Below are 114,625 nucleotides of genomic sequence, written 5' to 3' on the forward strand. Positions count from 1 at the left end.
AGCCACAAATACGTGGAGATTTAACAAAATGCTACTGAACGACGACTAGGTCAACAAATAAATCAAAGAAGAAATCAAAAAATACCTGGAGACAAATGAAAATTAAAATACGACATGCCAGAATTTATGGGATACAGCAAAAGCAGTTCTAAGAGGGAAGTTTATAGCAATACAGGCCTATCTCAACAAACAAGAAAAATCTCAAATAAACAATCTAACAATGCACTTAAAGGAACTGGAAAAAGAAGAACAAACCAAGCCCAAAATCAGTAGAAGAAGGGAAATAATAAAAATCACAGCGGAAATAAATGAAATAGAGACCAAAGAAAAAATTAATAAAACCAAGAGCTGGTTCTTTGAAAAGATAAACAAAATTGAGAAACCTTTAGCTAGACTCACCAAGAAAAAAAGAGACACGGCACAAATAAGTAAAATCAGAAATGAAAGAGGAGAAATTACAACAGACACCTCAGAAATACAAAAGATTATAAGAGAATACTATGAAAAGCTATATGTCAACCAATTGGACAATCTGGAAGAAATGGATAAATTCTTAAAATCATACAACCTTCCAAAGCTGGATCAAGAAGAAGTAGAGAATTTGAATAGACCAATCACCAATAAGGAGATTGAAACTGTAATCACAAACCTCCCCAAAAATAAAAGGCCAGGACCAGATAGCTTCCCTGGTGAATTCTACCAAACATTCAAAGAAGACTTAATACCTATCCTTCTCAAACTCTTCCAAAAAATTGAGGAGCGGGGGAAGCTCCCTAACTCATTCTATGAGGCCGACATTACCCTGATACCAAAACCAGACAAGGACAACACAAAAAAAAAAGAAAACTACAGACCAATATCTCTGATGAACATCGATGCAAAAATTCTCAACACAATACTAGCAAATCACATACAACAATACGTTAAAAAGATTATACACCATGATCAAGTGGGATTTATTCCAGGTATGCAGGGATGGTGTAACATTCGCAAATCAATCAACATGATACACCACATTAATAAAATGAAGAATAAAAATCACATGATCATCTCAATAGATACAGAGAAAGCATTTGACAAGATAGAGCATCCATTTATGATAAAAACTCTGAATAAAATGGGGGTAGAAGGAAAGTACCTCAACATAATAAAGACCATATATGACAAACCCACAGCTAATATCCTCCTCAATGGTGAAAAAGTGAAAGCCATCCCTCTAAGAACAGGAACCAGACAAGGATGCCCACTGTCACCACTCCTGTTTAACATAGTACTGGAAGTCCTAGCCAGAGCAATCAGGCAAGAGAAAGAAATAAAAGGGATCCAAATTAAAAAGGAAGAAGTGAAACTGTCACCATTTGAGGATGACATGATTTTATATATAGAAAACCCTAAAGAATCCACCAGAAAACTTTTAGAAGTAATAAACGAATATGGTAAAGCTGCACGATACAAAATCAACATACAAAAAAAGTTGCATTTCTATACACTAACAACGAAGTAGCAGAAAGAGAAATTAAGAATACAATCCCATTTACAATTGCAACAAAAAGAATAAAATACCTAGGAATAAACTTAACCAAAGAGGTGAAAGATCTGTACACCGAAAACTATAAAACATTGCTGAAAGAAATTGAAGAAGACACAAAGAAATGGAAAGATATTCCGTGCTCTTGGATTGGAAGAATTAACATAGTTAAGATGTCCATACTTCCTAAAGCCATCTATAGATCAATGCAATCCCTATCAAAGTTCCAACAACACTTTTCATAGAAATAGAACAAAGAATCCTAAAATTTATTTGGAACAACAAAAGACCCCGAATAAGTAAAGGAATCCTGAGAAAAAAGAACAAAGCTGGAGGTATCACACTCCCTGATTTCAAAATATACTACAAAGCTATAGTAACCAAAACAGCATGGTACTGGCACAAAAACAGACACTCAGATCAATGGAATAGAATCGAAAGCCCAGAAATAAACCCACACATCTATGGACAGCTAATCTTTGACAAAGGAGCTAAGAACACACAATGGAGAAAAGAAAGTCTCTTGAACAAATGGTGTTGGGAAAACTGGACAGCCACATGCAAAAAAATGAAAGTAGACTCTTACATTACACCATACACAAAAATTAACTCCAAATGGATTAAAGACTTGAATGTAAGACCTGAAACTATGAAACTTCTAAAAGAAAACATAGGCAGTACGCTCTTTGACATCGGTCTTAGCAACATATTTTCAAGCACCAGGTCTGACCAGGCAAGAGAAACAATAGAAAAAATAAACAAATGGGACTACATCAAACCAAAAATCTTCTGCACAGCAAAGGAAACCATCAACAAAACGAAAAGACAACCTAACAATTGGCAGAAGATATTTGCAAACCATACATCTGATAAGGGCTTAATCTCCAAAATATACAAAGAACTGATGCACCTCAACAAGATAAAAACTAACAACCCAATTAAAAAATGGGCAAAAGACCTGAACAGATATTTCTCCAAAGAAGATATACAGATGGCCAACAACCACATGAAAAGATGTTCAAAATCATTAACTGTCAGGGAAATGCAAATCAAAACTACAATGAGATATCACCTCATGCCTGTTAGAATGGCTATAATTAACAAGACAGGAGACAATATGTGTTGGAGAGGATGTGGAGAGAAGGGAACTCTCATACACTGCTGGTGGGAGTGCAAACTGGTGCAGCCACTATGGAAAACAGTACGGAGATTCCTCAAAAAATCAAGGATAGAACTACCATATGATCCAGCTATTCCACTGCTGGGTATTTATCCAAAGAACATGAAAACACCAATGCATAGAGATACATGCACCCCTGTGTTCATTGCAGCGTTATTCACAATAGCCAAGACTTGGAAGCAACCTAAGAGCTCATCAAGGGACAAATGGATAAAGAAGCTGTGGTATATATACACAATGGAATACTACTCAGCCATAAGAAACGATGAAATCCAGCCATTTGTGACAACATGGATGGACATTGAGGATATTATGCAAAGTGAAATAAGTCAGAGGGAGAAGGTCAAATACCGTATGATTTCCTTCATTAAGTAGTAGATAACAACAACAATAAGCAAACACATAGAGACAGAGATTGGATTCATGGTTACCAGAGGGGAACAGGGGAGGGAGGAGGGCGAAAGGGATAATTCGGCATAGGTGTGTGGTGATGGGTTGTAATTAGTATTTGGGTGGTGAACATGATGTAATCTATGCAGAAATAGAAGTATAATGATGCACACCTGAAATTTATACAATGTTATAAACCAATGTTACTGCAATAAACAAAAAATTTAAAAAAAAAGAATAAATAAACACACTGGAGCCTCTTTGACTGGGAAAAAAAAAGAGTTTAACTTTTTAATATTCCACATATAAGTGAGATAATGCAGTATTTGTCCTTCTGTGTCTGGCTTATTTCACTTAGAATAACGTCCTCCAGTTTCATCCATGTTGTCACAAATGACAAAATTTCCTTTGTTTTTGAGGCTGAATAATATTTCACTATATATATACACTCACATACACACATTGTATATATACATACAACATATATATGTACAATGTGTATATGTACATGTATATATACACGTATATGTACATATATATACACATTTTCTTTATCCACTCATCCATCAATGGACACACAGTTGTTTCCATATCTTGGCTCTAGAGAATAACGCTGCAATGAACATGGGAGTGCAGATATTTCTTGGACATATTGATTTTTTTTCCTTTGGATGAAAACCCAGAAAGAAGATTGCTGGATTATATGGTTGTTGTATTTTTTATTTTTTTAAAAAACCTCCACACTGTTTTCCATAATGGCTGTACCAATTTACATTCCCACCAACAGTGTACCAGAGGTCTCTTTTCTCCACATCCTTGCCAACATGCATTATCTTTTGTCTTTTTAATAATAGCCATCCCAATAGTTGTGAGGTGATATATTATGGTTTTAATTTGCATTTTCCTGATGATTAGTGATGTTGAGCACCTCTTCACATACCTGTTGGCCATTTGTATGTTTTCTTGGGAAATGTCCATTCAGATCCTTTGCCCTTTTTTTAATCAGGTTATTTGTTTTCTTGCCATTTAGTTGAGTTCCTTATATATTCTGGATATTAACCCCTTATCAGGTATATAGTTTGCAAATATTTGTTCCCATTCTGTAGGTTGTCTCTTCACTCTGTTGATTGTTTCTTTTGCTGAGTAGATTTTTGGTTTGCTTCAATCACATTTGTCTATTTTTTATTTTGTTGCCTGTGCTTTTGGAGTCATAGCCAAAAAATTATTGCCCAGACAAATGTCAAGATGATTTTTCCTTATGCTTTCTTCTAGTAGTTTCATAGTTTCACATCTTGACTTTTAGTCTTTAACCCATTTTGAGTTGAATTTTTGATATAGTGTGACATAAGGGTCCAATTTTATTATTCTGCATGTGGATATTCAGATTTCACAACACCGTTTGATGAAGAGACTATCCATTCTTGGTTTTGTATTCTTGTCACCTTTGTCAAAGATCAGCTGGCTGTGAATGTGTGGATTTAGTTCTGGACTCTATCTGTTCCACTGCTCTATATGTCTGTTTTTATGCTGCTACCTTACTCTTTTGATGACTATAGCTTGGTAGTATATTTTGAAATCAGGCAGTGTGATGTATTCTGTTTTGTTCTTCTTTCTCAAGATTGCTTTGTCTATTTGGAGACTTTTGTGGTTCCATATAAATTTTTGGATTGTTTTTGTTATTTCTGTGTGAAAAAAAATGCCACTGGGTTTTAAAAGGCATTGCATTGAATCTGTATATTGCTTGGGATAGTAGGGACATTTTAACAATTCTAATTCTTACAACCCATGAACACAATCTGTTTTTCCATTTATTTTTGTTTTCTAATTCTTTTATAAATCTATGATTTACAATTTTCAGACTACAGATCTGTTACTTCCTCAGTTAAATTTATTCTTAAGTATTCTATTGTTTTTAATGTTATTGTAAGTGAGATTGAGGCAGTAATCAAAAACCTCCCAGAAAAGAAAAGCCCAGGACCAGATGGCTTCACTGGTGAATTTAGGGAAGAATTAATCACAATTCTTCTCAAATTCTTCCAAAAAATTGAAGAGGAGAGAACACTTCCAAAATCCTTACTCTTGTTCTCTTTTTTGACAGTTTTCATGGAAAAATTGTTCCAACCCATCACTTTCAGTCTGTTGTGTCTGTAAAGCTGAAGTGAATCTCTTGTAAGCAGAATATGGTTAAATCTCGCTTATTTTATCCATTCAGCCACTCTATGCCATTTGATTGGGAAATTTAATCCATTTACACTTAAAGTAATTATCCATAGGTTAAGAATTATTATTGCCATTTTATTAACTGTGTTTGGCTGTTTTGTAGTTCCTTTGCCCCTTTCTTCCTCTCTTGCTGTCTTGCTTTATAATTTGATGATGTTTTTGTAGTGGTACACTTTGATTCGTTTTACTTTATATTATTTATTTTTACCATGAGGCTTACATAAAACAACTTATAGTTATAGCAGTCTATTTTAAGCTGATGACAACCTAACTTCTATTGCATGCAAAAGCTCTACAGTTTCACTTCTCCTCCCACACACTTTATGTTACTGATGTCACCATCTGCATCTTTTTATATTATGTAGCCAATAACAAATTATTTTTAGCTAGAGTTATTTAAATACTTTCATCTTTTAACTTTTATACTACAGTTGAAAATGATTTATGCACCACAATTACAGTTTAGAGTATTCTGTATTTGACTATATACTTACCTTTAACAGCGAGATTTTATATTTTCATATGCAGGTTGTTCGTCACTCAATACGAGGTGAAAGAGAAAATGCCTCTATGGAGGACACACTGAGATGCTGGCAATAAGGTCCCTTCACTTCCTTCCTTCTCTCATGGAGGAAGAAAACCTCAGTTCTTCACCTATTCCCAGTTGCACAGCAGCAACAGCAGTGAAAGTTATGCCTTCCCCTTTCCTTTGTTTCTAGCTGCCCCAGGGAACTGAATTCTGCAGTCATTTAGCACTTGGTATGAGGTGAGATAGAAACTGGCCATATGGAGGGTGCCCTGAGAGGCCAGGAGACCAGGTGACCAGGTGCACACTCCAATATAATCCCCCCCAGGAGAAATCACAGGCTGAGGCTATGTTCTCAGCACTGAGCTAAGCTGGTTTGAAGGCAAGACTGATGTGGGTAAAGTAAAATTGCTCTTCTGACCTGTATAAATGTTACTGCTCTCAATTAGTACTCCTGTAGAGTGTTTGTACTGCATTCTGAATTTCTCTTTAAATATCTTTGTTTTATCATTGTTTCTGTGGAGGAATAACAGGTAGGGTTTCCTACTCTGACATCTTGTGATGTCACTCTCATCAAAGTTTATTTTTAAAATAGATTAAGATACAACATATATTTTTTAACAAATAGTGTTTTTTCCAGTTGTATTGAGAAATAATTGACATACATCACTGTATAAGTTTAAGGTGTACAGCAGGATGGTTTGATTTACATATATTGTGAAGTGACTACCACAATAAGTTCAGCTAACATCCATATCCTCATATAGATACTATAAAATGAAAAGAAAGGGGGTTGGCCCCGTGGCTTAGTGGTTAAGTGCATGTGCTCCGCTGCTGGCAGCCCGGGTTCGGATCCCAGGCATGCACCGATGCACCGCTTCTTCGGCCATGCTGAGGCCGCGTCCCACATACAGCAACTAGAAGGATGTGCAGCTATGACTTACAACTATCTACTGGGGCTTTGGGGAGAAAAAAGGAGGAGGATTGGCAATAGATGTTAGCTCAGAGCCGGTCTTCCTCAGCAAAAAGAGGAGGATTAGCATGGATGTTAGCTCAGGGCTGATCTTCCTCACAAAAAAGAAAAAAAAGAAAAGAAAAAAGGAGAGAAAAACTTCCTCCTTGTGATGAAAACTCTTAGGATTTAATCTCTTAACTTTCCTACATATCATAAACAGTGTTAACAATAGTCATCATGTTGTACACTATATCCCTAGTACGTATTTATCTCATAACTGGAAGTTTGTGTCTTTTGATCTCCTTCCTCCGTTTCCCCTCACCCTCACCCTCTGCCTCTGGTAACCACAAGTCGGATCTCTTTTGCTGTGAGTTTGTTTGTTTGTTTTTAGATTCCACACGTAAGTGTGATCATACAGTGTTTTTCTTTCTCTGTCTGACTTATCTCACTTAGCATAATGCCATCAAGGCCCATCTATGTTGTCACAAGTGGTAGGATTTCATTGTTCTTCATGGCTGAATAATATTTCATTGTGTGTGTGTGTGTGTGTGTGTGTGTATTATATATATATATATATATTCCATTCACCCATTGATGGACACTTAGTTGTCCACATCTTGGTGATTGCAAATAATGTTGCTATGAACATGAGGGTTCAGATATGTTTTCAAGTTAGTGTTTTCATTACCTTTGAATATATTCCCAGAAGTAGAATTGCTGGATCACATGGTAGTTCTGTTTTTAGTTTTTTGATGATCCTCCATACAATTTTCCATAGTGGCTGTACCAACGTATAACCCCACCAACAGTGCACAAGTGTTCCCTTTTCTTCATATCCATGCCAGCATTTGTTGTCTCTTGTCTTTTTGATGATGGCCATTCTAACAGCTGTGAGGTGATAGCTGATTGTGGTTTTAATTTGCAGTTACCTAATGACTAGTGATGTTGAACTTTCATGTTGACGTTTCACAAGTCTTTGGAGAAATGTTTATTCAGATCCTTTGTCTGCTTTTTAATTGGGTTATTTTTTTTTTCCTATTGAATTGTATGAGTTTTTATATATTTTGGATATTAACCCCTTATCAAATATATGGTTTACAAATACTTTTTCCCATTCCATAGATTGTCTTTTCACCTTGTTGATGGTTTCTTTGCTGTGTAGAAGCTTTTTAGTTTGATGTAGTCCTAGTTGTTTATTTTGATTTTGTTGCTTGTGCTTTAGGCATCATATCCCAAAAATCATTACCAGGACCCATGTCAAGGAGCTTTATTCCTATGTTTTCTTTTATGAGTTTCGTGGTTTTATGTCTTAAATTGAAGTCTTTAATCCATTTTGAGTTAATTTTTGTGAGTGGTGTAAGCTATGGGTCCAGTTTAATTCTTTTACATATGAATATCCAAATTTCCCAGCAGCATATATTGAAGAGACTGTCTTTTCTCCATAGAGCATTCTTGGCTCCCTTGTCAAATATTAGTTTACTGTTTACACTTGGGTTTATTTCTAGGTTCTCAATTCTGTCCCATTGGTCTATTTGTCTGTTTTTATGCCTGTAACATACTGTTTTGATGACTATAACTTTATAGTATAGCTTGAAATCAGAAAATGTGATGCCTCTTGTTTAGTTCTTCTTTATCAGGATTTCTTTGGCTATTTGGGGTCTTTTGTGGTTTCACATAAATTTTATGAGCGTTTTTATACTTCTATAAAAAATGCCATTGGGATCTTGATAGGGATTGCATTGAATCTATAGATGGCTTTTGGTAGTATTGACATTTTAACAATGTTATTTCTTCCAAACCACAGGATACTTTTCCATCTGTATGTATGTTCTTCAATTTCTTTTCTCAATGTCTTGTAGTTTTCAGCATACAGATATTTCACCTCCTTAGTTAAATGTATTCCTAGGTATTTTATTGTTTTTGATGCTATTGTAAATGTGATCAATTTTTTAATTTCCTTTTCATAAATTTTGTTGTTTGTATATAGATACACTACTAATTTTTGTATGTTAATTTTGCATTCTGCAACTTTACTGAATTCATTGATTAGATCTAGCAGTTTTTTTGTTGATTCTTTAGGATTTTCTATATATAAAATCATACCATCTGCAAATGGAGACAATTTTATTTCTTTCTTTCCAATTCTGATACCATTTTATTTCTTTTTTTTTTTTTTTTTTTCTGCCTGGTTGCTCTGGCTAGGACTTCCAGCACTATATTGAAGTGATAGCGAGTTCCCTTGTCTTGTTACTGATCTTAGAGGAAAAGATTTCGACCTTTCACCATTGAGTATGATGTGAGCTGTGAGCTTGTCATATATGGCCTTTATTAAGTTGATATGTTCTTTCTATGCCTAACTCATTAAGAGTTTTTATGATGAACGGATGTTGAATTTTGTCAAATGCTTTTTCTGCAACTACTGAGATGATCATATGATTCTTTTCTTTCATTTTATTAATGTGATGTATCACATTCATTGATTTGCATATCTTGAACCATCCTTGATCTCAGGGATAAATCTGACATGATCTTTTAAATGTGCTGCTGAATTCAATTTCCTAGCATTTTATTGAGACTTTTTGCATCTCTACTCATTGGGGATATTGACCTATAGTTACAATACATATTTTTAACAAGCAAAAGTGTGGTTGTATAATTTATCAATTTAAAATAAGACATAAAACTTTTAAGTCATTTAAATGAGATATTAATACCAGCTCTATTTATAGAGACAATTGAACAATTTTAAGGAACTTAAGAAAATTAAAAGCAAAAATTAATATAAGGTAATCTAATTTTGGTATAATAATGGAAATAACTAATATTTGCATAAATAATTGCTTTGCACGTAGAAGGATATGAAGGGTATTGTTTGTTAGGTATTTCCAGTAGACCACATAATGTGTCAGGTGCTTTATCTGTTTTATCTCATGGAGTCCTCCCAAAACCCTGGTGAGAATAACTATGTTCATATTATAAAAATCTTAATGGATGTGTCCAACATCATAAAACTAATAACTGTAAATTTGTTAGAGAATTCCCACCTCAACATGATCTTGTTTGATTGGAATTACTAGGGTGAAAGCAATGAGGAGAAGCAAGAAGGAAAAAGAGTAACATATATAAGTTCAAGACTCAAGATAGAGGAGGTACTCAATGAATATTAGCTAGGCAGATATTTTACTGTTGTTCAACAGTACTGGACTGTATCATTGGCCAGAGACCAGCAGATTTACTCTTTTAGAAAGGACCTCTAAATACAATCAGCATCACTCACTTTTTCATCATTAGGAATTCAGGAACATCAGCAAGGAGGCTGGAAGTCTAAATACAGGCGTACCTCAGAGATATTGTGTGTTCCATTCCAGACCACCACAATAAGGTGAATTTCACAATAAAGCAAGTCATGTGAATTTTTTGGTTTCCCAGTGCATATAAAAGTTATGTTTACACTATTCTGTAGTCTAAGTGTGCAATAGCATTATGTTTTAAAAATCAATGCACATAACTTAATTAAAAATACTTTATTGCTAAAATAAATGCCAATCATCATCTGAACCTTCAGCAAGTAGTAATCTTTTTGCTGATAGAGGTTCTTGTAAAAAGGGCAATATCTGCGAAGTGCAATAAACCAAAGTTCAATAAAATGAGGTTTGCCTGTAGTACTAATACTAAGCAAAAAATAAGAAGCAGAACAGAGAGAGCTGATAAGTTTAAATTGGGTGGGGAAAGGGGAAGAAAACATCCAAGTTAGCTGTTTCCTAAGTCAGTTCTTCAAGGGCACATGTGATTTGCTTCAACAAGAAATATTATTGGTTCACAGCTCAGGAGAGAATTCTCCACTGTTCAGGCTTCAGCTTCCTGCACTCTGAGGAGTAGCTATTTTGCATTTCATCCAGGTAGGTAGAATTATATGAATCTTCAATTAAAACCATTTTAATGTTCTTTATTCCTTTGGAGAAACTTTTCTGTCTTCTGCTTGATTCCTAGCTTGCTCTTGCACTATTCCTCAGAAGGATAAGATCAAAAAGGACATATGTTCATTTCTATCAACCTCTCAAAGAAGGAAGTGGTTTGAACTTGCAGCCAGAGGCAAATGTGCAGCTCATTTTATGATTTCTCAATTTATTATCTATACAATTTTTGTTGTTATTACCTTTAAATAAGTTTGTTCTTAGAATATGTACTGTGGAATAATATGATGCCTGGAATTTACCTCCAAATAATCCACTGGAGGCAGGAGAGTGAGTAAAGGTGTAGATGAAATAAAAGTGGTCACAAGTTTATAATTATTATAGCAGAGTGATTGATACACAGAGGTTCAGCTGACTGTTTTTCTACTTTTTAGTATGTTTGAAATTTTCTATTAAACAGTAAAAAATTAAGATATTTCACAAAGTCACAGAGCCAGTGAGTGGCAGAGCTAGGATTCAAATTTAGTTGTGTTAAACTCCAAGACTAGTGATGCAATTTCAGGCCAGCCTGGAAGTGAAGATGGATTTAAGCTACTTCAAAAGAAGCAAGATCCTGAACTGTGAAGAACTAATAGTGTCTGAATAAAGACAGCCAGATCCACGGAGTTTCTTCATAAGATGTATCTTATAAAATGGATGGGAATACGTGGTCTAATATGTGTGCCTGTTATTTTCTATCTGTGTAGATTTTGATCCCCATACTAAAAGCCTGCTGCTATCAATTCTTCAGGAAGCTTCTAGAAAATAAAAGGAGAAATCTGTGCCCCCCCCACCCCGAGGTCCTGTGGGAAATTCTAAGAGCCTGTGTAGAAGGAAACACTGGGATGTTGTTAGACACCATGGGGCCATAGGAGAGAGGCCATTTAACCAAGTGGAAGTAGCTATTCCTGTGGGTGCTCTGGATCTTATTCTTCAGCCATGTTCACCATGTGCGTCTCTGTTCTAGGGCTCTGTGTCCTGCTAATATCTTTGGGAGGTATTTCCAAGAAGACTGGAGGTGAGTATGTTCAAACAAATCCCATCCATCACCTGAAGCTGAGGAAAGGAACTTGACACTAGCAAAGACATTCCTGGGAGTGGTCTTCTTAGGCTTTGAGAAACTGACCCTGCTTCTTCTCCAAACTTCTGGTCTATTACCAAGGGCTCTTCTTTGTATGAAGACAGGCATCTCTTCCCTCCCCACCCTCCACCTTCTTGTTCTCAACTGGCAGCTGGCATCTTCTGAGGGCCTTCAAACCCATATGACCATTCCCCACAGCTCCCTGTGCTCGGTGCCCACGGAATGCCCATTGTACCAATGCCACTTTCTGCCGCTGCGACCCTAGATTCACTTCTCTGTCTGGAAAGACCATCTTTAGCAATCCCCCGGAGGTCTGTACAGGTAAAGAGGCTAACGGATGGTTGAGGGGATCATCAGAAATTTGGGGACATCTAGAGTCCTCAGCCCATGAAGCAGACTGAAGTTCTTTGCCAAGGGTAGGAGAGAGGAGCCAAGAAACAGGGCAATCAGGTCTCATGGTCAATGGGTATAGTGTTTAGAGCTTAGGATTTGGAGCTGGACTGTCTGAATTCTAGCTGTATTACTGACCAGCTGTGTGAGCCCAAGCAAATTTTTTCACCTCCCAGTGTCTCAATTTCCTTATCCATAAATCAAGAGTAATGATAGAATCAACTCATTTATTTATTATGTGCTTTAAATTAATTAATACATATACGTGGCATCCATAGAGACACAAAGCAATTGGTAATTGCCAGGTGCTGGGCGAGTGGGGAATGGAGAGTGACTACTTAATGGGTAGGAGGTTTTTTTCGGAGTGATAAAAATGTTTTGGAACTAGATAGTGGTGGTGGTTGCAAAACATTGTGAATGTGCTAAATAGCAGTGAATTGTTCAATTTAAAATGGTTGATTTTATGTAAATTTCACCTTAATAAAAAAACATATAAATGATAAATTAATACATGTAAAATACTTAGAACTGTGCCTTGCACTTGATAATAAGTCAATACATTTTGTTGCTCTTGTTGTTAATTGGTCAAAGACAGAGGCAGCATGGTGAAGGAGGAAGATAGGGAGAGGACCATGCAGTGATCAGAGATTTGGAATGTTCCACCAACTCTAGTACTAGTTTGCAAGAAACTCCCTTTAAGCCAGAATCTCAGTTCCTCCATCCAAAATTAACTACGACATGAAATCACATGCCAGGATGGCCATTTGCCATTTGTAAAACACTATTTCTGAAATTAAAATTAATTTAAACCACACAATAACCAGATGAGTGGATACTATTATTATTCCTGATTTATAGATAAGGAAACTGAGACTTTGGGAGGTAGCTTGCTCGGGATCACACAAATAGTCATACAGCTGGAATTCAGAAAGCGTTAATTTGAAGTTCATAAAGCTCTCAAACACTGTCCCCTAAGAGGCTCAGGTCAACCCCTTGAGAAAGCCACTGCTGGTGCCATATTATACGTGAGGAAACTTGGGCCCTGAGAGGTGAAGTAACTCATCCAGTCACACAACGAGGAAGTGGCGACTCTGGACCCACATCTCAAACTACAGCATTCTGACTCCTGTCCAGTTGGCCATGAGTTGGATGAAATAAGAAATATTCCTACCATGGCATATCTATAGGCATTAAAATCATTTCTTATTTTTACATAGAAAAGTAGTCACAAAATATTTTAAAATCCTGGAATAACTTATGTATACCAAAAGCTGTGGTCTGACTCCAAGGGAGGTGAGGGATAGGTGAAAAAATAGTCGTGCTGTCTTCATAATTGGTAAAGCTGAGTGATAGGTACATGTGTGTTCATTATACTGTTTTCCTCTTAAAAATTTTTTTTCATTCTCACTGGTTGGATATTTATGTGTTTTATGCATTTTCTGCTTTCCAAGTTTTCTCCTGTAAACACAGTATTTTGTTTAAAAAGAAAATACAAGTGGTAAAATTATTTAACTATGGTCGCTACCAATCCTAACCAGAATTTTGGATGCTCCTAGCAGTTCCCACTTGTGTTCCAGATATCAATGAGTGTGGCCCACATTTACACGTGTCTTGCGGAAGCCTGGAAGATTGTCACAACGTAAAGGGAAGTCAGTACTGTGAGTGCAACTCTGGGTATGAGCTCCTTTCAGGAGGCACAAAATTCAGAAGTGAGAAGGACAACAGTTTTCAGGGTGAGTAGCTTCCCATGTCACATGTTCCCTCCACCTCTCTTCCCATGACACTCCCACACTCCACCTCATCGTGTCAACTCTAAGGAGACTTGGAGCTGTTGTCACTTAGGTCTGAGAACACAGGATTGAGCTCCCTGGGGTCTGTTAGGGGCCCAATCCTCCAATTTCCTGTTCTTGTTTCACTTACAATGACATGTTAGGGTGTATTCAGAAGGTTCTTTATTGTAACATCATATGCAATAGTTAAAGATTGAAAACAACTGATGCTGAATAATGGAGAATAATTTAACGTACAAAGATAAGTTCAGAACCTTTTCATTGACTTTTATTTTCCTTTTTGTGGACACTTCTATGAATTTTAACACATGTATAGATTTGGGTTACCACCACCACAATGAGGATCCAGAACAATGAGTTCCATTACCATAAAACACTCCCTCATCCTGTCTCTTTATACATATTGTCACCTCTACATCCCCAGGAATCCCTAATCTAGTTTCTTTCACCTATAGTAGTGTCTTTTGAGAATGTTATATAAATGGAATAATATAATATGTAGCCTTTTGAGTCAGGTTTTCTCCACTGAGTACAATGTTTTTGAGGTTCATCCATGTTGTTTTGCATATCAATAATTCATCCTCTTTTATTGCTAAGTAATATTTCATTGTATGGCAATACCATAGTTTGTTTGTCCATTCACCCACTGAAGGATATTTGGGTTGTTTCCACTTTGGGGATAATTACGAATAGAGCTAAATGAGAAAGCTCTTGACGAACTAAATTGAAATGCTTTCCAAGCTCTGTTTAAAATAGAAAAACATGCTGCCAAGTGGTAACTATTGTATGCCAATGGCTTTTCTTCTCCCTAATCTTTCTTCTTATTCATCTCAAGCATTTCTTCATAAATATATTTCAATCTTAAAACTCTTCACACCCCTTTTAGTAGTATTTAGACAATACTGTCACCATTGGTATGATTTGATTGTCTGTCACTGCTCTGAGCTGTGTGCCAAGGACTGCAAATCAACCTCTAAAAGATAATCCTAGTCTCCCGGAGCTTGTTCTCCAGTGAGCAGACAGACGTGTAGACAAATGCAATATCAATCAAAGAACTGTGAACAGGAACAGTTGCCATTCATAAACCTTCCACTGCATGAGTAGATAGTGTCATTCTCACAACTGCACTCCAGTGCCTAGTACACAGAAGGCACTCTAGAAATATGCATAAATGAATAACTAGGAAGAACTCTGGTCAGTAATCAGAGCTGTGGTCATACCTTGGCCCTGACACTTAGTTTTGATTTTGGCCAAGATTTTTGAAATTTATGGTGCTAGTTTCCTCATCTGTAAGTCAGGAACAATAATACCTACACTTGAAGAGGTTAAGTTTTTAAAAAACTGAATATTAAGCTGTTTATCTTATAAAGTTGAGTACAATACACTTTTAAGAAAAGTTTAATATACAGATTAATTGATGATTTTTAAATACATTATTAATTTTCACATAATTTCCACATAATATTTTTATTATTTATATAGTTGAGCAATGTTTTAAAGCATTTGAAATGACTAAGAGACAAGGGATATTTAGTATACACAAAAAGAAAAGTAAATTTTAAATCTTTCAACATCTCTTCAACGTTTTAAATCTTTTCAACATTTTCACATTAAGAAATGTGACAGCAATGTATTTGCTTTGAAAGGATTTTGTTTTTAAACATCAGTCTTGCTGGGAGCTTTATACTGTTTATAAGCTATTCACCATCCCCAAAGAAGAAAAATCTCTAATCTTAAGTTAAAAGGTGCTTTTCCTACACCACCATCTGAGTTACAGACAGAAAAAACTGTCACAAATATTGTCCAAGCTCCACTCTACTGGTGTCCAAATTAGCAAAAGAGGATCAAATTTCTCTCCTAACTAGAAAAGAGGGGAAGATAGATTTGAAGACACCCTCCCTTACTCAGCGCTACAACCACAATCATGTGGCTTCCTCATTTCTCATCCAGAAACTGCTCTGAGAAGGAACTTCCCCTAGATGAGAAGATAGCAGGGATGCCTGAGACATGTTGGGGCCAAAACAAGTTCCCCCTGGGTATGGCATTTATAACAGACCCACTCCACAGGCTGTGGGAAATTCTGAGGGCTGTGTGAGCCCAGAAACCTGGAGGGTAGAGCTATGGCTGGAGCAACAGAAGGTTGAAGGGAAGCATTACCAATGGGGTTGGGGGTTTGTGAGCTAGACAAGCACAGCTCCACATCACCCACCAAACGCCTGTAGCAACACTAGCTGCTGATACCAATGCCATTTGGCTGGAAGCAATTCCCAGATACCTGAATGGACCACTGTTTTAGTCTCCTATTGCTAATATAACAAGTTACTACAGACTTAGCAGTTTAAAACCATATAAATTTATTCTCTTACAGTTTTGGAGGTCACAAATTTTAAATGGTTCCTTCTAGAGGCTCTAGGGGAGAATCTGTTTCCTTGCCTTTTCTGGCAGCCAGAGGCTGCTCACACGCCTTGGTTTAAGAATTCTTTTTCCTCCAATGCCAGCACCATATCTATCATCTCCTCTCCTCTCTGAACTCTTCCCTCCATCTTATAAGGTTCCTTGTCATTACATCAGGGACACCCAAATCATCCAGATTAATCCTCCTATCTCAAGACCCTGTTACAAAGTTCAAAATCCCTTTTGCATGAAAGGTAACATATTCACTGCTTCCAGGGATTAGGACTTGGACATCTTTGAAGATTATTCTATCATATCTATTATTCTATCATCCACCAAGCATCTCTGGCCTGAGATATAACACACATGCACACACACACACACTCAGTCACATACTTCCCCCTCTTACCTACCTTGCTTAAATGTAGGGACCAGCAAACCCCTTCTGTAAAGGACCAGATAGTAAATATCTTAGGCTTTGTGGGCCAGAAGATCCTTGTCACAACTACTCAACTCTGCCATTATATTGTGAAAGCAGCCACAGACAACATGTAAATGAATAGGTGTGATTACCTTCCAATAAGTTTTATCTATGGATACTAAAAGTTGAATTTCATATAATATTCCTGTGTCACAAAAAATGGCTCTTCTTTTGATTTTACTTTTGACCATTTAAAAACATAAAAAGCATTCTTAGGTCGTGGACTATACAGAAACAGGCAGTCTCTGGGTTTGGCCTGTGGATGGTAGTTTGCCAACCCCTGCTCTCAGGTTGTTGGAGAGTAGAGAGCGCTATCACCAGATGGTGTCCATCTCAGCTGTGGTGGACTCCTTGATGGCTGACCTTGAGAAGATGGGGAAGGGAAGTAAGGCTGGGGGTGATGAGTAGACAGGAGGCCTGGGCAGGGCTGGGATAGGAGACTGACCCTCCTTTTTATGTCTCCAGACATGGATGAGTGCAGCTCCGGAAAATACCATTGCCACAACTCCACCCACTGCATCAGTGTGAGGGGCAGCTACAGATGCCACTGCCGCCACAACTGGGTGGAGAGGTCTGGGCCTTTGAATGGTCCAAACTCTACTGTCTGTGAAGGTATATGGTCTGGACACACACGTATGCCACATGTGCACACATACGTATGCACTCTCTCACATACATTCACAAAAGGCAGGCACACACAAGCATGCTCACACACTCACAAGCATGCACGCACACACATGCCAATGGTACTCTTGCCTCTTTTCCCTACAGAGGTCCCTTTCTCCTCATGAACACAACCTTCTGAAGTCAACAGCCAGGTGAGTGAAGCCTCAGCGGAAGACCAGGAAGCAGAGAGAACTTCGCCAACACCATCTTGTGTCTGCCCTCTTCCCCAGCTCCCCCTTCAGGCTCTCTGACCATCCCCATGTCCCCTCTCCCCAGATCCTCTCCCACTTCTTTGACGAAGTCCAGCAGCTATTCCAAGACTTCAAGCCAGCCTTGGTCAAGAACACCAGCCAGGTAATTTCAGAACCAAAAAAGAGACAAGATATGGGAATCCTATAAAGACCTGGGTTACTTTGGTAGGGGTGGAGCTAAGTTCCCTTGTATGGACACTGAAACTGACCCCTCACCCATGGGGGAGAGAAGGCTGGGCACTCAGGTGTTTAGAAGCACTTCTAAAGACACTCAGGTGCACTAATTTATGGTTCTTTCCCTATTGCTGGTTCTGGATTTCGGGTGTATGTGATCTTTGGCATTCCCAGCCCAGTTTGGCCTCTGAGTGGCTGAGATCTAAGCAGCAAGGACCATCCAAGGAATCTAATTCAGTGCCACTGTTATTCTCTGAATAGATAGTCTCTAGGGTCTGTTCTCTGGGGCTGGGTGGCAGGGTCTTCACGCAGACCCTTTGGTCCATTGCTCACTGGTTCTGTGTCCCTATCCCCCCAGGATGTCATAAAAGAGGTGTATAAGCTGCTGGAGACCCCCGGGGACCTAGAGGTCCTGCCCCCTTCAAAGAAGCAATGTGTGGCCACTAACCTGCTCATTGGCCTGGACGATGTCCTGAGAGGGTTAAGCAAGGCCCTTTCCAATGAGTCGTTGACCTTGAGTGCTCCTGCAGGCACAGGTAAGTACCTGGGTCTGCTCCAGGCTCCTGCTCTACCTGTTCACCGCCTAACTCCTTCCTCTTCTAGAGACTGTCCCATTGGAGCGAAGCGACCACACTCATATCTCAGGATTTTATTTAGAAGAATTCAGAACTCACACAATAAAATGAAGCCCTGGGAAACAAATTCCTTTTTGTTTCAACCACAAAAGCTTAAAAAATTGAAAATTGATAAGCAAAAATAAACATATACAAATATCAATAACTATATCATTACAATATATCATTTATATAATTATAACATAAAATACCAGCAATTGTATTAATAAAAATAAGGTATTCAAACATAAACTAAACACTGCTTGGAAATGAGGAGAACACAATTAAGCTTGAAAAGTTGAAAATTACATAACTATTTTATCTATTTTAAGTACAATCTTAAATAACATTATATCAGTGGTTTCATTGTTGAAACACATGTTTATTTTTGTGCAATTTTCCAAGCTCTTTAAGCACCGGTAATATCCAGGGAGATGGTGGATAGAATATTAAAAGCTGGCCACAAAATTTTCCTCTGACTCCTTCATCCTGAAATAGTCTGGTAATTGTTTAATACTTTTCCACCTTTTCGGACTTTATTCCAGGCATTTTGAAAGGACTGCAATCATTTTATTAATGATTCTTATTTTTGTTTTAAAGAAAGCACGTCCAGACTTTTTTTTAACTTCACCATATGTAGATGGCAATTACTGGGCAGACTCACCTCGATCAAGTGTTTTTCAACAGTGTCATTGAGATAAAATTTACATACCATAAATTCACTCACTTGAAATGTGTAAGGCAATGGTTTTTAGTGTAATCACAAAGTCATGCAACTATCACCACTGAATAACTTTAGAACATTCTCACCATCCCAAAAAGAAATCACATACCCATTAGCAGTTGCTCCCCAGTCCCCACAACCCTCAGCCCCTGGAAACCACTAATCTGCTTTCTGTCTGTATAGATTTGCCTGTTATGGACATTTTATACAAATGGAATCATACAACATGTGGTCTTATGTGATTGGTTTCTTTCACTCAGCTTAGTATTTTTGAAGTTCATCCATGTTGTAGCCTATATCAGTGCTTCATTCCTTTGCTTTGCCAAATAATATGTCATTATATGGTTATACACCTTATATTTGTCTATTCCCCAGTTGGTGGACATTTGGCTTGTTTCTGATTTGGGGCTGTTATGAATAATAAAGCAATTAACATTCATGTCTTTGTATGGACATATGTTTTCATATCTTCAGGCTAGATACCTAGGAGTGGAATTGCTAGGTCATATAGTAACTGTATATTTAACATTTTGAGAAACTGCCTAACTTTTCCAGAGTGCACCATTTATATTGCCACCAGCAATGTATAAGAGTTCCAGTTTCTCCATAGTGTTGCCAACACTTGTTATTTTTTTAGGTTTTGATTACAGCCATCTGAGTAGGTGTGAAGTGGTTATCTCATTGTGGTTTTAATTGTCATTTACCTAATAACTAATGATGTTAAGGATCTTTTCATGTTCTTATTGGCACTTTCTATATCTTCTTTGGAGAAATATATATTCAAATCTTTCACCTGTTTTTAGATTGGGTTATTTGTCTTGTTATTGAGATGTAAGTACTCTTTACATATTCCGGATACTAGACCCTTGTCAGACTTTGAATTGCAAATACTCACCTCAGATTTAACAGTCACTGCAATAGGAGCCTTGCCTTGTCCATTACCATTTTCTTCCTTTTCTTGTGATTAAGCAGGTTTAGTAGAATGCTTTCTAAATAACTGCAACCTTTGGAGACACTTTGATTTTCAGCTTCTAAAAATGCTCAAATAACAGTGTTAAACCAGTGACATTACTCTTATTGCAGTGCTTAAAGTTCCTGTGGTTTATCAGTATACTGAAAAATCTAATCCCATTATTCAAAGAAATAACCTGACTTTGTCCCATCCCCCAAGCCATTGCTGCTACTACAGAACTGTCTCTGAAGGTGCAGGAGCAAGGATTTGGGGATGTCACCTTGGACCAAAGCCATGCAAAGATGCAGTTGAACTGGGACGTGGCACAGGAATCCAGTGACTCTGGTAATGGCTGAGTGGGGGAGGAGAAGGCCACTGAGATGTTGCAATGAGACAAGACAGCCAGGATATGACACACAGAGATCTAGAGATTAAAGGAAAGTGTAGGGTGGGTGGGGCCAAAAATGAAGAGTCCATCTGAGCAGAAAATGTGTGGGGGAGGGGGCCGTGGTGGGGACTCTGAGATGTCAGTCTTGCCCTCATCCTGCAGGCCCTTCTATGGTGGGCCTTGTCTCCACGCCAGGGATGGGTAAGTTGCTGGCTGAGGCCCCCCTGGTCCTGGAGCCTGGGGAGCGAGCAGTTGTACATGAGACACACAAGGACTTGCTGCAGGTAGTCTCCCCTGTCCTGCTCTCAGATGTCGTCACCGCCTTTATAAGCAACAATGACACCCAGAACCTCGGCTTCCGAGTCACCTTCATCTTTAACCACGTGAGTCCAGGTGGGATGGGGGTGTGGGTGTGGAAGAGTCCTGAGTCCTGGGCACAGCCTCGGGGTTCAGGGAGGCTCCCCTGTGGATGCATCATCTCCCCAGGAAAGCCCTGCATGAGCCAGGTTAGGTCATCATTTCTGAGCACCAGAACCACCAGCTCACACCTACTCCCTGTTCCTACAGTCAGTGACCCCTGGGCCAAGGCAGAGGGTGTTCTGTGTCTTCTGGGAGCGTGGCCAGAATGGACGTGGTCATTGGGCCACCACAGGCTGCAGGGTGGTGGACACCAGAGACACCAGCACCACCTGCCACTGCACCCACCTCAGCAGCTTCACTGTCCTCATGGTCCCCTACGGCGTGCAGATGAGGGGCCTGAGAGGAGCCATGGAGACAGGGATGCCTGAAGCTGCAGGGACCAGAAAGAAAACACGTGATGAGGGAGATCAGAGGGGAACCATTGAGACAGCTGCATCAAGGCTCAAAGTATCCTCCTCTCCTGGCCAGGTGATACGGCTACTCCTTTGGCAGCATCACCAGGAACTGAGATTCACCCAGGTGACCTTAAGTAATGGGGATCCACGTGAAACAAGGATGAGAACTCTCAGCTAAATGGACAGGCCTCATGGTCACCCAGAGAAATTCAAACAATACCCCCAAAACAGTGTGTTTCTTCCTGCCACTTTGCCATAGACTAGAATGCATCATGCAAGTTTTCTAATTTAAATTTGTGAAGAAATAAAAATATTCACATAGTTTAAAACTCAAAAGGATCAGAGGAGTAACACTGAAAAGTCCCTTTCCCACCCCTCTTCCCCCATGACCAAGGTCCTTCTTAGAAGGAATCTCAGTTTCTTCTGAGCCCTTTTAGAGATATTTTGTGTATAAACAAGCAAATACACATAATATGTAATGTTGTTTTCACTCAAGCCATTGCATACCATATTCACTCTTTTCCACTTAAAATATTTGAGAGATTTGACACCAGTACATAAACAACTTTCTCCTACATTTTTACATTTACATAGCTTTCCATTCTGTGAATGTTCCAGACTTTAACAAGTCTCTAATTTTAAACATGTTCTTTTCAATATTTTGCTTCTACAATTTGGAAATAACATTGCTGGGTCAAACTTGTAGCTGTAAATTTTTTGCCTACGTGTAAGGAAGATCAGCCCTGTGCTAACATCTGCTAATCCTCCTCTTTTTTTTTTTTTTTTGATGAGGAAGACTGGCCCTGGACTAACATCCGTGGCCCATCTTCCTCCACTCTATATGGGACGCCGCCACAGCATGGCTTGACCAGTTGTGCGTCGGTGCATGCCCGGGATCCGAACTGGTGAACCCCGGGCCACCACAGCAGAGCGCTCATACTTAACCGCTTACACCACCGGGCCAGCCCTTGTAGCTGTAATTTTGATAAGTATTGCCATATTTCAGCACATTTCTGTAGCTGCCCAATGGCTTCATTTACAATTTCAGGTTTGGTAACTGTACTAACTCCCACCCACCCATGCAAGGTGTTTCTTTAAAGTGTGTAAATTCGATGTTTCTTTTATTTTTGAAAATATGTCTTGAAATCTCTTTTTCAATATTTGCTCTCTTCGTTAACTGGATTTTCTTTGTTAAAGACCCCACTTATGTGTATGGTGGCTCTCCTTTGCCTAATTCCCATATTTCTTTTTCCTGTGGTTCTTTTTTACCTCTTTCCTTACCTTAACTTAATTTTGCTCATTTTTTTCATTCCTGTCCTCTATTTCCCTTAAACTGTGTTTCAATCATGGTCCATTCTTAAGTTGACCTCTATAATTTTTTCCTTAATTGCTAGTGTTTTCTTTCTTTCATTTATTTATTGAGCTTTGCTCTTTTTTTCCTTTTTCTTTTCTTTTTTTTTTTTGAGGAAGATTGGCCCTGAGCTAACATCTGTTGCCAATCTTTCTCTTTTTTATTTTTTTCCTTTTTTTTGTTCTCCCGAAAGCCCCAGTACATAGTTGTATATCACAGTTGTAGAGTTGTAGCTCTTCTATATGGGACACCACCTCAGCATGGCTTGATGAGCGGTGAGTAGGTCCGCGCCCAGGATCCAAACCGGCAAACCCCAGGCCACTGAAGTGGAATGTGCATACTTAACCAATGCACCACTGGGCCAGCCCCCTGCTCTTTTTTTCCTTTGTAACATTTTTAAATTTTTTTATTTTACATATATATTATTTATTCATTTATTTATTTACATTGGTTAATTGGTTAATATTACACAAATTTCAGGTGTACATTATTATATTTCAGTTTCTATATGGATGGCATTGTGTTCTCCACCACTAGTCTAGTTTCCATCACTCACCACACATACATACCCCTTTACCCCTTTCAAAGCCCTCTCACCCACTTCCTCTCTACTAACCACAAATCTATTCTCCTTATCTACGTGTTTATTTGCTTACCTTCCACGAATGAGTGAAGTCATACTGCATTGTCTTTCTCCATTTGATTTATTTCACTCAGCATAATACACTCAAGGCCCAACCATGTTGTCACAAATGGCACAATTTTGTCTTTTTTTTACTGCTGAGAAATACTCCATAGTATATATATACACCACATCATCCTTATCTATTCATCCATTGATAGGCACTTAGGTTGCTTACAAGTCTTGGCTATTGCGAATAATGCTGCAATGAACACGAGCGTGAATATATCTTTTCAAATTAGTGTTTTCATGTTCTTTGGATAAATACCCAGAAGTGGAATAGTTGAATCCTATGATATTTCTATTTTTAATTTCTTGAGAAATCTCCATACTGTTTTCCATAGTGGCTGCACCAATTTACATTCCCACTAGCAGTGTACAAGTGTTCTTTTTTCTCCATATCTTCTCTAACACTTGTTATTTCTTGTTTTTTTTTTTTTAATAATAGCTATTTTGACAGGTATGAGATGATATCTCATGGTAGTTTTGATTTGCATTTACCTAAAATTAGTGATGTTAAACATCTTTTCATGTGCCTGTTGTCCATCTGTATATCTTCCTTATAAAAGTGTCTGTTCACATCCTCTGTCCAACTTTTGATCAGGTTGCTCGTTTTCTGCTGTTGCTGTTGAGTTGTATGAGTTCTTTATATATTTTGGATGTTACCCTTCATTGGATATGTGATTTGCAAATGTTTTGTCCCAGTTTATAGATTGTCTTTCATTTTGTTGGTGGTTATCTTCGCCGTGCAGAAGCTTTTTAGTTTGATGTAGTATATTTGTTTATTTTTTCTTGTGTTTCTCTTGCCTGAAGAGACACGATATTCAAAAAATTACTGCTAAGACCAATGTCAAAGAGCGTACTGTCTAAGTTTTCTTCTAGGAGTTTTGTGGTTTCAGGTCTTACATTCAAGTTGTTAATCCATTTTGAGTTAATTTTTGTGTATGGTGTCAGATAATGGTCTACTTTCATTCTTTTGCATGTGGCTGTCCAATTTTCCCAGCACCATTTATTGAAGAGACTTTCCTTTACCCATTGTATGTTCTTGGCTCCTTTGAAAGAATTAGGTATCCATACATGTGGGTTAACTTCTGGGCTCTCAGTTCTGTTCCTTTGATCTGTGTATCTGTTTTTTGCCAATACCATGCTGTTTTGATTACTATAGCTTTGTAGTATAATTTGAAATCAGGGAGTGTATTACCTCCACCTTTGTTCTTTTTTCTCAGGATTGTTTTGGCTGTCCCAGGTCTTTTGCTGTTCCATATAAATTTTAGGATTCTTTATTCTTTTTTTGCGTGTGAAAAATGTCATTGGGATTGCATTGAATCTACATATTGCCTTTGGTAATATGGACGTTTTAACTATGTTTATTCTTCAAACCCATGAGCACAGAATATCTTTCCATTTCTTTATGTTTTCTTCAACTTCTTTCAATAATGTCTTATAGTTTTCAGTGTATAGGTTTTTCACCTCCTTGGTTAAATTTATTCCTAGGTATTTTATTCTTTTTCTTGCAATTGTAAACGGGATATATTCTTGATTTCTCTTTCTGCTAGTTTGTTGTTAGTGTGTAGAAAAGTAACTAATTTTTGTATGTTGATTTTGTACCCTGCAACTTTACTGTATTCACTATTTCTACTAGCTTTTTTGGTGGATTCTTTAGGATTTTCTATATACAGAATCATGTCATCTCAAATAATGACAGTTTCACTTCTTCCTTTCAAATTTGGATATATTTTATTTCTTTTTCTTGCTTAATTGTTTTAGCTAGGACTTTCAATACCATGTCAAGTAAGAGTGGCAAGAGTGGGCATCCTTGTTTTGTTCCTATTTTCAGAGGAATAACTTTCTGATTTTCACCATTGGGTACAATGTTGGCTGTGGGTTTGTAATATATGGCCTTTATTATGTTGAGGTACTTTTCTTCTATACCCATTTTATTGAGAGTTGTTTTTTATCATAAATAGATGTTGAATTTTGTCAAATGCTATCTCTGCATCTATTTAGATGATCATGTGAATTTTATTCTCCATTATTTAATGTGGTGTATCACATTAATTGATTTGCAGATGTTGAACCATCCCTGTATCCCTGGGATAAATCCCACTTGATCATGGTGTATGATCCTTTTAATGTGTTGTATTTGATTTGCTAGTATTTTGTTGAAGATTTTTGCATCTATGTTCATCAGAGATACTGGCCTGTAAATTTCTTTTTTTGTGTTATCCTCATCTGGTTTTGGTATCAGGATAATGTTGGCCTTATAAAATGAGTTAGGAAGTGTCCTGTCCTCTTCAGTTTTTTGGAAGAGTTTGAGAAAGATAGGTATTGAATCTTCATGAATGTTTGGTAGAATTCACTAAGGAAACCATCTGGTCCTGGACTTTTGTTTTTTGGGAGGTCCTTGATTACTGTTTCAATCTCTTTATTTGTGATTCTTCTTTTCAGATTTTCTATTTCTTCTTGATTCAGTTTTGGAAAGTTTTATGATTCTAAGAATTTATTCATTTCTTCTAGGTTATCCAATTTGCTGGCATATGGGTTTTTCCTAGTGGTTCCTTGTAATCTTCTGTATTTCTGTGGTATCCATTGTAATTTCTTCTTTTTCATTTCTGATTTTATTTATCTGAGTCTTCTGTTTCTTTCTTAGTGAGTCTAGGTCAGGATTTGTCAATTGTTTATCTTTTCAAAGAACCAGCTCTCAGTTTCCTTGATCCTTTCTCTCGTCTTTTTAACCTCTACTTCATTTATTTCCACTCTGAATTTTATTGTTTCCTGCCTTTGACTTATTTTGGGCTTCATTTTTTCTTCATTCTCTAGTTCTTTTAGCTATAGTGTTAGATTGTTTATTAGATATGTTTATTGTTTTTTGAGGTAGGCCTGTATTGCCATATACTTCCCTCTTAGTACTGCCTTTGCTGAATTCCGTAAGTTTTGGTATGTTGTGTTTTTGTTTGTGTCCAGGTATTTTTTTATTTCTTCATTGATCCAGTAGTTGTTTAGTAGCATGTTGTTTAGTCTCCAGATATTTGTGACTTTTCCAGCTTTCTCCTTGTAGTTGATTTCTAGTCTCATACCATTGTGGTCAGAAAAGATGGTTGATATGATTTTGGTCTTCTTAAATTTATGAGGCTTCTTTTGTTTCCAAACATATGGTCTATCGTTGAGAATGTTTCATGTGAACTTGAGAAGAATGTATATTCTGCTGCTTTTGGATGAAATGTTCCATTTATATATCTAAAATGTCCATCTGGTCTAGTGTTTCATTTAAGGCCCATGTTTTTTTGTTGACTTTCTGTCTGGATGATCTATCCATTGATGTCAGTGAAATAATAAAGTCCCCTACTATTATTGTGTTGCTGTCAATTTCTCCCTTTAGGTCTGTTAATAGTTGCTTTATGTACTTTGGAGCTCCAGTGTGAGGTGGTGATGTATTAATAAGCATTATGTCCCCTTCGTGGAATGTCCCTTTTTTCATTATTTAATGTCCTTTCCTATCTCTTGTTATCTTTTTTAGCTTGATATCTATTTTGTCTGATATAATTTTGGCTACACCCACGTTCTTTTGGTTGCCTTTTGCTTGAAGTATCATCTTCATCCCTTCACTCTAAGCCTGTTTGTCTTTAGAGCTGAGATGTGTTTCCTGGAGGCAGCATATTGTTGGGTCTTGTTTTTTCATCCATCCAGCCAATCTGTGTGAAAGGAAATTCAATCCATATACTTTTAGAGTGATTATTGATATATGAGGGCTTAATACTGCCATTTAGTCTTTTGTTCTCTGGTTATTCTATATTTCCATTGTTCCTTTTTCCTTGTATATCTGTCTGCCATTTCAGTTTGGTAGGTTTTTGTGATTTTTTTCTCACTTTCCTCTTTACGTTTTGTGACTGGCTCTGATTTTTCATTTTGTGTTTACCATGAGGTTTGTATAAAAGATCTCATAGATGAGATAATCTTTATCTGCTGATAGCATCTATCTCCATTAGCCTATGCAGGTTCCATTCTTTCCCTCTTCTCTTTCTCCTTCTTCTTCTTGTGACAAATTATCCTCTTTTCTATTGTGAGTTTGTTACCAAATTGAAGAGGTGATAGTTATTTTTAATGCTTTCTTTCCCTTTAGACTTTATGTTATAATTAAGTGTTTACAAACCAACTCTGATATAGAGTTTCAATTTTCTGATACTGTCTGTCTATCACTTTTTGTTTCAGGTAGGAGGGCTCCCCTCATCATTTCTTGTAAGGCAGGTCTAGTGGTGATGAACTCCCTCAGCTTTTGTTTGTCTGGGAAAGCCTTTGTTTCTCCTTTATATCTGAAGGATAACTTTGCTGCATAGAGTATTCTTGGATGATAGATTTTGTCTTTCAACATTTTGAATACATCATTCTACTCTCTCCTAGCCTGTAGAGTTTCTGCTGTGAAATCTGCTAATAGACTGATCTGGTTCTTTTGTAAATTATTTTCTTCTCTCTGGCTGCTCTTAATATTCTTTGTTTATCTTTGACTTTTGGCAGTTTTAATATAATGTGCCTTGGAGAAGTTCTTTTTGCATTGAGATAACTGGGAGTTCTATTAGCTTCACTTACTTGTATATCTAGTTCCCTCCCCATGTTTGGGAAGTTCTAAGCTATTATTGCTTTAAATAAGCTCTCTGCTCCTTTCTCCGTCTCTTCTCCTTCTGGGATACCCATTAGTCTTATGTTGCTTTTCCTGACTAAGTCAGGTATTTCTCTTAGAATTTCTTCATTTTTAAAAATCTTAGTTTTCTCTTCTCTTCCACCTGAATCATGTCTAGATTTCTTTCTCTAAGCTTGGTAATTCTCTTTTCCGTATGGTCTGCTCTGTTTCCAGTGCTTTCTAGTTTATTTTTCATCTCATTAATTGTGTTATTCAGCTCCAGAATTTCTGTTTATTTGTTGTTTTTTGTTTTTGTTTGAGTTTCAGTCTCTTTGGTGAAGTATTTTTTCTGTTCACTAATTTTGTTCCTGAGCTCAGTGAACTGTCTTTCTGAGTTTTCTTGTAACTCATTGAGTTTCTTTGTGAGAGTTATTTGAATTCTCTGTCAGTTTGATCACAATTTTCTGTGCCTTCAATTTTGGTTTCTAGAGTGTTGTCTTTTTCTTTCTATTCTACTGTGTTACTATAGTTCTTCATGGTGCTTGGGGAGTTGCTCCTCTGATGACACATTTGTGGCAGTAATCACCTTTTCTTATTTGGGTGAGGCTTTGTTTACCTTGATTCTGAGCTGCTTATGGTTGTATTGGAGAGCCTGCACTTTCCACCCTCCACCGCCTCTGCCAGAGGTGTAGTCAGTGCCCTCCTTGTGCTGCTTGTGCCTCTGAGGTTGCTGGTGACTTGCTGGTTACAATGTTGCCACTGGAGTCACCAGGCTATGAGCACCTCTATTGCTTCTGGGGTGGCCTGTGTCTCATGTTCCTCCACTGGCTCTCCATTTGCTCTCCACAAGCTTGGGTGCTGCTGCCACATGTACCACTTGTGCTACTGTTCCTGGCTTATCTGGGGTGGTAGCAGCACTGCTGTCAGTGGGACTGGGGTCATGGATGTCACTGCCATTGCCAGGGGCCTGGGATCTTGTACGCAGCCCCTGCTGCTGGTAGGGCTGTTTTCATGTTTACTACCACTGGGGGCTGGGTCACAGGTTTTGCTGTGGCTCCTGAACCCTCAGGTCACACTTGCCACCTGCCACTGCTAGGGAAGAGGAAGGGGCTGTGACATGAGCACCACTGCTGCTCCTGCAGCCTCTAGTTTCTGGCTCTGGTGGACTTTTTGAAACCTCAGGTCAGGGCACCGTGGACCATTCTGGGGGTATCCATGTTTTGGATGTAACCTTTGCTACTAGAAAAACTGGTACTGGAGTAGCTGTTGCCTGAGGAGGGGGAGGGGGCTTGGCCACTGGCACTGCTGTGTTTCCTGAAGCCTCATGTCATGGGCAGCACCTGCCACCACTGGGGGAGGGCCAGGAGCTGAGCCACGAGTGCTATTGCTGCTCCTGCAGCCTCTGTTCTTCAGCACTGGTGCACTTTCTGAAATCTCAGGTCAGGGCACCACCGCCACTGCCAGGGGTATCTGCGTTTTGGGTCGCTGCCACTGTGGGAGGTGGAGGCTGCTGCTCTCCTAGTTCCACTGCCTCCTGGAGGTCCAGCCCACTCACGTTCAGATGTGTAGATGCATGGATCTCTCAGGTGTTCTAGTGTGCTGTGCAGGGACTCCTTTGTTGGTCAGTGGATGTCTGACTCTTTGTAACTTAGAGAGAGACAATGGGAACAACTCACTCTGCCTTGATGCTGATGTCACTCCTCTACTGAGCTTTTCTAATGCACAGTTTCACAAGGTCTCACTTCTCTGAGGTCTTGCATCTCTGCTCTCATCTCTTGCTTATAATGGCAAGTGCTTCCTTACATTTTTTAATTCATGATGAGTAATGTCACACTTTCATCTGCTCCATGTTAACAGTTATTTGGTGAGTGTTCCTTACAATTTTTCCTTCTTTTTCCTTTTTTTACTGTAATATTTTGTATAGATCGTGTGTTTCTTCCATTTGATTACTTACCTTTAGAGCAGATGGGTTTTCCTGGAGGAGTTATTTCTAAGATAGTTATGTGAAAATGTGTTCAAGGCAATATTACACGGTATCACAGAGTTTTTATGTGAGTTTTTAAAATTTATCCAAGCAAAATGAAATGTCAGCTGTGGGGCTTTCATATACAAAATCTGTTTTCCTCGACAGCCAGAGTCAGACTTCTTCCTTCAAATGTGATTTATCTGTGTATAATTACACACTTAGCTTCAACTCCCCTAAATTTTTAAACCAGTGGTGTAAGGAAACTCCTGCCCACATCATTCCCACTGTTGTGACCACAAAACAGATTATTCAGGTCTTGGCCCATCTAGTCCATCTTCTCGGATTTCACCATCTCTTCCAGTTATTCTCTAGTTTGGCAGAAAATAGAAATGATGTTTTTGTTTCTCATTATACCTGTGGCATTTGGATTATTTCCAAGAGGAAGTGAATGTGTTTGTGTGCAAACTTTGGGCCACCATCTTCAGTACCAAAATAATTGACTGTTTCTTTTAATCAAGGGATTCATTAAAATTTTGATAAATATTAGGATTGGGAATGAATTTTTAGCAATGGAGAGAGGGAAGTAGGGAGAAAGAGAGCCAGATAAATGCATGAGTTTTTGTGGCCTGTTATTTTTCCCAGCCCAGGAATATTATTATTTTTTACCTGATCTGGTACAAATACTCACGCAGGAGACCTCAGGTAATTGAGGTGGGTAGGAAATGGTGCTCAAAAGGAGCCTCACTTCTAGGAGAGCAACATGTAAGCCTAATAAGCTTAGCAATGCACAAATTTCAGCATCAAAACACAACCCTTGTATTTTGGATCGATGTCTTGAAGGAGGGGTACCCTATCACACAGGTGAAGAAGCAGTTTACAGGAGCTCTACCTCCCTTCTGGACTTCAAACGCTCAAGTAAATCATTTTTTTAAGTCAACTTGATCGTGGTACAATATACACTCAATAAAATTCAGATTATAAGTGTATAGTCCATGAGTTTTGACAACTGAAAACACCGTGTAACTACAGCCCCAATTGAGACAGAGAACCTTTCTGTAACCCCAGAATGTCCCTCATTACACTCTCAGTCAGTGCTCCTATCCCCACCTCCAGGAAACCACAGATCTGATTTTTATCACCATAGTTTATTTTGACTATTCTAGAATCATTCTATTCCATAATAGAATCATTCTCTTTTGTGTCTGTCTTCTTTATCTCACCATAATTTCTATCAGATTCTTCCGTGTTATTGTGTATGACTATACACAATAGTTTTTTATTGCTATGTAGCATCCTGAGATATGACTACACCCCAATATTTTGGTCTGTTCCCTAGTTTATGGATGTTTGCATTGTTTCCAGATGAGCTATTATGAATAAAGCTTCTATGAACATCCTTAAAAATTCATTTTGTGGAGATTTGTTTCATTTTAATTGAGTAAATACCCAGAAATGGAATAGCTGGGTCATATGGTAAGTGTATGATTAACTTGATAAGAAATTGTCAAACTCCATTCCAAAATAGTTGTTACCTGTTATGTTCTCACCCGGGGGGGCCTGAGAGCTCCAATTGCCCATTTTGCTGGCACTTGGTACTATCAGTGTTTTTAAGTTTTGCCATTCTAGTCTGTGTACTTTAAAACCACAATTTTAACCCAGAGCAGGAAAGTGTGACTGTGCTCTCTTTGCCATTCCTAGAAGAAGGACCCCGTGCTGCCTGTGATCACCTACGTGGGGCTGGGGCTTTCTCTGCTGTACCTCCTCCTGGCGGCCCTCACCTTCCTGCTGTGCAGAGCCATCCAGAACACCAGCACCTCGCTCCACCTGCTGCTCTCCCTCTGCCTCCTCCTGGCCCACCTCCTCTTCCTCATGGCCATCAACCAAACCTAGATCAAGGTACTGACCCTGACTCAGTGGGCCCTCTGCTCTGCCCCAGGGGGTGCTGAGTCCATGGATCCATGCTGTATTGGATACCGTAATAAAATGATCTTGTGTCTCGGGGAAGGTGAGATGGGTGAGTAGCCACTTTCGCATTGACTGATGCAATTGGAAGACAAACCCTCTCTGACAACTCCTTCATACATTTCAGAGTCCTCCCCAGGGGCAAGGTACAGGAGAGGTCCTGGGCCACCCTCCACCCTGAATGTCCCTCCTGGTGACACCTTCCTCCACCCCCAGGTGCTGTGCGCCCTCATCGAGGGTGCCTTACACCATCCCTACCTGGCATCCTTCACCTTGATGCTGCTGGAGGGCCTGCACCTCTTCCTCACTGCTCGCAACCTGACGGTGGTCAACTACTGAAATGCGAGCAGGTTCATGAAGAAGTTCATGTTCCCTGTGGGCTACGGGGTCCCAGCTGTGATTGTGGCCATTTCTGCAGCATCCAGGCCTCACCTTTATGGAACGCCCACAGGGTAAATGCAAATTCCCTCTTTCATCTTCTCCAGCAAGACCATGGCCATCATAGAACCAACAGAACACTTTACTTTTACCAGAATATGATAGGCAGAGAAAAACTCTGTAACCACTCCAGAGATGTCTTCCTGGTGTCATGATTGTGTTCATTGAAGTGACTGTTTTAAGTCCTCAAGATTTAATTGTTTTAAATGTTAATTATATATTATTTTAATAGTTATATATTTATAAGATATTAACTGTGCATTATGTTAGTAACTATACACTAACATAAATAAATGATATATTAATAATTATCCAGCCCTGGTGGTCTAGTGGTTAAGCTTTGGCACTTTCACTGCCATGTCCTGGGTTCAATTCCCGGTAAGGTAACCACACCACCCATCTGTCGGTTGTCACATTGTGGCAGCTCCATGTTGCTGTGATGCTGAAAGCTCTGCCACCAAGATTTCAAATGGCAGCAGGGTCACCCATGGTGGACACATTTCAGCAGAGCTTCCAGACAAAGACAGACTAGGAAGAAGGACCTGGCCACCCACTTCCAAAAAACTTGTCCATGAAAACCCTATGAATGACGGTGGAGCATTGTCTGACACAGTGCTGAAAGGTGAGGGGATGGTGCAAAATGACCAGAGCAGGATTACATTCTGCTTTACACAGGGTCACTAGGAGTTGGAATCCACTTGATGGCACTAACAACAAATACTAATAATTATAAATAAACATATAGTTAAAGTAAATGAGGTGATTGTTTTTGATCTTTTACATTGGATTAATTTAAATATTAATTTTGTATTAATGTCTGTATTATACTAATACCTATAATACATAATATTGCTTTGCATCTTATATACTAGTGATTGTATATTAATATAATATTCATTGCTTTATTTGAGGGGACTGTTTTATTTCTTCTAGAAAGCAAATTGAAATAAAGGGGTGACATTGGTTTGTGTAACATACTTCTCTCTCCTAATTCTAAAAAAAAATGGAGGATGATTTAGATGATGGAATTATTACCAAGCTAAGATTTATAATTACTTTTGATACGCAGTCACTGTCCTAAATATTTTCATGTATTATCTCAAATCATCCACCCAAGAACCTACTGAGATGGAAATTAGTATTGTGCCAGTTTTAAAGATGAAGAAACTGAGGCAGAGAAAGACTAACTAACGTGGTCAAGATTGCACAGCTGGTTGGAGTTAGAACTGGGATCAAATCCCATCTAACACTCACAACATACTCCTATACTAATAAAATTAATGCTCACCTGCATCAGATGAGCCCTGGCCAGCTAGCCTTTCTGGATAGCTCAGCATAAAGATCAGAAAACTTTTTCTGTAAAAAGTCACATGGTAAATATTTTTGGCTTTGTGGGCCGTATGGTCTCTGTTGCAGCTACTCAACTCAGCCCTTGAAACATGAAAGCAGCCATAGACAACACGTAAGGAAGTGAGTGCAGCTGTGTCCCAGGAAAACACATCCACAAGGTCTGGCGGCAGCCCGACTTGGCCACAGGCTGCAGTTTGCCGTAGAGGCTTTCTCTTCCATTCTTCCTGGTGGATCCACCTATCCATGGTCCTCACACCTCCCTCCTCACTCTCAGTCCCCTCACTTGGATCAGATTCCAATTTTGTCATTTCTATCAGTGTGGCCTTGAGTTACTGCCTCTGTTCCCTTCAGCCTCAGATGCCTGACCTGTGATGGTTTGAGTACCTATGTCCTCGTCAGGAAGACAGTCTGTAAAGCACAGGATCCCTGATCAGTACTGTGTCAGGGTAACCATTACTTTTTATTTCTCTTCTGTCATGTCCCAAATTTTTTCACCTTGCCTACACCAACTCATCCTTCATATCTCAGTGTAAACACAATTCGTTTCTCTCAGGAAACCTTCCCAACCCTCTGAGTCTCTACTCCCCAGACTAGGCTATGGTTCCAGCTCCATGTTCTCACAGATCCTCATACTTTGATCATAAAACTCCTCATTTTGACTGTTTCTATTGTCTAATTGTTGACCTTCCACCCAGCTGGGACCTCCCTGAGGACTGAGACCCCTCTATCTTAATCACAACTGGGGCTTCCAAGCCACACACAGATCCTGACACAGAGGAGATGCTTAATATTTGTCAAAAAACACACAAATTAATTAACTTATTGATTTTTTTCTTCTAAAAAACAGATTTCTGTCAAAATTTCTGGACATCAAGACTAAAAAGAGCTCCTGAAAAGAAATTTATCTTTTTTTAAACCACATTATTGAGGTATAAATGACAGGTAAGAAGCTATACGTTTTTAATATATACAACCCAGTGAGTTTGGAGATAAGTATACACCCAGGAAACCATCACAATTGGCAAGGGCATATACAAAGTTTCAGTTATTCAAGATAAGTTCAGGAGAAATACTGTAGAGCATAGTGTATATAGCTAACAATGTACAGTATGCTTAAAATTTTCTAAGAGGGTAGCTCTTATGTTAATGTTCTTACCAGAAAGTAATAATAATAAAGGAGGCAGGAGGAAACTTTGGGAGGTGAGGGATATGTTTGTTTATCAATTCTTGATCCACAAAGGCCAACATATTCTTGAATCTCTTTCATCTCTTTCTTAGATGCTGGCTCCACACACACAAAGGATTTATATGGGCCTTCCTTGGCCCCATCTGCACCATCTTCTCTGTGAGTATGGATGACATCAGGGCCTCCTACCTGCCCAGCTGGCCAGGTGTATAAGGAAGATTACAGGCAGAGTCAGCAATCGTTCCAGTTTGCCCAGGACTGTGGGGGCTCCCAGGATGTAGGAATTTCAGTTGTAAAACCAGAACTGAAGCATTTCCTGAGACATGAGATTTCAGAGCTAAAACTTGGAAATTCCTATGCAAACTGGGACGAGTTGGTCACCCAAGTTACAGGCCAAGAATGTGCCTGAGTTACCAAGTGTTAGATCTGATTTTCTAGGACTGCTGTGAAAGACTAATCTTCTCACCTGCTGGGTTAGGTGTTGGATGAGCTAGGAGGAAGGTTAAGCAGATGTGTAATGTATTTAGTATGCCTTGTGGGGATATTCTTCTGCAGATCAATTAGGCTTTCTTTCTGATGACCTTCTGGATCATGAAAAACAAGCTCTCCTCACTCAACAGCGATGTGTCCACCCTCCAGAACACGAGCTGAGGATGGATCACAGGGTGCACACCATCCCCCCCACACCAAACATGGTCCAGGAGCAAGGCCATATGGCCCCAAGCTCCTGAAGTCCTTTCACGGGGACTCTGAGGGCACTGGAGGAGAAGAGTGCACCCACCTTCTTGGAAGCCAGCTCTGATACTGTAGTTTGCTGCTGACACCCAAGACGAAAGCAATCAGTCCATCCATAACCCCCAGCGTGAAAGCACCTGAGCTCCACAGAGACTTGACTTTGTTCTGATAAACAGGAATTCCTTTTGTGGCTCTATGGAAATGGTCCTAAGAACACTGATATCTTTATAACACACGGAGGAAATCTCACCACTGTTCCCAGCGCCCAGCCTGCCCTTTCACGTCCACACCTCCATGCATGCTCTTCCCTCTGCCCTCTCCTACTCTTCCACCTGAGGAAATCAGGTTCCTTTGCCACTTATTACCTCTTCTAAGAGTTTGGGGGTGTCCTTTGCTTTCCTCAACTTTGCACAGAATTAAGGTCTGTATTCGGAGCAAAGGCTGCTCTGGGTCAGTTCATGGAGAAGGTGAGCAGGGGAACAGTACTGGAGGGGACCAGGGCAGAGCACGTTGCACGTCACAAATGTTGTAAGTGACCATTTGTTTTCGTCCTTCTACTAGACTGTGAGGTCTGTGAAAACAGAAGTCTTGTCTTTGTTGTTGTCAATGCCCAGGCCCCAGCACAGGACCAGGTGCACAGAGGGTCCTCAGTACAGCTGGTTGAATGAAATTAGGGATCTCCATGAAACGTCATGATGTTTCTGAAACCCACATGATGAGGTGTCACTACCATCGTCAGTCAAAGTCAAAATGCCATCCTAGACCCAAATAGCAAGTCATTTTAGGGAATCATGGACAGTGGAGGTCAAAGTTGATCACACTTAGTCAGAGGATCCATGGAGTGCAGATGAGAATGGTTTGATTGTGTTGCTCTGGGTGGTCACGAGCCTCCTTCCTCCTCCTCCCCAGGATGCTGACATTTAAAGCCACAGCTCAGCTCTTCATCCTGGGCTGCACCTGGTGTCTGGGAATCCTGCAGGTGGGTCCAGCCGCCCACGTCATGGCCTACCTCTTCACCATCATCAACAGCCTGCAGGGCGTCGTCATCTTCCTGGTGCACTGCCTCCTCAGCCAGCAGGTACCACTGCCTGACTCCCACTCAGGATTCTGCGCATCTCACTCCTCTCAGTGAGCTGATCCAGATCCTGCTTTGCCTCTTCAGGTCTGGGGGCAATACAGGAAATGGTGCAAAGGAGTCAGGAAAACCAAAGTGGAGTCTGAGAAGTACACGCTCTCCAGCAGAGCTGTGTCTGAGGAATCCAGACACAGTATGGTAAGACCATGCGCTGCTCCCAGAGCACTTGACTAACATATCTGCTTGATCAGCACATGCCTCCCACATGGGACAACCTGGGTATACAGCAGGGGATGCCCTGGGATGGCCCACACTTGGTTTACTCCTGGACTCACTGAAGACACTTCCTGTCATGAAAGGGGGTCCTCCTGCACTTTTGTACTATGTTTCTATGCTCACCTTCACCCTTGCACATGGCTACCTTATTCCCTTATATGTAGAGCACCCACCTTGTGAGACATGGTCCGTGTGCTTTTTAATTTTCTTTGGTAAGAAGATAGAAAACAGTTACTCATAAGCAGAGAAAGATGCTATAGTAAGCTCTATAGGCAGGAACTAATGATCTGAAGCAGTGGTGCATGAGTTTCTCAGAGACACAGCACCATCCTTTCTCCCAAGTCATTCCATGCTACTGCTCTATAAAAAACAGTAAATATATGGCATATACAGTCATAAAAGTAACGTGAAATAAGTATTAAGTTGGATTTGAGACTGTCCTTGAAGCCTGCAACCGTTCCTGGTGTTATCAGCACACACAAACAATGAAAAACCAGGAAGGAGAATCATAGAGGACATAGAAGGGATTCGAGCAATGTGAATCATACCAAGCATTTGTATTTTGGGGGTTTATACAACTTTTTCTCATATTTTTCTTCACACGATGTTCAGGTCAGCACTTGGAGGTAAGTATTATTATGTTTCCATTTGGTACGTGAAGAAAGTGAGACTCATGCGGTCTGTATTGATTGTCAAAGACTTGAGCCAATTCACTCTTTCTCCCAACTTTCATGAACCTCCCCCCAACCTTCCCTGGTAAGCCTTCTGCATTTCTCTTGTCCACCTGCTTGTCTATCCTCTATAACTGCTCATTCCCAAATTCTCCACTCCTCAGAGGTCTCATCCTTCTAACTCTTTCCTGTTCCCAGCAGATGTTCCTACCAACTTCTTCACAGGGAAAATAAAGTCACTAGGAAGAAGCAAGGTCAACGTAGTGATTTCAAACACACCAGACATATGGCATCTGGTTCATTCTCTTCTCATTCCATCTTGTTCCCACAGACAGACAAAAAGTGCTTCCTACTTTTTAAGGTTAATCCCTCTGCCTGTATTTGACTCCTGACACTCTTGACTTCTCAATACCTTTACATTATTGCTCATACATTCTCTCTCTGGACCTGCACAGTCTCATCTTCTCAACAGCATCTTTTCCACCTTCATTGAAACATGTTAAGTCACTCTCATTACAAATATTAATGTTGTGCATTTGATCCCTCCCTCTTCTTCTATACACTCAAAACTGGCTTTGCCTCCTTCATTCCACCATAACAGCTCTCTCTTAAGCCTCCAGTGAGCTTCATATCACTGGATGAAATAAATATATGGTCCTTTCAGCAGTATTGGATGCTGTGGTTACTGCCCCATCATGAATCTTCTCTTTTTTTCCTGGCTTTTATGTCTCAACACTCCCTGGAATTCTTCCTATCTCTCTAGATGAGCTTTCTGCATCTTCTTTAGATTTCATCTACTGTACCTGGCTTAGTTCTAGAAACACTTCTATTCTCACATTATACCTGCCTCATAGACAATCTTGTCCACAGGGACTCAATGAGCCATGCAGGAAATGATGGTCAAATATATTTCTCTAGCCCTGAATTACCTATGAGCCCCAGACCACTAATTCCATTTGCCTACTTGGTACCTCCACTTAGACATCTCAGAAGCAGCCCAACATAGTCATAACAGAACTTATCATCTTTTTCACCCTTAATCCTCTTCAGGATTTCTCATCTCTTTGAGTGGCATCTCCATCCATCTCCTTGCACAGTCAGGACCTAGAACATCCTTGATATTATCCTCTTCCCTACCCTGTTCCATCCTAAACCAATCGATTGCTAAATTGTGCTAATATTTCCTCCTCCATAGCTTAAAAATCTGTCTTGTTGACACTGTGTCCGTCATCATCTCCCTAATTCCAGCTGCCAGCTTCCCTTGGCTAGATTGTAATAACCTCCTAACTGGTCTCATCCATCTACTCCTCTCCTTCTTCCAGTCAGTTTTCCACATAAAATTCAGAGTTATCTTCTCAAAACAAAAATTTGATCATGTACCACCTTGCATGAAAATCCCTCTTATAGCTCCCCATTGCCACTAGGAGCAAGACCAAAATATATGATGTCCAATTTCCCCCACATCCTCACCAAAACTTCTTATTGTTTTTTTTTTTTTTTACCTTAGTGGGTGTGAGATGATGTTTCCATTATGGTTTTCATTTGCATTTTTATAATGTCTAATGATGTTTAGAATTTTTTCAGGTGCTTATTATCCACTTTCATGTCTTCTTTGGGGAAATATCTATTCAACTCATTTCTCTGTTTTTAATTGAGTCATTTCCCTTTTATTGATAGATAGTTATAATTCTATATGTCTTCCGAGTACAATCTCTTGTCACATATATGATTTGCAGTTATTTTCTCCCATTATGTGGGTTCACTTTCCACTCCCTTGATAGTGTCCATTGATGCACAGAAGTTTTTAATTTTGATGAAGTCCAATTTATGGATTTTTTGTTGTTCACTTGTGTTTTGAGTGTCACATCTAAAAAATAATTGTGTAAACCAAGGTCATGATGATTTACACGTATATTTTCTTCCAAGGCTTTTACAGATGTAATATAGTTATTACATTTAGGTAGATGGCATGTTTGGAATTAATTTTTTAAATAGTTTGAGGTTTTTAATATGGTGTGAGGTCCAATTCTTTTGCATATGGATAGTCAGTTGTCCCTTCATCAGTTATTGAAAAGATCATTCTTTTCCCCAATAAATTGCCTCGACATCCTTGTCTCAATAAATTCACCATAAATGTAAGGGTTTAATTCTGGACACTTGACTCTATTCCGTTCCTCTACCTTGGATACTGTAGCTTTGTAGTAAGTTTGAAATCGAGGAATTGACTCTACAAATTTGCTCTTCTTTTTCAAAATTGTGTCAGCTATTCCAGACCCCTTGAATTTCTGTATGAATTTTAAGGTGTGCTTGTCATTTTCTGAGAAAAATGTAACTGAGATATTGATAAGGATTGTGTTAAATCTGTAGATCAATATGGGGGGGTACTGCCATCTTAATTATATTAAGTCTTCTGATCCATGAAAATGGGATGTTTTTCCATTTCTTTAGGTCTTCTTTGAATTCTTTTGACGATGTTTTATAGTTTTCAGTGTTCAAGTCTTGCATTTTAATGCAGGATCACTTTTACACCTTCCTTTTCAGGAGAATTAAAACAACAGCTAAACCAGATGATCTTGTATCCTGGAAAACGAGGAAAATTCTGAACTGTGAACCTTTGAACAAAGAGTATAAAAAATACTTTCTCATGTTTATTGCAAGCAACTCTTCATGGCACCATTGTGGGAGAAAATGTGCAGGAAATGTTTGACATTCAGTTGCTGGAGAATTGGGCTTTTCTCATCCATACAGCATGCTCATCTCACTCCAAGCTGTGACACAATTCCTCAATTGCCTCAGATTAAACCTTCTGCTCTACAAACCTCTTTTTCTACGAAGATGTTCCTCAAGTTGAAGACATATAACGAGGAAAACCAGCCTCAGAGGACTTTCTTAAAATAGCATAAGAGGGGAAAGTAATGTTCAAATTTCTGCATGCAGTGTAAACAAGTAATCCAGTTGCCCAACTTTCCTGGTTTTAGTACCAAATGTCCTATGTCCCACGAAACACTTGGGCTACAGGCAAACTAAGACAGTTAGTCTCCCTGCATACATGCTTCAACTTCTTCAATCTCTGTTTCTAAAGACTTACTAATTTTTTCATTCCAAAGTATGTTTTTATTGCTCACCATGTGCCACACACAGACCAAGACAGATCCAATTCCTGATTTCACTGAGCTTACAAGTAAAAAATAATATTTCTTCTCTTAGTGTAAAATGTGAGCCCTGTGAATACAGTCTCTCCATCCTTACAGTTTATAAGCAGAGCTCTGGAAAAAAGGGTATTTTAATACTACACACTATGTGAGGTGCCTTTGTATATCACATTATTTCATCCTCAGCGTGCAATCTAGGCAAGATCTAAAGCCAGAGAATTTACACCTACAATAAATTCCCTGTGGGCTCCCACTGACCTAATTTGCATCGATTTGAAAATGACTGTAAAAGATTATAACATATTAAACAAAAAATATCCATGAATCCATAGTGATACCTAATAATCAACCAATAAATGTGGAAGATATGATAAAATTAGAATATCAAATTTTTTTTCAACGTCCAGTAAATGGTCACTAAAAGCATTGGAAGAAAGGCTGTTGGAGGACAGGCCATGCCCACAGTGCCAAAGAATCACCTCACAGATTACTGATTCATTACAATGGCCAAGGTCTACATCTACAATGTGGAGATCTGACGGTCACCATCTGAGCTTAATGCTCAGGCTTTTCATCATCAATAGTGGGCAACCTGACATTATATATCTCCTGATAAGACATGAAGTTACAACATTCTATTTGTGGTAAATAGAGATTTACTTACAAATCAGTCTAACCTGAACCTTGTCGGGGGAAGAGGGCTAATCTCCCTCTGCCCTTTCCCTTAAGGTTCTTCTGGCTGGCCAAATAATCAACAAGACAGGTTAGCAGGAGAAAATAATACCAAGTTTAATAACATGTATACATGGGAGAAAGCAGGGACACTGCGTTTCTCAACACAATAGCAGAAATTCTCGTCTTAAATATCATTTTCAGCCAATAACAAAGGAGGATTTTGGGGGTGGGGGAGTCAGTTACAGGAGATTACCACTAAAGCACAGTAAACAAGAGTAAGGTTTATTATGCAGATTTAAGACCTCACCTTCCACATTGATAAGTTTCTAGAAATGAGGTCATCCCCCCTCTTCCCAAGACAGAGAGGGAGATACCTTTACAAATGGAGATTTCCCTTATAAATGTAAATGTCTGTCTGGCAACTCCTTGCAGGGCCATCCAAAGAATGTGGCCAGAGACAGAATTTCTGATAAGATGGGCTTGTTGGTGCCTTTCCTATTGTAACATCTATTTTACATTATATTACAGCCATCAGATGGAAGATCTGTTCCAGGAAGGAGCCACCATGTCAAATTCTTTAGGCAGTTAGTGGGGGAGGTCAAATGTCCTTCAGAGAAAACAATCAAGGTAAAGAGATATATTTCAGGGTGGCCAAATTTTGATCTCCCACAGTCCCGCCTTTGAAACTAAAAGTTTCACAGTCCTTTTGAAACTTAAAGAAGTTTCATAGTCCAGAAGCTGAGTTGGTAGATTGTTTCATCTCACTGAACACATTTCTTAGTCCTGATAATAGATCAGTTCAATTAAGTTTCTTTTGGAAGGTAGGTGGTGATGCAGGTGGGCTCTCAAGGTCACGCCTATATTGTGGAAGCAAGCAATCAAGTATTTAATAGAAGCATTTCTATAAAAGAAAAACAAGGTTAATGGTTGGAGCAAGTTGTAAAGCAGTTTTTGAGTTCAGAGGACAGCCAGTGAAGAAGAATTTTAGATGTCAGCGTCAAAGCATCTTTTGCAGTTTAAAATGTCTCAGATGGTGTCGTCAGGTCATCTCAAGTTTATATCAAGTCCATCAGCTTCAGTTTGTAAGGCTTCAGGAAAAAGGGCAGGTTCAGTTTTCAGTGATTTCAAATGAAAATGATGGAAAAAATCAAAAACGTTAGTTTGGATATCTGTAGCCAGATATTTCAGGAGACTAGAAGAAATCAGGATCCAGTCTAGTCAACAGATATAAAACAAAAACCTCAAAAGACAACAAAACTAGGATCTAATATCTACAAATGTATACTATAGTTTTTACTGAAATATAATTTTTCTCTAAAATCACCCTCATTTTTATTAAGATAGCAAAATTAAAACTAGTTTGCAAAATAAGTCTAGTTCCAATAGAGTTGGCTCAATTATTTACATAAGTACAGCAAGAATAGCAGTTGATCACATAGGCTCTTTTAAATCTGCTTTGCTGGAACTTTTTATAAGGAATCTCAGATTGAACTTGAAAGGTCTCTTGAGGCCAGGAAAGCCAAGCCAAGGATTTTATCATCAGACGTTGCCTGCAATACCTACAGATTTGGGTGAATTCCTCTCTTCCGAGGTTCCCCCAAAATATTTTGAGGTTCCTTGTACCTGCCAGATAAGTGACATTCTTTACTTATCCTGGTAAGTGCTGCTTGGAACATAAAGGTACCAGGCCAATATTTCCACGTGGCTTTATTCCATAAAGTCCAATCTTCATTCCTCAAAAGCTGTATGGTTATATTGCAAATATGATGTTCCAGTCACAACCTTGGTAATAGACCCAGTGTTTCCAATTGTGTCCTGTTATAAGGAGAACAGATTCTTATTGAACTTATGCAAATAACTATATTGCCATGAAAAACAACAATATTTACTCACTAAGAGTTTCCAAATCCTGGAGGGATCAGATAGAGAGAAAAAGATAAATATTTTAATTTTACTTACAAAAATATCATTTACTAAATTGCTGTAAGTCATAGCTATCTCGGGAGAAAAGAGAAAAAGTTTTCCTTAAATCTGAAAAAACAAAACATTAAAAATTCAGCAATACTTCAAATGAAAAATCATAAAAATTATAAGCATCCTTATCAGTTTATTCAGTCCTGTGTAATCCATTCTTGATACCACTCTTTTTGTTAGTGGCTTTATGAAGTCATCAGTTTCTCCATCGGATTTCTGTAATATTTTACCAAGTTCAGTTTTATGATCAGAAAGTTTGTCAGAAACCTGTACTCCAGTGTAAATGTCAGAGTCCTTTCCATGAATTTTTCTGAAGTCGAAACATTTTGCAAAAGCATTAGAGCAAAGAAATAAGTCTGTAAACAACAAGACCTCAAAATGGCAATTGACAAGGAAATTTGGTTAATTTTGTGACATACAACACTTTAAAATAATAATAACCAGAATTATGACTGATAACCAGGACAGATCAGAATTTCAGTAATGTTATACAATTTTAAAACACCTATGTCAATAACATTTGCCCACATAATAGCACCTAAGCAGGCTTATCATCACTGGTCTGACAATGCTTTCCATGTAATTGAACATATTGAATAAGCCTAATAAGTTTAGTATCTTTCCCCTTATAGGAAGAGAGCAAATTTCTTTGAGAAGTTCCAGGGCCCTTTGAAAATTCTCAAAGAAATAAAAGTTAAAAAAAAGACTTTAAGATATGAATTTTGGGGGAGCTTGTCAAAAATATAAACAGTCAAAGCAAACAGAGCATTAACAGTCCAAAAAGCCTTAATAGAGAGACCTCAGTCTTTTGAACGTAGGAAATTATTTTAACAGTTTTTTTTTTTTTTTTCTCTGTCTTTTAGGTAGACTTACTCAAAGGTAAAGAAAAATCTTTTATAACCTCTTTATCAAGTTCAAGCAAATTATCCTTTTAAGAGACAGAAGACCAAATTTTAATTTTGCACCAGCTTATTTCTGCTATTAAAACTCATTTACTTAATTAAATTCATTTCAATCTTAGCCAACTTGACCATGCAAAAACTCCTTTTCCAGAATTTCTCTTCCACAAACCTTCTATAACTTTCTTTTTACATTCAGAATTTGTCCCATGTCTTTCTTTTCTCTTCTAGTACTTGAGGACAAATTTATCTTTCTTAACCAAACAAAATATTTCCATTCTTTGTACCTTTATACATCTTACTTTCCTTGTACACAGACATATTTTTCTTAATTTTCAATCACATATACTAATTAGAAATTTTAACCTTTAGAAACCTTAATTTGTGAGTAAAAACTAAGTAAACCATTATAAACTTTCTTTTACATTAGTATCTTGTGGCTTGGAAAATTTATAAACACTTCATAACTTCTAGAAACATGTTACTTTATAGTATAATCTTTTAATAAAACACATGTTTATCAATAGACCCAAAACACCTTTCAGTTTTTCTGTAATGAAAAGCCAAAAGTAGACAAACGTACATTTAGCAATCAATGTCTAATATCTTATCTTATTTGGAAATAATGATACTCAGAGAATTTTTTTATCATAAATTTTAGCAAAACTCTAAAATTTTAAGTCACCAAAAAGAGTTTGGAAGCAGTAACTACCATAACACATAATTATTGTTTAAAGTTCATCCAACATTTATCTTTTTCACAACTATTTAGTTACTTATTCCCAATAACTATTTAGATTGCCTATAAGACTTCATAAGACATTAGATAAAATTAGCCATCATTTAAATTACTATTTTTGTTAACCAGTTCTGTAATAGAAATAACATCAGTTTTTTCCTACAAAATTTCATGTAAATTTCGTCACCTCTTATACCTTTAAACATAATTATCATTAAGATTTTTATCAATAGGTCTTGGTCTTCTAACTTTGGACAAGAGAAGCATTCCCAGTCAGACATTTTAAAACACTCAGGCAAAGTTGATGTAACCTCTTTGTATAAAATTAGCTCAAACATTCCAACCTTTATAATCTTATCAACACTTACACTTTTACATGTTCTCAATTTAATTGTAACCTGAGTCAAGGTCTTAAGACTAGTCAAATTTTTCCCTTCCTTTTTCTGGCCTTAATTCTTAGGTACCAATTAAGCAATTATGTGAGAGCTCTCAAAACATTTTTTTTCCCCCAATTTAGAAGTTTTCCCAATTCAAAGGATCCGTCGTCTGGCCATTGACGAGTAGGATCTTCATTTGTATATTTATTCCAATAGTGACTCAAACCAATAAGCCTTTTTAAGGAAAGACCCGGAGGTAACTTTCCACGCTTAGAATAAATCTACCATGGACGCAAGAGGCGTCCCTGGTGAGGGCGCAGATGATGTAGCCCCCATGATCCACAGAATTTACTCCCAAAGATATTCAGAAACAGTAAAGACCTTCGTTGCACAGGCGGTAAGGATAAAAGGGTGTCTCCGGTCTCCCACAATAGTGTGGGACGCCTCCAGTCACAGACCCGCTAATCTGTGACACCGGGCGGGCGATACTGGAATGGGATTTTTCCAGCACTAACAAGCAACGAAGGTAAAGACGACAAAAGCCCTTATGGACTGGGCCCTTTTATGACAAACTCCCCTGAGAACTTGGCACAGCCGGACAAAGAGACAGTTCGGAACCCCAGTCTACTCGACTGGCCACCAAGGTGCACCCCGGTAAATGCACCTTCCGTATGGTGGAGACCAAGGAGAAGATTCTCACTGGTCACAAAGCCAAGTTCTCAGGACACAGAACAAGACAGAGACTACTCTGGGAGGAAAAGGGATCAAGATCAAAACCAAGAGTACTCTACCAAATTTAAACCAAGAGTCACTAAAAGCCCAAGAAACTAGTTTCCCAAATATTTTCTCCTGCCAATCTAAATTTAGAAAGAGAAAAAAATTCTCACCATTTCCTTCCGCCGGGCTCCGCAGATAGAGATTCCGGGAGGCTGACGTGGTAAGAAGTCTTACCTTTTGCCGGCTTTCGTCAGGCGTTCCCGTATCTCATCATCTGCAGTAGTCCAGGGAGAAGGCAGGTCTTCCAACCAGAGAAGGCAACTTACCAGCCAGTGCTTCTCCTGGCTGGCTCGCCAAAACTGTCGGGGGAAGAGGGCTAATCTCCCTCTGCCCTTTCCCTTAAGGTTCTTCTGGCTGGCCAAATAATCAACAAGACAGGTTAGCAGGAGAAAATAATACCAAGTTTAATAACATGTATACATGGGAGAAAGCAGGGACACTGCGTTTCTCAACACAATAGCAGAAATTCTCGTCTTAAATATCATTTTCAGCCAATAACAAAGGAGGATTTTGGGGGTGGGGGAGTCAGTTACAGGAGATTACCACTAAAGCACAGTAAACAAGAGTAAGGTTTATTATGCAGATTTAAGACCTCACCTTCCACATTGATAAGTTTCTAGAAATGAGGTCATCCCCCCTCTTCCCAAGACAGAGAGGGAGATACCTTTACAAATGGAGATTTCCCTTATAAATGTAAATGTCTGTCTGGCAACTCCTTGCAGGGCCATCCAAAGAATGTGGCCAGAGACAGAATTTCTGATAAGATGGGCTTGTTGGTGCCTTTCCTATTGTAACATCTATTTTACATTATATTACAGCCATCAGATGGAAGATCTGTTCCAGGAAGGAGCCACCATGTCAAATTCTTTAGGCAGTTAGTGGGGGAGGTCAAATGTCCTTCAGAGAAAACAATCAAGGTAAAGAGATATATTTCAGGGTGGCCAAATTTTGATCTCCCACAACCTAATCCAGCCTCTAGACCAAGGGTTGACAAACCGTAGCATGCAGGACAAATGAGGACAGCTGTCTGCTTTTGTAAATAAAGTTTTATTTGAACACAGCCACACCCATTCACTGATGTATTGTCTATGGCTGCTTTCACGCTACAGTGTCAGAGTTGAGTAGTTGTGACAGAGACTGTAAGGACACAATGCTGAAAAAGCATACTACCTGGCTCCTTATAGTAAAGCTTGCTGGTAGCTGTTGTTTCAGACCTAACTTTCAGTATTCATGAAATACAGGGGACAGAAGAAGAAGTTAAATGACAATAATAGGAAACAATCAGGCAAGTCGAGAACTTGGGGCATTCAACCAGCCAAAGGGCCCGGACTCTTCTAAAGTCAATATCATTTTAAAAAGTGACTGGAGGCTACTCTAGATTAAAAGAGACAAAAGCAGCATAATAATCAAATACAACATCAATTTTAGTGGGACTCTGGTTCAGACATACAGCCTTAAAAGACATTTTGTAGGCAATTGGGGTGATTTAAGTATGTATAGGACATTAAAAGTTATTCTGCAATTGTTAATTTTCTTGGGAGTAATAATAGTAATGTGGTTATATAGAGAATATGCTTTGAAATCTTCAACGTTTGTTGAATAAGTATTGAAGAATGGAGCGTCATGATGTCTGCCAGTGACCATCAAATGTTTTGGCAAGACAATGTATTCATGTGTGTATATAAATCGATAAACATTTTTTACTGTGGCACTATGTTAATAATTGTCAAATCTACATGGAGAGTATATGAGTGTTTATTGCATCATTCTTCCAAATTTTCTCTACTTTTAAAAAGTATTATAAATAAATGGTTTCAGAAATGTAAATAAATGTAGTAATTAGTTATCAATTCATTAAAGATACACCCTCATAGCTTCCTAAATGTTCAGCTCAAGTGCCTTTTCCTCTGCACAAAACTAATTTTGTGAATAGATATTTTCTTAAACTGTGAATATGCATGGCTGTATAATGATGGATTTAAACCCTAAAAGTTAAAAATAAAGCAAAATTATTAAATATCAGGAGAAAATGGAGGCAATCTCCTTGTCCAGCTAGGAAGTAGAAAATGGAAATGAGTATCACTCCCAAACTAACAGTAAGAAAAATTTATATAAATTTAAAAATCATTAATTTTCTTGAACCTATAAGAAACCTGACGCAAAAGGACAACAAAATAGCCTAAATCTAAAAAGAGACAGGGTCGTCCGAGGACAGGCTGTCAGGAGCACTGGCCCTGCTATGGCAGAGCACAAGAGGTGGTGATCTGGGTGCCATACAAATTTCGTCTAATTTTTTTAGTGAATTGCTAAGCATCAAGTGTAGCATGAAAGCATAGACTCTCTGAGGGAGAGGCAAGAATGTACAGAGACCCTCTCTGAGCTGCAGCCACACTGGGCAGATCTGCAGCTGAAGGTGGAGGAAGGAGGAAAAGCCTCTGGCAAAACAGCCCCTCTGAGAGCACAGGATCACAAGGTAACGTGAGAGTAAATTGAAGCCCAGGGTGCAACAACTCCTGACCAGATGGACTCAAGTTCCCTCAAAACTAGCCTAGCAGAAGAACATGCCCACTTCCAGTAATGAATAATATACACCTCAGTGTCTAATGTCCTACACACAATGTCCAGCATTCAATCAAAAATTATGAAACACAAGCAAAAGTTAAAAAAAAATGAAGAAATCAACAGAACCAGAGTTAAAGATAAACTAGCAGACAGGGAATTTTAAATAACTATGACTAATATGCTAAAAGATCTAGTGCAGTAGTTCTCCCCTGAGGGGCAATTTTGCTCCCGGGTACACTTGGCAATTTCTGGTGACATCTTTGGTTTCACAACTGGAGGGGTACCTACTGACATTTAGTGAGTGAAGGCAAGGGATTCTGCTCAACATCCTACAATGCACAGGACAGCCTCAGCCACAACAATGCTGAAGTTGAGAAACTCTGCCCTAACTCCCTCACATTATGCAGATGCTAAAAGCAGGTGTTTTCTTTTTCTCCATTAGAAATAGGAAATTTTCCACAGCAACGTATAAGGTGTAAAGAGAAAGTAACTTTCGAAAAGAAATTTCATATTCTCTTCTATTATCCCCAAGGTTGAGAAACTCTGTCCTACTGGCAAAAGTGGACAATAGGCATGAATATATGGGAAATTTGAAAAGAACGTGGAGGCCACAATTTATAATTTCATTAATAACATCCTTTTAGTCAAAATCCAAAGGCATAGAAAAAAATTAACAACGTTAACTACTACTTAAAATTTCTGGATAATAAATGTCACCATTAACAAAGCCAGAAAATAATATACTAAAATATTTGCAGTGTTAATAAGAGATTAATATCTGTAATGTACAAAGAACTTCTAAATTTCAATAATAAAAAGGTTAACAAAATATTAGAAAGAGAAATTATAGATTATTAATAGAAAAAGAAAAGAAAATTGTTATTAAAAATGTAAAATTAAGGAAACTGAATTAATACAACAAGGATCTAATATTGTCCAAAATCGATTGTAAAAATTTACAAGGTTGGATAACATTCAATATTAGTTAGACAGGGTGAAATGGATAATCCCACGTGGTACCAGGGTAAGTTGATATAGACTATTCAGCAATTTGGTACTAGCTATGAAAATTTAAAATGCACATACTCTAAGGCCCATCAATCTCACTACTTTTAGTCCACCTTAGAGAAAAACTCCATGTTCATAGGAAGGTTTTTTGCAGTAAATTTACAAGAGTGAAAGATTGAAAAATATGCAAGCAATAGGATGGACAACAGTAAGAGTGAACCCTAGTGTAAACTTCGGACTTTGGGTGATTATGGAGTGTCAATGTAGGTTCATCAATTATAACCAATGTACCACTCTGGTGAGTGACGTTAATAATGGGGGAGGCTATACGTATGTAGGTGCAAGGAGTATATGGAAAAATCTCTGTGCTTTCCTCTTAATTTTGCTGTGAACCTAAAACTTCTCGAGAAAAATTGTTTTTTTAAAAATAGAGCAATTTGGCTAAAGCCAAATGCTTCTCTTGTGGTTCCCATTTGCTCTCCTCTCCCATAAGGTGCCCTTGAAACTACTACACTAAGACAGTCACCCTCACATTTTGGTTCTGAGCCCACCGGTGGGATGGGAGAATCCTTCCAAAGGACTGTAATCCTTGCCAAAAACATAGGCCTCTTATGGGTATTTAAGACTGCACATCGATAGTAGTCATACACTTCACGAAAAAATTAGTAAATTACAAATAATCTATTACTTGAGTAAAAATATGTATTTACAAATTAAGAGTAATGTTTTTCTGAGTTAGGAGAGGATTCTAAATTCAGTATTCTACCAAGAAACTTAGCCTCAATGCTTGGCAAGTTCGGGAAGTTCTTGCAGTGCAGTGTGTTTGCAGATAATTGAACTCCCAACATTTGTGGGGAAGGATGCTTTCTCAGATGTAAAGTATCAGGACTGTTTTGAGTTGGATATGCTTTGCAATTACTGCTATTCTTGCCTTCTAATTAAAATTTTATGTTAATTTTTTTAAAGTATGCAAGCATCCATCAATAAAAATTTGCAAAACGATTGGGGGTATATCTGTATGAATAAAAAAGATCTCTTTATAGTATTGCTTCTATATTGAAATGAAGTATTCTCCAATATACATGATGAGTGAGAAAAAGCAACTTGAAGTACAATATGCATGGCATTATTGTAAATTTTGATAAATGGTAAAATATTGTATTTTTTACAATTACAAAGTGAAGAGCCTAAGTTTGAGGGCATTGATTAAAGGGTATGATAACTTCTATAATGTCTGAGCTGTTTCAATAAGAATGTAGTATTACTAATGTAACTTAAAAGTTATAGGTTTTGTCTTGCATTTATAAGGAAGAATACACATCCTATTCATAAGGAGATTTCTGCTGAACTGGGACACGGTTCAAAAACAAATTTGGCGGAATCTCTAATTTGTGGGGGATTATTTAAAATTGCAACATAAGCATATAGTACTTTGTATTTCACAATAAATAGATTGTAAAGAATCAAAGATGTCTTCTGGGTGTTTGGAAGAACAGTTAAAGTTTTCTAGTTATTATCCATTTTTGTTTTGACATGAATATCAAAGAGAAAAACAGAAAAAGGCAATGCTAAAAAATGTTTCCAGTTTTATTGAGAAGTAATTGCATACACCATTGTATAAGTTGCAGGCATACAGCATGATGGTTTGATTTACATGTATTGTGAAATGATTACCACAATGGGTTCAGAATTCCTAAGGAAGAGCAGTAGTGTGGGAACACAGGCAGCTCTGGGGACCAGCCTCCCTGGGCCTTGTATGTGTGACTGTATGAGCCGCTGGTCCCACCTCAGTGTGGGGGCCATGATGCTCTGGGTGGAGGGGGAACAGTAAGATGTGAGTGTGCACGGACTCACCCTTTCCCCACCCCTTCAGGAGAATTCAGTCTTAGGTCGTTCAGTTCTCCTGCTTCCCAGAGACTGCAGCCCTGAGTTCTGTGTTAGATCACGGGACTTAATTCTTCATATGAGGATAGGAGGTCAAGGATTTCACACACAGGTATGGAGTCTTTGCTCTCCTCCACCCTCCATATCATGTCCATATGTCTGTCAAATAATCACCTATGCACCCAGTTCAGATTTCCAATTCCTCCTTCAAAACTAAAATATTTACCAGTAGGGAGCAGTTTAACAAATTAGAGTTCAACTAAAGTAGGAAAATCTATGGATCTGTGAAAAAAATGGAAGGAATATGTTCATATGTACATAGAAATATTTTCAAGCAAAAATTCTAGTCACAGAATGTTACACATAGTTAATGCAGGTTTGTAAAATATATATACAAACATAAAAATATGTAGATGAATATTTAGAAAAAGTGTTGGGTGCATTACAAAGTGTAAGTCATGAGAAGCTTTGTAACGGAGAAAGAAAATGCCTGTTCACAGGGGCCTGTGGATTGCAGGGTCAGCTTTGTGATACAGGGGAAATTTTTCATGTTCTGCTGTAAGCATACATTGCTTAAGTCATTTAAAAAGAGAATACTCATGTATTTCTTATGATGTAAAAAAGAAAAATAAAATTCTAGGTTGCTACAAAGCACAAAGAAAGACATCCACATATGTGGAAAACTATCCACTTCTCACATGAAAGTGTTCACATCTATAGGGGATATCTTCTCTAGATTATGGAGGCAATATATAGTTTTTTCTTGGAGTGTTTGTATTTTCCAGACCAGTTACTGTACCTGCAATCTCTCTCCCTGCAAACCACTAATTCTCCACGAGGCACACAATAGCCATTGGACTGGGGTGAGGAGGAGCCACAGAACCAGACCCAGTCACCCCGTATGATACTTTCACTTCACTGCTTGAAAATGTCGAGCTGCTTCCTGAACCAGACAGTATACAGCAATTTTCCCAACATACAGACCCCCTGAAAACAAGCCCCTCCCCCAAAAAACTATAAACAAAGCCCCCAGCAGTATTCTCAGATTCACCTTCTACCACGCTCTTAGGGTGTTTCAGAACTGGGAAATTCAGTTTGTACTGACTGGGGTTTAAATACTGGCTCACCACTTGGCTATTTATTTCACCTCAGACTAATTATTTCCTGTCTAGATGTCTCAGCTTCCTCATCTCAAAGCCCTCTCATTATGTCCCCAAGTCACCCAGGCGTCGCTCCAGATTTTCCCATGCAGGTCTTCTGAGCCCCCACCCTCTTCCGCCTTCAGTCTTTCACGTTCTCTCATCAGGGCTCCTCACCCACTCTGGCTGGTCCCTCCGGGCCCATAACAGTCTTCCCCATTCTCTGACTCTCTCCAATTCCTTTCCAGGCTCTCCATTCTTCCAATTTCTCACACCAACCATGCATGGAACTCCAATGTCCTGGCTGCTCAGAATCCCCAACACCCAAGTGTTGGATTACTGAGTCGTGTTCCTGGATTCCTGGATGAACAGTACTGCAATTTCAATTCCTCTTAGTACATATGCCCTGTCTCCCATTTCCAGGTACAGCAAGAAGGCATTTCTGGTTCCAAGGCCCCTCTAGTCAAAAACTTCCGGTTTCCAGATTCAGAGGATACCACCCAGCAGGAATCAGCGGCAAGAGACTGAATTCTACTTCAAGTCCTGTTTCTCCCCCAGAACACACTGTTCACTGGGACTTGGGGGGGCGCTGCTCTTAAAAGCTTCTGAGGTAGGGAGTGGAGGGGAAAGCTGTCTGACCTCAGGGTATTCATTGCGGCATTGTAAGAGGGAAAATCACAAACCACTCAAATGATCCATCAACAAGAAATGACAAAATGAAAAATGATTCCGATTTTAAAGAATGCTGGCCCGCAACCAGAGAGGCTGAATTACTTCTCTCTATATTGACACAGAAAAATCTCCACGTAAAATATAAAGAGAGAACAAGTTGTGGGGTCTTTTATACTACAATACCACATATTTCTAAAAGTTGATATTTATTAACATTTGAACTTAAAAGTTCAATTTCTAAAATATTTTTTAAAAATATATATTTTTTGTTTAACTTTCATAATTAAAATATAAATTCTATGTTTAGCAAAATAAATTATATTTTTGTGATAGTTCGCTTCTTTTAAGGGGAGTGAGATCAGGGTATGGATCAATCACATATCTCTTGTGTTTGAGGTATTATATTTTTACAAAAAGAATGTATTCATGTTTTGCTTGTTATCAAAAATAAATTAGTTTTTAAAATAAAGTGCCCTATCAAGTTAAAGACAAGAAAACAGTTGTTGAAAGAAGTCTAAGGCATGACATACTCCAACCCTAATTCTTAACATGTGCTCTGCCCACAACCCTTCTTGCAACTCATTATGCAAACACAACATCTGGTATCTTTTCTTAAATTGCAGATCACAATTCAGTAACCATTAGGCTTTTACCTTTGTTTAGGAAGCAAGACTCACTGTGGAGAAACCTCATGGTCCAAGTGCTAAATATTCACTTAAAATACTTTGAAAATAGATACATGAATTGGCTCACAATTCTTTACTCCACCTCCAAGCCCAACCCAATGTAATGAGAAAAGAAAAAAAAACAAGTACGTGTGCTTGAAAGAAAACACAAAGCAGTCATTATATCGAGATCACATAATTGTCTACCAAGAAAACTTCAGAGAGTTCACTGAAAAATTCTGAGAGTTCAATGAGATGCCTACAGCAAGATCAACAAAAACAATTCAATGGTATTTCTGTCAAAGGAAAAATCAATTTCAAAATACAATAGGAAAAACGGTTTAAAATAAAAAAAAATTAAATCTTTCAAAAAACCTAGGAACAATTCTACAAGAAATGCATGAAGCCCTCAAGGAGAAAACTGTAAAGTGTAAAACTGAATGAAATCATAACCTACATGAAGAGAGAGTTATACTGATGGGGTGGGGAAATCTTAATATTATAAGGAAGCCATTACCTCCAAATTAATCTACACAATCAATGCAATCACCACCCAAGTTCCAAGACATTTTTCATGGAACTTAGTAAACTAGCAATAATGTTTATATAGAAGAAAAAATATAGAAGAGGAAGCACAGCTGTAAAGAATCATCAGTGATCAAGTTTTCACATTTGCCCATTTCTAACCCTCTGCTTTGACTAAACTTTGACTAAAAGTTGACTAAACTTTTATCAGCTTCTCTCTTTCCTATAGGCCCTGAACTCTGCTTACCCTGAAGCCTGAACAAGTACAAAAAATGTGGAACCAAAAAAGTGGAACTGCTCCCCCTTGTCATTTTATCCTGGGAATTGACTGACCACAGCAAGACTCTCTCCCTGTCAGACCCCACTGGTCATTTCCCTTATTTGTCCAGCTTCCCCTCCACAGATTCTGCTTATTCCTGCCTGCCTCCTTGTTTACTCTGTAAGAGAAGAACATTTTCTGTATGATTTTGAAAGACTTGCAGAGTTCTGAGATTGGAGCATTTTCCCTAATGTAATAGTCTTGCTAATTGAAGTCTCTTCTATCAAGGTCCAGATTTGGTTTTATTTAACATGGAATACAGATATTTGCCTCATAGGAGCTATAAAATCACCAAAACTATAGCATTTTTTAAATTGTGGTGTGGTTCCTGGAATAGAAAAATGGATCAATGATTCAGAATAAAGAGTACGTTATATATAACAATCTATGGTCAATAGAAATGGAATCTCAAAGCAATGTGTGAAAGACGGCATGTGAAATCAGTATAGAAGCAATATTCTTTCCAATAAATGGTGTCAGGACAACAGGATATTCATTTAGAAAAATATTATTTACTAAACAACTTCCAGGTACATTAAAATCTACCAAAATTATTAAGTTATTAGAAAGTGAAGGACAATAGCCTAGACAAGAACTAAAGGAAAAATCCATACAGTAAATAATGGAAAAACTGGACCAAAATAAAATGTAACGTTTATGGTGACACCCCCCTCAATTTCCTTTTTATTCCAATTGTCATGGGAATGACATTTAGCCCATTTATTTCAGTGTGAGCTTGGCCGTGCAGCATCATTAATTGAGACTGAGTTCCAAGACACTCCTGTCCCTGGCAATCGGAAACTGTGCAGTGAACAGGGTGTGCACGTCTTCCCGGACCCAGTGCCCAGTGTTCGACCCTGACTGGTGGCATCCTTAGTAACCATCCTCCCTGACAGAACGGTTATTGCTTCTAGTCCCTGGGGGCAGCCCTGAGCTAGGCCAGTCCATTAGCAATCAGATTCCAGTTTGGGGGGCAGCTGGATTGTATGTCTGGTTAGTAAAGCACATGCTCTTCAGGTTCCTGGGGCTCCTGTTAGGGGTGGGAGAAGGCTTGACTGAAGGGAAAACAACTGAGATTGTTAACATAGTTTAATGTAAAAATCTGCATTTGGAAGGAGTAACCTGGCCTTATTTTCTGTCTTAAAACCCCAATTGGTGTTGTGGGGTTGTGCTTCTTTATTCTTTTAACCCAGTGAAAATGGATGATCTTGCTCTAAGGGAAAATTTAAGTCTTCAAACGAGGAAGTCCCAGCTTTCCCTTATGGATCAGAGGAACCTTAGAGACCTAAAATTGTTGAGACTGTTACTTCCAATTTAGCTGCTCCTCAAATTCAAGTGAATATTTTCTCTTCTCCCTTTATCTTTCCCCAGAAATAAAGCAGGTGACTGGGTTTTCAGAAAGAAGATAAGTTATGGTGACATAATCAGAGTTTGAAGACGTGATATGATAAAAGTTTTGCATTATTTTTTAAATGATATATAGGCATAGATACCCACAACACGTATACACACATCAAATACACAAATATACTTTTAAATCCTTAAAATCAGTAATAAAAATACAACCAAAAAAATAGAATATGTGCAAAAGATATGAACAAATAGTTCACAGAGAGAACCATGAAAATACAGAAATATATGAAAATTTCAATTACACTAGTAATGAGAGAAGTACAATTGATAGGATATTAAGATAAATTGTTTGCCAATAAAATTTGGGAAAATGAAAACATTTGATAATGTATCATTTCAAGATTCCAAGACATCTGTGATCCCTAAGCCTCCTAACAGTTAACTACTAAGCTTATGGAATCATAGAATTGTAAAGTAGAAAGGCACTTCACAAATCATCTAGTCCGGCCTTGTTGTTCTGTGGAGTGAGGAACCTGTGCATCCTCAGAGAGGCTGGTTTATATTCTTGAAGTCTTTGACTTCTCTCCATCCATATACATATAATGAGCATACGTTCCTGGCATTTTTAAGTTTCTCTATCTTTCTTATTCTATTAATTTCCTTCTAAATGAGATAAATGATTGACTAGAATATGGAAGTCACTTAAGCTACAGGGCAACAAAAATTTTCATGTTAAAAATAAAACATAAAAAAGTATGACAGTAGTGTTGATTGGATGTGGGAAATTGATCCTCTCCTCTACCACCTGGGTAATTTCATAGAACCATTAGATATAAGTGGGGCAGAAGTCATGACAATGCAAAATGCATGTGCTCTACAACCCAGTATTTGAACCACCTGATACCTATTCTAAGGAAATTTACAAATGTTCTCATGGTGTTTCTGAGACATTCACCGCAGAATTCTTATAGCAATGAGGAATAAGAGGCCATCCTAATTTGCATCAAAAAAGGGAAGGGAAAAATATAATTCATTCATATTGTGTAATCTAAATATATGCAACAGCAACCAAACAGAAGGATAGGGAACTACATGTATGACATGCAAACACTCTCCAAGAAATATTGTCCACTGAAGGACCAGATGAGAACAAAGTGCATAGTGTGAAAAACTTCAAGTTAACACATAACTACAGCTACAGTAAATATAAATATTTCATATATAAAACAGCCATAAGAAGACTCTGTAAGGTGCAGAGAAAGCAGATAGCACAGGGACCCTGTGACCCAAGGAACTGCACAATGTGAATTCCGAGGGTTTTCTTTTTTCCTCATATATCCCAGAGTTGGAACTGAAGAAGCTTGCAAACCAGAAATACCCATGGGTGCAGATTAAAAAATTGTCCCCAGAAAAGCCTGCTCTCCCTTGCCAAAAGACCAAGAAAGGGGCAGCCTAACACAACAGAAAATACTTCAACAGTAACTGCCCTACTCCAAACAAATGCCACAGAAAAAACTGCGGACCCACCCTCAGCCTCAACAGCAAAGATCAAGTGGAAGCCCTGACCCCCACCCTCGCCCAGCTGTAATGAAGCACTCCTCCCACCCCCATGGGGCTGCAGCATAGAAGGAGCTGGGACTTGCATCATGCTCATTGGTAAAAGCCCCTCTCTGTGTTGTCAGTGGAGGCCATGTGGGGAGGCATCTCCACAGCCCCAAGTCGGGTGGTGTGAGCAGAGGCCTGGTTGTGAGTGAGAACATCCACCCACCCAGCAGTAACCAGGTAGCCCTCCCCCACTGGGGTGTCAGTGGAGCCCAAGTGGGAAACCTGGATTCTACCCTCACTTGCAACACAAAGATGGCAGCTTTTCCCCACTGGCACAATGTCAGAGGAGTCAGCCAAAACAGAATATCTTAATAAAATCCAGTTTTGAAACATAATACTTTAGAAATCTAGGATACGGTCAAAAATCATTGTCATCCCAAGAACCAGGAAACTCTCAACCTGAGATGACATAAATGTTAGAATCCTCTGACAAGTATTTTAAGGCACCTATCATGAAAAATGTTCCAGTGAACAAGTACACACAAACTTCAGAAATCAGAAAATAGAAAATTTCAGCAGAGAAATAGAAAAGCTTGACAAAAAACATATGATATAAAAGACACTTAAATGGAATTTTTAGACCTGAAAAATACAATAACTGAAATGAAAACTCTACTGGATAAGCCTAATAGCAGAATGGAGACAAAAGAGGGAAAAAGTATGGATAAACTTGAAGACAGAACAATAAAAATTACCCGATCTGAACAACAGAAAGAAAACAGACTACAACAAAATGAAGAGTTTGAGGGACATGTGGGACTATAACAAAATTCTAATATTTGTGTCATTGAATTCCAGAGGGCGATAAGAGAATGTGGACCTAAAAATTGTTCAGAGGAATAAATGGCTAAATATTTCTCAAATTTTCCAAAAGACAAAAACATATAGATTCAAGAAGCTGAGGAAACTCCAAACAAGATAAATTCAAAGAAACCCATGACAAGATACATCACAATCAAACTTTGGAAACTAAAGACAAAGGAAAAAATCTTGAAAGCAGTGAGAAAGAATGAAACCTTATCTATAAAGGAAAAACTATTTGAATTACAGCTAATTTGTCATTAGAAACCATGGCCGCCAGTGCAATGTAGCACAACATTTTTCAGATGTTGGATAAAAAGAGTTGTCAGCCTGGGATTTTATATCCAGAAAAAATATCCTTCAGGAATGAAAGGGTTTTTTTGTTTTTCAAGTTTTTCTGATAAAATTTGCTTTTTCCCAAACATTAAATGACACATGGTATTATGGACTGAATCGGATCCCCCCAAATTAGTATGTTGAAGCCCTATGTGACTCCCCCATGTGACTATACTTGGAGACAAGATCATTTAGGAGTAGTTAAGGTTAAATGAGGTCCCAAGGGCAGGGCCCTAATCCCATAGGATAGGTGTCCTTATAAGAAGAGGAAGAGACACCAGTGATCTCTCTCTCCCCTCCTCTCTCTCCATGCATACAGAGGAAAGGCCACGTGAAGACACAGCAAGAAGGCAGCCATCCACAAGCCGAGAGACAGGTCTCACCAGAAACCAACCCCGCCAGCACCTTGATCTTGGACATCCAGCCTCCAGAACTGTGAGAAAATTAATTTCTGTTCTTTAAGCCACCAAGTTTATGCTATTTTGTTATGGCATCCCTAGAAAACTAATACACATGACTATGTAGAAAACAAAGAAAATGTTAAAAATTCAAACAAAGAAAATCACCATAATTCTACCACACAGACTACTGGAAAATGTGGGGGGTATGTTTTTCTTCATCTTTTAAAACATATCAGAAGTACTTTCCTTTATCAATAAATAGTAATCTAAGACTGTTTTGATATTGTTGAAGAATAAAAAGCTACAGTTTTATACCTGCCAATATTTAGGGATGATGGATTAGCATGAAGGCGATCTTTGTGGTGATAGAATGTTATATATCATGATTGCAGTGACAGTTACAGGCATGTACAAGGGATAACATGACACAAAACTATTCACACACACTGTGCCAGTGTCAATTTCTTGGTTTATTCTTACATAAATGTAGAAGGAAACTGGGTGAGGGATACATCAGACCTCTTGGTATTATTTTTACAACTTCTGTGGATCTATATTTTTTCTAAATAAAAAGAGAATAATAAAAAATTTATTAAAAATAAATGACTATTAATAGATAATAAATAGATACCTCTGTAACTCTGAACTAAGGCCATCATGGTGGCAAAAAGACCAGTAGACTCACTCTTTGTTTGGGGAGGTATTTTAGAAAAAAATCACATCTTCCTATATCAAAAAGGTTTTAAAACCACCCTCAAGGAGGCTTTCATAACAAATACTGGTGATGCTGTGCAAATACTTAAAAAATAGAACTGTGAGATTCAGAGAAGTTAATCATTGGGCAGATTAAGGGGAAGAAAGCATCCAGATCAGTGGTTTCCTAAGTCAGCTCATTCGGCACAAGTCATATTTAAAACAAGAAGTCTTTTCACACACACAGACCAAGATCAGATGTCCTCCGTGGCTGGGCTTGCTGGACTCTGCACCATGAGAAACAGATGTCTAAGGTTGCTGCCAGGTAGGAAGAATTATAACAATAGAGATAGAAGACTAAAGCTATCTGGGAACTATCCATCCAGTTTGAGAATATTCTCCATTCTGTACTTGATTTCTGGCTTGTTTTCTAACTATCTCTGTAAGGGAGAGCAGGGGAGAAATGTTAAAAAGTATATTAGCTCCATCATATTTAGTTCTCAAAGGAAAAAGTCAATGAAACTTATTCCTAGGGCAAAGGTGGAGACTTAGAGATTTCTCGTTTTACTGCCTGTATTTTTCCAGGTTCTCCAAAAGCAGAACCAATAGGATGTATATATAGAAAGACAGAGAGAGAGATTTATTTCAAGGAATTGGCACATGCAATTGTGGATGTTGGAATGTCTAAAAGCTGCAGAGTGGGCAGGCAGGCTGTAAACCCAGGGAAGACTTGATGTTGCATCTTGAGTCCAAAGGCAGTCTGGAAGCAGAATTCCCTCTTCCTCAGAGGAATTCAGTCTTTATTCTCTTAAGGACTTCAAATGATTGGATGGGGCCCATTCACATTATTGAGGGTAGTCTGCTCTACTCACAGTCTCCTAATTTAAATGCGAATATTTCCAAAAAAACACCTTCACAGCAAATCTAGACTAGTGTTTGACCAAATATCTGGGTACTGTACCCTGGAATAATTAATATATAATATTTTTTTCAGAAGAGTAGATAACAAAGCTCTCTGAAAACACTAATGCACTAAGAAAAACATCATCCTTTATTCTATAGGCTTTCTGTGGGTCATGGAATGATTTGAAGGACAAGAATAGTAAATTAGTAAAAACTGATATCGGTGAGGTCAGCTTAATTCTGATTAGTCTGTATTTCCTTCAGTGCTTAGGATAGTACCTGCCACCAAGTAGGTTAGGTTTTTCTTCTATGTTGTCCGCGTTGGTTGTATTTGTTTTCCTGGGTTTTATGAAAATAGCCATATTTCGTATCATCTGCTTCGTGGAACATGATTTTTTTAAGCTGGGCACACTTTGGAGGGTCCATTGTACCAAATGATGTGGCCATTTAAAGCAATGGAGAGCAAAGTTAGTTTCTTCCAGATGTTTACATTTTTAGGTGTCTGTGTACAACATGCGCAGCAGACTAAATGACCTTATTCATACACATGGGACATTGGGACTCATCTGATCCTGCTCTGGTGCCACACTTTAGAAAACAGAGGTGTGGTTGGTGGGGCATCTGAGGCGTGGAACACCTGCACCACTTTCCCAAGGGGCAGCTCCAGGCTGTTTTGGACTCAGGTCGTCTGGCCCTGGAGCCTGGCCCTCTGCAGCACTGGACAGAGCCATAGAGAACAGGACATTTCATGGGCAAGGAGGGAAGAGTAGGAGTCTAGGACTCTGACCCCTGAGAGGACCAAGGTGAGCGTGTGATTCTGCCTGACCCTGGAGTCTGACCCAGACACAGTGGGTCTCAGGTACCAGGAAGGTCATAGAGGAGCCAGAGAGAAACTCTGCTCTTCGTTTTCTTCCTTCACTCTTTCTTTCCCTTTAGCCGACGTAAGTTGTCTGTTTACTCTGTATCGGACTCTGTGCTAACCCTTTGTTAGTCTTCAGGAATCTACAATCAGAATAAAGCTCCTCCTATCGTGATTACCATTGTACCCATTTTTCATCATGGAAATTGTGGTTGAAAGGATGGGTGGTGTTCCCAAAAGCCACGCAGCCACCATGTAGACGTCTGGGATGCAGACTTGAGCCTGTCCATCTCCAAATCCATCCTCCACCAGTGTCCTCTTTCACCTTACACAGTGTTGAACTGGTAGCATGGCCATAAGAGGAATTCATCTTTGTCTTTGCCTAGGAGGAAAGATCCTAAGTGCACACAGATCTGAAAAGATTTTCAGAAAGTTTTTGGTCACATGATTGGGATGACAGACCCTAATAGGTACACTGGTTATTGCCTGTAAAGTAGATTTCATTCCTTCAACTCATAGTTGTTTTCACACCACAAAGCTTGTTGCTGTCAGTTACTCATTACTCAGGACTGGACTGGGAGACAAAGGGGGAAGGCTGTGCTCTCAGTGCACTGCAGGAGGCCAGGAGCTCAGCTGGGGGAAGCACAGAAGCCGTGGGCGCTGCACCTGGAGAGTCCACTCACCAGGAGAGGGTGGCTCCACCTGCAGCGTCCTTAGTTCTCATTTGTCACCTGTCATCAGCTCCCCCATCTTGATTCCAGGGCTCCATGCCCTGCTGATGTCACTGTGAGCTAGGGCTCACACTTCGGGCTGTCTGACCCCAAACCCACGATCTTCTTGTGTGCCCAGAAGCATGTACTCTAAACAGGGGGGTGATCCTGGAAGAGAAATCATCAAAGAAGATTTCTGCCATCTCCAGAGAACAAAGAACCTGGGTCTGGGCAAAGGCACTCCAATCTGAGGACTTTCTCCTTCAAGATTTCCCCCCTCCACTGGGAGAGGTTGGAGTATCTAAGGTGTGTCCCTGTCATCAGCTGTCTGTGTATATTCTGTCCCCTTGCCTGTAACACCTGAGGTTCCACAAAGGCTATGTCTCTTGGTATTTGTGTCCTCAGGATGTCCCAATAATGGGAGAGAAAGACTTAGTCCTCAATTCTGTATACAGTACAGGAGCCTCTGGAATGCTTCTGGAAAGTGGTGGGCTGCAGGGCCTGAGCCACCTCCCCAGGAGGCAATGGCCAATCAGACAGAGATTAAAATTGGAGCTTGACTCTCCTCTCTTTGTCATCTCTCTGTTTTTCTGCCCCAGGACTCTCAGTGCTGCTGTTGTGGCCATTAGGAGCTGCAGCCCTGAATGCCGGAGGTGAGTCTGCCCAGCAGCCCCATTCTGACATAAGCTGGGGAGTCCTTCCTGGAGGCTGGGTCTTCTCGCCAACAAGGTGGGGAAAGGAGGCTTATTCTGCAAGTGAGGCTCAGAGATGGTTCTCTGAAGATAAAAGAAGCTGTTTCTTCCTCTCTAAATGTCTGGAATTTCTTGTCTCTTCCTCTTCCCATGGCAGCCATCGCTCCCCTTCTCTCCTCTTGGATCCCCAGCTGTCAGATGGCTTCACCCATTTTTTGAGCCTTCTGACCATGATCTCCATCCCCACTGCTTCTGCCCCCACAGCCTGTGCTCGCTGGTGCCCTCCGAACCCTCCATGTATCAATGCCAATGCCTGTCGCTGCTTTCCAGGATTCAGTTCTTTATCTCCAGATGTCGTCACTGGCCCCTTGAAGAATTGTGAAGGTACAGAGGTTGGGTGTGGTGGAAATACACACAGAGATTGTGGGGCCTCCAGAGTTCCCCAGCCCTGAGAGCTGCACAGAAGCACTTTGTCAAGGGTGAGAGAGGAGACAGGGCAAGGGAGGGAGCATCGGGTTTCATGATCAGTAGTGGAGTGTTGAGAGCTTACACAGTGGAGCTGGGCTACGTGGGTTCAAAGCCTAGCTCTGCCACTGACTGTATCTCTGACCTTTAGGAAATTATTTCTCCTCTCTATGCCTCAGTTTGCTTGTCTGTATATTAGGGATAATCATTGTACCTACCCCACATGGATAGTGTGAGATTTAATATTTAGACTAGTACAGAGCAAATTGTTAACAAATGTGAGGTATCATCATTGTTACTGCCATTATGATTATTACTATTGTTCTCATAGCACAAAGAAAGGGGAAGAATAATGGCAGAAACAGGAGGAAAGAAGCACCCAGGGCCTGGAAGCTCAGGCTCTCCTACTAGAGGGAGCTCACCAGGAACTCCTGCCTGACTTACGGTTGTGGTCTCCCACCGCGTCCTCACCGCAGACCCGTGAGGCAAGCACAACTAGGATTGTGGTTTTTCCCCACCTGTACTCATTTTGCCCACTCCCTACCTCAACCCCTGGCAACAACCAATCTGTTCTCTGTGTCTATGAGTCCAGGTTTATTCTTTTTAATTCCACATATTAGTGAGATTATACAGTATTTGTCTTTTTCTGTCTGACTTATTAAACTTAGCGTACTGCCCTCAAGATCCATCCATGTTGTCACAAATGGCAGGATTTCCTTCTCTTTTATGGCTGAATAATATTTCACTTTATGTATATACTTTTTTGTTATCCATTCATCCATCAATGGACATTTAGTGTGTTTTCATGTCTTGGCTATCGGAAATAATGCTGCAATGAATATACGGGTGCTGATACCCATTTGAGATATCGATTTCATTTCCTTTGGATAAGTATCTGGAAGTGGAATAGCTGGATCATATGGTAGCTTTATTTTTAATTTGGGGGGAACCTCCACACTGTTTTTCATAGGGACTGCACCAACTTAAATTGCCACCAACAGTGCCCAAGAGTCCCTTTCCTCAACATCCTTACCAACATTTGTTATTTCTTATCTTTTTGGTAATAGCCATCCTAATAGTTGTGATGTAATATCTCATTGTGGGTTTAATTTGCTTTTCCCTGATGATTAGTGGTGTTGAGTATCTTTTCAAGTACCTGTTGGCCATTTGGATGTCTTCTTTGGAAAAAGGTCTACTCAGATCCTCTATCAATTTTTTCATTGGATTATTTGGTTTTGTTTTGTTTGTTTATTTGTTTTTTTCACTTTGTTTTTTTGCTATTGAGTCGTATGAGTTCCTTGTATATTTTGGATGTTAACTACTTATCAGATATATGATTTGCAAATATTTTCTCCCAAATATTCATTTCATTTTGTTGATGGTTTTCTTTGCTATACAGAAGCTTTCTAGTTTGATATAGTCCCATTTGTCTATTTCGGCTTTTGTTGCCTTTTGTTTTGGTGTCAAAACCAGAAAATCGTTGCCAAGAATGATGTCAAGTCGCTTAACCCCTATGTTTTCTTCTATGAATTTTAGGGTAGCATCATTTTTTAAATTATCAAATTTGGGCTCAAAGAGACCCAGTGACTTGTACAAAGTGGTACAACTAATAACGTGGTAGAACCAGATCCAGATCTAAAATGAAGAGGTTTTCATTCTTCAACAAAATAGGATCTTAAAAGGAAATTATAATAGTTAAAAATGGTTAAGATGGAAATTTTTATGTGCATTTTACTGCAGTAAAAAATGGGGGAAATTATGCTGTTTTTACACCAGGAAATGGTCTTCAGCAACTCAAAATTTTCTTAGATTCATATTTATTGGTAATAAAAGAATATATTCCTAATACGTTTGAGAAGGTGAGAAAAAATTCCCCTAAAATTTTCAGTAGTCTGTGTAGTGGACTTCTGGGTGATTTTCTTTGTTTTCATTTTTTACATTTTTTTTCTTTCCTAAGTAGGCATGTGCTATTTAATATTTAGGGAAAAGTAGATTTTATCAGGGGGAAAAAAAAAGATGTTGCGGTTACTGTCCAGCCCATCCATGTCCTTGGAGATGTTCCTAAAGATTCTTTGGTGCATTTACATGTGTGTGTCTCGTGGAGATTTGTAGACTGGGTGACCATGAAGAGATCCTGCTGCTAATGTGGCTGGATCCCAGCTCCGTTCTGGGAGGGTGCTTGTCAGGTGCAGAATTTCCTATCGTCATGTCTTCCCCCACCCCATACACCTCATTCTCAACAGTCCCACACTTAACTCCACCCCATCCCATCAACCTTGAGGACAGATGTCCAACCATCGCCACCATCACAGAACAGGAGGGAAGCCCCATTGCCCAGGTGGGGGCTGAACAGGAATCCCTCACGTGTGCCTCCCTTCTGCTTCCTGTCCTGTCCTGGTGCTGACACCCACAGCCTGGGTCTGGGGCCTTAGAAGGGAAATCTTGAGGCGCAGAGAAGAGACCTCTGATCTGGCATATACCAGTTGCCTCCCCTGACTCATCATGACGCCGAGAGTCCTTTCAGGCTCTAAAGTTTTGGTCCCTTGATTGGAATGTACAAGGGCCATTCTGTCCCTGCATTTTGATTCATTTCTGTGTCTGTGGTTCTTATTAAGTTGTTGTTGTTTTTAGTTAGTAATGTCCAGTCCCTGCTCTGGGGGTATCTGAGCTACTGAAAGGGGACCTGGGTCATGGGTGTCTTTCTTCTCGTGTTTAGAGAACAAGGAGAGATAGGATGGCAAAAAACACCCCCAGTGACTCATCTGTGAGAACCTTTATGCTGCTTCCTCATTTCATGTCTATGACAGGCTCTGATAAGGGGGAATTCTTTCAAGGGTAGAGAGCAAGACTCCCCCAGAGGCATCCTGGGGCATCTAGCAAAAGTCTGACATTGGGAGCTGGGGGAGTGCCTGATGAGGAGTGTGGGGCATACTTGGGCCACTGTGAGTAAGGGTGGAGTTGAAGCCAGCAATGGCTCTTCAATGGGCAGGGGCCTGACCACCTGGCTGTATGCTCAGGTGTGAGTGATGAGTGTGACCCTGGACGGCCCCCCAGCCATGACTCCCTCCAATACCTCAGCATTAAGGGTGATCTTCAATGTCACAGTCACCCTGACTGGAGCCCACTCCCAGGTTCCAATGGTGCAAACAGCACCACAGGGGAGGGACTGGAGCTGAGTCAGTGCCTCTGTCTACCCCAATGGCCAGCAGAGGGGATGCAGACATCCCCCAGCCCCTGTCATGACACAGCAAAGTGTCTGAATCTGGGTGTCCTCAGACTCAGCCAGAAAGCAGAAATGAGCAGAGCGGTCAGCAGGTTTTCTGGAGCAGCTGGCTCTGGACCAGCCTGGTCCCAGGAGTGCCAACCAGGAGCTGTGTTCTGTGTAGCCCCCACAGCAGGGTCAAGCTGGAGGCCAAGGTCTCTGTCCTGTGGGAACTCACGCCTTTGGGAGGTGATCCTTTGTCCTGTTGTGTTGCAGAAATCAACAAGTGTGAACCACCTTGGAGAGTGTCCTGTGGAATATATATAGACTGCCAGGACCGATGGAAAAGCTACTGCAGGTGCACCCCAGGACAGGAGCTTGTTTCTAAGGAAATGTTCACCAATGAGACTGACGAAATGTGTGATGGTAAGAAGGACCCTGCATCTTCCATCTCCTTGTCTATGAGGTTGGGGTCACTTGCCCTACTTTCCCCAGGCACTAGTGGCTGTCCTGAGCAACTACCTCATGTCCTGTCCCTCTCCAGATTCCAAGGCTCAGAACCCTCCACAGAGTGCCAGTTGCACAATTTTGGAAAGTCTCCCGCTACCTGGCATCTTATTTTTGTGAAACAAAGAGAGGTGTGGCATTTAAGATACCTCAAGGGGCCGGCCCGGTGGCGCAAGCAGTTAAGTGCGCACACTCCACTGCGGCAGCCCTGCGGTTTGCTGGTTCAGATCCGGGTGCACACCGACGCACTGCTTGGCAAGACATGCTGTGGCGGCATCCAGTGTAAAGTGGAGGAAGATGGGCATGGATGTTAGCCCAGGGCCAGTCTTTCTCAGCAAAAAAAGAGGAGGATTGGCAGATGTTAGCACAGGGCTGATCTCCTCACAAAAAAAAAAAAAAAAGAAAAGAAAAGATACTTCAAGAGCTCACGGTGCATTGCATTCCAGTGCAATATCCCTCCTCTTCTTCATCAGTCACTGCCAGGATAAGACCTTTCCTCACAGGAGCACACATGGGCTTAGCCATGCCAGGAGCCCTCTCAGACCCTCTGGGCCATGACAGACCCAGAACCCTGTCCAGAAATGTGGGAGGGGTGAGATTTGAGAGTGGGCCAACACCCCACAGCAGGCATTGACCCTGGCCAACAAACCCACCTGGAAAAGATGCCTCCTGGCACCCAGACCCGGCTTCATGGCCACTTAGCCTCTGTCTACTTCCCTGAGTTAGGCTCCACTCTGTCCCTGCAAATAATCTCAGTTCACAGGCAGGTGGGCAGCTCGGATGACTGGGACCCTGGAGGATGTTGTGTCAGAGGTGTCAGAGGTGGACAGGGTGATGTGAACCACACCACACACACTCAGATTGTTGGGTGAATAGAAGAGGCTCCCATCTGGACCAGATGAAATGAGAGGGTGCCTTTGCGGACCACTGCCCCAGGCCTGACCTTCTCCCAAGGAGGTCAACCCAGACCCCATGTTGACCTAGACCACCTGGGGACAGAAGATGCAGGCTGAGCCCCACATAGTGGGGCCCACAGGTCTGCATCCATGGTGGGAGGCTTAGGGTCAAGAAGACAGAAACATCTATCACCTTTTGCCCGTCAGCACATGCTCCCCTCTTCAGCCACCCAGCCCTCAACCCAAATGCCCTTGCTCAGATGTGGTGTGTCACCATTTCCTGCCAGTCCATAGAATGATTTCATGGGGATCAGAAAAGGCACTTTCACTCCCCAAGGCTGCATGGCTGGATGTCAGCCCCACTGTTACCCCAGCCTGGTGTCCACTGTCCAGGTGGCCCTGGCTTCTGGCATCATCTTCATTCTCCTCACCCCTTCCTACAAGCTCCCTGAGGGGCCTGGCTCAGGGGTAGGTCTTGGGCCAGCTTCATGGAGCTGAGGTCTCAGAGTTAGCATGGGTGGGAGAGCGCTGTCCTGCCAGGGTCACTGAGATTCCAAGGAGAATTCAGACAGCAAGCAGCCACCTGGGGGAGCCAGGACGAAAGCTATCACTGGAAGCCAAGAAGGGTCCTGCCCAGGGAACTCAGCATTTCCTCTGCACTTAGTTCCCTGGAAGGCCCAACTGGCCTTTGTCCTAATACTGGGTTGGGACACCCAGGCAGCTGTGATGTCCCCACCCCAGCTAGGAGCTGCCCAGGGAGGCTGGGGGCAACAGGATTGACAGACAGGGAGGACTCAGGCCATTTCCATGCACATGTGGACAACAGAGCATCTAGGCCACCACAGTCACCCAGAGGATGCCTCCATGTGAATAAGAAAAGGCACCCACTCACCCGGGAGGAGACAGTGGGACCTTCTCAAAGCCGGTTTCCGCCATCGCCAGAGAACGAGGAACCTGGGTCTGTGCAAAGCATTCCAGTCTGAGGGCTTTCTCCTTCAAGATTTATCACCTCCATTTGGAGAAGTTGGAATTTCTAAGCTGTGTCCCCGTCATCAGCTATCTGTGTATATTCTGTCCCCTCACCTGTAGCATCTGAGGCTCCACGAGGGTTGTGGCTGTCAGTGACTGATTCCTCGGGGAGTCCTGGAGATGGAGGGGAGAGGCTGAGTCCTCGACTCTGAGTTAAGTACAGGAGCCTCGGGGAGGCTGCTGGAAAGCTGTGGTCTGCAGGGCCAGAGCCACCTCCCCAGGAGGCAATGGCCATCGGACAGGGGTTGAAGTTGAAGTTCGACTCTCCTCTCTTGTCATATCTCTGTTTTTTCTGCCCCAGAATTCTGGATGCTGTTGTTCTCAACATTTGCAGCTACACTCCACAAACTTGCAGGTGAGTCTGCCCTGCCAGCCTCATTAGTGACATAAGCTGGGAGGCCATGCTAGGGTTTGGGTTCTGTCACCAAAAGGCGTGGAAAGGAGGCTTATTCTGCAAGTGAAACTCAGAGATGGTCCTCTGGGGATTAGAGAAGCTATTTCTCCTCCTAAATGTCCAGAGTTTTCAGAGCTCTTTTTCTTCCAATGTGAGCCATCCCTCTCTTCCCTCCTCTCCTCTACTAATGAACCCCCAGCTGGCAGCTGGCATCTTCCATTTCTTAGTCCTTCTGACCATGGTCTCCATCCCCACAGGCTCTCCCTCCACATCCTGTGCTCAGCGGTGCCCTTGGAACTCCATATGTGCTGATGCCAACTCCTGTCGCTGTGATCCAGGATTCAGGTCTTCGTCTGGGGAGGTCTTCATCAACCCCTCGGAGAGCTGTGAAGGTACAGAGGCTTGGGGGTGGGGGTGCATACGGAGATTGTGGGGGGAGATTGTGGGGCATCCAGAGCCCTCAGCCCTGAGAGCAGCACAGAAGCACTTTGTCAAGGGTGAGGGAGGAGACAGGCAGGGGAGGGATGAGGGAAGTGAGCATCGGGTTTCATGATCAGCATGTGAAGTGTTGAGAGCTTACACAGTGGAGCTGGGCTACAGGGGTTCAAAGCCTAGATCTGCCACTGGCTGGCTCTCTGACCTCTAGGAAATTATTTCTCCTCTCTATTCCTCAGTTTGCTTGTCTGTAAGTTGGGGATTATCGTTATATCTATCCCACATAAATGGAGTGAGATTTAATATTTATCTGTGAGAAGAACAGGTAAAGACTAGTACACACAACACAGCAAACTGTCAACAAATGAGAGTTATCATCTTTGTTACTGCAGTTATTATTATTATTATTATTATTCAAATAGCACAAAGAAAGGGGAGGAATTGCAGCAACAGGAGGAAGGAAGCACCCAGGGCCTGGAAGCTCAGGCTCTCCTACCAGAGGGAGCTCACCAGGAACTCCTGTCCGGCTCACGATCATGGTCTCCCACCGCGTCCTCACAGCAGACCCGTGAGGCAGGCAGAGCCAGGACTGTGGGTTTTTTCCAACCTTCGCCCATTTCGCACACTCCCCATGCACCCACCTTCAGCAATAACCAATCTGTTCTCTGTATCTATATGGTTGGGGGTTTTTTCTAGTTTCCACATATAAATGAGATCATACAGTATTTGTCTTTTCTGTCTGACTTTTTCACTTAGCATAATGCCCTCAAGTTCCATCCAAGTTGTCACAAATAGCAGGATTTCATTCTCTTGTATGGCTGAATAGTGTTTCACTATATCCATAAACCACTTTTTCATTATCCATTCATCCATCAATGGACACTTAGGTTATTTCCATATCTTGGCTATTGTGAATAATGCTGCAATGAACAGAAGGATGTAGATATCTTTTCAAGTTTGTGTTTTTGTTTTCTTCCAGTAAATACCCAGAAGTGGCATTGCTGGATCATATGATAGTTTATTTGTAATTTTTGGGGGAACCTCCATTCTATTTTCCATCGTGGCTGCATCAATTTACATTCCCACCAACAGTGTACAAAGGTTCCCTTTCCTCTGCATCCCTGTCAACTCTTGTTATTTCTTGTCTTTTTGACAATAGCCATTTGGACAGGTGGGAGGTGATATCTCACTGTGGTTTTTTTTGCATTTCCCTGATGATTAGTGATGGTGAGCATCTTTTCATGTACCTGTTGGCCATCTCAATGTCTTTTTTGGAAAATGTCTATTCAGATCCTCTGCAAGTTTTCAAATTAGATTGTTTTTTTTTTCTATTGAGTTGAATGAGTTCCTTATATATTTTGGATGTTAATTGCTTATCAGGTATTATTTGCAAATATTTTCTACCAAACCGCATGTAGCCTATTCACATTGTTGATGATTTCCCTTGCCATGAAGAAGCCTTTTAGTTTGATTAATCTTGCATGTCTATTTTTGCTTTTGTTGCCTTTGCTTTTGGAGTCAAATCCAAAAAATCAGAACCAATACTGATATCAAGGAACTTACCACCTATGTTTTCTTCTAGCAGTTCTATGAGTTCAGAGATGTATCATTTTTAAATGATCATAATTGAGCTCAAAGTGATTGAGTGATTTATCCAAAGTCACACAATTAATAAAGAACCTAGATCCAGGTTTAAAAGTAAAGAGTTTTCATTCTTCAATAATACCAGATCATAAAAGGAAATTATATTCCTTAAAAATGGTTAAGATTGAAATTTTTATGTTATATGCATTTTATCACAATGAAAAAAAAAGTGGGAAGAGGGGGAATTATATGGATGTTTCAATGAGAAATACTCTTCATCTACTCAAAGTAGTCTTAGCTGCATATTTATTGAAAGTAAAAGAAAATATTCCTAATATGTTTGAAAAGATTTTTTAAATCCCTAAAATTTCTGTAGTCTGTATAGTGAACTTACGTGTAGTTTTCTTTGCTTTATGTTTTACATTTTCTTTATTTTCTAAGTATCTATACATTATTTTTTTGTTTGGGGAAAAGTAGATTTTATCAGGGAGAAATTGTCTTGTGACAACTGCCTCGCCCATCCATGACCCTGGAAGTGTTCCTAAGGGTTCCTTTGTGTGTTTGCACATGTGTGTCTCATGACAATTTGTAGACTGGGTGACCATGGAGAGATCCTGCTGCTAATGTAGGTGGATCCCAGCTCCTTTCTGGGAGGGTGCTTGTCAGGTTGAGGAATTTCTCATCGTTGTCTCCTCTCCTCGCACGCACACCTCATTCCCAACTGTCCCCGACTCAGCTTCACCCATCCCATCAACCTTGAGGACAGGTCTCCAGCCATTGCCAACATGTAAGAACAGAGGAGGGAAGCCCTTTGCCCAGGTTGGGGCTGAACAGGAATCCCTCAGTGTGTGTCCCTCCTGCTTCTGTCCTGTCCTGGTGCTGACGCCCGCAGCCTGGGCCTGGGGCCTTAGAAGGGAAATCTGCAGGTGCAGGGAACAGAGCTCTGATCTGGGGGAGACCAGTTACCTGTCCTGACTCGTCATGACGCCGAGAGTCCTCTCAGGCTCTAAAGTCTTTGGTCCCCTGATTGGAATGTACGGGTACCAAACATTCTGTCCCTTCATTTTGATTCACTTCTGTGTCTGTGGTTCATATTATGCTGATGTTGTTTTTAGCCAACAGTGTCCGGCCCCTGCTTTGTGGGTCTCTGAGCTACTCAAAGGGGACCTGGGTCATGGGCATCTTTCTTCTCATATTTAGAGAACAAGGAGAGACGAGATGCCAAAAAACACCCCCAGTGATTCAGTTGCGAGCAACTTCCTGCTGCTTCTTCATTTCACATCTGAGACAGGCTCTGATAAGGGGGGACTTCCCTTAGGGGTAGAGATAGCAAGACTCCTCCAGAGGCATCCTGGGACATCTTGAAAAGGCCTGACATTGGTAGCTGGGGGAGTGCCTGATGAGGAGTGTGGGGCATACTTGGGCCACTGTGAGTAATGGGAGGTGGAAGCCAGCAATGGGCAGGTGTCTGTACACCTGGCTTTATCTTCAGTTTTAAATGAGGCCACCTGGGCATGAGTCTTGTCATGTCCCCATGACTGGGTCAGGCTGGAGGCCAGGGTCTCTGCTCTATGGGAACTCACGCCTTTTGGAGGTGACCCTTTGTGCTGCTGTGTTCCAGACATCAATGAGTGTGAAACCCCCTCGACAGTGTCCTGTGGAAAATTCGCGGAGTGCCACAACACGGAAGGGAGCTACTACTGCACATGCAGCCCAGGATACGAGCTTGTTTCTCGGCCAATGTTATTCTGGAATGAAAAAGAGAACACATGTAAAAGTAAGAACCACTCTGCATTTTCCATCTCCTCATCCATGAGGTTTGATGTCATTCACCCCACTTTCTCCTGGCATCAGAGGGCCATCCTGGGACCTAGATGGTCACCCTCCCTCTCAGAACCCCAAGGCTCAGAACCCTCCACAGAGGGTCACTTGTGGAAGTTTAAAATATCCCCCCTGCCCACCTGGCATCTTATTTTTGTAAAACAAAAGAGAGGGATGACGTTCAAGATACTTTAGGAGCTCACAGTGCATCGAGTTTAGGCACAATGTCCCTCCTCTTTGCCATCACCAGTGACTGCCAGGATGATCACATCCCCCACCAGAGCCCACATGGGCTTGGCCACACCAGGAACACACTTAGACCTCCCAGGCCATGATGGACCCAGGGACCCTTGGGAGTGGGGAGATTCCAGGGTGGCTCTACCTACCCCAGCTGGCCCTGTCCCTGGCCAACAACCCTGACACCCTGACCTCACTTCTCATTTGCTCAGCCTCCCTCTAAATCCGCACACAAGGCTCTGCCCTGACCCTCCCCAATGATTTCAGTTGACAAGCCTGAGGGCAGCGCAGACAACCAGGACCCAGGAGAATGTTGTGTCAAGCCTGAGCAGGGTGACACGGACCCACCACAAACAAACACATCAACAGTCAGAACAACAGAGAAGGATCCTGTCAGGACCAGATGGCAACAGCGGGCATCATCAGATACCATTGCCCCAGGCCCAAACCTCTCCCAAGGAGGTCAATCCAGGCCTCATGGGGGCCCAGAACACTGGGGGACAGAAGACAGGCACCTCCTCAGGGGGTCCACAGGTATGTGTCCCTGGTGGGAGGCCAAGAGGTCTGATGACAGCAATGACATACAGCCCTCACCCATCAGCACCTACTCCCTTGTCCAGCCAGCCTGCCCTCACCCACCGCTGGCCTTGCTCAGATGTGGGTTCTCACCACTTCCTGCCAGGTCAGGGGATGCCTTCATGGGGATCAGAAAAAAGGAACCAGGGCTGCCTGGCTGGACGTCAGCCCCACTGTCCACTCAGACCTGGTGCCACTGTCTGGGTGGCCCTGGCCTGTCCAGCATCTTCTTCATTCTCCCTGCCCCAGCCCTATGGCCTCATCCTAGGAATCCTGGCTGAGGTGCACTTCTTGGTCCATCTCTATCAAGCTGTCTCAGAGTTAGTGTGGATGGGAGAGCACTGTCCTGACAGGGTCCACGGGATTCCAAGGAGAACTCAGCCAGCAGAAGACACCCTGGGGGAATTAGGACAAAGGCCATCATGGGAGCCAAGATGGGTTCTGGTGGCGAAATGCTGCACTCCAGTCCCAAGAAGGCTCACCCTGGCCTTTCTCCAAATGCTAACGGGGGACACAGGCAGCTGTGACGTCCCCACCCCGGCTGGGAGCTTCAGAGGGAAGCTGAGGTCAATGGGGCTGGCAGACAGGGAGGACTCAGGCAGATTCCACCCACATCTGGACAACAGAGCATCTAGGCCACCACATTCACCCATAGGATACCCCTACGTGTAAGAAAATGTGCCCACTCACCCGGGGGGGAGACAGTGGGGACTTCCAGAGGCTTCTCTGCCCAAACAGGGGCCCCTGAATGACCAAATGACCATTTACGTGACCTGACCTGACCCTAAACCCCTGCCCTCAACACACACACACACACACACACACACACACACACACACACACACACACACAGATGCTCTCCCACCTAATGAACTGCTGTTCTGTTGCCTGCAGGGACCTTCCACACCTGGAATCCACCCCGTGAAATCAAGAGCCAGGTGAGTGGCTCCAGCAGAGAACAGAAGGCAGAAAATCCCTCAGCACAGTGCTGCAGCGGCCACACGTTTTCCCCAAGCTCCCCTACCCAAGCGTGATGCTCTCTAACCCCCTCATCTCCCCTCTCCCCAGCGTCTCAATGGCTTCTTCGAAGGAGTCCAGAATCTGAGAAGAAACTTCAGGTCAGCCTCGGCCGGGAACACCATCCACGTAAGGGCAGGACCCAGGGGAGGCAGGGGGGAGGCACCCATAGAGGGCAGGGGAAGCTTTGGTCTGGGAGGAGGTGGACCCCAACACAGGGGCACTGGGCTTGGAGGCCCCCCTCTCCCGGTGGGTTGGACGAGCTGACACTAGGTATTTGTACTCACTGTTAGACACCCACGTGCTCCTGCTGGCACTGTCCCTGTTGCTTTCCTGGACTTTGGGTTTGTGTCATCGTTGGCATTCATGAACAGGGTTGACCTCTGAGTGGCTGGATTCCAGGGGCAAAGACCCAGCGAATCCCATCCAGTACCACCTTTATCCCAAAATAGATAGTCTCTAGGGTCTGTTCTCTGTGCTGAGTGGGCGGGGTCTTCATGTAGACCCTCTGGTTCACTGACTCTGTGTCCCCATCCCCCAGAACCTCATGCAGGGGGTGGATGTTCTGCTGGAGACCCCAGGGGACCTGGAGAACCTGCCCCGCTCAGAGCAGCACCTTGTGGCCTCTAACTTGCTCTTTGGCCTGGAGGATGTCCTGAGAGGGCTGAGTACTTCCCTGTCCAATGGGTCATTGACCTTCAATTCACCTGCAGGCACAGGTAAGTACCCTGGGTCTGCCCAGGTTCCTGCTCTGCCCGCCCTCCACCTCAATCCTCCCCAACCTCATTGGAGCCGAGTGACCACACTTGTATCTCAGCATTACTCTTATTAACAAAGGTTAAAAGTAAATGAATAAATTATGGTAAGTGAAATAAGTCAGATTGGTATTTTCCAGAGTTGAGGGAGTGGGTGAAATGGATGAAAGGGGTCAAAAGTTACAAACTTCCAGCTATGTATATAAGTTATAGACATGTAATGTACAGCTTGGTGACTATAGTTAATAGTACTGTATTGCATATTCAAAAGTTCCTTTGAGAGTAAACCTTAAAAGTTCTTATCACAAATATAAAAATTTTTGTAACTATGTATAGTGACGGATTTGAACTAGGCTTATTGCGATGATCATTTTGCAATATATACAAATATCAAATCATTAAGTTGTACATCTGAAATTAATACAATATGTCAACTATGCCTCAATAAAAAAAAGAAATGAATAAAACTGTAAATAATATACATTTTCATTATAAACTAAATTATGAGAAGATGAAATAATGATGACAAAGAATTTAAGATAAAATAGAAATGATTTCAAAAGAAAACAATTTAATTTAGAATAATATAAATTTAATATTATTTGATATTTAAGTATGATTTATTTTATTGAGTTAAAATTCATGTAACATAGAATTCACCATGTTAAGCGAAGTATACAATTCAGTGGCATTTAGCACATTCACAGAGTTGTGAGCCATCACCTCTATTTCTGAAGTATCTTCATCACCCAGAAGTAAGCACTGCACCTGCTAGGCAGTCACACCTCATTCCTTCCCTCCCCCAGGCCCTGGCAACCACGAATCTGCTTTCTGTCTCTATGGATTCGCACCTCCTGGACATTTCATATGCATAGAATCATAGGACATGTGACCTAATAGTCCAGCTTCTTTCACCTAGCATAATGTTTTCGAGGTTTATCCGTGTTGTAGCATGTATTGTATCTCTTTCCTTTTTATGGTTGAATAATATTCCACTGTATATGGATATACCACATTTTGTTAATCCATTCATCCATTGATGGACATTTGGTTGTTGCCACCTTTGGACTATTGTGAATAGTGCCACTATTAATATTGGTGTACATGTTTCTGTTTCAATAACTTTTTCAGTTCTTTGGGGTACATACTTAGGAGTGGAATTTCTGAGTGATATGGTAATTCCATTTTCAACTTTTTGAGGAACCAAGAAACAATATTTCCAAAGTGCTATTTTTCCACTTTCCATTTCCACTGGCAATGTAACCAGGGTTCCAATATCCTCATCCTCAGTAACATTTGTTACTTCTAGTTTGTTTTGTTTTTATTACAGCCTTTCAGAGTATGTCAGCTGATATCACATACGGTTTTGATTTGCATTTCCCTGATGGCTAATGATGTTTCACATCTTTTCATATCATCATTGAACATTTCTGTATCTTTTTTGCAGAGATGTCTACTCAAGTCCTTTGCCTTTTTTTAAATTCAGTTTTTTGGTTTTGGTTGTTGAGCTGTAAGAGTTCCCTATGTATTCTGATAGTAGACTCTATGAGACATGTCATTTGCAAATATGTTCTCCCATTCCACAGATTGTCTTTTCACTTTCTTCATGGTCTTTTCACTTCAGTGAACAGATGTTTCCATTTTTATAAAGTCCATTTTATCTATATTTTCTTTTGTTGCTTGTGCATTTGGTGTCACATCTAAGAATCCATTTCCAAATCCAAGGTCATGAAGATTTACCTCTATGTTTTCTTTTAATTGTTCGAGTTTTAGCTCCTAAATTTAGGTCTTTGGTCCATTTTGAGTTAATTTTTGTGTATTGTGTGAGGTAGGGGTCCAACTTCCTTCTTTTGCTTGTGGATATCCAGGTGTCCCATCACAATTTGTTGAAGAGATTATTCTTTTCCTATTGAAGGGTCTTGGCACCCGTTGTTGAAAATCAATTGACCATAGAGGTATGGGTTTATTTCTGGACTCTCAATTCTATTTTATTGGTTTATCTGTCTGTCCTTATGCCAGTACCATAGTGTTTTGATTACTGTAGGTTTGTATTAAGTTTTGAAATAAGGAAGTGTGAGTCCTCCAAATTTGTTTTTCATTTTCAAGATTGTTTTGGGTATTTGGGCCCCTTGCAATGCCACATGAAATTTAGGATGAGCTTTTCCATTTCTGTGAAAGATTAATTAATAAAATGATGTTGGAATATTGATATGGATTACACTGAATCTGTAGGTCATTTTGGGGACTATTGCCATATTAATAATATTGAACCTTCCATCCATGAACAAAGGATGTCTTTCCCTTTATTCAGCATTTTTAATTTCTTTCAACAATCTTTTGTAGTTTTCTATGTACAAGTCTTAAGTCTCCTTGGATAAAATTATTCCTAATAATTTGTAGACTATATTTGCATCTATGTTCATAAGAGATATTGGTCGGTGGTTTGCTTTGTTGTGATGTCTTTATCTGGTTTGTTTTAAGAGTTATGTTGGCCTTGTAGAATTATTTAGGCAGTGTTCCTTTCTCTTCTATTTTATAGAGGAGTTTACAAAGGATTCGCATTAATTCTTCCTTAAATGCCTGATTGAATTCACCAGTGAAGCCATCTGTTCTGGGCTTTCCATTTTTGGAAGTTTTTGATTACTGATTCAATCTCTTTACCTGTTATAGGGCTGTTCTGATTTTCCATTTCTTCTTAAGTTAGTTTTGGTAGTTTGTGTGTCTCTAGGAATTTCTCCATTACAACGAGGTTATCTAACTTGCTGTTGAATAATTGCTCATAGTATTCTTCTATACTTCATTGTAAATTCAGATGCTATACATATGTATATACAATTATTATGTATACCAGATACTATGGTTAATATTATTACTATGTGTACCAATAATACCATTATGTGAAAGTAATACATAGTATATATGTACATACACAATTACTAATCTAACTCCCTTATGTGACTGCCACAACTCATAGAACTGTCCGTGGAGGTGCTGGAACAAGGAGACAGGAGTATCACCTTGAGTCAGAATCAGGCAAAGATGCTGCTGAACTGGGATATGGTGCAGGAATCTGGTGACTCAGGTAACAGCTGAGATGGGGAGAAGGTCACTGAGGCTTCACAGTGGGACAAGTGCCCAGGGATGTGACAGATAGAGAATTAAATGCTAAAGGGAAGTGTGGGGTGTGGTGGGGCCACAAGGAAAGAGTCCATCTGAAGAAGGGGTCTTGTTGGGGATGCCAAGATAACACACTTCACCTCGTCCTGCAGGCCCTTTTGTGGTGGGCCTTGTCTCCACACCAGGGATGGGTAAGTTGCTGGCTGAGGCCCCCCTGGTCCTGGAGCCTGAGAAGCGAGCAGTTGTACATGAGACACACAAGGACTTGCTGCAGGTAGTCTCCCCTGTCCTGCTCTCAGATGTCGTCACCGCCTTTATGAGCAACAATGACACCCAGAACCTCAGCTTCCGAGTCACCTTCATCTTTAACCACGTGAGTCCAGGTGGGATGGGGGTGTGGGTGTGGAAGAGGTCTGAGTCCTGGTCATAGCCTCGGGGTTCAGGGAGGCTCCCCTATGGGTGCATCATCTCCCCAGGAAAGCACTTCATAAGCCAGGTTAGGTCATCATTTCTGAGCACCAGAACCACCAGCTCACATCTACTCCCTGTTCCTACAGTCAGTGACCCCTGGGCCAAGGCAGAGGGTATTCTGTGTCTTCTGGGAGCATGGCCAGAATGGAAGTGGTCATTGGGCCACCACAGGCTGCAGGGTGGTGGACACCAGAGACACCAGCACCACCTGCCACTGCACCCATCTCAGCAGCTTCGCCGTCCTCATGGCCCACTATGACATGCAGGTGAGGGCCCTGAGAGGGCTGCATTCAGTGTGCATCTCACTGTAACAAATTCCCACAACATAGCAGTTCAATCAAACCACAAATGTATTATCTCCCAGTTTCTGCAGGTCAGCAGTCCTGCGTGGTATAGCTGGGTTGTCAGCTCAGGATCTTACAAGGCTGAAATCGTGTCAGCCAGAGATGCAATCTCGTCTGAGGCTTGGGGTCCTCCTCTAAGCCCCTGGTTGCTGGCAGAATTCAGTTCCTTGTAGCTGTAGGACTCAGGACCCACTTTCTTGCCACCTGGCAGCAGGGGACCATGCTCAGCATCTATGGGCTACCTGCATTCCTTCTCACATGGCCCTCTCGTAGGCTCTCTCACGAGGTATCAGTGTTCCTGTCAGGAGGCCAGAAGCAGAAGCTCCCTCACATCAAAACTCTCTCAAACTTTGAATCTTATTCCCCAGAAAGTGCTCAGATTTTTTAAGGAATCACCTAACTAGATCAAGCCATCACCCAAGATAAACTGTCTCTCTTAGTCAGTTGATGGAGGACTTGAGTTGCAACTGCAAAATCCCTTCACAGCAACACCTAGCCTGGATTTTGATTGAAAATCTGGAAGAAAGTGTGTTTATACCATGGTGTGGGGATACGGTTGCAAAATTAGAATTATGCCTACCACAGGGGTCTTTAGTACAGCAGTGCTCAGGGACTGCAGAAAGGAAGACTTGGTGATGGCAGAGGTCCGAGGGTGCCATGGGAGCCAGTGAGCACAGGTGGGTCAGGAGCCATGTTGGCCTCCTCCCCTGGCCAGGGGAGCTGCTGACTTCCTCTGGATCACCAAAACCAGAGACTCAATCAGGTGACCTCTAAAGAAAAAGAATCCCGTGGGTTTCAGGGCTTGGTGCAAGGTCTGAATTAATCAATCTAACACTCTGAACCTATAGCTACTTAGCCATAAACATCACAAATTTACATGGCTCCTCCATTCCTAATTTTTCTGTGCCTAAAAATAAAAATAAAAATGAAGGAAGGGTCATTACCCCAGAGCAGGAAGGGGTGACTGTGATCTCCTCTTCACTGGGTCCCAGGAGGAGGACCCCGTACTGGCTGTGATCACCTACATAGGGCTGAGCCTCTCTCTGCTGTGCCTCCTCCTGGCGGCCCTCACCTTCCTGCTGTGCAGAACCATCCAGAACACCAGCACCTCGCTCCACCTGCAGCTCTCCCTCTGCCTCCTCCTGGCCCACCTCCTCTTCCTCACGGCCATCGACCGAACCGAGATCAAGGTACTGACCCTGTCCCAGTGGACCCTCTGCCCTGCCCCAGGAGTGCTGAGTCCATGGAGCCATGCTGCACTGGACACTGTAATAAATGATCTTGTGTCTCGGGGAAGGTGAGGGGTGAGTAGCCAGTTTCACATTGACTGATGCAACTGGAAGACAAACCCTCTCTGACAACTCCTTCATGCTCCTCAGAGTCCTCCCCAGGGGCAAGGTGCAGGAGAGGCCCTGGGCCACCCTCCACCCTGACCTTCCCTCCTGATGACACCTGCCTCTGCCCCCAGGTGCTGTGCGCCCTCATCGCAGGTGCCTTACACTATCTCTACCTGGCCTCCTTCACCTGGATGCTGCTGGAGGGCCTGCACCTCTTCCTCACTGCTCGCAACCTGATGGTGGTCAACTACACCAGCGCGAGCAGGTTCATGAGGAAGTTCATGTTCCCTGTGGGCTACGGGGTCCCGGCTGTGATTGTGGCCATTTCTGCAGCGTCCAGGCCTCACCTTTATGGAACACCCGCCCGGTAAATGCAAATTCCCTCTGTCCTTTTCTTCTCCAGCACGACCATGGCTGTCGTATAACCAACAGAGCACTTTAATTTCACCAGAATATGATAGGCAGAGAAAAACTCAGTAATCACTCCAGAGATGTCTTCCTGGTGTCATGACTGTGTTCGTTGAAGTGACTGGTTAAGTCCTCAAGATTTAATTGTTCTGAATGTTAACTATATTATGTTAAATTTATATGATATTAACTGTTTATTATATTAATAACTATACAATCAAATGAAGAAATAACATATTAATAATTATAAATAAAACAGTTAAAATATAGACGGTGACTTTTTGATTTTTAGTTTTATCTTTGCATTAATTAAGGAGACTGTTTTAAATCTTCTAGAAAGAAAAACTGAAATGAAGGGATGGAATTGGTTTGTGTAGCCTATTTCTCTCTCCTAATTCAAAAAAAATGGAGGATAATTTAGATAATTAAATTATTAGTACCAGAGCTAAGACTTATAAATCACCTCTGATGTGCAATCACTGTTCTGAATATTTTTCACGTATCAGCTCAATCATTGTCCCAAAACCCTCTGAGGTAGAAACTAGCATTATGCCAATATTACAGATGAGGAGACTGAGGCACAAAGAGATTAACTGACGTGGCCAAGATCACAGAGCTGGCTGGTGGTAGAGGTGGGATCAAATCCCGTCTGGCACTCACAACGTAGTCCTATACGATAAGATTAATGTTCACCTGTGTCAGATGAGCCCGGGCCAACTAGCCTTCCTGGATAGCTTACTGTAAAAGTCAGAGAACTTTATCTGAAAAGGCCAGATGGTAAATATTCCGGCTTTGTGGGCCATACGGTCTCTGTTCCAACTACTCTCCTCTGTCCTTGTAGCAGAAAAGCAGCCATAGACAACACGTAAGAGAGTGACTGCAGCTGTGTCCCAGGAAAACACATCCACAAAGTCAGGCGGCAGCCCGAGTTGGCCACAGGCTGCAGTTTGCCGCCTTTCTCTTCCATTCTTTACACTTTCTCTTCCATTCTTCCTGGTGGATGCACCTCTCCATGGTCCTCACACCTCCCTCCTCACTCTCAGTCCCCTCACTGGGATCAGATTCCAATTCTGACATTTCTATCAGTGTGGCCTTGAGTTACTGCCTCTGTTCCCTTCGGCCTCAGACGCCTGACCTGTGATGGTTTGAGTACCTATGTCCTCGTCAGGAAGACAGTCTGCAAAGCACAGGAGCCCTGCTCAACACTGTGTCAGGGTAACCGTTACTTTTTATTTCTCTTCTGTCATGTCCCAAATGTTTTCACCTTGTCTACACCTACTCATCTTTCTTATCTCAGCGTAAACATGATTCGTTTCTCTCAGGGAACCTTCCCAACCCTCTGAGTCTCTACACCCCAGACTAGGCTATGGTTCCAGCTCCATGTTCTCACAGATCCTCATACTTTGATCATAAAACTCGTCATCTTGACTGTTTCTATTGCTGATTGTTGACCTTCCACCCAGCTGGGAGCCCCCAGAGGACTGAGACCTCTCTATCTTAATCACAACTGGGGCTTCAGAGCCAAGCATACATCCTGGTATAGAGGAGATACTCCTTATTTGTCAAATAAACCATAAATTAATTTATTGATTGATTCTTTTTATTACAAAGTTTGTATTTTTTTCTGTCAAGATTTCTGGGGCCAAGACTTAAAAAAAGTTTTTAAAAGGAATTTAAAAAAGAACACTTTTTTAAGGTATCATTGACATGTAAAAAGGTATACATATTTGATGCATACCACCTGATAAGTTTGGGGACAAGTGTACACCTCTGAACCCATCACCACCATCAAAACCATATACAAAGTTCAGTTATAGAAGATAAGTTCAGGAAATCTACTAAAGAGCATAAACTGCCTATAGCTAATAATATTGTATTGTATACTTAAAATTTACTAAGTGGGTACATCTTATGTTAAATGATTTTACCCAAGGAAAGCAATAATAATAATAATAATAATTGGGAAGTGAGAGGTATGTTTATTTATATTCTTTGATCCATAAAGGCCAACATATTCTTGAATCTCTTTCATCTGTCTTAGATGCTGGCTCCACACAAATGAAGGATTTATATGGGCCTTCCTTGGTCCCGTCTGTACCATCTTCTCTGTGAGTATGGATGACATCAGGGCCTCCTACCTGCCCAGCTGAGGGTCATTCAAAGAGCAGGTGTATAAGGAGGGTTATGGGTAGAGTGAGCAACCGTTCCAGTTTCCCAGGACTGAGGGGGGGTCTCAGGATGTAGTAATTTCAGGGGTTTTTATTTTGTTTTGTTTTGTTTAAACAGTTTTATTTATTTATTTATTTATTTATTTATTTATTTATTTATTTATGGAGAAGATCAGCCCTGAGTTAACATCCATGCTAATCCTCCTCTTTTTGCTGAGGAAGACCTGCTCTGAGCTAACATCTATTGCCAATCCTCCTCCTTTTTTTCTCCCCAAAACCCTCGTGGGTGGTTGTATGTCATAGTTGCACATCCTTCTAGTTGTTGTATGTGGGATGCGGCCTCAGCATGGCCAGAGAAGTCGTGCATCAGTGCACGCCCAGGATCCAAACTGGGGCCGCCAGTAGCGTAGCGTGCACACTTAACCGCTAAGCCATGGGGCCAGCCCGGAATTTCAGTTTTAAAACAAGGAATGAAGTGCTACCTGAGACATGGGACTTTTCTTGCTACATCAAGGAAATTCCCATGCAAACCAGGACAAGTTCGTCACCCAAGTTACAGGACAAGAAGTGGCCTGAGTTACCGAGTGTTAGGTCTGATTTTCTAGGACTGCTGTGAAATGCGAATCTTCTCACCTGCTGGGTTAGGTGTTGGATGAGCTAGGAGGAAGGTTGAGCAGATGTGGAATGTATTTAATATGCCTTGGGGATATTCTTCTGCAGATCAATTTGGCTTTCTTTCTGATGACCTTCTGGATCGTGAAAAACAAGCTCTCCTCACTCAACAGCGATGTGTCCACCCTCCAGAACACGAGGTGAGGATGGATCACAGGGCGCACACAATCCCCCCCACACCAAGCATGGTCCAGGAGCAAGGCCATATGGCCCCAAGCTCCTGAAGTCCTTTCAGGGGACTCTGAGGGGACTGGAGGAGAGAGGTGCACCCACCCTCCTTGGAAGCCAGCTCTGATACTATAGTTTGCTGCTGACACCCAAGCCGAAAACATTCCATCCATAACCACCAGCATGAAAGCACCTGAGCTCCACAGAGACTTGACTTTGTTCTGATAAACAGGGATTCCTTTTGTGGCTCTATGGAAATGGTCCTAAGAACACTGATATCTTTATAACACACGGAGGAAATCCCACCACTGTTCCCAGCGCCCAGCATGACCTTTCATGCCCACACCTCCATGCATGCTCTTCCCTCTGCCCTCTCCCACTCTTCCACCTGAGGAAATCAGGCTCGTTTGCCACTTATTACATCTTCTAAGAGTTTGGGGGTGTCCTTTGCTTTCCTCAACTTGGCACAGAATTAAGGTCTGTATTCAGAGCAAAGGCTGCTCTGGGTCAGTTCGTGGAGAAGGTGAGCAGGGGAACAGTACTGGATGGGACCAGGGCAGAAGTACATTGCACGTCACAAATGTTATAAGTGACCATTTGTTTTCATCCTTCTACTAGACTGTGAGGTCTGTGAAAACAGAAGTCTTGTCTTTATTGTTGTTAATGCCCAGGCCCCAGCACAGGGCCAGGTGCACAGAGGGTCCTCAGTACAGCTGGTTGAATGGAATCAGGGATCTCCATGAAACATCATGATGTTTCTGAAACCCACATGATGAGGTGTCACTACCATCCTCAGTCCAAGTCAAAATGCCGTCCTAGACCCAAATAGCAAGTCTTTTTAGGGAATCATGGACAGTAGAGGTCTAAGTTGATCACACTCAGTCAGAGGATCCATGGAGTGGAGATGAGAAAGATTGTGTTGCTCTGGGTGGTCACGGGCCTCATTTCTCCTCCTCCCCAGGATGCTGACATGTAAAGCCACAGCTCAGCTCTTCATCCTGGGCTGCACCTGGTGTCTGGGAATCCTGCAGGTGGGTCCAGCCGCCCATGTCATGGCCTACCTCTTCACCATCATCAACAGCTTGCAGGGCGTCTTCATCTTCCTGGTGTACTGTCTCCTCAGCCAGCAGGTACCACTGTCTGACTCCCACTCAGGACTCTGCCCATCTCACTCCTCTCAGTGAGCTGACCAGAGCCTGCTTTGCCTCTGCAGGTCCGGGAGCAATATAGAAAATGGTGCAAAGGGGTCAGGAAAACCAAAGTGGAGTCTGAGAAGTACACGCTCTCTAGCAGGCCAATGTCTGAGGCCTCCAGACACAGTGTGGTAAGACCATGCGCTGCTCCCAGAGCAATTGACTAACAGATCTGCTTAATCAGCACATGCCTCCCACATGGGACAACCTGGGTATACCCAGGGGATGCCCTGGGATGGCCCACACTTGGTTTACTGCTGGACTCATCCAGACACTTCCTGTCATGAAAGGAAGTCTTTCTCTGCTTTCACTCACTGTTTCTACACTCACCTTGACCCTCACACCTGGCTACCTTATTCCCTCATGTGTATAGTACCCACCTTGTGAGAATTGGTTCATGTGCTTTTTAATTTTCCTTGGTGAGAAGATAGAAAACACTTACTCATAAGCAGAGAAAGATGCTATGGTAAGCTCTATAGGCAGGAACTAACGATCTGAAGCAGTGGTGCATGAGTTTCTCAGAGACACAGCACCATCCTTTCTCCCAAGTCATTCCATGCTACCCCTCTATAAAGAACAGTATATACATGATATATACAGTCATAAAAGTAAAATGAAATAAGTATTAAGTTGGATTTGAGACTGTCCTTGAAGCCTGAAACCGTTCCTGGTGTTATCAGCACACACAAACAATGCAAAACCAGGGAGGAGAATCATAGAGGAGATAGAAGAGATTCTACTCACGTGAATCGTACCAAGCATTTGTATTTTGGGGGTTTACATAACATTTTCTAATATTTTTCTTCACATTATCTTCACATCAGCACTTGGAGGTAAGTTTTATTATGTTCGCATTTGGTAGTTGAAGAAAATGAGACTCATGGGGTCTATATGGGTTGTGCAATGACTTGAGCTAATTCATTCTTCCTCCCAACTTTCATGAGGCCCCCACTCTGCCTGGCAAGCCTTCTGCATTTCTCTCACCTATGTACTTGTCCACCCTCCACAACTGTCCCTTCCTAAATTCTCCACTCCTCAGAGGTCTCATCCTTCTAACTCTTCCCTCTTCCCAGCAGATGTTCCTACCAACTTCTTCACAGGGAATATCAACTCAGTGGATGAAACAGGGTTAACTTTGTGCTCTCAAAAACATCTGGCATTTGGCGTCTGGTTCATTCTCTCCTCATTCCATCTTATTTCCACAGACAGACAAAACGTGCTTCCAACTTTTTAAAGCTAATCCCTCTGCCTTTTATTTTTATTATTTTATTCAGGTCATATGGGCTTATAACATTGCGTAAATTTCAGGTGCACATTATTATGTTTCAGTTTCTATGTAGACTCCATCATGTTCACAACCAATAGTCTAGTGTTTATACATTACCATACATATGTGTCCTTTCACCCTTTTCAACCTCCCCCTAACCCCTTCCCCTCTGGTAACCACCAATCTGTTCTACTTATCTATGTGTTTGTTTATTTATCTTCCACATATGAGTGAAATCATACAATATTTGTCTTCCTCTGTCTGGTTATCTCACTTAGCATAATACCCTCAAGGGCCATTCATGTTGTCACAAATAGCACAATTTTGTCTTTTTTTCATAGCTGAGTAGTACTCCCTTGTATATATATATACCACATCTTCTTTATCCATTCATCCTTCGATGGACAGTTGGGTTGCTTTCACATCTTAGCTATTGTGAATAATCCTGTGATGAACGTAAGGGTGCATGAATCATTTTGAATTATTGGTCTCATGTTCTTGGGTTAAATACCCAGGAGTGGGATAGCTGGATCATATTGTATTTCTATTTTTAATTTTTTAAGAAATCTCCGTACTGTTTTCCATAGTGACTGCACCAGTTTGCATTCCCGCCAGCAGTATATGAGGGTTCCCTTTTCTCTACATCCTCTCCAACACTTGTCATTTCTTGTCTGTTAATTATAATCATTCTATGGATGTGAGGTGATATCTTAATGTAGTTTTGATTTGTATTTCCCTGATAATTAGTGATGTTGAGCATCTTTTTATGTGAGGTTTCCTCAGCTTGTATTTTGTTCCACTCTTGACTTTTCCACACTTTACATTGTTGCTCATACATTCTCTTTCTGGACCTGTACAGTCTCATCTTCTCAACAGCATCTTTTCCACCTTATTGCAACATGTTAAGTCACTCTCTTTGCAAATATTAACGTTACACATTTGATCCCTCCCTCTTCTTTCTCTACACACTCAAAACTGGCTTTTGCCTCGACCAGTCCACCAAAAAACTCACTTTTAAGCCCCCAATGAGCTTCCTATCAGTCGATGAAATAAATAACTTTTGTTCCTCTCAGCAGTATTGAATGCTGTGGTTACTGCCTCCATCGTGAAACTTCTCTTTTGTGTCTGACTTCTATCTCTCAACACTCCCTGGAATTCTTCCTATCTCTCTATCCAAGCTTTCTTCATCTTCTTTAGATTTCATCTACTGTACCTGGCTTGGTTCTAGAAACACATCTATTCTCACATAATACCTGCCTCAAAGAAAGCCTTGTCTGCAGAGACTCAATGCGCGATGCAGAAGGAAATGATGGCCAAATAGATTTCTCTAGCCATGAAGTCCATAAGAGCCTGAGACCACTACTTCCAACTGCCTACTTAACATTCCCACTTAGATATCTCAGAGGCAGCCCAACATGGTCATAACAGAACTTATCATCCCTTTCACCAACTTAATCCTCTTCAGGGTTTCTCATCTCATTGGGTGGCATCTACATAACATCTTTTTGCACCAGTCAGGACCTGGAACATCCTTGACATTATCCTCTTCCCTACCCTGTTCCACCACAAGCCAATCCATGGCTAAATTGTGCTCATATTTCCCCGCAGTAGCCCACAAATCTGTCTTGCTGATGCTGTCTCCAACATCTTCTCCCTAATTCCAACTGCCGTCTCCCCTTGGCTAGATTGTAAAATCCTCCTAACTGGTCTCTCCTCTACTCTTCTCCCTCTTTCCATTAGTTTTCCACATAAAATTCAGAATTATCTTCTCAAAACAAAAATTTGATCAGGTACCACCTTGCCTAAAAATCCCCTAAATTGTTCCCCATTGCCACTAGAAGTGAGATCAGAATATATGAGGGTTCCAATTTCCCCCACATCCTCATCAAAACTTGTTATTGTTTTTTTATACCCTAGTGGGTGTGAAGCAGTTTTTCATTATGGTTTTGATTTCATTTCCCTAACGTCTAATAATGTTGAGCATCTTTTCTTGTGCTTATTAGCCATTTACATGTCTTCTTTGGGGAAATGTCTATTCAAATCTTTTCTCTATTTTTAATTCAGTGATTTCTCTTTTATTGGTAAGTTGTAAGAATTCTATATATGTTCTGGATACAATTCCCTTGTCAGATATATGATTTGCAATTGTTTTCTCACATTCCGTGTGTTGACTTTTCACTCTCTTGATAGTGTCCATTGATGCACAAAAGTTTTTAATTTTGGGGAAGTCCAGTTTGTCTAATTTTTTGTTCATTTGTGCTTTGGGTGTCATACCTAAAAAAGAATTGCCTAACCCAAGGCCACAATGATTTATACATATGTTTTCTTCCAAGACTTGTGTAATTTTAATTACATTTAAGTGTATGATCCACTTGGAATTAATTTTTTTAAATGCTGTGAGGTTTGTAATACGGTGTGAGGTCCACATTCTTTTGCATATGCATATTAGGTTGTCCCACCATCCTTCATTAGAAAAAATATTTTCCCCCAATTAACTATCTTGCTTCCTTGTCAGAATAAATTCACCATAAATATAGAAGTTTATTTTTGGACTCTTAAGTCTATTCCATTCATCTATCTTGATTACTGTAGCTTTGTAGTAAGTTTGAAGTTGGAGTATTGACTCTACAAATTTGTTCTTTGTTTTCAAGATTATTTACATTATTATGGACTCTTTGAAGTCCAATATAAATTCTAAGATGTGCTTGGCAACTTCTGAGAAAGATTAAACTGAAATATTGATAAGAATTTTGTTGAATCTGTAGATCAATTTGGGGGTGCTGCCATCTTAACATATTAAGTCTTCTGATCCATGAACATGGATGTTTTTCCATTTCTTTAGGTCTTCTTTGACTTCTTTTGACAATGGTTTATAGTTTTCAGTGTTCAAGTCTTGCAGTTTTTAACACAATATCATTTTTTCACTTCCCTTCTCAGGAGAATTAAATTAACATCTAACCAGAATATTTCATATCCTGGAAAATTCAGAACTGTCATCCTTTCGGCAAAGAGTGTAAAAAACCCTTTTTCATGCTTGTTACCAGTTACTCCTCATGACACCATTGAGGGAGAAAGTATGCAGGAAAGGTTTGATGTTCAGTTGCTGGAGGATTTGGGCTTTCTGGTCCATACGGCATGCTCATCTCACTCCCAGCAGAGTCAAGGAGCTGTGACAAAATTCCCCAGTTGCCTTGGAGGAAACACTCTGCTCCAACCTCTTTTTCAACAAAGACGTCCTCAAATTGAAGATATATAATAAAGAAAACCAACCTCAATGACTTTCTTAAAATAGCATGAGAGGAAAATATTTTTCAAATTCCTGCATGTACTGTAAATAATTAATCCAGTTACCCAACCTTCCTGGTTTTAGCACCAAATGTCCTACATCCCACGAAACACTTGGGCTACAGGCAAACGAGGAGAGTTGGTCTCCCTGCGTACATGCTTCGACTTCTTCACTCTCTGTTTCTAAAGACTTACTAATTTTTTCATTTCAAAGTATATTTTTATTACTTCACCATGTGCTACACACAGATCAAGAAGATCCAATTCCTGATTTCACTGAGCTTACAAGTAAAAAATAATATTTCTTCTCTTAGTGTAAAATGTGAGCCCTGTGAATAAAGTCTCTCCATCTTTACATTTTATAAGCAGAGCTCTGGAAAAAAGTGTGTTTTAATACTACACACTATGTGAGGTGGCTTTGTATATAACATTATTTCATCCTCAGCGTGCAATCTAGGAAAGATCTAAATCCAGAGAAGTTACACCTACAATAAATTCCCTGTGGGTTCCCACTGACCAAATCTGCATCAATTTGAACAGCAAGGACAATGACTGTAAATGATTCTAACATATTAAATAAAACTATGCATGAATTTATGGAGATACCTAAAACATGAGCCAATAAATGTGGAAGAGATGATAAAATTAGAATATCAAATACTTTTTTTCAATATCCAGTAATGGTCACTAAAAGCCTTGAGTGAAAGGCTGTTGGAGGACAGGCCAGGCCTACAATGCCAAAAATCACCTCACAGATTACTGATTCATTACAAGGGCCAAGGTGTACATCTACAATGTGGACCTCTGACAGTCACCACCTGAACTTAATGTTCAGGCTTATCGTCATCAGTAGTGGGCAACCTGAAATTAGATATCTCCTGGTAATATGTGAAGTTACAGCATGCAATTTGTGGTAAATAAAGATTTAGTGACAAATCAGTGTATCCTGAACCTAATCCAGCCTCTAGGCCAAGGGTTGGCAAACTATATTTGCAGGACAAATGCAGGCAGCTGTCTGCTTTTGTAAGTAAAGTTTTATTGGAACACAGCCACACATTCATTGATGTATTGTCTATGGCTGCTTTCATGTTACAGTGTCAGAGTTGAGCAGCTGTGACAGAGGCTGTAAGGTCACAAAGCTGAAAATACTTACTACCTCGTCTTTCTAGAAAAAGCTTACTGGCACCTGGTGTTTCAGACCTAGCCTTCAGTATTCATGAAATACAGTGGACAGAACAGCAAGTTAAATGACATCAAGAGGAAACAATCAGGCAAATCCAGAACTTGGGGCATCCAACCAGCCAACTGGCCTAGACTCTTCTCAAGTCAATATCATTTTAAAAAGTGACTAGAGGCAGCTCAAGATTAAAGGAGACAAAAGTAACACAACAAATTGTCGTTTTCAAGTTCTTTGGATAAATACCCAACAGTGGAATAGCTGGATCATATGGTAGTTCTATCTTTGATTTTTTGAGGAATCTCCATACTGTTTTCCATAGTGGCTGCACCAGTTTGCACTCCCACCAGCAGTGTATGAGAGTTCCCTTCTCTCCACATCCTCTCCAACACATGTTGTTTCCTGTCTTGTTAATTATAGCCATTCTGACAGGCGTGAGGTGATATCTCATTGTAGTTGTGATTTGCATTTCCCTGATAGTTAGTGTTCATTGCAGCATTACTCACAATAGCCAAGACTTGGAAGCAACCTAAGTGCCCATCAAGGGACAAATGGATAAAGAAGATATGGTATATATACACAACGGAATACTACTCAGTCATAAGAAACGATGAAATCCAACCATTTGTGACAACATGGATAAACATTGAGGGTATAATGCAAAGTGAAATAAATCAGAGGGACAAGGTCAAATACTGTATGATGTCCTTCATTAAGTAGTAGATAATAACAACAGTAAACAAACACATAGGGACAGAGATTGGATTGGTGGTTACCAGAGGGGAAGGGGGGAGGGAGGAGGGTGAAAGGGATAATTCGGTACGTGTGTGGTGATGGGTTGTAATTAGTATTTTGGTGGTGAACATGATGTAATCTATGCAGAAATAGAAGTACAATGATGTACATCTGAAAAAAAAAAAGCAACATAACAGTCAAATTCAATGTAAATTTTAGTGGGACTGGGTTCAGACATACAGCCTTAAAAGACATTTTGGAGGCAATTGAGATAATTTGAATATGTATCAGATTTTAAAAGTTATTATAAAATTGTTAATTTTCTTGGGTGTAATAATCATATTATGATCGTGTGGAGAATATTCTTTGAAATCTTCAACATTTGTTGAAGAAATATTGAAGAATGGGGCATTATGCTGTCTGCCAGTGACCATCAAATGTTTCAGCAAGAATATAAACGTGTGCACATAGATTGAGAAAGAGTTTTTACTGTGGCACTATGTTAATAATTGCTGAATCTAGATGAATGTCTATTGCATCCCTCTTCCAAATTCTTTCTGTGTTTAAAAATTGTAAATAAAAAATGTCTGAAAAGTAAATAAACATGTTATTTAGTTATTAATTCATTAAAGATATACCCTCATAAATTCCTAGACATCTAGATAAAATGTCTTTTCTTATGCACAAAACTAATTTTGTGAAATTATATTTTATAAACTATGAACTTGCATGGCCGTGTGGTGATGAATTTAAAATCAAAAAATTAAAAATAAAATTTTTTAAATATTAGAAGAAAATAGAGGAGATCTCCTAGGAAATAGAAAATGGAAATGAGTATCACTCCCAACTTAACAGGAAGAAAAATCCATATAAATTATAAAATCATTCATTCTCTTGAACCCGTAACAGAACTGAGGTAATGGATAATAAAGTAGCTTAAAGTCTAAGGAAAGACAGGGTCATCCAAGGAAAGACTGTCAGGAGCACTGGTCCCCTAATGGCAGAGCACAAAAGGCAGTGGTCTGGGTGCCACACAAACGGTTAAGAAGAATTCACCCACATCTTTTAATGAATTGCTAAGGGCCAAGGTTGGGCCATCGTGAGAGTGTAGACTTTCTGAGGGAGAGGCAAGAATGTGCAGAGACTGTCTCTGAGATGCAGCCACAGTGGGCAGATGTGCAGCTGAAGGTGGAGGAAAACCCTCTGGCAAAGCAGCCCCTCTGCAAGCACAGGAGCACAAGGTAACATGAGAATAAACTGAAGCCCAGGGCTCAAGGACTCCTGACCAGATGGACTCAAGCTCCCTCAAAACTAGCCCAGCAGAGGAACAGTGGGCACATTTCCAGTAATAAATAATATATCCCTCAGTGTCTACTTGTGATGAGAAAACAGCTATGTTGAGTTGCTGCTTGGGCAATTTATAGTATGACAACCCTGCTCACACCCACATTCTGGACATTTACATAAGGATCTGAGCTTAGGATTCCTGTCACAGGTTCACCCCATTTTGTCCTTGGGTCAGCTTTATAATAACTCCTTAGAGTTGAACCCACAAAAAGTTAGTGACCTCTGCCCCAACCACCTTATAAATAATGGATGCTTGCTACCCTGCTCTATCTCTTGCTCACTGGTGACCTGGGACAGAGGACTGCCTTTCCCCCGTTCATTGCACCCCCCAGTTCTGAGACCTGTAAATAATAAATCTCTTTCTTTACTTCCTTTGTGTGAGTGTATTGAAATTGTGCCTTCAATCAAAACAACGCTGTGGTTTTCGCTTCCTCAAAGTGGAAGCTTGGATGCTGAGGGTGCTATCCACAGACCCCGTGTGGGTGGCTTGTGCCTCCTCATTCAGCAGGTCATACTCTGCATATTCTTAATTTAATACACCAGCTATGGGCCACCCAACACACTACTGTCCTACACACATTGACCAGCATTCAATCAAAAATTATGAAATACAGAGTAGAGAAGTCAAGATGGCAGCGTAAGCAGACTCTGAACTCACCTCCTCCCACGGACACAGCCAATTTACAACTACTCGTGGAAAAATTACCCCTTAGACTGAACTGAAAACTGGATAAGAGGAACTCCTGCAACAAAGGACAATCCTAATTGAGGTGGAAGAGGCAGAAACTCCCTTCTGGAGAGAAAAAACACCGCTTTCACAAGCCGCAGTGTTTCACAGCCACCTGGGAGCAGCCCACAGGTACGCAGCCTTCCCTGGAGGAGCGGGGCCCTGAGCGCCCCCACTGTAGGCATTTTGTGGACCAAGCACAATCGAGACGAGTGGCAAAATATCTGACTTTGCCTGCTACTAAAACATTGGGAAGTACCCCCGGAAAAGCTGGTTCACAAAGAAATTAAAACTGGCTCTTAAAGGGCCTGCGCGCAAACTCACCCATTTCAGAAAGCATCCTAAAATCAACAGAAAGAAAGGTGCATAGTGCTTTGGTGAAAAGAGACTCACCTGATAGGCCCTGAGTGCATCTTGCTGAGAAGTGAGACCTCTCCAGAGACTGGGACATTGGCGGCGGCCATTGTTGTGGCCTGGTGTGGGCATGCTGACACAGACACCATTGGAGTTCTTCCTGGGACATGCTAGCCCAGGTCTGCCCCACCCACTAGAACACCGATTTAGTCCAGCTCAGCCAGGGCAGGCAGCCCACCCTAGAGACTGGCCCCAACCAACAACAAGCCCTCAGGCAACTTGTGGGCCTGCATAGATTGGTGACTGGATTCTCTGTAGCCTGGCAACTGAGCTGACTTCAGCTGGGCAGGGCATGCACAAGGAGCGGGTGGAGAGTGTGGGGCAGTGGTGGAGTGTGTGGAGGTCCCGCCATGGAGAGACTGGGTCCACTTTGGGAGGTCGGGGTGCACACATGGGGCAGGGCTGTGTTGACTGTGTGTGGGGACCTGTGGGTGGCAGGGCTTGTCAGCTGCAAAAGACGTGTGCTTCTCAAAGACCCACATAGGGAGTTTGCCTCACCTTCCAAAGTCTCAAACAATTGTGTGCTCCTGTGCCTGAGGCCAGCTCCACCCAGCTGCAATCCTCAGAGAGCTGACAAGAGACTTAAAGGCTGAAGGCTTATAGCAATTCTAAGCCCCTGAGCCTAACAACCTGCCACGCTGGAGGCCTACTCACTTAAAAGAAATACTGCAACACAAATGTGGTATTAGAACCTGCAGCCAACTGTGTTGGGGCTCCCCACAACTGATAAAGAGACTGAAGGGCTCAAAACAACTACAAACAGCTGAGCATTACAACAGCTGACCAGGAGCATAACTCGTGCTCCCTGGGCACCTATGGGGAGAGCAAACAGGCCACAACAGAAGGACACACATAGCCAATATAGGGGTCACCCCTGGAACATTGAGAACTGAGGGAATCACACGACATGCGTCCTAAGGTATCACTTGTATAAAGTCACCTATCCAAGAGCGGGAGACGTAGCTGACCTACCTAATATGTAGACACAAACACAGGGAAAGAGGCAAAATGAGGAGGCAAAGGAATACATTCCAAGTAAGGGAACAGGACAAAACCCCAGAAAAGGAACTAAGTGAAACAGAAATGAGCAAGCTACCTGAGAGAGAGTTCAAACAAAGAGTGTTAAGGAGGCTCACTGATGTGGGGAGAAGAATAGATGATCTCAGTGAGAATGTCAACAAAGAAATGGAAGATATAAAAAGGAACCAATCAGAAATGAAGAATACGATACTGGAAATGAAAATTTCACTAGAGGGACTCAAAAGCAGAGTAGAAGATACAGAAGAACGGATCTGCGAGCTGGATGAAAGACTAGAAGAAATTACCCAAGCTGAAGAGGTAAAAGAGAAAAGAATTCAAAAGAGTGAGGACAGTCTAAGGGACCTCTGGGACAACATCAAGCACACTAACATCCGTGTTATAGGTGTCCCGGAAGGCGAAGAACGAGACAAATGGGCAGAGAATCTATTTCAAGAAATAATAACTGAAAACTTCCCTAACCTAAGGAAGGAAACAGACATCGAGGTACAGGAAGCACAGAGAGCCACAAACAAGATAAACCCAAAGAGGCCTACACCAAGACACATCATAATCAAAATGTCTAGAATTAAAGATAAAGAGAGAATCATAAAAGCCGCCAGAGAAAGAGAAGTTACATACAAAGGAAACCCCATAAGGCTATCAGCTGACTTCTCAGCAGAAACCTTACAGGCTAGAAGAGAGTGGCACGAATATTTAAAGTGTTAAAAGGAAAAAACTTACAGCCGAGAATACTCTACCCAGCAAGATTATCATTCAAAATGGAATGAGAGATCAAAAATTTCCCAGACAAGCAAAAATTAGAGGAGTTTGTCACCAAGAAACCAGTGCTACAAGAAATGGTAAAGTGACTGATTTAAGGGGAAAAGAGAAGACACAAACAGGAAAAATTATGTATTTCCATGATAAGAGGGCAATGGATACAAATGCACAAAAAAGAGGTTATATATGATATCAAAAACATAAAAAGAGGGAAGAGGGGAGTTAAAGAGTAGAGCTTTCAGACAGGTCAAACTAAAGAGAACATCAATTCTGTATAGAAGGAGAGAGGAACAGAGAAGGACTACTAAAACACTGAGAAAAAAAGTTAAAAAATGGAAGTAAGTACATACTTATCAATAGTTACTTTAAACGTCAATGGACTAAATGCCCCCATTAAAAGGCATAAGGTGGATGATTGGATAAAACACCAAGACCCATATATATGCTGCATACAAGAGACACACTTCAGACCTAAAGATACTCACAAACTGAAAGTGAAGGGATGGAAAAAGATACTCCACGCAAAAGACAATGAAAAGAAAGCTGGGGTAGCAGTACTGACATCAGACAAAATAGACTTTACAACAAAACTGTAAAAGGAGACAAAAAAGGGCATTACATAATGATCAAGGGAACAATCCAACAAGAGGATATAACACTTGTAAATATCTACCCACCCAATGTAGGTGCACCTAAATATATAAAGCAATTATTAACAGACGTAAAAAGAGAAATAGAAAGTAATACAATAATAGTAGGGGACTTGAACACTCCACTTACACCAATGGATAAATCATCCAAACAGAAGGTCAATAAGGAAACATTGGCCTTAAATGACACGCTAGAACAGATGGATCTAGTAGATATATACAGAGCATTCTATCCAAACACCGAAGAATACACGTTCTTTTCAAATGCACTTGGAACATTCTCCAGGATTGATCACATATTAGGCCACAAAACAAGTCTCCATAAATTTAAGAAGATTGAAATAATACCAAGCATCTTTTCTGACCACAACGGTACGAAACCAGAAATCAATTATAGGAAGAAAATCAGAAAATCCACAAATACGTGGAGATTAAACAAAATGCTACTGAACAAGGACTGGGTCAACGAAAAAATCAAAACATACCTGGAGACAAATGAAAATACGACATGCCAGAATTTACGGGATACAGCAAAAGCGGTTCTAAGAGGGAAGTTTATAGCAATACAGGCCTATCTCAACAAACAAGAAAAATCTGAAATAAACAATCTAACAATGCACCTAAAGGAACTGGAAAAGGAAGAACAAACAAAGCCCAAAATCAGTAGAAGAAGGGAAATAATAAAAATCACAGAAGAAATAAATGAAATAGAGACTAAAGAAACAATAGAAAAAATTAATAAAACCAAGAGTTGGTTTTTTGAAAAGATAAACAAAATTGACAAACCTTTATCTAGACTCACCAAGAAAAAAAGAGAGAAGGCACAAATAAGTAAAATCAGAAATGAAAGAGGAGAGGTTACAACAGACACCTCAGAAATACAAAAGATTATAAGAGAATACTATGAAAAGCTATATGCCAACAAATTCGACAATCTGGAAGAAATGGATAAATTCTTAGAATCATACAACTTTCCAAAACTGGATCAAGAAGAAGTAGAATATTTGAATAGACCAATCACCAGTAAGGAGATCGAAACAGTAATCACAAACCTCCCCAAAAATAAAAGTCCAGCACCATACGGCTTCCCTGGTGAATTCTACCAAACATTCAAAGAAGATTTAATACCTATCCTTCTAAAACTCTTCCAAAAAATTGAGGAGCAGGGGAAGCTCCCTAACTCATTCTATGAAGCTGACATTACCCTGATACCAAAACCAGACAAGGACAACACAAAAAAAGAAAATTACAGGCCAATATCACCGATGAACATCGATGCAAAAATCCTCAACAAAATACTAGCAAATCGCATACAACAATACGTTAAAAAGATTATATGCCATGATCAAGTGGGATTTACTCCAGGTATGCAGGGATGGTGTAACATTCGCAAATCAATCAATGTAATACACCACATTAATAAAATGAAGAAAAAAATCACATGATCATCTCAATAGATGCAAAGAAAGCATTTGACAAGATACAGCATCCATTTATGATAAAAACTCTGAATAAAATGGGGATAGAAGGAAAGTACCTCAACATAATAAAGGCCATATATGACAAACCCACAGCTAATATCATCCTTAATGGTGAAAAACTGAAAGCTATCCCTCTAAAAACAGGAACCAGACAAGGATGCCCACTCTCGCCACTCCTATTTAACATAGTATTGGAAGTCCTAGCCAGAGCAATCAGGCAAGAGAAAGAAATAAAAGGGATCCAAATTGGAAAGGCAGAAGTGAAACTGCCACCATTTGCAGATGACATGATTTTATATATAGAAACCCTAAAGAATCCACCAGAAAACTTTTAGAAGTAATAAACGAATACAGTAAAGTTGCAGGATACAAAATCAACATGCAAAAATCAGTTGCATTTCTATACACTAACAACGAAGTAGCAGAAAGAGAAATTAAGAATACCATCCCATTTACAATTGCAACAAAAAGAATAAAATACCTAGGAATAAACTTAACCAAAGAGGTGAAAGATCTGTACACCGAAAACTATAAAACATTGCTGAAAGAAATTGAAGAAGACACAAAGAAATGGAAAGATATTCCGTGATCTTCGATGGGAAGAATTAACATAGTTAAGATGTCCATACTTCCTAAAGCCATCTATAGATTCAATGCAATCCCTATCAAAGCTCCAACAACATTTTTCACAGAAATAGAACAAAGAATCCTAAATTTTATATGGAACAACAAAAGACCCCGAATAGGTAAAGGAATCCTGAGAAAAAAGTACAAAGCTGGAGGTATCACACTCCCTGATTTCAAAATATACTACAAAGCTATAGTAACCAAAACAGCCTGGTACTGGCACAAAAACAGACACTCAGATCAATGGAATAGAATCGAAAGCCCAGAAATAAACCCACACATCTATGGACAGCTAATCTTTGACAAGGGAGCCAAGAACATACAATGGAGAAAAGAAAGTCTCTTCAACAAATGGTGTTGGGGCAACTGGATAGCCACAGGCAAAAAAATGAGAGTAGACCCTTACCTTACACCATACACAAAAATTAACTCAAAATGGATTAAAGACTTGAATGTAAGACCTGAAACTATGAAACTTCTAGAAGAAAACATAGGCAGTACGCTCTTCCACATCGGTCTTAGCAACATCTTTCCAAGCACCGTGTCTCACCGGGCAAGAGAAATAATAGAAAAAATAAACAAATGGGACTACATCAAACTAAAAAGCTTCTGCACAACAAAGGAAACCATCAACAAAACGAAAAGACAACCTAACAATTGGGAAGATATTTGCAAACCATACATCTGATAAGGGGTTAATCTCCAAAATATATAAAGAACTCATGCATCTCAACAACAAAAAAACTACCAACCCAAATAAAAAATGGGCAAAAGACCTGAACAGACATTTCTCCAAAGAAGATATACAGGTGGCCAACAGGCAGATGAAAAGATGTTCAAAATCATTAACTGTCAGGGAAATGCAAATCAAAACTACAATGAGATATCAGCTCATGCCCGTCAGAATGGCTATAATTAACAAGACAGGAAACAACATGTGTTGGAGAGAATGTGGAGAGAAGGGAACTCTCATACACTGCTGGTGGGAGTGCAAACTGGTTCAGCCACTATGGAAAACAGTATGGAGGTTCCTCAAAAAATCAAGGATAGAACTACCATATGATCCAGCTATTCCACTGCTGGGTATTTATCCAAAGAACTTGAAAACACCAATGCATAAAGATACATGCACACCTGTGTTCATTGCAGCGTTATTCACAGTAGCCAAGACTTGGAAGCCAACTAAGTGCCCATCAAGGGACCAATGGATAAAGAAGCTGTGGTATATATACACAATGGAATACTACTCGGCCATAAGAAACAATGAAATCCAGCCATTTATGACAACATGGATGGAAACTGAGGGTATTATGCAAAGTGAAATAAGTCAGAGGGAGAAGGTCAAATACCGTATGATTTCCTTCATTAAGTAGTGGATAACAACAACAATAAACAAACTCATAGAGACAGAGATTTGATTGGTGGTTACCAGAGGGGAAGGAGGGAGGGAGGAGGGCGAAAGGGATAATTCGGCACATGTGTGTGGTGATGGGTTGTAATTAGTGTTTGGGTGGTGAACATGATGTAATCTATGCAGAAATAGAAGTACAATGATGTACACCTGAAATTTATACAATGTTATAAACCAATGTTACTGCAATAAACAAAAAATTTAAAAAAAAAAAGAAGAAATTTGGCAGAACCTGTAATTTGTGGGTAGTTATTTAAAACTACAACATAAGCAGACAGTATTTATGTACAATAAATAGAGGTTACAATAAGAGGTGTCTTCTGGGTGTTTGGAAGACTAGTCAGGTGTTCTCAGTAATTATCCATTTTTGTTTTGACATGAAGATCAAGTAGAAATACAGAAAAATGTCAATGCTCAAATTTCTAAGGAAGAGCAGTGGTGTGGGAACAGAGGCAGCTCTGGGGACCAGCCTCCCCGGGCCTTGTAAGTGTGACTGTAGGAGCCGCTGGTCTCACCTCAGTGTGGGGGCCATGATGCCCTGGGTGGAGGGGAACAGTAAGATACGAGTGTGCACAGACTCTCCCTCTCCCCACCCCTCCATGAGGATTCAGTCTTAGGTCGTTCAATTCTCCTGCTTCCCAGACACAAGCGCTGAGTTCTGTATTAGATCATGGGGCTTAATTCTTCATATGAGGATAGGCGGTCAAGGATTTCACAGACAGGTGTGGGGTCTCTGCTCTCCCCCACCCTCAATATCATGTCCATATGTCTGTCAAATAACCACCTGTGCATCCACTTCAAGTTTCCAATTCCTCCTTCAAAACTAAAATATTTACTAATAGGGAGCAGTTTAACAAATTAGAGTTCAACTATAGTAGGAAAATCTATGGATCTGTGAAAAAAGATTGAAGGAATATGTACATATGTACATAAAAAGAATATTTTCATGTGAATATTCTAGTCACAGAATGTTACACAAAGTTTGATACAGGTTTTTAAAACACATAGAAACATAAAAATATGTAGATGAATATTTAGAAAACTTATTGGGTGCATTACAATGTGTAAGTCATGAGAACCTCTGTAACAGAGAAAGAAAATGCATGTTCACTTGGGCCTGTGGACTGCAGGGTCAGCTATGCGACGTAGGGAATATTTTCATATTCTGCTGTATACATGCATTGCTTGTCATTTAAAAAGACAACACTCATATATTTCTTATGAGGTGAAAAAGAAAATTAAATTTCTAAGTTTCTACAAAGCAAAAAGAAATAAATTCACATATATGGAAAACTGTCCACTTCTCACATGAAAGCGTTCACATCTACAAGGTACATCTGCTCCGGATTATGTGGGAATTTACAGTTTTTTCTTGGAGTGTTTGTATTTTTCAGACCAGTTACTGTGCCTGCAATCTCTCTCCCTGTAAACCACTAATTCTCTACAAGGTACACAATATCCACTGGACTGGGTCAGGAGGAGGCACAGAACAAGACCCAGTCACCCCAGTATGGTATTTTCACTTCACTGCTTGAAAATGCCTAGCTGCTTCCTGAAGCAGACAGTACACAGCAATTCTCCCAACATGAAAACACCCTGAAAACAAGCCCCTCCCCCAGCAAAAACATCTACAAACAAAGCCCCAAGTGGTATTCTCAGATTCACCTCCTACCGTGATCTTATGGTGTTTCAGAGCTGGGAAATTCAGTTTGTACTGACTGGGGTTTAAATACTGGCTCACCTATTGGCTCTTTGTTTCACCTTGGACTAATTATTTCCTATGTGGATGTCTCAGCTTCCTCATCTGAAAGCCCTCTCATTACCTCCCTAACTCCCCCAGGTATCACTCCAGATTTTCCCATCCAGCTCTTCTGAGCTCCAACCCTCTTCCCACCATCAGTCTTTCACCTTCTCTCATCAGGACTCCTCAACCACAGACGTCACACTTGCTGGTCCCTCCTGGTCCACAACAGTCTTCCCCATTCTCTGACTTGCTCCAATTCCTTTCCAGGCTCTCCACTCTTCCAATTTCTCACACCAACCATGCATGGAACTCCAATGTCCTGGGTTCTCAGAATCCCGTATGCCCCAAGCATTGGATTTCTGAGTCTTCTTCCTGGATTCCTGGATGAACAGTACTGCGATTTCAATTGACATTACTATAGATGTGCTTTCTTCCGTTTCCAGGTATAGGAAGAAAGGATTTCTGGTTCCCAGCCTCCTCTAGTCACCAACATCTCGTTTCCTTCAGCCACAATTTGCTGGGTCCTAGCCAAGGTCCTGTTTCTCCACCAGACCACACGATGTATTTACTGGGACTTAGGTGGGTTTTGCTCTTAAAACCCTCTAAAGTAGGGAGCTTAAGGAGAAGGCTGTCTGACCTCATGATGTTCAGTGCAGCATTGTAAGAGTGAAAATCAAAATTCGTTCAAAGAATCCATCAATAAGAAATGACAAAATGGGAGACAGCCTAGTGGCATGGTGGTTGAGTTTGCGGAATCCACTTTGGTGGCCTGTGGTTCTCAGATAGAGACCTAGATACTGCTCATCAAGCCATGCTGTGGCGGCCTCCCATGTACAAAATAGAGGAAGATGGGCACAGTTGTTGGCTCAGGACTAATCTTCCTCAGCAAAAAGAAGAGGATTGGCAATGGATGTTAGCTTAAGGCCAATCTTCCTCACCAAAAAAAAAAAAAAAGACAACATGAAAATTTATTTCTATTTTAAGAAATGCTGCCCCAAAACCATAAGACTGAATTATTGCTATCTACATTGACAAGGAAAACTCTCCATGTAAAATATAAAGAGTGGTCAAGTCGTTGGAGTTTTTTTAGTACTATACTATGTAATTCTAAAAGTATATATTTATTAACATTTGAACTTTTACAAGGATATATTCTTATTTAACTTTGATAATTAAAGATTCTATGTTTAGTAGTATAAATTTTAATTTTGTGGTAGCTTGAGGATACTTCTTTTAAGGGGGGTGAGATGAGGGTAGGGATCAATCAGATCTCTCTTGTTTTGGGGTATTATATTTTACAACAAAAATTTATTGGTGTATTATTTGTTGTAAAAAATAAATCAAAGTTTTAAAATAAACAATGTGCCCTATCCAGGTAAAGACAAGAATACAGTTGCCGAAAAACAAAAATAAGGTGTAATATATTCCAATTCTAATTCTTAATGAGTGCTCTGTCCAAATGTTTCTTGAAATCATTATGCGAACACAACATCTGGTGTCTTTTGTTAAATTGCAGATCTCAATTCAGTAACCATTAGGCCTTTACCTTTGGTTAGGAAGCAGGACTTACTGTGGAGAAACCTCATGGTCCACGTGTTAAATATTCATTTAAAATACTTTGAAAATGTATACATGAATTGGCTCACAATTCTTTACTCCACCTCCAAGCCCAACCCAATGCAATGAGGAAAGAAAGAAAAAAGAGATGCACGTGCTTGAAAGAAAACACAATGCAGTCATTATTTGCAGATAGCATAATTGTCTACCAAGAAAACCTCAGAGAGTTCCCTGAAAAATATTGAGTTGAATAAGATATCTATAGCAAGATCTAAATACAAAATACAATGGTTTTTCCATCAAGGGAAAAATTAATTTCAAAATACAATAGCAAAAACAGTTGAAACTAAAAAAATAATATTTCAAAAATACCTAGGAACAATCCTACAGGAAATGCATCAAGCCCTCAAGAAAGAAAACATAAAGTTTAACTGAAAATCACCGTAACCTACATAAAGTCAGAGTTATGCTGATGGAGTGAGGAAATCTTAATTCCTGAAGGGACCCATGACCTCCAAATTAGTCTACACAGTCAATGCAACCACTCTCAAAGTTCCAAGACATTTTTCCTGGAACTTAGTAAACTAGTTATAATGTTTACATAGAAGAAAAAATATGAAAAGAGAGGTTGCACAGTTGCAAAGAATAATCAGTGATCAAGTGTTCACATCTGCCCATTTCTTGCCCTCTGCTCCACCTTGACCAAACTTTAATCAAGCTTCTCTCTTTCCTGCAGGGCCCTGAACTCTTCTTACACTCAAGCCTGAACAAGAACAAAGAAAGTGGAACTGCTCCCTCTTGTCATGTTCTCCTGGGAATTGACTGCCCACAGCGAGACTCTCGCCGTGTCAGAACCCACTGGTCATTTCCCTTATTTGCCAAGCTTCCCCTCCACAGATTCTCCTTATCTCTGCCTGCCTCGTCCAGTACCCCATGAAGAAAAACATTTTTCTCTGTGATTTTGAGACACTTTCAGATGTCTGAGATTGGAACATTCTCCCTAATATAGTAGCCTTTCTAATTAAAGTCTCTCCTTATCAAAGTCCAGTTTGGGTTTATTGGACATGAAATATAGAGACTTGCATCTTAAGACCTAGAAAATCATCAAAACTATAGCATGTTTAAAAGTGTGGTGTGGTTCCAGGAATAGAAAAATGATCAATGAAACAGAATAAAGAATATATCATATATGAGAATTTAATATTCAACACAAATGGAATTTCAGAGCAATGTGTGAAAGATGGCTCATGAAATCAGTATAGAAACAACACTCTCTCCAATAAGTGGTGTCGGGACAACAGGCTATTCATTTATGAAAACATTGTTTACTAAAAAATTCCAGGTACGTTAAAATCTACCAAAATTATTAAATTATTATGAAATGAAGGACAATGTCGTAGACATGAACTAAAGTAAAAATCCAAACTGGATCAAAACAAAAAGAAAAGTTTGTGGTGACACCACCCTCAATTTCATCTTTATTCCAATTGTCACAGGAATGATATTTATCCCATTTACATCAGTGGGAGCATGGACATGCAGCATCATTAAATAAGACTGAGTTCCAAGATATTCCTGTCCAGGGTGGTCAGAAATTGTGCCGTGAACAGGGTGTGCACGTCATCCCAGACCCAGTGCCCAGCATTCTACTCTGACTGGTGGCATCCTTAGTATCCATCCTCCCTGACAGCACAGTTACTGCATCCAGCCCTGAGCTAGGCCAGTCCATTAGCAATCAGATTCCCGATTGGGGGCAGCTGGATTGTGTGTCTGGTTAGTAATGCACATGCTCTTCAGGTTCCTGGGGCTTCTGTTAGGGGTGGGAGAAGGGTCGAATCAAGAGAAAACAACTATGATTGTTAACATCACTTAATGTAAAAATCTGCGTTTGAAAGGAGTACCCTGGCCCTATTTTCTGTGTTAAAACTCCAATTGGTGTTTTGGGGTTGTGGTTGTTTATTGCTCTAACCTAGCAAAAATGGATGATCTTGCTCTAGGGAAAAATTTAAGTCTCAAATCTCCAAACAGGGAAGTTTCAGCAATCACTTATGGATCAGAGGAACCTCAGAGACCTAAAATTGTTGAGACTTTTGCTTCCAATTTAGCTGCCCCTCAAATTCAAGTGAATATTTTCTCTTTTCCCCATACCTTTCCCCAGAAATAAAGCACGTGACATGGTTTTCAGGAAGAAAAGCTTATGTGACAAAAGACACCATAATCAGAGTTTGGAGACATGTGATACAATAAAATGTTTTGCATATTTAACAAAAGATATATAGATATAGATACATATGACACACAAACACACACATACACCCACATATTGTTTACTTCTTAAAATCAATAAGAAAAATAAATGAATAAAACAGAAAGTGTGCAAAAGAAATGAGCAGATAATTCACAGAGAGAATCATTAATACAAAAATACATGAAAATTTGTTGACATTTACACTGGTCAACGACAGAAGTACAAATTGTTAAGATAGTAAGACAAATTGTTTACCCATCACATTGGGGAAAAATGAAAACATTGAATAATGTATCATTTGAAGATTCCAAGACATCTGTGATCTCTAAGCCTCCTAATGGTTAACTGCTAAGCCTATAGAATCTTAGAATTGTAAAGTTGAAAGGTACATCACAAATCATCTATTCTGGCCTTCTCATTCTATGGATGAAGGAGCCTGTGCATCCTCAGAGAGGTTGGCTTTTCTTCTTGAATATTTTTCCTATCCATAAATATATTATGCTCATTATTTTTATTTAATTATTTTATTGAGATCATATTGGCTTCTAACATTGTGTAATTTCAGGTGTACATTATTGTATTTAAGTTTCTGTACGGACACGTCTAGTTGAAGTCTAGCTTTTATCCCTCACCATACATATATGCCCCTTTACCCCTTTTGCCCTCACCCACCCTCTTCCCCTCTGGTGACCACTAATCTGTTCTCTTTATCCATCTGTTTGTTTATCTTTCACAAGTGAGTGACATCGTGCAGTGCTTGTCTTTCTCTGTCTGGCTTATTTCACTTAGCATAATACGCTGAAGGCCATCCATGTTGTCACAAAAGGCACAATTTTGTCTTTTTTATGGCTGAGTACTATTCCATTGTGTAGATATACCACATCTTTATCTATTCATCAGTTGATGGGCACTTGGGTTGCTTCCATGTCTTGGCTATTGTGAATAATGCTGTGATGAACAGAGGGATGCATTGATCTCTTTGAATTCTTGATTTCACGTTCTTTCGAAAAATACCCAGTAGTGGGATAGCTGGATCATATAAGATTTCTACTTTTAATGTTTTGAGAAATCTCTGTACTGTTGTCCACAGTGGCTGCACCTGTTGCATTGCCACCAGCAGTGTACAAGGGTTCCCTTTTCTCCACATCCTCTTGAACATTTCATATTATTTGTCTTGTTAATTATAGCCATTCTGATGGGTGTAAGGTGATAACTCATTGGAGTTTTGACTTGCATTTCCCTAATAATTAGTGATGTTGAACATCTTTTCATGTGCCTCTTGGCCATCTCTATGTCTTCTTTGGAAAAATGTCTGTTCATAGCCTCAGCCCATTTTTTGATCAGGTTGTTTGGGATTTTATTGTTGAGTTGTATTAGTTCTTTATATATTTTAGAAATTAACCCCTTGTCGGGTATATGATTTGCAAATATTTTCTCCTAGTTGATAGGTTGTCTTTTTCTTTTGTTCACGGATTCCTTTGCCTTACAGAAGCTTTTTAGTGTGATGTAGTCCCATTTGTTTACTTTTCCTCTTGTTTCCCTTGCCTGAGTAAACATGGTATTCCAAAAGATACTTCTAAGACCAATGTCAAATAGCGTTCTGTCTATGTTTTCTTCCAGGAGTTTTATGGTTTCAGGTCTTACATTCAAGTCTTTAATCCATGTTGAGTTAATTTTTGTGTATGGTGCAGAATAATGGTCTACTTTCTTTCTTTTGCTGTGGCTGTCCAGTTTTCCCAACCTTATTTATTTATTTATTTATTTATTTATTTATTTATTTATTTATTTATTTATGAGGAAGATTGGCCCTGAGCTAACATCCAATGCCAATCCTCCTCTTTTTTTTTTGCTGAGGAAGACTGGCCCTGGGCTAACATCTCTGCCCATCATCCTCTACTTTATATAGGACACCGCCACAGCATGGCTTGCCAAGCGGTGCGTCGGTGTGCATCTGGGATCTGAACTTGCAAACCCCGGGCCGCCGCAGTGGAGCATGCACACTTAACTGCTGCACCACCGGGCCAGCCTCCAACACCATTTATTGAAGAAACTTTCCTTTCTCCATTGTATGTTCTTAGCTCCTTTGTTGAAGATTAGCTGTCCATAGATGCGTGGTTTTATTTCTGGGCTTTCAATTCTGTTTCATTGATCTCTGTGTCTGTTTTTCTGCCAGTACCATGTTGTTTTGGTTATTGTAGCTTTGTAACATATTTTGAAGTAAGCGTTTACGATACCTCCAGCTTTGTTCTTTTTTCTCAGGATTGCTTTGGCTATTCGAGGTCTTTTGTTGACCCATATAAATTTTAGGATTCTTTGTTCTATTTCTGTGAGGAGTGTCATTAGGATTCTGATTGGGATTGCCTTGAATCAGTAGATTGCTTTAGGTAATATGGATATTTTAACTGTCTTTATTCTTTCAATCCATGAGCATGGAATATCTTTCCATTTCTTTATGTCTTCTTCAATTTCTTTCAATAACGTCTTATAGTTTTCAGTATATAGGTCTTTCACCTCCATGGTTAAATTTATTCCTAGATATTTTATTCTATTTGTTATGATTGTAAATGGGATTGTATTCTTGGCTTCTCTTTCTGCTAGTTCGTTATTAGTGTATAGAAATGCAACTGATTTTTGTATGTTGATTTTATCCCTGCAACTTTGCTTTAGTTGTTGACTATTTCTAATAGTTTTCTGATGGATTCTTTAGGATTTTCTATATATAGAATCATGTCATCCACAAACAGTGACCGTTTTACTTCTTCTTTTCCAATTTGGATCCCTTTTATTTCTTTCTCTTGCAAAATTGCTCCAGCCAAAATTTCCAGTACTATGTAGAATAAGAGTGGTGAGAGTGGGCACCCTAGTCTTGTTCCTGTTCTCAGAAGACTGTCTTCCAGTTTTTCACTGTTAAGTATTATGTTGGCTGTGGGTTTGTCATGTATGGCCTTTATTATGTTTATTATGTTGAGGTACTTTCCTTCCATATCGATTTTACTGAGAGTTTTTATCATAAATGGATATTGGGTCTTGTCAAATGCTGTCTCTGCATCTATTGAGATGATCATGTGACGTTTATTCCTCATTTTGTTAATGTGGTGTATCACGTTGTTTGATTTGCAGATGTTGAACCATGCCTGCATCACCGGAATAAATCCCAGTTGATCGTGGTATATGATCTTTTTAATGGATTGCTATATTCGATTTGCTAATATTTTGTTGAGGATTCTTGTATCTATGTTCATCAGTGATATTTGCCTGTAATTGCCCTTTTTTGGTTTTGGTATCAGGTTAATGTTGTCCCATAGAATGATGTAGGAAGTGTCCCATCTTCTTCAGTTTTTCAGAATAATTTAAGAAGAATCGGTATTAAATGGTCTTTGAATGTTTGATAGAATTCTCCCGAGAAGCCATCTGGTCCTGGAATTTTGTTTTTTGGGAGGTTTTTGATTACTGCTTCAATCTCTTTACTTGTGATTGGTTTATTCAGATTCTCTATTTCTTCTTGATTTAGTTTTGGGAGATTGTATGATTCTAAAAATTTATCCATTTCTTCTAGGTTATCCAATTTGTTGGCATATAGTGTTTCATAGTATTCTCTTATAATCCTTTGTAATTCTATTGTATCCATTGTAATTTCTCCTGTTTCATTTCTAATTTATTTATTTGAGCCTTCTCTCTTTTTTCTTAATGAGTCTATCGAAGGGTTTGTCAATTTTCTTTATCTCCTCAAAGAAACACCTCTTAGTTTCATTGATCCTGCTACTCTTTTTCTTATCTTTATTTTTTTATTTCTGCTCTAATTTTTATTATTTCCCTCCTTCTACTGACTTTGAGCTTTGTTTCTTACTCTTTTTCTAGTTCTTTTAGGTATAGTTTAAGATTACTTATTTGAGATTTCTCTTGTTTGTTGATGTGGACCTGTATTGCTATTAACTTCCTTCTTAGTACTGCTTTTCCTACATCCCATAAGAGTTGGGATGCTGCGTTTTCATTTTCATTTGTCTCCATGTACTTTTTGATTTTTCCTTTGATTTCTTCATTGATACATTGGCTGTTCAGTAGCATGTTGTTTAATCTCCACATATTTGTCGCTTTTCCGGCTTTTCTCTTGCAGATGATTTCTAGTTTCATAGCATTGTGGTCAGAAGAGATGCTTGATGTGATTTCAGTCTTCTTAAATGTGTTGGGGCTTGCATTGCTTGCCAACATATGGTCTATCTCTGAGAATGTTCCATGTGCATTTGAAAAGAATTAGTGTTCTGCTGTTTGGGGATGGAATGTTCTCTATATATCTAGTAAGTCCAATTGGTCATGTGTTTAATTGAAGGCCACACTTTCTTTGTTGACTCTCTGTCTGGATGATCTATCCATTGATGTAAGTGGGCTGTTGATGTTCCTTACTATTACTGTATTGCTGTCAATTTCTCCCTTTAGGTCTGTTAATAGTTGCTTTATATACTTTAGTGCTCCTGTGTAAGAACATATATATATTCATAAGTGTTATGTCCTCTTGGTGGAATTTCCCTTTTATCATTATATAATGTCCCTCTTTGTCTTTCATTATCTTTTCTATCTTGAAGTCTGCTTTGTCTGATATAAGTATGGCAACATCTGCTTTGTTTTGCTTGCCATTTGCTTGGAGTATCATCTTCCATGCCTTCACTCTGAGCTTATGTTTGTCTTTAGAGCTGAGATGTGTTTCCTGGAGGCAGCATATTGTTTGCTCTTGTTTTTTAATCCATTCAGCTACTCTGTGTCTTTTGCTTGGTGATTTCTGTCCATTTACATTTAGAGTGATTATTGATATATGATGGCTTAATACTGTCATTTTATCTCTTGTTTTCTGGTTGTTCTATGTTTCCATTGTTTCTTTTCCCTTCTATTTCTGACTGTCATTTCAGTTTGGTGATTTTCTGTGATAGTTTTCTCACTTTTCTCTTTATTTATGATTTGTGGCTCTGCTCTGATTTTTTGTTTAGTGGTTACTATGAGGTTTGTATAAAAGATCTCAGAGATTAAAAAGTCTGTTTTCTGATAGCCTCTTATCTCCATTAGCCTAGGCAGATTCCATCCACTTTCCTCTTCTCCTGCTGTGTTATTATTGTCACAAATCATTCTTTTTTGTGCTATGAGTTTGTGACTAAATTGAAATGTTTATAGTTATTTTTGATGCTTTCTTTCTCTTTATCTTTTAGGTTATAATTAAGTGTGTGCTAGGCTATTCTGATATAGAGCTACAATTTTATGATTTTGTCTATTCATCTCCTTGCTCAAAACTTTGTGAACCCTTGCCTTTTTATTTCAGGTAGGAGGGCTCCCTTCATTGTTTCTTGTAAGGTAGGTCTAGTGGCAATGAACTCCCTCAGATTTTGTTTATCTGTGAAAGCTTTTATTTCTGCATCATATCTGCAGGATAATTTTGCTGGACAGAGAATTTTGGCTGATAGTTTTTGTCTTTCACTATTTTGAATATTTCATTCTATTCTCTCCTAGCCTGTAAGGTTTCTGCTGAGAAATTCACTGAAAACCTGGTGGGGTTCCTTTGTGGGTTGTTTTCTTCTGTCTTGCTACCCTTAATATTTTTTCTTTGTCATTGACTTTTGACAGTTTTAATATTATATGCCTTTGAGAGAGTCTTTTTGTGTTGATGTAATTAGGAGTTCTATTGGTTTCATGTACTTGTATATCCAGTTCCTTCCCCAGGTTTGGGAAGGTCTCAGCTATTATCTCTTTGAACATGCTCTCTGCTCCTTTCTCCTTCTTTTCTCCCTCTGGGATACCTATAATCCTTATATTTCTTTTCCTAATTGAATCAGATATTTCTCAAAGAATTTCTTCATTTGTTTTAAGTATTAGTTCCTCTCTTCCACCACCTGAAGCATTCTTAGATTCCTCTCTTCCTGCTCACTAATTCTCTACTCCATATGGGCTGCTCTATTTTTTATGCTTTCTACATGATTTTTTATCTAATTAATTGTGTTATTCATATCCAGAATGTCTATATAGTTTTTTTAAGGGCTTCAGTCTCTTCGATGAAGTAGTCCTTCTGTTGATTAATTTTATTCCTGAGCTCATTGAACTGTTTTTCTGAGTTTTCTTGTAACTCATTGAGTTTCTTTATGATAGCTATTTTGAATTCTCTGTTAGTTAAACTGTAATCTTCTGTGACTTCAGGTTTGTTGAAGAGTTGTCATTTTCCTTCTATTCTGCAGTGTTACTGTATTTCTTCATGGTGTTTGATGAATTGATCCTCTGCCGGCACATTTGTGGAAGTAATCACCTTTTCTTATTTGGGTACAGCTTTTGTTACTTTAGTTCTGATCACCTGGGTCTCATGCTCCTCCACTGGGTCTCCGTGGCTCAGACACTGCTGTCCTGTGCACCACATGCACTGCTGTTCCTGGGTTGTCTTGGGGTGCTGGTTGCACCACTGTCAGGGGTGCTGGGTTCACGGGTGTCACAGTAGCTGGTGGGGGCCTGGGGAACTGGGAAACTGTATACACCCCCACTGCTGGTGGAGATAGTGTCTGGATTTCCACCACTGGGAGCTGAGTCACAGGTGCTCTTCTGGTTCCTGTTACTTCCATCTGCCAATGCTGGGAGGATAGGTAGGGACAGCATACTATGTTTCCACTCCGTCTGCTCATAGTTGTGCCAGTTGGGCCACTCTGCATTTGCACAAGCTGGCCACAGCTGCTTGGCTTGTCGTGCTCACACAGGTTGGGCCGTTGAGTTCAGCAGTCAGGTCCAGCCTGTCAGCTGAACTCAGCGGGTGGAGTGCCTTTGCATGGGCTGAGCCACTGTCACTCAGTGGGGAGCATTTGTGTAGGTGGGGCCACTGCATCAGGGTGGTGCTCCCAAGGGCTGGGTTACCACTCTGAAAGTGTCACATGTGGGCCAGGCTGTCCCCGCCTCCACTCACAGTGGCGCCCGTTGCTGTGTGAGGATCTTCAACCTAGATCACTGCCACAGGGGAAGAGAGGGGTGCACTCACCTAGTTCCACTGTTTCCCAGGGGTCCAGTCCCCCCACCTTCAGATGCACAGCTGCATGGATCTCTCAGGCACCTGTTGTGTTGTGAATCTTCTGTTGGTTAATGGATGTCCATTTAATTGTAACTTAGAAGGGAGAGACAAAGGAAAAAGCTCACTCTGCCATGATCCTGATGTCACTCCCTTGACATTTTAAAATCCCTATATATCTCTTTCTTCTATTACTTTCCTTCAAAATGAGATAAATGATTGATTAGAACATAGAAGTCACTTTAGCCACAGATCAACAAAAGTATTCATGTTAGAAATGAAAAATAAAAAAGCGTGATAGTAGTATATTGACAGGATGCAGGAAATTGATCATCTCCTATACCACCTGGGTAATTTGATGAGTCCCATTAGATACAAGTTGGGCAGAATTGAGACGATGTAAAATGTATATGCTTTACGAACACTTATTTGAACCACTTGATACCTATTCTAAAGAATTTACAGATATTCTCCATATGATGTGTTTGAGATATTAAAAGAAGAATTATTGCAGCAATGACAAACAAGAGGTCATCTAAATGTACATCAAAAAAGGGAATGGCAAAATATAATTTATTCATATCCTGCAATCTAAATATACTCAAGAGCAGCCAGAAAGAAAGATGTGAGTCTGTATGTACAACATGCAAAACTCCCCCACAACTGTTGTTGTCTAAAGGACAAGTTGAGACCAAGGGCATAGTGTGAAAACTTTATGTTAAAAATAACTGAAGTTAAAGTAAATATAAAAATTCATACATAAAACAGCCATAAGAAGACTCTGAAGGGCGCAGAGAAGGCAGACAGCACAGGGACCCTGGGACCCAAGGAAATACACA

General features: G+C 40.3%; 1 protein-coding gene and 1 pseudogene across 1 annotated transcript; both read left to right on the forward strand.

Annotated features, from left to right (window-relative positions):
* Nucleotides 1-13,730: 13,730 nt before the first annotated feature.
* Nucleotides 13,731-41,305, forward strand: LOC131394269 (adhesion G protein-coupled receptor E2-like; annotated as a pseudogene).
* Nucleotides 41,306-51,620: 10,315 nt separating this feature from the next.
* Nucleotides 51,621-90,515, forward strand: LOC131394173 (adhesion G protein-coupled receptor E2-like). The gene is made up of 22 exons (XM_058525415.1): nucleotides 51,621-51,769; nucleotides 53,214-53,336; nucleotides 63,407-63,460; nucleotides 63,657-63,883; nucleotides 67,443-67,592; nucleotides 69,900-69,953; nucleotides 70,250-70,384; nucleotides 73,633-73,788; nucleotides 74,337-74,603; nucleotides 75,528-75,583; nucleotides 75,714-75,791; nucleotides 76,204-76,381; nucleotides 79,392-79,499; nucleotides 79,687-79,907; nucleotides 80,092-80,271; nucleotides 81,342-81,539; nucleotides 81,818-82,053; nucleotides 84,136-84,202; nucleotides 84,983-85,074; nucleotides 86,064-86,232; nucleotides 86,316-86,426; nucleotides 90,500-90,515. The coding sequence occupies exons 1-22, from the start codon at nucleotides 51,621-51,623 to the stop codon at nucleotides 90,506-90,508; spliced, it is 3,018 nt and encodes a 1,005-aa protein (XP_058381398.1). The 3' UTR covers nucleotides 90,509-90,515.
* The last annotated feature ends 24,110 nt before the right edge of the window (nucleotides 90,516-114,625 follow it).

The sequence above is a fragment of the Diceros bicornis genome, chromosome 30 (assembly GCF_020826845.1).
Source record: "Diceros bicornis minor isolate mBicDic1 chromosome 30, mDicBic1.mat.cur, whole genome shotgun sequence".
NCBI lineage: Eukaryota > Metazoa > Chordata > Mammalia > Perissodactyla > Rhinocerotidae > Diceros > Diceros bicornis.

Bases quoted from the DNA above. Each gene is read 5' to 3' on its own strand.
- LOC131394173 (XM_058525415.1), top strand. From the start codon at position 51,621: ATGGGTTCAGAATTCCTAAGGAAGAGCAGTAGTGTGGGAACACAGGCA. The intron at 63,884-67,442 runs GTACAGAGGTTG...GTTGTGTTGCAG, and splicing joins CCCCTTGAAGAATTGTGAAG to AAATCAACAAGTGTGAACCA. The intron at 82,054-84,135 runs GTAAATGCAAAT...CATCTGTCTTAG, and splicing joins CTTTATGGAACACCCGCCCG to ATGCTGGCTCCACACAAATG.